The 144,179-nt window shown below is 38.2% G+C and overlaps 1 protein-coding gene across 2 annotated transcripts; it reads right to left on the bottom strand.

Annotated features, from left to right (window-relative positions):
- Positions 1-41,366: 41,366 nt before the first annotated feature.
- Positions 41,367-78,717, bottom strand: Dcn (decorin). Of its 2 annotated transcripts, none has more exons than XM_036169835.1 (8): positions 78,365-78,717; positions 74,510-74,757; positions 63,698-63,810; positions 54,442-54,655; positions 53,474-53,587; positions 48,792-48,885; positions 45,146-45,284; positions 41,367-41,616 (listed from the first exon to the last, which is right to left on the bottom strand). In XM_036169835.1, exons 2-8 carry the CDS (start codon positions 74,730-74,732, stop codon positions 41,422-41,424), a joined length of 1,092 nt encoding a protein of 363 aa, XP_036025728.1. In that variant the 5' UTR covers positions 74,733-74,757; positions 78,365-78,717; the 3' UTR covers positions 41,367-41,421. The 2 variants fall into 2 exon arrangements, with proteins under 2 accessions (XP_036025728.1, XP_036025729.1); XM_036169836.1 differs by lacking the exon at positions 78,365-78,717 and adding an exon at positions 75,501-75,644.
- Positions 78,718-144,179: the final 65,462 nt, after the last annotated feature.

Here is a 144,179-nt window from a genome sequence, read left to right as displayed (position 1 = left end):
ATGCCTAGAAAATAGTGAGGGAAGAGGACAAGATTTCAGGAGAGCCCCTGTGCATCCTACCACTCCTGCAACAAATTGCCACAGATTTGTTAGTATGAAAATAAATGCTATCTTTTAGCTCTGAAGACCCCCCAAAAAATCCAAAATGAATTTCTGTGGGCGGGTTAAAAATCAGTATATCTGTCAAACAGAATTCTGTCAAGTATGTATTTCTAATGCTTTTGGGAACCTATTCCTCATACTGAATTGCCTTGCCCAGCCGTCATACAAGGGAGGTGCCTTGTTTTACCACAACTTGATAAACCATGCTTCGCTGATACCAAGGTAGGCCTGCCCCTTTCTGAACAGAAACAGGAGGAGAGGATGTGGGGCAAGGATGAAGGTCAGGGGGAGGGAATGGGAGGAGAGGATAAAAAGGGAACTCAGGTCTGGACATAAAACAAATGAATAAAAACTAATTAATTTGAGAGAGAGAGAGAGAGAGAGAGAGAGAGAGAGAGAGAGAGAGAGAGGAGAACCCATTTCTTTCATCTTCCTGCTACCAAGCTGATTCCTCAGCTCTTGCACCCACTCTGGCAAGGGAGGCTTCCTTCCACCACACACTTTGAGAAGAAGCCTTCCACATGTTCTTTGTTTAAGGATCCTATGATTGCATTGGGCTTACCCAGATAATTCAGGATCAACTCAAATTTTAGAGTCAATTGTATCAACCTTATCCCACCATTTAGCTTAATTTCTGCTTGGTGTAGGATGCAACATGTTCACGACACCTGAGAAATAAAATGTGGACATCTTTGAAAAGCTGATTCTGACTACAGTGTTTCCTTGTGGCATTGGTTCTTCTTGTGTGTGTGTGTGTATGCTTACTTAGATTAGAGGTAATTTTGCTGTTTTAGATTAATGACTTCTAATGTACTTACTGATACTTTTAAGAAATACTAGTTGTAGTGGGTAGCCATTCCATCTTTGACCTGGAAGTTCCAACCCCCACTGAGGCTTCGTAACAGTCATGCCTACAAGGCAGGGCCAAGAGAGGACTCTGAAGATCGGATGCACATGCTCTCTTGGTTCCTGGACCCTGGATGCTGGAGGTAGACCAAGCAGAGTTCTCCAGAGAACACCGTCAGACTGTGCCACATCTTCCCAGAAACCTGTTACCTATCCCTTCACTTTTAAGTTACCCCACAAAATAAACCTCCCTTTTAACTACGTGGAGTGGCCTTAATAATTTCACCAATAACTAGTTATAGTCATACATGAAACATTTCATAATCTATACAATCATTTGAGAATTTGACATTTAATTTTTTTATGTTTTAATATCCAGAAGGGAAGGTGGGTAAAGATGTGACTTTTAGTAGAGTCATTCAGCTATTATATGTCCCAATTGTTAAAACATATCCCTTTGGAAGCCAAGGAAAGTAACATTATGATGTATTTAATCTGGATCTGGTTAATGTCCTATCTGGGAATAGACTTTGGAATAATCTTAAAAGTACCCTGGGAATTTGCTTGTTGGTATGTGGATTGCTCTTCCCAGAAGTGTGTTGCAGTGTAGATGGGCCAATAAGAGTGAGGGCATAAGGGATCTCTGGTCTTCTTGTATTTGTGACTGCCATGACTGTGATGCAAGTGGAACCTTTAATTATGATTTCATTTTGTCACTTTGGAAAATTGGTATGAAGAAAAGAATCTAAGGAGGAAAACAGGCCACACTTGTTCTGGTTCATCAATAACAGCCAGCAAAAACTCTCCCCATGTGCCTAGTGTCCTCTGGGCCCTGAAACTTCTTAGGTTCTCTGTTGATCTCACCATCCTCAGCCCACACTCCCTGTATTTCAGTACTTTGCTTCCATCTCCACCCTTCCAATCTCCTGTGCCACTTTTTACCACTATGTTAATGTGTATCTACTGCACAGTCTCTCTTCCCAAAGGGCAACTAAACAAGACAAGAAAGCATAGAGGCAGAGGGATGCCCCATTACTTTTAGACAAACTTGCTACTTTGATATTAAACATGTATATAGTATTCTTATTTATATCCACTCTGACAAGAGGAATACCTCTGGTGTCTTCATTTCTTAGGGAGTCCTTAAAAAGATATATGTCCGTGGAGACAAAGTAAATACTCCTCAATATGATCAATATGTCATAATCTGAACTCCATATGTTCCTCCCTTGGTTCTAAGTATCATTTTCTTCCTGTGAATGAATATTACATTGTGGAAAAATAAAAGTGACACTGACCAATGAGACTTCAAAGTCTCATGAGCCCACCATCACACAAGCCTTCTGGAAGCAGCTGGCTTGGTGTCGGGAGGCTGTGACTCCAACACTCTGAATTCAATGTGGTCATTCTCAACAGGCTTCTGTTTCTAAGCCACGCCTCACACAGCTCTTACTTTAAACCTCAGTTCCTCAGATGACTCTTATGGCAGGGATGAATTCACCTGTCTGCCACTCTTGACAGGGAAAATAATGACCATTTACATTTATTTGATAATGTATAATATAGAAAGTTCTTTTGCTGACTGGCCAGATGGCTCAGCCTGGAGAGCTGGGTTCAATCCCTACAACTTTTCTAAGGGTGAAAGGAAAGACTTGACTCCACAGAGTCATCCATCTGACCTCCATACAATCACCCACGGCCACAGCCACAGCCACACATCAAGTACTTTTCTTATATTCATGAGTACACACATACAACCCCACTGTAATCATTATTTAAAATAAAAATTTCACTTAATATTTGCTAACTTCCAGTAAAGTGAAAACTAAACCGGCATGAGACAAAGCCTCAGGACCCTGAGTTTTGTCTTGTGTGGCCTATTTTTCCTTTGTGTTGGCTTAGTAGTTTTTTTCACCCCATCCCCAACTCAAATCACATTCTTTCCCCATACAGAAGACATTTAACCTTCACTCTCAGCAAGCCAGCCACTCAGCCCAGCACTCATTTAGTTTTGACAGAGTGTCTGTTATGATTCATTGTTGACTTTTCTGCCTGCTTCTCCCAGATATGCACATGTGTGAATGACCCTCTCTTTTGGTTTCTTTGGTTGGATTTTTGGCCAAACCTCTTGCTTTTCCTTCAAGGTTATTGTTTATATACACCTATATTTAATAATTATATATATATATATATATATATATATATATATATATATATATATATATATATATGTAATATTGTGATCACCTTCATCACCCATTACTCTCCCTTCCCCACACTCCTGCCAGCATCTCTTCTCAACAAATCTTGTGCACGTGAAGGAGGTTGCCGCATTTGTTGCATTTCTGATTGCAGTACCCCTGTCATATCGTCCATAAGGAAACTTCCAGAATGCTCATACCTGTGCTCTGACTCTTACAGTCTTCCTGCCGCCTCTTCCATGCTGTGTCGTGGACCTCAGACATCTTCTTTAGGGCTCAGCACTCAGCAGTCACTTAATCTCAGTACTTGAGCCAGTTAGTTAGTTGTAAGTCCCCTTATTAACTTCTACCCACTGGGAAGAGAAGCTTCTCTGGGCCTCCACAGAATGCCTCTGTGCAATTGCTTCACAGTGGGGCCTCCAGAATCCAATGCAATGCTCAGCACAGGGCAGGAGTTTGAATATATATGGATACATTTGATCATTGCTCAATGTTGTCTTGGATGAAAGCATTACATACACCAAATGGTGTGGATTTTATTAGACATTTTTAAACAAATCCTCTAAGAATTACGCCATTGTTTACCACTCTAGCTGGCAGTGGGACCTGGGGGAATGGAGCTGATAAAGTCTCATGCAATCATCAACTTTATTCAGAGCATCAGCCAATTTATACTCTGAGGTTTAAGAAGAGTCACATGACTAACGTGCATAATCACAAGGAAAAAGCTGTGTGTGGTGGACAAGCCTCACTTGGCAAAAACATGTTTTCCTATACAGGCAAATAAACAAATAACAACAGTTGTAGTTTGCAGTGAGAGATGACCTTGGCGGGTTGGAGTCAATGGGGCCCTAGAAAGTCACACCACACTACAGAACTCACACAGTGGGAGGTTTAGTGGAGGGGAGGGGAAAGGGGACACAGAGGCCAGCTTCTGGGGAGAGGTAGTGGAGAAAAGGGAAGAGGAAACCAGCAGAGCTTGCTTTAAAGGGGGTATAGGGCATGCATAGGAACTATGTAGCTACATTGTGGCCTTCTCTGATTCTCTGATGACCTATTCTATCAGGACTCTCTGAGCAGACCAGTGTAGATGGCTGAGTATTAGCAAGCACATGTACACAGGAAGTACTGCAGCTGAGGACCCTGAGCATGCCAGCGTAATGCCTGAATGCTAGCATGCATGTGTGCACAGGGCATGGCTATAGTTGGTGACCTATTCTGCCAGGACCCTGAGCAGGCCAGCTTAATGCCTGAATGCTAACAACAGCCAGTTATAATAAATAATCTGAAGTAAACTCACTCCTATCTGCTACACCTGGCAGGGGCAAAAAAAAGCAAATTTCAAGAAGAATTTCATGCCTTTGAAGAAACTGAGGTCACAAGACTCTTGTCTCAGCTGAAGGGCCCTGCTGTTGCTGCTTTTCATTGATGGGCTTGACATTCCAGGAAGATTAGCCACCTGACTCCTTTGATCTTTCATCTTTACCATTTCACTGATGTTAATAAGGTGTAATTAAGTAGTGTGTCTGGAGAGATTCTGGTTCTGAGAATGAGACATATTGGCATGTGTCTGGATTCCAGCACTATAGAAGCAAAGACCAGGATCCCTGGAACTTGCTGGCTAGCCAGTCTCAATCCAATCCATGAGCCCAAGCTTCAGTGAGAGATGCTGTCTCAGAAATGAAAAATGAGGTGAGAACAAATGAGAAGTGTGCCAGAAATCTTTGTCCTACACACACACACACATACAATTAATCAAGTACCACTAGCAAAAGCAATAGCAAATATAGAATGTATCTGTTAAAATTAAGTACTCGTTTGGACATAAAAAAAATAACACATTTAAGTACACTGCTTTCTATTATAGTAATGATAATTTCAGAATGGCTTATATTAGCATTGTGAACCAAAATGTTCATAACCTTTAATCTAATTATGACAACACCTTGATTTAAAAATGTTAAGTAAGTGTATTGGTCAGGCTTCTCTATAGAAACAGAACTTACAGATGAATCTCTATACATACATATATGTGTGTGTGTGTGTGTGTGTATATATTCTAATAAATTCCATATATATATATATATATATATATATATATATATATATATATAAAATAAGGAATTCATTGCAATGACTTATAGGCTATGGTACAGCTAATCCAACAATGGCTGGCTATGAATGGGAATTCCAAGAATTCAGATGTTTCTCAGTCCACAAGGCTACATGTCTCAACTGGTCTGTAGATGGTAGAATCCTAAAGTTACAATGCCAGTGAAAAAATTGACTTGCTAGCAAGGCAAAAACAAGCAGGAAAAGAGTAAAACCTTCCTTCTTACATGCCCTTATTGGCTTTCAGCAGAAGGTGTGGCACAGATTTAAAAGTGTATCTTCCTGCCTCAAGATCCAAGTCAAAGGCATGTGTCCCACCTCAAGATCTGGATGAAAGGTGTGTGTCTTTCTGCCTCAAAGGTCATTTGAGTGGAAGTACATTCACCCATTCTAAGCCAAACAAAAATCTTACAGATGTGCCTTCTATTTCTAGATTGTAGCATTCCAGATGGAGTCAAGTTGACAAGCAAGAATAGCCATCACAATAATCTATGATCAGAACAATATTTTAATATTTTATAATAATTGAATTTCAAAATGTTAAGAGGAATAAATGCACACATAAATGATTACAGGGATAATTAACATCATAAAATATGATTGCAATGAATGTCTTTCCTGGGTGAAATTTGTAAACAGTTCCAGTCAAGAAATATAGATCAGCACATATGCAGTTCAAAAAGTAATAATTCATGACTTTGTACAAGTACTTGGACAGTTCAACACACCAAACAATGATATTCTGATGTTCTCATTCCCAATTGATTTCAGCTTGGGTTCTTTCTAGTAATTCTATTTCTTTGTTAGATTCTACTTTCGTTCCTTCAATTGTTTTCATCATTTCATTCAACTGTTGTTTGTATTTTCACCGTCTTCATTCATATCCTCTTTGGGGTCATTGATAATATTCACAATTGCTACTTTAAAGTCCCTGTCTCATGCTTCAGCTAAGTTACTTTTCTCAGAGCCTGTTGAAATAGAATTTATAGCTTCCCAAGGAAGCATATTGTCTTAGTATCTTCATGCTTATGTTTCTTCCTTGTTATATACATATATGGAGTTATGATGTTGGGGATGTTTCTTAGTGTACCTGCTGTTGTACCTGTTGGGTGGGTGTTCTATTCTATAATTACTGTTGTCTACTTTGTGTCCTAGCCAAGTATAGTGGCTGTGGGGTCCCTGGTAGAGAGCGGTACTGCCAGTCTGCCTGAGTTACACAGGAATAGAGATGGGCTAGAAGGAAAGGGCTAAAAAGGTGGTGGGAAATAAATAGGGAGAGCCTGGGTCTGCACAAAGAGACAGAGTCCATATCACAGTGTTTTTCAACCTTCCTTAATGCTGTGAACCTCTTTAATATAGCTCCTCATGGTGTGGTGTGGTGACCCCCAGCCATAAAATTATTTTCATTGCCGCTTCATAACTGTAATTTTGCTGCTATTATGAATCATAATGTAAATATCTCTGTTTTCTGATTGTCTTAGGAAACTCCTATGAAAGGGTAATTTAACACCCAAAGGTGTTGTGACCACAGGTTGAGAACCATTGCACTGGTAGATGGATGTGGGCTCTGAGGAGGGGATCCTGACAGCAGGCTACAGTAAGACTGAGGTTAGGTTTGGAGACACTGGAATGGAGATCATGAAGTACTACCCAAGGAGAACACAACCACCCCACCTGAATCTCAACCCAGTGTGGCTTCTGTGGGTCCCTGGCAGGGAGCAGTTCCAGGAGTCAGCAGGAGACTGTGAGGGATGGAGATTGGCTAAAAGGAAAAGTTAAAATGGATACCAAAAAAGAAGTGGGGCGGGGCACTGGTCATCACCAAGAGGCTAAGTCCCTAAGGGATACACAGCTTGGAACCAAATGAAACATGTAAATATGGTCAATAAATACTTCTAAACACAGGTTCAGGATTCATCTTACAGGCCATTTCTTACTTAGGGTTTTGGTAACTCATTCTGTTCATATATTCCTATTGCAATTAGAAGTAGAGTGAACATTTTAGCTGTCCAATATTTCTGTGCATTTTGTGCAAATCCTTGAAAACTTATTTTAAACATCTGTAGTTACCATAGTGGTTTGATGAAATGCGATTATGCTTTCTCATTCAAATATGAAAACCGCTCAGTGGAAAGTCTTAAGTGTGTATTCAAAAATGCCCGTGGCATTTTTACATAGGGTGTTTAGTACTGTGGTGCATCCTGGCCAGCATTTCACAAGTGTTCATGCCTGTGTTTATTTTAAAGAACATATCTGGCTTGCTCAGGATTCCTTATCTTGCCTTCAAAATACACTGTTTTAAGTAGATATACAGTTCAATGATCAAATAAAGATTTCCAAGTATTTCATCAATGATAAATAAACTCAAGCAAGATCTGCAGGAAGACATCTTTGCTGTAACTCTTCTTAAACTTACTGTCCACGTCACCACAAATTCCACTAGTTTTTTTTTTCCCCAACGACTGAATAACCCACCAGCAAACACAGTCCACTGACTGCTGACAGGATGGGGCTCTCCCTCTTGCAGCTGCCAAGAATGTGTTCCACCACAAGTGCAGGGTTCTGAGCCCAGAACCAAAGCAGAGAATCATATTTGGCATCTGACTGCTCTCTCTCTCTCTCTCTCTCTCTCTCTCTCTCTCTCTCTCTCTCTCTCTCTCTGTATGTGTGTGTGTGTATGTATCTGTCTGTCTCTGCCTCTCTGTCTCTCGCTCTCTGTGTGTGTGTGTCGGTCTGTCTGTCTCTCTCTCTGTCTCTGTCTCTCTGTCTATCTCTCTCTGTCTGTCTCTCTGTCTGTCTCTCTCTGTCCTGTCTGTCTGTTTCTCCCCTCCTGCCTCCTTCTTTCCTTCCCTGCATCCATCCCCCCCCCATGTCTCTCTTTCTTCTACCTTCTCCTCTTCTCTTTCTGTGACCACTCTGACTCTCTTAGCGAAATGGACATCATCTGTTGAGAGTGCCAGTTTCCATTGGGAAGTGATGGAGAAAGTGCTTCATTCACTGGTGCTGTGTCACTTCTCTCTCCATCCTCTCCCACTCCACCCCCTCCTCAGTTTCCTCTCTCAGAACTTAAGTCACAAAATCTCCCCCTATGCCAACTTTCACAACTCCATTATTTCAAAAGCGAGATCCTGGAGGTAAAGACAAATGGTTCACAGTGTTGAGTGATAATTCCGTACATGTTGAGTTCTTGTCAGACTCAGTATATTGACTAAACAATAATTTGTTCGTTGTTTAGTTGTTTCTTTATTTTAACATTCATTTGTTTATGTATTCAGCAACACTGAATGTATATCTAGAATCATCCTACATTTGTCAACACAACAGAAAAAAAAATCTCTGCTCTCAAAAGAGTATGTCCTTGGAAGTAGAAAGGTAACTAGTTGGTAAACAATATATCTTGGAAATAATAACTGATGCTATGAAGAATAAAATATAATAGGATGATGGAGTGGTGCTATCCAATTTTACATTTATAGTGGAATTAAAACTATTTGGTGGAAAATGGAAGTAGGAAAATTAGAGAATGGAAACATAAAAAATATCAGTGTGAATATTCATAACCTAGTAGAGATAGCAGTGTTAGACAAATTGTGGTAGAGAAGATAAAGAAAGAACAAAGATCACTAAAGAATGTTTTGGATATTATGGGAATAGTACTTGCTAATGTATTATTCTAGAAACTTTTCTGGTTATAAATAAATAAACAAATGATGCTGCATTGAATAGGTAAGCAAAATTTTGTTTATTTATTTAATCCTAAGACAATGTAAAGTACTATTATCTACGTTTTATCAAATGAAAACACACATGCATATAATATTAGACAGACTGAACAGGTTATATTTAAGAATAATATGCATATACCTACATATATGCAAGTAATAACAATGAATAAAAATGAGATCATGAATTTAAAAGAGAATAAGGAGAGATATTTGGAAGTGTTTGGAAGGAAGAAAAGGACCTGGAGAATGTTGTAATTACGTCATAATCTCAAAAATAAAAGAAAAGGTAAAAATAAATAAACTGGGATTTTAAAAAGCACTGTTCTGTTTTCTTTGGCAAACAAAGCTAAGAATATTAATAACTCTTAGTCACAAGCAGTGTTGGATGCCAGGCACACTGCAACATTTAAAAGCTGATGAAACAGAAGCATCCACTCTTTCTATTTCAAGAGATCTGCTATCAATCCACAATTTTCAACCAATTAAAAAAGATATGCTCGGGCTGGAGAGATGGCTCAGAGGTTAAGAGCACTGACTGCTCTTCCAGAGGTCCTGAGTTCAATTCCCAGCAACCACATGATGGCTCACAACCATCTGTAATGAGATCTGGTGCCCTCTTCTGGCCTGCAGTCAAACATGTGTATACATAATAAATAAATAAATAAATCTTTAAAAAAAAAAGATATGCTCTTTGAAAACTTTGACTTATTCTTCTTTCATCTAGTTGAAAAACACTTGTGGGCTGACTGCTCATCTGCAGGTAAGAGGAAGCAGCACAAAGGGGCACAGTCATATGGCTGGTGTGTCTACTAAAATAATCACAGTCATATGGCTGGTGTGTCTACTAAAATAATCACAGTTTTTCTTTCTATTCCAAACTGTAGTTCTCAATACAAATCCGAAATGAGTACCATGTCCTATACGTTGCAGAAATTTTGTTTCATTTATTGTATGTCCCATATCTCCTTATGTAAATTTTTATATTGGTGTTAACTTTTTTTAAATTCAAGAACTTTTGCTACATTTTATTCAGTTTTTGATGCTCCTTTTATACTTTTTCAGGATTTGATTCAAAATGTCAACTTAAAGAGGGTTACCATTGGATTTTATTGGTTATAATGACTTTATTCTTTCTTGGGTATTTGGAATACCTTTTTGGTGTTATTGATTTATTTGATTTTTTTATATTTTTCATTAAAATATGATGTCATTACTACTATTCCTTTCCTTTTCTCCAGCTCTTCCTGTTTCCCCCATTGTCAATAGGGAGCCTTTTTTTCTTTGATTGTTATTGGTGTGTGTGTGTGCGTGTGTGCGTGTGTGTGTGTGTGTGTGTGTGTGTGTGTGTGTGTTGTGTGTATTCCCAAAAGCATATTATTGCAACCTGAAGACTGTAAGGGCTACAACACTATAAGTCTGCTGTGTGGAATACTTTCTTTTCAAGAACAGTAATTAGCCATAAGCTAATGTCTCAGTTTGCTCAGTTTGCTTCTCTGTTACTGTGATAAAACACTAAAGCAAAACAGCTTGGGAGGAAAAGGCTTATTTGGCTTACAGATTTGCATCACAGTCCCTCACTGAGGGAAACCAAGGCATGAACATAAGCAGGATCTTGGGGGCAGGAACTGAAGCAGAGACCATTTGGGAATTTTTTTATTGGCCTGTTCTCCATGTCTCTTAACTTGCTTCTACATACAACCCAGAACCACCTACCCAGAGGTGCCTGTGGTGAGCAGGCCTCTCCTATACCAATGATTAATCAAGAAAATGCCTCACAGACCTGCTCACCATCAAGTCTAATAGAGGCAGCATCTCCATTGAGATTTCCTCTTCCCAGATATGTCTAGATTTGTGTCAAGTTGGCAAAAAAAAAAAAAAAAAAAAAAAAAAACTAACCTTATAGCTTATTCTTGATATGTCATGGCATTTGATCATTCTTCTCTGCTTTCTTCCTTTGCTTATTTTTGTGCAAGCAACATTGGAAATAAAGCTGATATGAAATTTGTAGTGTTCAATGGCTTCTGGAGTGGCTCAAAAGTATTTTTTTTTTCATTCATCAAACTTAGCCTACTATCCAGAGCTGCGTTGCTCTGCCTTATCATTTCTGCACACTACTCTGCATTTCGTTGGAGAGAGTGTAATTTTGTTTTCAAAGTCTGCATCTCATAGGATAATTACTTCTGAAGCACCACTTTCTTTTCACAGTCTTAGTGTTTATTTTGTGTGACAAGATCTTCGTCGAAAGGTTGTGGCTATTTTTGAAACATTTCTTCATCCTTGAGTGATTTCTATCCTGAGTGACATTTTGTTCATAACTGGAATTTATAGATCTTGGTTGTTTTTTTTTTCCTTTCAGCTTGTTAAATATCAACCCAATTATATAGCAAAAATAAGACAATGTGGAACTTGACAGTTTGTAAATTTATAATATTTTCTTGAATGCTAATATGATAAGATGAAATTTCTGATTCCATTGCCTGTTTATTGTTCTTACCAGCTACACATAAGTGAAATTTGGTAACTTAAAGATTAAAAAAATTGTGTGTCTTCCAGGTAACATAAAATCAATCCATACACACACACACACACACACACACACACACACACACACACACACATATATATATAATATTATGATGAATTATGTCTCCAGATCTGACTCAGACTTGACATCATTAGGCAAGAAGTTCCATTCATTTTTCTCAACTGCCATGCAACCTTTCAATTTTTCTTTTAGTTTTGATATTATAATATAATTACTCCATTTCTTCCTTCCCTTTCTGTTGCAGGATATTTGATCACAATGTGAACCCCCAGATTGCATTGTTTATGGGAGAAAATTTGTTTCAAGTTGTGGTGCAGCTCAGCACTAGTACACACCTTTAATCCAAGAGCTTTCTGATTATTGCAAACAGGACAGAATAAAAATATTCTGTAGGTCAAGAGGCTAAGCAAGCCACTAGTTGACAGGAAGTAACCATAGAGGGTGAGGGGAAGTTGAGGGGGTCAGAGAGAGACACACACAGGAAGTAGAAGAGAGGGAAATCCTGTTGGGGTGTTTAAGACAGAGTAGGGAAAGCTCTCTTTGTGGGATGACAGAAGAGGAAAAGGTCAGGTGGCTGCTTTCTTTGCCTCTCTGAGCTAGCAGGTTTTACAAGCTCCTGGGTATTTATTGATAAAATAAATTCAGTTAAAAACAACATTTGGCTCCCATGGTGAATAAAAGGTAACAGTTGCAGCAGTGGCAGGATGCCCTTCTTTGCTCCAGACTCCCTCCATATAACCCTTCTAGCTCTTTTTTCAAATTTGTGACCTCTTCTGTATATATATACATATTACCTCTGATTATTTCTCCCATTCTTGTCATTCCTTAGTGGCCTGTAGTTATTTGTGTAGCATTTAGGCCTTTGTGGGCTTTCTCCATGCATTTTGACATGTGGATGTTGTCAACCTTGTTCAGCTCATGTTTTGACAGTGATGCTGGTGAGAGATTACAGATGTATATTCTGACATTAATAGGACCCATGACGAACCCCAGGATCTTCTAGCTGTTACAATCTTAACAACTATTCTAATAAGATTATTGCTAAAAGAAAAGGCTAACTGAGACACCATTAGGCATTTGAAAGGGTTTTAGTACCCCAGAAATTAACCTTAGATTTTTTTCCCTTTATTAGCCTAGCTTACCAGTATAGTTAGGGCAGAGCAATTCAGTGGTAAGTATGGATTCTTAAGCTCCATGTCTCCCTCTGGTTTCACAAAATGCCTTTCTACAGCCTCTCTCAATCATCTTTATAAACATAAGCCTAGATTAGGGCAAAATTCCTGGAATCTAACAGACTGTTCATCTATAACATAATTTATGGTGTTGGAAATTTGCAGCTTCTGGTAAAAACCCATTAAAATTTATGTTTATTTCTGAAATTTGTTTTCTATTCTTGCCTTCAGCAAAGAAGATACAACGACTAATATGCATCTTAAGAACATGAATGGCAGGAGCGGCTGCCATGTTTGGATTCAGACATGTAGATGATGGAGTTAAATTTCTCATATTGTCATCAGCTGAATGGGTGTAGACAATGCGAGTCCTTTGTGGAATATGAAGGAACAGATAGAGAGTCTGGGTCTTTATTTCCAATAGGGGGAAAAAGTAGTACATCTACCTAGAATATCCACTACTTCATAAGCAAGAAATGTGCATTTATTACATTAAATAAAGGGCTGCAAGATTTTCTTTTCTTCTAAATGAGCTGTTATCTTGTTTGGCATTTCACTGAGAAGCAATAAAAGGTCAAATCAAGTGCTTGTTATTCTACAATGACTCTCAAAAATACCTCAGAATGTAGTACAATCACCCGAAGTTCCTTCCATCTCTCAACATTTTACACATGGATTGAAACCTAACAACCTGGGATGAGTGCTTCAATTACATGACATTCTTTCCCTAAATGTTTCTAGGAATCTTCATGTTTATCTTGTACTCCCCTTTATAAATTTCCCCCCAAGTCCTCTACCCTTTTAAGTAAGTAATTAATACTACTGATGAATTTAAGCTATGGCATACTTGACAGGGATGCATTTCTTAAGGCTACAAAGCACACACTATTTTTATTTAGATATTAAGAAAATAATGGCTGGGGCTGGAGAGATGGCTCAGCCGTAAAGAACACTGACTGTTTTTCCAGAGGACCTGGGTTTGATTCCCAGCACCCACATGGCAGCTCATAACTGCCTGTGACTCCAGTTCCAGGGGACCTGACACCCTCACAAGACATACATGAAGGCAAAAACACTGATGCATATAAAGTAAAAATAAATAATGTTTTTAAAAAGGAAAAAAATCTCCTTTTTAAGAAAAGAAAGAAAATAATGCCATGTGTTACTGTTGTCCACTTACAATAACAAATAGCCAAATAAATCGACATGGAAAAATTAAGGGCTCTTTCTGGCTTACTCTTTTAGAAGTTCTGGCTTTCAGGTATGGAGCCCTATCTCTTTAGACCTTCAGAAGCATGTTCATTCATCTGGAGCTCATGGTAGTAGACAAGGATTGTTCATCTGCCAAGAGACAAGAGGAAGGAAACCTTCCCTCGAGGACACACCTCCCATGACCTGAAGACCTCCTATTATTCCCAATTCTAGTGAAAGTTCTACTGCCTGCAAATTCCACCTCAGGTTGAGGACAGATACATCAACTTTTAGGGGTTAGTTCAGGTCTAAACCATAGCACCATAGAAGAGACAAATCTACAAGGAGCATTACTTGTCACTACTTGCGTAGGCCCTCATAGCATGCCTTTCTGGCTGTCTCTCTCTGTAACTCCTACATTTGTGTCATGAGGTACATGATGTTGAGAAAACTCTCATATCCAGCATCAATACCTACTGCCTGTGTTTTATTTTCTCATCCCATGAGCACAAGAACTTTCTGAATGCATTTAAAGTATACAATTTCGTTCCACATGGTTGATGTTCAGACCTCTGAAACTTTCCCCTTCATCATCATGTGGATCATAAACATCATTAGCACCAAAAGTTTCCCTTTTCCCTTCACAGTCCATTCTTTCTGTGACCCTCTTTCTGTTATTATCATTTCATTTTATTAATAAACTACTTCTAGAAAAATATTTCTTCATCTGTCAGTGAATATTCCAAGGGTTTCTGTCTTTGGGTTACCAGAGACCTGCTTTTAATATTCACATACAAGTATTCAGATGTACACATTTTCTCTGGTAAATACTTTGACATGAAATAGCTGGAGAATACAAGTTTACACTTCAACCTATATTGTTTGTGCTCATTAGTTTTAACTGTTCACTTGACCTAACCTAAAATCAATAAGGAGGACTATCTCATGTGAGTGATATCCTAGGCTGACTCTGCCTATGGTCATGCCTGTAGGGACTGTCTTGATTGTTCACTGAGGTGGGAAGAAGGTGTACATTAAAGTTTCACGATCTTGGCCTTGAACTGTGTGGGGGCTGAAGAATGATCGCAAAGCAAGTGGCAAGCAGCAGGGATGCACACATCTCTCTCTGCCCTCGGCTGTGAATATATGATGACTGGTCAGCTCTACAAGTTTCTGTGCCTGTCAATTCTCTCCTGCTAGGGACTGTCACCAGGAATTATAAGTCAAATTTCTATAAACTGCTTTGTTTTTCAGGGGGATTTTCGTAGTAATAGATGTGGAACTGGAGAAGAAGCCAGAGAAGTGAGGGTGGTTAGCTGTGGTATACCTCACCACATGGCTTTTGTTCCTTGGACTAATTTCTTGGAGAAAAGTGGAAGCACTTGGGACTTAGGACAGGAGAAGATTTTGAGTGCCAGGGACAGATCTTAACAGACCATTCTGCTACAAGCTTGGAATGTAAGAATCCTGAAAGAATATGGACTGTGGATGCCTGGTTCATGAGCGACTAAGAGTCTCAGGAGGGATTAAGATCTTTATCAGGGATTAAGACAGGAAAGGAGCCATTCCTGTGGTTTTGCCTAAAAATATGTGCCTGCTGGTCACGTTGGAGCTTTAGGTCAGGACTCAAGAAGCAGCTTTGATTCATAAGAGATTAGTACTACTGACATGAGACTTTCTGTGCTACACGGGCATATAGGAAAATGTTTCCTTGTAGTGAGCACACAGAAGCTGGTGCAGCTGTAGTCCAAGGAGACCAGTCTACATCTTAGCAGAACTACGCAAATGTATGAGTTATCAACAGGGTGGTACTGGTTCTAAAGGCATGACAAGTCATGAAGAACATTCTAGGCTTGGCATCTTATGTCAGGATAATTGAAAATTCCAAATAGAAGCTCTGATATGCCATTAGCAAAGGTGAAGCCTTGGTGGCAATGGAGACCTCAGCATATTTGAGATGCCAGGTCTCAGTTTTATCTGCCCAAGTAAGATGCATGTGTGGAGTGGAACTGACCTAAGCCTAAGAGAGGAACTGTGCATGCTGTAGAGAGTAAAGCTGAAAAATCAGAAGGACACAAGTCTCTGGAGCGCAGAAGAAAAGCCCCAGATGATGAAAACCGAACTACAGGATTTGGATTTGCATTGTTGGACTTTAGTCTGGTTGAAGTGTTGTTCCAAAGTTGTACCCTGACATAGTTCTTCCCTTCAAGAATAACAATGTGTTTATAACTTAAAAAATAAATTAGGTGTGTGTGTGTGTGTGTGTGTCTGTGTCTGTGTCTGTGTCTGTGTGCCTGTGTGTGATTGTGTCTGTGTTTATTTATGTCTGAATTAGGCTAGGTACAAACAAAGGACCCTGGAGCTGGAGTTATAAGCAATTGTAAGCTTCTTGTTTTCCTGATATAGATGCTGGAAACTGAACTTAGGTCCTCTGAAAGAACAGTATGTATTCTTTACCACTGAATCATCTCCCTAGGTGCTATACCATTAAAACAAAGAAGAAGAACTCACATTTCAGTTATTTTGGACTTCCAATGAGGCCCTTAACTTATTTTTTTCTTTTTTTTTTAATTTGTGTTTTAATTTTATATATCAGCCATGGGTTCTCCTGTCCTCCCCGCTCCTGCCCCCACTCCCACCTCCCTCTCATCCCCTCCCCTCCATTCACATCTCCTCCAGGGCCAAGACTCCCCTGGGGATTCATTTAAACCTAGTGGATTCAGTACAGGCTGGTCCAGTCCCCTCCTCCCAGACTGAGCAAAGTGTCCCTGTGTAAACCCAAGGTTCCAAACAGCCAGCTCATGCCCTAAAGACAGGTCCCAGTCCCACAGCCTGGGTGCCGCCCAAACAGTTCAAGCTATTGAATTGTCTCACTTATCCAGAGGGCCTGATCCAGCTGGGGGCTCCACAGCCTTTGGTTCATAATTTATGTGCTTCCATTCATTTGGCTATGTGTCTCTGTGCTTTTTCCAATCTTGGTCTCAACAATCCATGCTCTTACATTCCCCCCTCTTTCTCGACAATTGGAGTCCGGGAACTCCACCTGGGGCCTGGCTGAGGATCTCTGCATCCACTTCCATTAGTTATTGGATGAGAGTTCCAGCATGACTGTTAGGGTGTTTGGCCATCTGATCACCAGACTATGTCAGATCAGGCTTTCTCTTGACCATCGCCAGCAGTCTACAGAGGATGTACCATTGTGGATTTCTGGAGACCTCTGCAGCACTCTGCCTATTCCTGTTCTCATGTGGTCTTCATTTATCATGGTCTGTTATTCCTTGTTATCCCTTTCTGTTCCTGATCCAGCTGGAATCTCCTGCTCCCCTAAGCTTTCTTTCCCTCAAACCTTGCCCTTCATTACTCCCACTGTTGTCTAGGTTGTTCATGTAGATCTCATCCATTTCTCAGTCATTGGGTGATCCCTGTGTCTTTCCTAGGGTCCCGTTTTCTAGGTAGCCTCCCTGGAGTTGTACAGCAGTTTAGTCATCTTTGTTTTTACATCTAGTATCCTCCTATGAGTGAGTACATACCATGTTTGTCCTTCTGAGTCTGGGTTACCTCACTGAGGATGGTTTTTTCTAGATCCATCCATTTGCCTGCAAACCTAATGATGTCATTGTTTTTCTCTGCTGAGTAGTACTCCATTGTGTATATGTACCATATTTTCTTTATCCATTCTTCAGTTGAAGGGCATGTAGGTTGGTTCTAGGTTCTGGCTATTACAAACAATGCTTATATGAACATAGCTGAGCAAATGCCCTTGTGGTATGATTGAGCATTCCTTGGGTATGTGCCCAAGAGTGCTACAGCTGGGTCTTGGGGGAGATGGATTCCCAATTTTCTAAGGAAGTGCCATATTGATTTCCAAAGTTGCTGTACAAGCTTGCATTCCACCAGCAGTGGAGGAGAGTTCCCCTTGCTCCACATTCTCTCCAGCATATGCTGTCTTCTGTGTTTTTGATCTTAGCTACTCTGATAGGTGTAAGGTGGTATCTCAGAGTTGTTTTGATTTGCATTTCCAAGATAATTAGGGATGTTGAGCAATTCCTTAAATGTCTTTTAGCCATTTGAACTTCCTCTATTGAGAATTCTCTGTTTAGTTCTATAGCCCATTTCTTAATTGGACTGTTGGGCATTTTGATGTCTAATTTCTTGAGTTCTTTATATATTCTGGACATCAGCCCTCTGTCAGATGTGGGGTTGGTGAAGACCTTTGCCCATTCTGTAGGCTGTCGCTTTGTCTTGTTGACTGTGTCCTTTGCTCTACAAAAGCTTCTCAGTTTCAACAGGTCCCATTGATTGATTGTTTCTCTCAGTGTCTGTGCTACTGGTGTTCTATTTAGAAGGTGATCTCTGGTGCCAGTGCATTCAAGACTACTTCCTACTTTTTCTTCTCTCAGGTTCAGAGTAACTGGATTTAAGTTGAGGTCTTTGATCCATTTGGACTTAAGTTTTGTGCACGCTGACACTTATGGATCTATTTGCAGCCTTCTACACATTGACATCCAGTTATGCCAGCATCATTTGTTGAAGATGCTTTCTTTTTTCCATTGTACATTTTTGACTTCTTTGTCAAAAATTATATGTTCATAGGAGTGCGGGTTAATGTCCGGGTCTTCAATTTGAATCCATTGGTCCACATGTCAGTTTTTATGCCAGTACCAAGCTGCTTTATTACGGTAGCTCTATAGTAGAGCTTGAGGTCAGGGATTGTGATGCCTCCAGAGGTTGTTTTTTTGTACAAGATTCTTTTGGCCATCCTGTGCTTTTTGTTTTTCCATATGAAGTTGAGTATTATTCTTTCCAGATCTGTGAAGAATTGTGTTGGTAATTTTATGGGGATTGGGTTGAATCTGTAGATTGCTTTAGGTAAGATTGCCATTTTTACTATGTTAATCCTGCCTACCCATGAGCATGGGAGATCTTTCCATTTTCTGAAATCTTCTTCAATTTCTTTTTTCAGGGACTTAAAGTTCTTGTCATATAGGTCCTTCACATACTTAGTTAGAGTAACCCCAAGGTATTGTATATCATTTGTGGCTATTGTAAAGGGTGATGTATCTCTGATTTCCTTCTCAGCCTGTTTGTCTATTGTATATAAGAGGGCTACTGATTTTTTTTGAGTTGATCTTGTATCCTGCTATGTTGCTGAAGGTTTTTATTAGCTGTATCAATTCCTTGGTTGAATTTTTGGGGACACTCATGTATACTATCATGTCATCTGCAAATAGGGAAAGCTTGACTTCTTCCTTTCCAATTTGTATCCCCTTCATCTCCTTATGTTGTCTTATAGCTCTGTTTAGAACTTCAAGTACTATATTGAATAAGTATGGGGAGAGGGGACAGCCTTGCCTTGTTCCTGATTTTAGTGGTATTGCTTTGAGTTTCTCTCCATTTATTTTGATGTTGGCTGTTGGCTTGCTGTAGATTGCCTTTGTTATGTTTAGGTATGTTCCCTGTATTCCTGATCGCTCCAAGCCCTTTATCATGAAGGGGTGTTGGACTTTGTCAAATGCCTTTTCTGCATCTAGTGAGATGATCATGTGGTTTTTTTCCTTGAGTTTGTTTATATGGTGTATTACATTGACGGACCTTTGTATGTTGAACCACACTTGCATCCCTGGGATGAAGCCTACTTGATCATGGTGGATAATTGTTTTGATGTGTTCTTGGAGTCTGTTTGCCAGTATTTTACTGAGTAATTTTGCATCAATGTTCATGAGGGAGATTGGTCAGTAGTTCTCTTTCTTTGTTGCATCTTTGTTTGGTTTAGGAATCAGGTAATTGTAGCCTCAAAGGAGGAGTTTGGTAATATACCTTCTGCTTCTATTGTGTGGAACAATTTAAAGAGTATTGGTATTAAGTCTTCTTTGAAGATGTGGTAGAATTCTGCAGTGAAACCATCTAGTCCTGGGCTTTTTTTGGTTGGGAGACTTTTAATGACTGATTCTATTTCCTTAGGGGTTATTGAACTAGTTAAATGGTTTATCTGGTCTTGATTTAACTTAGGTATGTGGTACCTATCCAGAAATTATCAATTTCTTTTAGATTTTCCAGTTTTGTGGAGTAGAGGTTTTTGAAGTATGACCTGATGATTCTCTGGATTTCCTCATTGTCTGTTGTTATGCCCCCCTTTTCATTTCTGATTTTGTTAATTTGGATGCTCTCTCTCTCTGTCTTTTGATTAGTTTGGATAAGGGCTTGTCTATCTTGTTGATCTCAAAGAACCAACTCTTTGTTTCATTAATCCTTAGTATTGTTCTCTTTATTTGTATTTTATTGATTTCAGCTCTCAACTTAATAATTTCCTGGTGTCTGTTCCTCCTGGGAGACTTTGCTTCTTCCTATTCAAGGGCTTTCATGTGTGCTGTCAATTCACTAGCATGAGATTTTTCTAGCTTCTTTATGTGGGTATTTAGTGCTATGAATTTCCCTCTTAGCACTGCTTTCATAGTATCCCATAAGTTTGGGTATGTGGTGTATTCATTTTCATTGATGTCTTGGAAGTCTTTAATTTCTTTCTTTATTTTGTCCTTAACCCATTGGTGATTCAGTTGAGCATTATTGAGTTTCCATGAGATTGTAGGATTTCTGTAGTTTTTTCTGTTGTTGAAATCTAACTTTAAACCATGGTGGTCCTGTAGAAATAGGAGGTTATTCCAATTGTTTTGTATCTGTTGAGATTTGCTTTGTGGCCAAGTATATGGTCGATTTTAGAGAAGGTTCCATGGGGTGCTGAGAAGAAGGTATATTCTTTTTTGTTTGGGTGGAATGTTCTGTAGATTTCAGTTAAGTCCATTTGAGTCATAACAATCTTTAAGTCCATTATGTGTCTGTTAAGTTTCAATTTGGCCGATCTGTCCAGAGGTGAAAGTGGGGTATTGAAGTCTCCCACTATTAATGTGTGGGGTTTTATATGTGATTTAAGCTTTAGTAATGTTTCTTTAACATATGTGGGTGCCGTTGTGTTTGGGCCATAAATGTTCAGAATTGAGACTTCATCTTGGTGGATCTTTCCTGCGATGAGTATGTAATGTTCTTTTGATTGCTTTTAGTTTGAAGTCTATTTTGCTGGATATTATGATGGCTACACCAGCTTGCTTCTTAAGACCATTTGAATGGAAAGTCTTTTCCCAGCCTTTTATTCTTAGGAGGCGTCTGTCTTTGAATTTGAGGTGTGTTTCTTGTATGCTGCAGCAGAAAGATGGGTCCTGTTTTTGTATCCATTCTGTTAGTCTGTGTCTTTTTATAGGTGAATTAAGTCCATTGATATTAAGGGATATTAATGACCAGTGATTGTTCATTCCTGTTATTATTTTTATTTTTTGGTGGTAGTGTTTGGGAACTTCTCTTCTTTGGGGTTTACTGCTGTGGTGTTATCTATTGCCTGTGTTTTCATGGGTGTATCTGCCTTCCTTAGGTTGGAATTTTCCTTCTAGTGCTTTCTGTAAGGCTGGGTTTGTGGATAAGTATTGTTTAAATCTGGTTTTATCTTGGAAGGTCTTGTTCACTCTATCTATGATGATTGAAAGTTTTGCTGGGTATATTAGTCTAGGCTGGCATCCATGGTCTCTTAGTGTCTGCATTATATCTGTCCGGGTCCTTCTGGCTTTCAAAGTATCCATTGAGAAATCGAGCCAGGCGGTGGTGGTGCACACCTTTAATCCCAGCACTCTGGAGACAGAGCCAGGTGGATCTTTGTGAGTTCGAGTCCAGCCTGGTCTACAGAGAGAGATCCAGGAAAGGTGCAAAACTACACAGAGAAACCCTGTCTCGAAAAACAAAAACAAACAAAACAAAACAAACAAACAAACAAAAAAGAAAGCGGGTGTTATTCTGATGGGTTTGCCTTTATAAGTCACTTGGCCTTTTTCCTTTACTGCCTTTAATATTCTTTCTTTATTCTGTACGTTTAGTTGTTTAATTATTATGTGGCAAGGGGACTTTTTGGGGTGCCTAGTCTGTTTGGTGTTCTATAGGCTTCTTGGATCTTCATAGGCATTTCGTTATTTAAGTTAAGAATGCTTTCTTCTATGATCTTGTTAAATATAGTTTCTGTGCGTTTGAGTTGGTATTCTTCTCCTTCCTCTATCCCTATTATTCATAGGTTTGGTCTTTTCATGGTGTTCCAAGTTTCTTGGACATTTTGGGTCATGACTTTGTTGGTTTTAGTGTTTTCTTTGACTGATGAATCTATTTCTTCTACTCTATCTTCAACACCAGAGATCCTCTCTTCCATCTCTTGCATTCTGTTGGTTATACTTGCCTCTGAAGTTCCTGTTGTTTACTCAGATTTTCTATTTCCAGCATTCCTTCTGCTAGTGTCTTCTTCATTTTTTCTATTTCCCTCTTCAGCTCTTGGATTGTCTCCCTTGCTTTTTCATGATTTTCTTTCAGAGACTTATTGTTTTCTTCTGCTTTAATTGTCCTTTCCTTTAGTTTTTTTTTATAGCGTTCTTCCCATTTTTTGTTTGTCTGTTCCTCCACTTTATTTTTGATTTCTTCTATATAAGGTTCTAGCCTCTTCATGATGTTACTTATAAGGTTGTTTTCTTCTTCTTCTTCTTCTTCTTCTTCTTCTTCTTCTTCTTCTTCTTCTTCTTCTTCTTCTTCTTCTTCTTCTTCTTCTTCCATTCCATGATGTTCAGGTCTAGCTGTTGGAGAAGGGTTAGGTTCTGATGATGCTGTATTGCTCTTTATTTTGTTGTATGTACTTCTGCCTTATTGTCTGCCCATCTCCTCTTGGGTTTGTTCTTGGTCTTATCAGTGTACTTGGTCCAGACAGAGCTGAAAGATTTTGGGAGCCTCTCTCTGGTCCAGATGGAAGCTCTGGGCCAGATGGGAGCTCTGGTCCAGATGAGAGTGCTAGCCGGATAGGAACTGGGGAGCTGGACTCTGAGTCTCAGGAAGTCCCTGGAGTCTCCTTATCTTGTCCAGATGGGAAGCTCTGCTTATCCAGATGGGAATTCTGGGACAGGATGGAAGCTCTGGTCCAGATGGGAGTTCTGGGGCAGATGGGAACTGGGGGCTCGTCTCTGAGCTTAGGAAGAGTCTGGGGTCTCAGGCAAATGGGGGTGGGGTCAGTGTGTGGAGACTGCAGGGTCTGCCTGCAGTCTTGGAAAAGGGGAGCCTTCCCACAGGGCCTGACGAATGGCTGGAAACTGGTGCCAAGTTGGGCAGGTCCTCCTGGGATGGCTGGCACGCAGGGGTGGGACCCAGAGGTGGTTGCCTGTCTGACTACAACCCCAGGCACTCACCTCTGGTCCAGATGGGAGTTCTGGGGCAGGATGGAAGCTGGGGGCTGGTTTCTAAGTCTCAGGAAGTGGCTGGGGTCTTGGGCAGATGGTTGTGGAGGAAGGGGGTAGAGGTTATAGGGTTCCCCTTGGGGTCTTGGAGAGGGGGAACCTTCCTGGTGGGGATGGGGGGTCCTGCCCTATGGCCAGAACCTGGGGCCCAGTTGGGCAGGTCGAGGCCCTTAACTTTTAAGAAGACTCAGATTTTTTTTAAAGTGTTTGAATATTTAAAAATTGTGGTTTAAAAAAAATCCTGGGCAGTGGTGGTGCATGTCTTTAATACCAGCACTTGAGACACAGAAGCAGGCTGACCACTGAGTTAAAGGCCAGCCTGATCTACAGAGTGAGTTCTAAGATTGCCAGTGATACTCAGAGAAACCCTGTCTTGAACATAAAAAATACTATATTTTACAGTATGAAGTTATGAGACGTTAAGACTATGAATCCAAATTTGTATCTTAAAGGAATATGATTGCGTGTTAAGCTGACAAGCATCATATTGTGGTGGTCAGTTTTAATGTCAACTTGATAAAAATCTTGGAATTACTTAAGAAGGGAGTCTTGATTGCATAAATCAATTTGGCCTGTGTATGGGGGGTGGTTGGGGGATGGTATCTTGATTATTGAGATGGAAATACACACTCTGAATTTGGGAAGCACCATTTCTTTGATGGGATTCTAAAATATATGAGTGAGGGAAGCCAGATGAGCATAAGTAGTAAGTAAGCAAGCCAACACACAAGGATCCGTGCATTCATTACTCTGTTCTTTACTATAGATATGATGTTTTAAGTTTCTGCCTTGACTTCCTCAAAGCAGTAGACTATAATCTGGAGCTATGAACCAAGTAAAACCTTCCTTCCCTAGGTTACTTTTTCAGAATTTTATCATAGCAACATAAATGAAAGGAAGACACCTTCTTCTTCTTCTTCTTCTTCTTCTTCTTCTTCTTCTTCTTCTTCTTCTTCTTCTTCTCCCTCCTCCTCCTCCTCCTCCTCCTCTTCTTTTTTATTAAGTTTTTTTTAATCTTTTTTTTCATACCAACCATAGTTTGCGCTCCCTCTTCACTTCCCAATTCCTCCTCCCACCTCCCTTCTGCACCTCCCACCCACTCCTCCTCCTTTCAGAAAGGGGCAGGCCTCCTATGGGTGTCATCATAGTATGGCCTGTCAAGTTAAGGCAGGACCAAGCTCCTCCCTGTTGTTTATCTTTCTATGGCCCCACATTGGGCGCTAAAATGTTGTTAGTTGTTCTTGCTCTTTTGAGGGGCTCACCACCCAGCCCCCAAATAGAATCACATGGATATTTATTCTTAATAATAAATGTTTGGCTTTAGCTTGGATTGTTGCTAACCATCTCTCCTTAACTTTTATTATCCCATCTACCTTTTGCCTCTGGGCTTTTACCTTTCTCTTACTTTGATAAATCTCACTTTCACTCTTACTCTGTGGCTGACTGGGTGGCTAGCTACTGATGTCCTCCCCTCCTTCTTCTCTTGCTCTTTCTTCTTTCTTCTTTTCTTCCAGATTTTCTTTCTATTTATTCTCTCTGCTTGGCAGACGTGCCTATCCCTCTCTTTTGTCTTGCTATTGGCCATTCAGCTCTTTATTAGGCAGTCAGGTGTTTTAGACAGGCAAAGTAACACAACTTCACAGAGTTAAACAAATGCAACATAAATGCATGCAACACATTTTTGCATCATTAACAAATGTTCCATGGCACAAATTTTAAAATAATATTCTACACCTCCCCCTGCATCAAGGCATCCCAGCTTGAAGAATAGGTTCCAAAAAGCCAGCTCATATGCCAGGGATAGGTCCTGATCCCATTGCTAGGGGCCCCACAAACAGATCAAGCTACACAATTGTCATCCACATGCAGAGGACTTATGTCAGCCCCATGCAGGCTTTTAGCTGTTGGCCCAGTGTCTTTGAGCTCCCACTAGCTCAGGTAGGTTGTCTTTGTGGGTTCTCCCATTATGATCTTGACCCCATCCCCCTTGCTCATGCAATTCCTCCTCCCTCTCTTCAACTGGGCTCATGGAGTTCATTCTAGTGATTGGCTGTGGATCTCTGCATTTGCTTCCATCAGTCACTGGATGAAGGCTCTATGATGGCAATTAGGGTAGTCACCAATCTGATTACAGGAGAAGGTCAGTTCAGGCACTCTCTCCACTATTTCTAGGAATCTTAGCTGGGGTCAACCTTGTGGATTCCTGGAAATTTCCCTGGCACCAGGTTTCTCCCTAACCTCACAATGGCCCCCTCTATGAAGATAACTCTTTCCTTACTCTCCCCCTCTGTCCCACCCCCAACTAGACCAACCTGATACCTCATGTTCTCATCCTCCATCCTTTCCCCTTCATCCTCTGATTCCAGTTTACCCAGGAGATCTCATCTATATCCCTTCGCAGGACCTCCTTATTAGCTAGCTTCTCTGGGGCTGTGGATTATAACCTGGTTATCCTTTGCTTTACATCTACTTATGAATGAGTAAATACCATGTTTGTCTTTTGGTCTGGGTTATCTCACTCAGGATGATTTTTTTTCTCTAGTTCCATCCATCTGACTGTAAATTTCATGATGTCATTGTTTTTTTGTTTTTTGTTTTTTTAACCACCATTGTATACATGTACCACATTTCTTTATCCATTATTCAATTCAAGGGCATCTGGAATGTTTCCAGGTTCTGGCTATTATGAATTATGCTACTATGAACATAGGTGAGCAAGTGTCCTGGTGGTAGGATGCAACATCTTTTGGGTATATGCCCAAGATTGGTATAGCTGGGTCTTGAGGTAGATTGATTCCCAATTTTCTGAGAAACTGCCATACTGAGTAAAATAAAAATGCTACATATTCTGTTTATAATCATGACTTCAAGCAGTGAGTTTTGCCAGTGTGTTTTCTGTATGCATATTAATGTCATCATCTAATGAACACAGATTTACATTTTCTTGCCTGATATTTTTCTTGCAAAGTATATTGTTGAGGACTTTGGGGTCAATGTTTAGTAGAATAGTAAGATTAATAATTTTGCTATTTTCTGGTTTTAAAAGATCATGCTGCTTTTCATTGTTTACAAAGTATGCTAATGTGTCTATACTTTCCATGATACCTTTATTACAGTTTTAGGGTTAAGACTGTGAAACTAATTACTCATAAATTATATATGCAGATGCAAAGGGTGTACCTGGTCAATTTGACCGCAGACATTGTGTCCTAATGACTCCTCTGTACTGGTCCAGCAGAAGCTGGAACACATCCAGCAGCTACAGTTCAGGCTTCCACACAGGCTTCTGATCTTGTGCTGCCTGCACACCTTCCTTTACTCTTAATCTACACTGGCCACACAGCCAGGCCCCATCCTATCTACCATTCATATACTAAAAGTTTGGTTTTGTGGCAAGCGTGGGATGTAATTAATAAATCAGAGAACAGAAAGTAAAGGAATGAGAAGATAGAGAAGACTCAGGAAGCCTGGAACTAGGAAAAGATTTATTTTCTTCACCAACATTTTTAGCTTCTCAGATCCTTTCTTTGTGACTAACAGAAGAAACTGTATCTAATCACAGAGACACATTCATAAATATATCAATTCCCTTGTGAATCTGTAAGCCCTTGTCTCCTTTTCTTGCCGTAGTATGACAACAATGAACATACACCCATGAATGCACTTGTAAATCAAAGAGAATATACAAAATGCAGTATAGCACTTGATTGGTGTTGTGAGTTACTCTGACATCCATGACCCAAGAGAAGTTTGCTGTTTTCAAGAGTCAAAAGTTTCAATTCTCCAATTGTATTTGTTGCAAATTGTCATGAGCTCCAGCCTGGGTTCCACAAAAACTAAGTATTCCACAGTATATATGTAGAGGAATAGAGCTGGAATAATGTTGTCCTAAGTGCTGTAAACCAGGCACAGAGGGACAGGAGGTAGATGGTCTCACAAGCTAAATCTAAAATGCTGACCTCACAGAAGATGAGAGCAGAAAGGAGGCTGCCAGAGCTAGAGAAAGGATGAGGAGAACTTGAACAATCAGCACTAACAGATAAAAATCAAAAGTTCTGCTATGATATTGCACAAACATCAGCACAAACACCAATAATGAACTGTATATGAAAAATAAAACCAGGAGGGTTGTGAATATCTTTGTCATGAAGAAATGACTACTAGTAGAGGAGTTAGGTGTGCTTAACCCGATTTGTTGTTGTTGTTGATTCATTTGTTTGGTTTGTTTTTCTGAGATGGGGGTCTCCCTATGTAGATCAAGTTGACCAGACTTCCTTGTATAAACCAGGCTGGCCTTGAACTTATAGCTCTGCCCTGGCTTCTTACTCACAATGGCTAGACTAGCAGGTATACATCATTACATTCAACCAACTTGGCTTTCAAATTGCACATTGAGGATGTGAAATAAAATATCACACGGCATCTCCTCATTGTGTACTCTCTTCTGTTTTGATGTGTCCATCAAAAACATAAAACATACAAAATGGAACAGAAACCTGAATGTCACTAGCAACCCACAAAACACTATTCTTTGCATTTTTACCACTCGGGTCCAACCAGTGTTGAAAGCAGTTTCTGCAAAAGAAATTTAGAAATAGACACTAACATCTGGAGAAAACGTCTGCTCTGGGAAAGTGACAGCAGCCTGCATGCTGGAGCTGAATCACAGTTTCTCAGAGACAAGATCTCCATTAACTCTGCTTCAGAATACCACTGCTTTATGAGCATCCATCTTTACAAAATAAAACTCTCACCAGTGAAAGCTGCGGGATCCAGGAAGGGATAACTTTCAAAGTCACCTGTCAACCCAGATGGTGTGAGAAGAGTGAGTTTCAGTTAAAAAAAAAAAAAACAACAAAACACAGCATCCAGAAACATCTAGAGCTGTGGCTTCATTTGTCATTTCCTGGATCCAGGTGAAAACCATCCCTTGACTTGTAGGTTGCCTGACATTTGTTAAAGTGTTCCAGATGACTTTGCTGAAGTGGGATAAGCCACAGGAAATTTATATAGCATTATACTTTTTAATCACCAGTAACTATGCAATATTTTTGACTTTAATTTCCTCCAAGGGCCCTTTTAGGTATTATCACTTAATTCGTTTTTTTTTTTTTTTAATTTTTTGCAGCCAGATGTGGAGCTACATGCCTGTAACTCAAGGACTAGGGAAGCTGATATCGGGGGTTCATAAGTTCAAGATCAGTTTCGGCTACATAGTGAAATGCCTGTCTGAGGAGAGAGAGAAAAGAAAAAAGGAAGGAAGGGTGGGAGGAAAAGTATTTATGTACTATCTCACATTTCAAAGCTATCTATTAATCCAAAGAAAACAGACATATTTTGTTTTTATTTTCTTGAAATCTAGCATAGTTTCTGTGATATTGTAGCTCCTCAATAAACACATGAATTAATTAAATCAATGGCTAAGTTGTCAGGCTAAGATTTCATTTCTAGTTTCTGTCATAGAAACATGTTCAGACCAGAAGAGCACACTCCTTGCCTACAACACAGATATCCCTTATTTTATGAAAAGAGAAAGAAAAGGAAATTGTTTCAAGATTTCTTTTTATTTATTTCTGTTGCTAGATCAAGTAGCCATATGTGTTCTTTATAAACCAGCGATTGATGTGAGTTACAGAAGAATTGTCTAAATGTTCCTCTTAGTTTTCCATTAGAAATTGCTTTAATTAAGAAATTCATACTTTTTATGGTTTTGTACTTACAAGTGCTTATAAAGTTAGTGCCTGAGCCCCACTGAGACTCCCTACAGTTTGAGGGATATGCTATTTTATCTTTTAACACTGTTCCTTTTTGCTGGTGAAACCACTAGCAAGTTGTCAAGCACCACACAAGGCAGCTCCAACAACTCCTGCTAATGAGAACTCCTGAGGGGATAGAAACCAGAGAACCTTTATACAATTTGAAATTCACAAGAGAAAACAGCTTGATGTTAAAATAAACAATAAAATTCTTAATCAGGAAGGTTTTTTTGTTCTTGGTGTGGTCCAGCATGGCCAGTTTGGGAAATGCTGACATGCTGACGGCAAAGGCATCCACAGGGACACATATATTGTTTATTTATCTTAGCAACCACAGGAACATTGCAGACAGCCAGAACTGGCCCTGTAAAATGTGTTACTAACATGTACAGAATGACTGCTTAGTTTGGACAAAGTCAAGTTATTTCTGTGCTGATAAAGAACCATCATGGTTTCTATTTCATCTTTGCCAGGATTTATGTCCCTAGCAAAAGTCCAATGTCTAAGTTCCCCTTGATAAATCTGCATGCAAGTTAAATCTGTGTCTCTAAAAGTATAGATTCCAAACTAAACATCTGATTTTCAGCCTTTCCAGCTTAACCTTCTCAATCTTTTCCATCTCTGCCCATTGGTTACTCCATCCTTCCAGTGACTCGGGCCAGAACATGGAGTCATTTCTTTTCTCATGCCCCTGCTCATAGGTCAGCCAAACCTGTCATCTTCATTTTCCAAACACAACTGTGTGCTGACCTCTTTCAGCATTGATTCTGTGTATATCCAAGCCAAAGCCACCGTCATCTCTTGCTTGACTATTTTAACAACAATCTGCCAATTCTTTCTCTTCCCATCCCCATGACCCTGGAGTCTGTACAGCTAAAGTACTCTATCAAACACAATTTTATCAAGCCTGCCCCCTGGAGACCACTTTAATAGCTTTTCATCTTGCCCAAAGTGAATGTGAATCATGGGGCTGGAGAGATAGCTCAGCTGTTAAACACTTTTGCTGCTCTTGGAGTGGGGCAGGAGTTTGGTTCCCAGTATTCAAGTTGGGTGGCTCACAACTGCCTGAGAACTCAATCTGCAGAAAATCTTCTCCTCAAACACACACAGCAACCAGATAGATTACTTTTAAGACTTGGTTCTATGTAGCTTGGATTAGCCAAATTTGCTTTAATCTTTAATAAGTGGTAAAATAACATATACATGTATATGTATATATATATACCAAGTAGGATTTTATATCTCTTCATGACTTACTATCAGCAAATGTCAGCTTTCTATATCTGTGTTATATGCCTCTATGCCCAGTGTTCTGTTATAATGTCTGGCGAAAAGAGCTGAAGAAGTCCTGCCCTGCAGAAATGGCTCCCATGATCTCTCTGGCCTCGTGTCTTGTCTCTCTTGCTTACTTTAAGGGCTCATAGTTGCCTTCTCTGTTGTGTATAGAGCCTGACATTCACCTTCCTAAACTGAGTCTCCCTGTCTCTAGTTGCCCTTTCCATCCTCCACACTTTTGCTCAAAAGTCACTTCCAATTAAAGGCAGTTATTTATAAGAGGAGTACAGCCAGCAAGCCTTACAAAACCACATCTGTCCTGTTCCTGGTAGTGCACACCAGCATGCATGCTGGCTCCTGCTAAGCCAACATGGAGTCTACCACTGTACCTGGTGATTGGCAACACACGACCATCAGAACGCTGTGGGCCAATGAGAAAGAGGCAACACAGCTCAGAGAGTCTCTGGATGCCAATGGAAAATCAGGAAGGAGTATATAGGTTCATCCCATATCCACAATAAACCAGTCTGCTACTTGCTTAGCTTATTACTTGACTCCTGATGTCTGTGTCATTAATGCCACACCTTCTCACCCCCTCCCACAAGGGGTGTCCAGATAGGGTGACCTGCAACAGTTCTTCAGCCATTGAACCAATATATAAAATAGCAATCCCACCTTCTCTCATGTCTCACTACTCAGTCCTGCCTTACTTCCCTCCATTGCATATATCAGGCTCCACAGTGTCTCTTCCTCCTGCACTGTTCCCTGGATGAAGAAAAGATATTCATTACCAAAGCAGCTCAGACAAGGGAATAGTGTCAAGAGCAGAGCATGTCTGTAAGAGCTACTGTTGATGCAGCAACATTTTTGATAAGCATTAAAAACAAACAAACAAACAAACGCCAGGGAGATAAGATGGTTTTGATATTTTGTACTTGTTTTAAATTGGTTTGTTCTCCTATGCTTTTTGTTGACGACCTGGGAACATTAAGTAGGCTCTGACAGTCCATGTTGAAGTAACTATCTGAGATCACCTGATGGCGTCCTTTGAGTCTCATACACTCAGATGAGGCCTTACCCAGTCCTATTATGGTTATTTATTATTGGGCTCAGGGATAAAATATATCTTTTCATTTCCATTGAGAGCATTTCATGCCATTAAAGGTTGTTTAAATTTTGCAAATTATTTATGATTGGATGTGAATTTGCTAATAGTGTGTTTTATATACTTTGTTATGATAGCATGAAACTAGCTCTTACATGCCTTGCAGTATTTGTGGCAGATTGTGTTTGCATACATAAACAGATCCACTAGACGTGTTTTGGTTATCAGTGTGGGAATCTCAAAATGTCTGCAGTGGCCACTCAGCATCCCATAATCCCTGTGCTACAGATATTGGTATCTGAAAGATACAGAGGTTTTATAAAGGTCCAGCGTGGCAGTCTAAAAACAGGCATGCCTGGAGTTAGCAAAGAATGAGAAACAGCTGCATAGAATGCTCTTCATTTACTTGAGGGATTAGGTGTTTCTCCATTTACACAGAGATAATAGAGCTATGTCCTGTGTCTGCAGCAGCAATAAAACTGTGGGTGGGAAGGAGTTTCTTGGCACAGTGTTTTGAAGAAAATAAGGAGGGAGAATGAAAGATGATAATGATGACTCAAAGAAATGAGCACTCCAGGTGGAACACAGAGACCTGGCTTAGAGCGATTTTTTTGTGATGAGCATGACATAGCAGCATCTATTGCCAGGTCAAGGTCATGGATGAAAAATGCATTAAGAGACTGTGTGAGACATTTTCTTGAAAGTTTGGGTCATTTGAAAAAGACAAGAAGTAGCTGCAGAGTAGTGCAGGACATGTGTGAGAACCACAGGAGATCACAGGCAAATTCACGGTTTTCAGCCTTACATAAACCATATGTTTGTCAAACTAAATTGTTAATAAAAATAAGACTAATTATTTTATACAATTAAAATCTTTGCTAAGAGTGGATTTGTGTGTCCACCTAAAAATATTTAAGATTAAGTAGGAGTGCCTGTAGCTATGACATCAGTGGAAGATAGTGTCTGGAGACAGAATCAAGTTACATTGAGTTTACACTGAGAAATTGAGTAATTGGTAGTCCAGTACAGCTCATGGGACTATGTGAGCCAGAGACAAAACTAACCAATGACAGCCATATGATGAAACAGACAAAGATTGCAATCAAGTTGCCCCACAAGTCCTGGAACTGGAAGAAACAAGGATGGGTTAGTTAGAAGCACAGATAAGTCATTCAGGGTTCTATTACTATAACAAACTCCTGACATAATCAGTCTATAAAGAAATAGAAATCTATTCTTATAGACATGGTAGAGAATGAAAATCATGATGGTAACATGTCCTAACCAAACATTTATCTCTTGATTGGAACACGGAATGTCACAAGATGGGCTCTCACAATCCCTTTGACAGGCATATTTCTGTGACTACAACACCCCACTAGGCTTCATCCCTTAAAATGTCCATTGCCTTGAAATTGTGCAAAGCTGAAGCTAGATCCCTCTTTTGAAAGGGGTATGCTATTCTAGTTCCAAATTACAGTAATGGTTAAACCAACTCTTTTATTTTCAACTTTTGTCCTCTGAAATCATAATAGAAGAGATTTCTATCATTTAAGGCTATCTAGCTTGTTCTACTTTGTGATAAAAGGCTTAGAAACTCCAGACAGTGGTGGTTTTGCATAAGGGGACATAGGAAAGACTGGTCCATCAAGAACCATGAAAACTTCCCATTGTCTTCTGTCTCAAAGGATAGGACTAGAGCAGTGGCTCTCAACCATCTTAACTCTGAGATGCTTTAATACAGTTCCTCAAGTTGTGGTGACCCCCAACCATAAAATTATTTTGTTAGTATTTCATAACTATAGAATAGTTACTGCTATGGTTTGTAATGTGAATATCTATGTTTTCTGATGGTCTTAGATGACCCCGGTGAAAGAGTCCTTTGACTCCTCAAAGGAGTCACAGCCCATAGATTGAGAACTGCTGGCCTACACATCGACGTTCCTCTTCTTACCTCAAATGCAGAATCTCAGACTCCAACTAAAACCTGGACAAAGGAATTTCCTTAGAGATGAGTTAAGCCCAAGACATGTGTCTGGAAAATGATATCCACAACCTCAACCAACTTAGAGTTTTCCTCATCTTCAGGACTCGAATACTTATTTAAACACTGCATTAACCTGATTACACCACATTCCACACTATAAACAACCAGGAATTTAAATGCAAAATTATTTGCTTCCCTTAGATGTGCCAATGGTGAGTTTGGAAGCGATGGTGATGAGCTACACTGATCTTCATTTGAAAGAATAAGAAAAGGAAGTCGTATGGCATACAACGATGAGTTCTGAAGAGTCAGACCTTCCCCTCTATTTCAAATAACAAATTTATAAATGGTTATACTTGTAGGCAAGATATGTTAGAGAATTTGATTGAAAATATCAATCTGAAGTCCTCTTCTCTCCCTTATATCTCAGTGCATCTCTCACTTACCTTTCAGTCAAGCAACAGGGTAACCTGAGACTTCCCCTTGCAAGACACAGGCTGCAGCATGTAGAGAGGGTCATTCAATTCTAACACACAACAGAAAGCACGCCGTTCAAGGTCCAGCTCTGTGACAGATGGAGCTTTGAACTGAACATCCTCAAAGGAAATATCTTTGTTCTTCTCCCCTTCTGGGATATTTAGAGACAAGAGGAAAGTGGTGGCTTCTCCTAAAGCCATTAGGTCTATCGCAAATGCAAAAGTATGTCTTTATATCTCCTTCAGAGGGTAGAGAAGTTGAGTATGGCCTCTGTGTTAGTTAATCTTAGCTGTGACCAGATTCCTGAGATAGAAAAGAAAGGTTTATCTGTCTCACAGTTTGAAGGTTCAAGCCATCCTGGTTGGGGGAGGATGCTGGTAGGAAACAGCTCTTGGCTGTAATGGCAGGGGCATGAGTCTACCTGCTTACATCAGAACATACACTTCAAGGATTTATTTTCTCTAGCTGTACTAACCTGCCGGAGGCTACAAGACCTCCTCAAACAGGTGCTAGCTGACAAACATTAATACAGGTGCCAGCAAGAGATATGTGACACCCAGTGATGACATCTTCCTTTAGATAGCCTGTCAGAGGGACTTGCTCAGGGACAGTGCTTCCTCTGTATGGCCACTTTCAGCTCTGAATAGCCCTTCCCCACCCAATCTCCTTGATGGGCCACTGTCATCTGCTAATCAATCTTGCTGACTGCCAGCTTCCCCTTGACATCTTTGTGTTCCTTTGCACTTCTGCCATGACTGGTAGACTGAAGCCAGCTCTTCTTAGTCACTGCTGTGTGTGGGTAGATCTCTACTATGTAATGTTTCCTGATGCATTCCAGTCACTCTCCGTAGGTCAAATAGTTAATAAATTCCAAAAATTCATCCTGTTGTATTTCAATTACTGTATCTTGTATTAAGCTGCTATGACCTTAAACTCAAGTCTTATATCTTATTCATTTTTTTGTATCATGTATCTGACATAAGCCTAGTGAATATGTTTTTTTCTCTGGCTTAAGATCCACTCCTTGAAAGTAATATTTAAAATCACTAGGAGCGCTTGGCTATTTTTACCCAGACCAATATGATGTCAGTTAATTGTGTGAACTTATTTAATTTTAAATTCAGGGCTGGGGAGATGACTCAGTGGTTAAAGTGCTTGCTGAGCAAGCATGGGGACCCAAGTTCAAATCCTCAGCACCACATGTGGTGGTGGCATGTGCCTGTAAGCCTAAGGTTAAGAGGTTGGTACAGATTCATTCCAGAGGCTCACTGGACAGCCAGTCCATCCTAAACTACAAGCTCCCAGGTCATGAAGACATTCTGGGGGAAATAATAGAGCTATTGATCAAAAGAAAAAGTAACCTGTTATTATCTCTTGGCCTTCATGTATATACTCAAGGGTAAGTGAACATGAGCTCATAAGTGCACCCTTGAATACACTACACTCAAATAAATAAAGGAGTAAATGAATTCCATTTAAAATTCTACCATTTAACTGTAGTAGCACATGTTTTGTGCCTATAGCTAAATGTAGATAAGAGAAAACCAGAGTGGGTAATGAAAGAATAAGATATTTTAAAACTAAATAATATTATTGTTTTTAAAAAAAAACAGTCAACAAACCTGTTTCTTCTGGCATGCAGTAATGACACCTCAGGTTGTGGTCCATTAGTCCTTGGCACACTGTTGTGAGAGAGATGCATAGGCTATTGCTGTTTGGGGGCTCCTTTGAAATGAGTTCTTACTTCAATAAAGTACCAGAAAAAAACATCATGGGAAGTTTGCCTTCCTGCTTACAGCTGTATCCCATGGGCCTATTACTTGATGTCACTGGATTTTTCCTGTCTCATGAGTAAAAACAATGATGAATAGTGACATATGGCCCACACAGTGATTGTAAGTATTGAATCTGACATAGCTAGTAAATATGTAAGATGGGATGTGCAGTAAATTATTGTTATCCTTACATCACTTGTGTTTTAAGACCCTGATCTAGTCCTGAGAAAGAAAGAAGCATCAGATGTTGGGGTCAGTAGGCTGCTGCAGTGGGAAAAGACACTTGTCGCCCAAGCATGGAGACCTTAGTTCAACCCCCAGAGCCCAGGTAAATATGGAACAAGTGAACAGACTGCACAACAGTGTCTTCTGGTCTGTACATGTGAACCATAGCATCTCTGGTTCCCCCCACGCATTCCCACACACATCAAGTATACCTGCATCCATGTTATAGACACAATAGAATGTTTTTTATAAAGAACCACATTAAACCAGTCATTGGGCAAACCTTTATTAGATATTTTGTGTGTGTTATATGTATATTTGAACCTACTTGTTTGTGTGTACACATATGAGCCAGAGCACATGCACAGGTGTACATGTGAATGAAGAGACCAGAAGTCAACTTCATCTGTCATTCCTGAGGACATCATCCTCCTTGCTATTTTTGAGAAATAGCCTCTTCCGTGGCCAATGTTTGCAGACTAGACTAAGCTGGTTAACCAGTAAGCTCTGGAGATCTGGCTGTCTCTGCTTCCCTCGTGCTGGAAGCACAAGCAAGTGCCACCATGCCTTGTTTGTTAATATGGGTTTTGGAGACTGAACAAAGGTCCTCATGTGCATATTTATGTGGCAAGCACTCTATTGACTAAGCTATCTTCCTGGCCCTTTTGTAATATTATTTCCTTTGCACCCCTGAACAATGCAGAGTCCATGACTAGGGTTCAGTCAAAGCACAGAATGAATGCTGTGACCACAGTTTTTATCTGGGACTTGGGGAACTCACTCAACAACTGGATATTTATGAGTTGTTCTTCAGTTGTAATGATCTGTTCCTTCCCCAGTCATGATCCTGCCCTTTTCTTGATGTTCTCATTTCTCCCACTGGGTTTGATCTGTATGGCTACCTAGCAGGTGCTCTAAAGTGAGCCGAAGTAAGTAATATGCATCAGGTTTACACTGTGGTAGGAGAAGAACCCTCCCAGGATCATAGCTCACCTGGGTTGGATCCCTACCGTTGTCTCCTTTGGCTTTAGAGGCTCAGCTGCCTCTCCTGTCCATGTAGCTATCTGTACAACGGCCCAGCCTAAGACACCCCATCATCTAGTTTTTGGCTATGTTTTGATTCAAGAAACTGAGCACACTTATAAGAGTCCCTTTATTAATACACCTTCCTTTCAGCATTCTAGAAAAATGTCTTTTCTGAGAACCTTTTAATATAAAACTAAAGAAGGCACTGCTACCAGACTTTCTTGGTATTTGACTTTGAGGAAGTTTATACTTTCATACTTTTCAAAATTTCAAACTTAATTCCATCATTTCCCCCCATTCCCATTCCTTACTCCAACTCCTCCTATGCCTACCCCCTCTCAAATTCCTGGATCTTTCTCTAATTGTTATTGTTAATGCACACACACACACACACACACACACACACACACACACACACAAATACTTTCTTCACAGTTCACTCACTGTTGATCGCATGTACCTGGATAATCAATAGCCTCAAATATGGTGGAGGATGACTTTTCTCACCCTCAGCATCCCTTAGTCAACTATAGTTTTTTGTTCGTTTGTTTAGAGATGGTGTCCATGAGATTTCCCCCTTCCTGTGTTACCATATCTCTTAGTGTTGTCCTTGTTCAAATCTTATTTAGATTGGAGTATCATGGGTGATGCTTCCATTTTATTTCTAGTAGACACAGTCCCACAGAAGATTCCCTGGGCCTCTGGCTTCAGCAGTCTTTCTGACCCCTCTTCTGCAGTATTTTCTGAGCATTAGGGAAAGGAATTGTATTGCATATATGGTCACTCATACTGGGCTCCCCACAATCAGCCAATCTCTGCACTGTGACCAGTCCTGGTTTTCTGTATTGATCTTTTTTTTTTTTTTCTATTGTGAAGAAACATTTCTACCGGGAACAACACTTGCTTGTGGGTATAAATGTTTAGAATGAAGTTAGGAATTATGCTGGTTTAGTAAAGTGGTGGACGTAGATTCTCCTCTAAGATCAAGACCTTACAAGTCCCTTGTCTTTGACTAGGTTCCCAGTATTAAGCATGATTTCCTTCATATTGTGTGTTTCTTAACTTCAATCAGACAGATGTTGGTTACCACTAAGAATGAATGCCAGCAATGCACATTCAGGGACATTTTAGAATCCTAGATTCACAGCTGGGCAGAACTTTTGAATTCTTCCTTCCCTTGGTTGCTCCTAATGAGAGCCACATTGTCAATCCAAGAGGCCTAACTTCATCTAAACATACATGCATACTCTTTTACTTCTTTTGTCTTGTACAGAAACTAACTCTAAATGGTTAAAGAGATTAATGTGAACCCTGAAATACGAACAACTAGAAGAAAACATAGGCAGAACTCTCATGAGATAAGGGTGTAGGAAATGGGACTTCATTTGCCTGGGAATTAAGGCTAACAATTAACAAATGGAACCTCATAAAAATTCAATGCTTCCTCACAGCTACAGAAACAATCAATGAGTGAAGAGGAAGCCCACATATTGAGATACAAACTTTGCCAGCTCTGCCTCTGACAGTGGATTAATGTTCAGAATATATAAAGAGGTAAAAAAATTAATAGGAAACTAAGTAATCCATCAAAAATAGGCTATGGATTTGAACAGAGACTTCTCAGAATAAGAACTAAAATGTCTAGATGTCATAATCACATCTGCACTCTTGCATTTCCTCTTCTATGGCCTGTCCTTGCATATTTTCTCACAAATGAAGAAATTAATGAGAATAGCATGTGAAGTTTGAATGGAAAGATATGGAGGAGGAATATTTTTATATTCTGATGATGATGTCTCTATTCTTACTGGGGAAGTGGACTCTGTTCTCTTTATAGTGTATGCCTTGGTGATCTTTAATGAATGGACAGGGAATCATGAGGCTGTTCACTGGCCTGCTCCCTGAGTCATCTAGACAGTACAACCACCTGCTTCTTTGGATTCTTTTTGCTTGGAACTTGGAATCCAAATTCAAAGTTGGTGATGATGCCATACACCTGTAACCTCAGCATATGGAAAGCTGAGGCAGTTGACAAGTTTGCAGCTATACTGACCTCATAAGAATACTCTAGGCTTGAGATGTAGCTCAATTGTATAGTGTTCACAAAGTATATGCAAAGCACTACAGCCATAACAAAACTATACAAACATACCACCACCATCACCAGTACCACCTCCAAAAAAAGAAAGGAAGGAAGGAAAGGAGAAAGGAAGGGAGGAAGGAAGGAAGGAAATAAAAGAAAAAGAAGTAAAATGGCTAAGAACTATTTTAAAAAGTTACCTTTAGCAACTAAGGAAATAAAAATCAAAACAACTTTGAAAGTTCATCTTTCCACAGTCAGAATGGCTAAGATTAACAAAACAACTGAGAAAAATGCTGAAGAAGATGTAAAAAAGGGAGCCCTCACTCACTGTCCATGGGATTGCAAACTGGTGCTGCCTCTCTCAAAATTCTCAAAATACTAAAATGAATTCCACTACATGACCCAGATATACCACTCTTTGATACCTTCTCATGTGACTCAACATTCTACTCTACAGATGCAACAGAATATTGACCAATCATGCTTGCGGATGCTCTTTTCACAATATCTGGGAAATGGAAACAACCTAAACGTCCTTCTGTTGGTGAATGGACAAAAAAGTGGTACATGCTGGGCAGTGGTGGCGCACGCCTTTTATCCCAGCACTCAGGAGTCAGAGCCAGGTGGATCTCTGTGAGTTCAAGGCCAGCCTGGGCTACCGAGTGAGTTCCAGGGAAAGGCGCAAAGTTACACAGACAAACCCTGTCTCAACTAACCAAAATAAATAAATAAATAAATATGGTGTGGTACATGAGGAACACCTTTCATCTGGAAAGAACAATTAGGTCATGACCTTCGCAGATAAATGGATGGAACTAGAGAAGATCATATTGAGTGAAATGACCCACATCCAGAAAGACAAACATCTCATGTTCTCTCTCATGTGGTTCCTAGCTCCAGATCTTCATATGTGAGTGCAGAACTTAGAGTTACCACAAAATCCAAGAAAGCAAAAAGGGACCATGGCCGGGCGTGGGGAGGAGTACTTGGAAGAGGACTAACAGGACACAAGTGATTTGCAGGGGGAATGGAAAAGATTGGAGGAGGAGGAGTGTTATCAGGAAGAGACAGAAATGCAGATGGAGAGGAAGGGGAGAGAGGAATAACACTCAGGATGGCTGAAAAAGTCAAAGGGAGCCCAAATCCTTTTTGATGGGGAAGCTTTTATGTTTCAACCTCAGTATTCGTCTCTGAAAACTGGTATTAGTATCCCTTCTACAGAGATTTGGAATTGGCATGTAATAATTAGAAAAGAACTCACAATGAGTTCTAGGCATTCTGAGATAACATTCTTGTCAGTTCAGAAAATAGCAGGTGGAGTTCATCCTTTACAGTCATAAGGGAAGCCAGCCTAGGAAAGGAAACAGAGCTGAAAGCAGAGGGGAAGCTGGTGGGAGTCCCCACTGAAGAGAACCAGAAGGCTCATCCCAAATAATGAGCATTCACCTCTTGTGGTTAAAGCCAGGTTTAATTTGCTGTCTTACGATTGCTTACCATAAGAAGTCTAACTTTGCAGCAGGACCAGACTGTTCTTGCATACTTTCCCACTAGGTATTGACGGCCCAAACATTCCAAGTCATAAATTCACTAAGCCCAGTAGCCCACTCCTGAGACATGCTCAATTGCCTGATTTGATAGTTGTCTCAAAATTGAACTCAAAAATACTTTCCTAAGGTCACTAGCTAACAGACAGCGGTATTGATTTCCAGTACATGAGTAAAATCACAAATGTCTAGACATATGGCCTGATGGTGTACATAGTTCTTTTGAAACTGATTGCATAAATGAGTATGGGAAATATGAGTCCTCTATGCTAATGAAACCAAATCTGCTTCCTGATTTATAAGCTTAAGGCTAAATGTAGAAAATACTCATTGTCACTCTCACATGTAAATATAAAGAGGAGAGGCTAAGAATTTGAAAATATATGTTATTATTGTCAACTGCCCAGAAATTTCAGGAATGTTTAGAATTAAATATTTATAAAATATTCATTTTGAATGCATTTTTAAAATTTTATTTTTCCAATATAATGACAGTGAAATTTTACACAGCCTGTATTGAATTTACATATTCAAATGAGGCTTTACCAATAATAAAGTAGATTAATACATTGCTAGAGTTTGGCACTTGCCTTTATGTCAAAAGAGTTAATTTAGCTCTATGAATTTTACAAAAGACTTTGTATTTGGTTCTTCTAAAAGCATTACTAAATGGTTGACTGCTATAGTTACATCAGATTTTGGTAGCTCAGTTCACATCTACAGAAACTTTTAAAAATGATTCTGAATATTGCAGGCAAAATATTTTTTATTGTAGGCAATTATTTCATTATCTGCATATTTGGTTGGCTTGATGCATAATAGAGTGTGTGGAAAAGGCATCCAGAACATGCTTGAGTTTCCAGCATCTAGCTTTCTTTTCTTTTTAGTAATGATATTGACAGACTGTTTTCTGGGTTTTTTTTTTTTTTTTTCTTTTTTCCAGATTATAAAAATGAGGCTGGTTGGGAGTTACTTATAGTTTCCGAGTTGAATGGCAGAGCGGACATAGACACATCGGAAGGTGGATGGCTGGATCTCCCAATACTGGACAGGATTGCTGAAAAGACTCACTCCGGAGTAGGAAGCCTTCTTAGTGTTGTAGCCGGGTGGGCAGAAGTCATTTGACCCGACTGCGGAGATGTTGTTGTTGTGAAGGTAGACAACCTGCAACATGAAATAGTGTGGCAGGATTATTCTCCCCATGTGTATATTGAGGTTTTTCATGTAAATATTGCTTTTAATTTGGACCTTGTAATATGAATACCTTAAGACTCCTCAAACCAAATTCTGTTTCCTGTCTTCCTTTCAAAAGCTGCTTTTCCTTCCTCTATCTCTGTAAATTTCACCCCAGTCCTTCTAGATGCTCAGGCTAGAAACATTACAATTACACTTGCACTCAGCTTCCACATGGACTCTCTACCCCATCATCAGCTCTGTAATCTTCGAAATGCATCATGGAGTGGTCCTCCTCCTCATGTCTACTCCACCAGCCCAGCCTATGTTTCCAGGGCCCCTTCCTTAACTGTTGAAACTGCTGGTTGCTGCTCCTATTTTCTCCTTTGTTTTTCAAAAGTCCACTTTTAAAAAATTTTGCATCCCAGAGGAACTCTAAAACTAACCACCACCAAAACCACCAACGAAAACGGCCAGTCCACAGGTAAATTAAAAATACTATCCATGTCACAAAAACAGGAGAAAGTGAAAATTACACCCTGTCTTTTCTTGGGGGGAAGTCAAGGGAGCAAGTTCTCACCAGGACTTTCCCATCCTACAATCTGACATCATTCTGCTCCAAGCCTGTATCTTATCCTGTCACTGTCCAAGCCCAGTCCAGTGTCACACAGCCTTCCTCAACTGCAGTAACTGCCCTAAGGCATCTGCAGGCTTACTGCCTCATTTTCTCATATCAAGCATGCCCTCTCTCATTTTCCCAATCTGCCATTCTTAATTCAGAGCTATGTCTATCTTTATTGATAGCGGTTATCACTATGCGAGGTAACAGGCTTTCTCTGTTTTTCTTTTCTACAGCAAAAGTTTAATGAGGGGAGAAGCTGTTCCCTTTTTTCATGGCTACATCTCCAGTGCCAGCTGCTGGAGAAAGGAGGTAGTTAAGAAATACACTGAATGATATGCATTTATCATATACTATCTACATTGATTATCAAACCTGTAGAGCAAAAATTTTAAAAAAACTAAAACCACTTAATAAAGATATATGTGAAGAAGTAATGTGTAATAAACTGAACAACAAAAGAAAAATCTACACATTCGAATTTAAATAAAGAAACACAAACTCCAAAGTATATTTAAGTATTGCATTTACAAAGGCAGGCCTAAAAAGGTTTTCCTTTTGATTTTTTGTTTTCTTTTTGAGACACTCTCCCTAGATAGTTCAAATTGTCTTCAGGTTTTCAATTCTCCTGCCTCAGCATCTCCAATTCTGGGATTATAAGAAAGTACCAGCATCATACACTGCTGATATTTAATTTACAAAGCCTACTCTAAAAATATTGAACTTTAAATTCATGAAAATGTTTTATAAAATACGTTTTTGTCATGCTTAATACAATAGTAATTTGTTCATAAATTTTCTTAGTGTTACTAGATACCAGATATATTTAAAAACTACAGAGATATCAACCAGACATGATGAAACACACCTACAATCCTAACAGTTAGGTGGTGGGGTAAGAGGCTCATGAGTTTGAGGGCAGTCTAGGCTATATAGTGAGATAATCCAAAATAAATTTTAAGTAAAGACTTTAGAAATACAATTTTCAAGTGATGATTTGTAATCTGTTACCTGCAGGGAAATCCATATCTGTGTAGTGTTTAAAATGTGCTTATTCATGTAATTACTTAAAGGGACAATGGTACATAAAATTAAAAACCAGGAAAGAGTATTGTTAAAACCAAAGCAATCATTTTGATGATACTTTTAGGAGTCTTACATTTTGAAAATGTTATATTGTTATTACTGTCCTCTATTCTAGCAGAACTTGTCAAGGAAAGCAAATAATACTTAGTAAGAATTGATAACTCATGTCAAAAGTGAGAGAAGAATATGTCAAGAAATATGACAAGCTATAGGCCGTGAACAAGAAGAACTAGATTTCACATAATATCAGATTGGCGTTCTCTAATTCAAAGGCCATACAAAAACTATGAAAGAAAATTGTAGTCAAATAAGCAAAAGTTTTTAAATATTGAATGAAATATTAAGAAGCTGTATTTCACAATGTACAGAGGGACTGAATACTATTTCCAAGAATTATGTATCTCAAGGATATAAAACTGTTTTAACAACTTTTAACACACTGTATTAGTAATGAAATACAAAACATTATCATCTCAACAAGCACAGACTATTTTTGCAAAGAAGAAAGTGTTCAAAATTCCGGCTAAGCTAGAATAGAAGGGCTCTTTGTCACGTGATAAAGAGCATTTGCAAAAGAGTTCCAGTTATCATACCAATATAATACATATTTGTAAAATACCTTGCATCATCGCATAAAATTCTCAAAGAATTAATAACATACTAAAATTAATAAATATTTACAAATTTTGCAAAATAATTGAAAAAGAAATAATGTATGTGAAATCTTTAGGGTCTTGAAGAAGAAAAGCAAATAGGATCCAGGTACTAAAAATTAGGGAGAAAAAGTAGAGAATGCTACTTTCCAAATATGTGTTAGTATGGAATTGTTTTCTTAAATTCAACAGACTTCAAAGCATTGTGCTTACTTATCTTTCTCTGTGACTCACAAAAATAGGTATACAACATCTGGAAGTTCAAATTGGAAATATATGAAGCAACATTATAGGAAGTGGCATCAAAATGGACAACTGTTTCCTATTGAGTTTTGTTCCTTAAGGTTCCTACTAAAGCAATTCCATGATCTCTATAGAGTGTGCTAATTTGATGAGAAAAACAGTAATAAAGAAGGTGAATGTGGGTTGGGGATTTAGCTCAGTAGTAGAGTAGCATGCACAAGGCCCTGGGTTCGATCCTTAGCTCAAAAACAAAACAAAACAAAACAAAAAAAAAAAAAAAAAAAACTAAGCACAATGAAAATTTTGCCAATAAAAGGTGTACCTTGTTTTGCCAAATCTAAATCTACTATTTAAAAAAATCAATCTACTACCACCTCACTGAAAACAATAAATACTCAAGAAAACACGTAAAGCTTTTTTGCTCACATTTATGTCAAACACTTAACTTACTAAACCCAGCTAAGGTCAAATTTTCTGTCAATTGAATTTGAACTTGCCTCAAGTAAACAACAACAAAGGGGATATGAGACGGATGTTAACACTTCCAGCTACAGAACAGGTCAGTCTATCCTGAGTCACCAACAAAATTTAGATATTATGTTATTTTACCTATAAAATGTGTCAAAATAGTGTTTCTGAGACACAGTGACTGAACTTAATGGCTATTTAAGTGTAAAAGGTTAAAAAAAAAAATGAATGTGGTGGTACATGTCTTTAGTCCCAGCACTCAGAATGCAGATGTAGGCAGATCTCTTGAGTTCGAGGTGAACATTGTCTGCACAGAGTTCCAGGACAGCCAGAGATACGGTAGAGGGTTATGACACAAAACTATTCCCAAGGAGACTTCTCTTCCTCCCAGAATCACAGGAGGAGATTCCTCCTCAGATGGTCCTCGTAAGTAGGAATGGCTTTGCATTACCTGGATGTACTTATGCTCCGCCAGCCCACCAGGCACTCTGATGAGTTTGTTGTTGTCCAAGTGGAGTTCCCTCAGATGAGGAGTGTTGGCCAGAGTGCCATTGTCTACGGCAGAGATGCTGTTGAAACTCAATCCCAACCTGCAGAAGAGGACAGAAAAAGATCGTGTGCACAGCAGTCAAGATTCCCTTTCTTATGGACTGTAGGTAATTGAGCAACTGATCATGCATTCCTTGCTTTTCTGTTGGCTGTTTCTCACTCTTCTGAGCCTAGACAAAGACTATTCTCTCTCTCTCTCTCTCTCTCTCTCTCTCTCTCTCTCTCTCTCTCTCTCTCTGTGTGTGTGTGTGTGTGTGTTTGTTTGTTTGTTTGTTTGTTCATGTACGTGTGCAGATGTGTGTGTAGTTGTATGAGGTGTGTGCCAAGTTGCATGAGCATATACATGTGTATGCATGGGTTCAGAGGTCAGATATCGACACCGGTTATCCTTCTCCGTAATTTTCCACGTTAGTTTTTGAGATAGTCTTTGACTGAACATGGGATCACCAATTTGTCAAAACTAGCCAGTCAGCAAGCTCCTGAGATCCCGTTGTCTCTTTCTTTCAGAGTAAGTGCCACAGTGCTTATTAGGTTTTTATGTAGGGAATCTGGACCAAGTATTCATGATGAACAACAATGACTTGACCAACAGAATTATCTCCATCACCCTAAAAGCCTATTCTCAACATCTCAGCTCAGCATGACTTTTATTGAGACTCCTGAATGGATACCTCTAATAAACATTCTTCCATAGCATTCTGACATCATCTTGGAAAATATAAAAGGCAGTATTATGACTTGACTAATTGCATTACTCTCCTTTGAAATAGCAGCTGTCTTGTAATAAATCAACTCCTAACATAGAATTAGTGTAGAATTTGACATAGTCAACAAATAACCATGAATTGATTTCTACATGTAATAAACATGCAAATCCATTTGGTAAAGAACAAAGGTAAGAAGGTAAGCCTACCTTCTAGAACAATAAATAGAATTTGTGTGTTGTCTTGAATTAAAAAACAAGTTCTCTAGTGACTCTTTGTGGAAATCTGGATAAGCTTGGTGTGAGTTTCACTTCCTCCTACTCAGACATCTGAGTCATTTCTCTATGCTTTACAAGTTTTCATTTGGTGGAGGTCTTGATTCATGTGTCTTAAATTAAAGACATATCAAATGAGGATTCTATGATATTAATGGGATTCCAAGCCAGAAGAAGTTGGCTTGGAGGCATGACTAATCCATTAAACATTCTAGGGACAAAATCACCCAAAGCAGAGAGATGTTAATCCATAGGCAGGATGAGGCCACAGAATAATGAAAGACATCTAACAGCTGTGGTGTTTCGGGAGGAGAATATTTATCAAGTGTCTTCACATGCAAAGGAGTGGTCTGAAAATTGCTGAATGATTTCTCTAGCCTTTAGGTAGCTCCAAGACTTGAGCCCACTAGGAACTCAGATGCTAGCCTTACATAAATAAAATCTCCCAACTATGGTCCTGGCTTTATTTTGAAATAATGGTTAAAATGTGCAGATTTTGCAGCATAATAGCATCACTGATTATCTTAACTACTGATTGCTATCTTGGCATTTTGGCTGAGGATGTTTAGAATTTTCTCTTCATCATAAATGCCTACTTATTACTTACAGCCTTCTCTTTTTCACTTCAGAACTGTGTCTTTTATACCTCGTGACACTCCAAGTCCCTATAATCAATTTTGCACTAGAATATTTCTTAGACTATACAATTCCCAACAATTTTTTCAAAATTAATGTTATTTTAAAGTCTTTGTTTATATATTTAATCAACAAGTGTTTTTGAGAGTCTATATTTCTCCATGAATTAAAAGGGACAGTTAGAAATCTCAAAAAAGATATTTACCATTGCAAAATATTTCTACTAATAAAGGACATGATGACACACATGCATGTGTATGTCATCTATATGTATATGTATATATGTGCATAACTATATATGGACATATGTATGTATAATAATCATTTATATTCTGTACTTCACAAGAGCAATGTGTGGTAATTTCTTCCAACACAGTCATGATAATAAACTAGCACTCTGACATGAAAATATGTTATTTTTCTTTTCACAGGTTTTTTTTTTTTTAAATTTTCAACACCAACACACTTGGTGTGTTCAAACATCAGTGAATAATAAGGGACACAGTGATTTGATAGTTTAGTGAATAATTTTCTCTGGATTTGATTCCAAAAGAAATGGATTTGATACATTCAAGAATTAGAAAAGTTGACCCTATAGATATAGAAATTAAATGGAATTCATCATCCACTTAACAAGAAACCTGAATTTTTATTAGTCTTTTCATAATATATTATTACTTTAAGCTTCTGTTTAAGAAAACACATGTCATCAGTATCAAAGTTTAGAATGCTAGAATCTCTTTACTGGTTTTCATATAACGCAAGCTTCTTTTCTAAACAACACATATATTATGAATGATTTGCCATTTTTAGAGGTTTAAATTTAATATTTTCCTCTTATACTATTGCTCTTAACTATCATCATAATAATAATAGGAAAATAAGATCCTAATGGCAAATGTATGTAATAAAGAATGCAATTATCTACTTACATTCTTCTGCAGCTAGAAGGAATTAATCAATAAAGAAAGATAGGTGATACATGATGTAATAATACTGTGAACCATGATTTCTATATCAGAAACTAGGGTTAAATTTTTCTACATGGAGTATTTCTTATTTCTTCAGCTACCAGGGAAACATATAGCTATATTTATAATGCTGTACTTACTCTTTCTCTTCCCCATCTACTGGATCATTTGGAGACTACACATAGAAACAGGGAAAGGTACCTTATTATTGAATTGGTCACTAGTATTTCTCAATGATAAAGAGATATTCTCTGTGTATTCTTTAATCTACCATGTTGACTTGGCATAACGTTACAGCAGGAACATGCCCTGTAGGAATATTCAGTTACACTCATGTCAAGAAAGTATTCCTTGAAGACTCCTAAATCAGCTTGCTTCTTCTTATGTAGCCAAGTTTTAAATACAGAGGGGGTTTGAAACCAAGTTAGAAAGTGACACCTGGTGATGTAAAAAGAAAAAAATACAGATAGGCAAGGCCACAAAAAAAGAATTTTTACTTTTCTGAGTCTGCAGGAATTGTGTCATGACGTGTTCTTTCAAGTCCTTCAGAGAATAGGAATTAGAGAATTTCCTTGAAGTTATTCTGAAAGTTATATTTCTATGTTCATATAGATGCCATTTGAATACATTCTTAAATTTGGATTAACTTGTTATAGTTTTCTTAACTTTCTCTTTGATAATACTAAATTAGAATATACTAAATGGACATTTCACTTTTTAATTGGATACCTTTACAAAAGATCTAAAAAAACAACATATCCACAAAGTATATTATTAACATTGTTGTCTATACTAATTATAATAGTTCATTGACTTTTGTCAAGAGTGCATCAGGTAAGCTGGAATTTTGCTTTGAAAATATTTTAACTTAAGATAGTATAAAAATGGGTAGAGCATCATGTTTCTAAAGATGAATAACACGCCCCCTCGTCATTGTGATAGAAAGTAATACATTTTCTTACTTAGCCAAATTAGTCAGTCCTTTCAGGCTGGATGCATCAACTTTAGTGATCTTGTTTCCATCTAGGTGCAATTCAGTGAGAGAAGGAGGGAGACCTGGAACATGCAAACAGATGCTGACTTAGGCAAGAGGCATCATAAACAGAATGTCTTTCCACGGGGACGCATGCTGTAAATTTCTAAAACCCATTTCAAATCATCTTGGTCTTCATCTTTTTCCTTCATTTTTTTTATAATAACAAATACACACTTTAAAAGTGATGTGACACTTGACTGCTTCTACCTGAGAGGGACTTAGATAAAATTATAAACTCTTTACATCATGTGATAGATTTTTCTGCTGGTATCCAGAGAATGGGAGTCACACACTGAATGCCTTACTGCTCTTTCCACCTGTGACAGTGGGCTCACACTGCTGCTGTTTTATGAACAATTGGGATGTAAGACAAAATGAGGAGATGAACATTGGAACTGGAATTGAAGAATTGTGCATCAGTGTATCAGTGAAATCTGTATATAAATGTAAGCAGATATGTCATTTACAAGCATTAGTCATAACAAGCACTAATGTACTGTGCTGATGTTGGGCCTTTGACATGAATTCTCTGTGAGAGTGTTGGATGCCTCTACACCATGACTGTGCAGCAATGACAAAAATGTACAGTGTAAGTGGTTATCAACCTTCCCAATGCTGTGACCCTTTAATACAGTTCCTCATGTTGTGGTGACCTCTAACCATACAATTATTTTCATCACTACTTCATAACTGTAATTGTGTTACTGTTATGAATTGTAATGTAAATATGTGTGTTTTCTGATGATCTTAGGTGACCCCTGTGAAAGGAATGTTGCAACCTAGCTTACATGGTGCTACTATATCCAGATTATTTCTTTGTAAGAGGGTATGACAAGCCCTATAATAAGTAATCTGACATACATAGAGACCTGGATAAATCATCTAACTAAACTCTCAACAATACTTCATGAATGGTTGTTATTTCCAAAGATTTAGTAATGTAAATAATAAGCAATATTTGAATTTATTTTTATTTTTCTGTGTCTGCTATGTGTTTATATAGGACTGTATGTTTATATGGCTGTTGAAAATTCAGGGATCCACTGTAAAGAATAACAACAGATACAAAGAACACAGTAAATGGATGCATGCAGACCTAGAACCTGGTTGAAATAAGTTTCACTTTCTTTGTCTATAAAGACACAAAATAAGGAAATAACAGATTTCATTGCTATGAAATTTGCATTACACCCAACAAATTACATTAATGATTATATTTATTGCAGTAATTCATATATGCCGGTTTTAAAATTATTAAAATTATTTGAAGATGAATGCTTTAGGCATCGCACACTGTGAAAACATAAACATAAATAAATAAGCAAACTTCTACTTGCCCTGTCTTTGTTATGTACCAAACATTGACCATGTTACTATTCTCAACAACATTAATTTTCTCAATGCTAAAAATAAAGAAAATCAATTCCTTTTCTTATTAAGGAAACAGAGACTAAAAGTTATAAATTTAGAAGTTTTAAACAGAAAGTGTGCTATGCTTCCATCTAGACCGGGGGATTTAAAATATCATTCTCTAAGCCAGAGGAAATTAAATAATAATTGAATTATTTTCATGAATAAATATTATGAAATCACAACTACTTTTGTAATAAGATATTTCAACCACTGGCATCTTCTAGACATAAATAAATGAAAATTTGAAAGTCCTCCTGAAAGTGTGACAAGGGTGTGTTTAATAAGGCAAATCCGAGATACCTCTTTCCTTCTCTAACTCAAAGTAGTTTAGTTGTTGCTGTTTTTTAAGCAGTGCCAGTGGAATATCACTAAATTGCTCCTCTATTACTGCATCCTGGCTCCTAAATACCTCTTTCCAGGAGCTCAGTTTCCCTAAATTGGGGCCAGGAAGACATTTGAATATGAAGGAAAAGGTTGCATTATTGCAGAGAGTTGAATTTAAAATGATTTTCATCATCCTTCCCCACTGACATATTTTGTTCTTTAACTTTTCATTTTGGAGGCAAAATAAACAAAGATCAGCTTGGTATAGGTACTTTACTTATACAGTACAAGCCTCGCTTTTCTCTAGTAAGCCTCATGGCAATGCTAGAATGTACTTGATGTTAGTACTTACATTTGTAGTTGACTAAACTTGTGTATTACAAATGTGAATATTTAGCCTAAGGTCAAAGAACAACTGCAAGACTGCATTATACCCTTCACTGGGCTGGTCTAAATCAAAATTACAGTATTATAATCTCTATACTATACTGACTTTGCACTTCCATGACTTATGGGAGAAAAGATAATAAGGCATCTATTGATATGCAGGCAGGAACAATAAACTCACAAACTAGAGAAATATATATATATATATATTGATCCTGTGAACTCTGAGGTCTCCCATCAAAATCTCAGCTCCATCAATTCTCAACTCTAAGAACCGGCTCTTTCTTTCAACTTTCTGAGCCTGGATTTTCTTATTATAACAGGGACAGTATTACTATATAGGGACACCCTATCCATAAAATGTGTTTGACACAAAATCTAGCACTTGTGGGTGCTTAATTAATTGTATTGTAAGTTTTGTGTGATTGTAAGGAAGTCCATACAAGCAAGCTGGAAGTGGTGAGAATTTGTTCACAGGATAGAGAAGACAGATAGTAAAGGGAAACAGACACTAAATGATGACATTTATCACTGATAGACATTTTAGAGCATGCATTAGTAAAGACAGTAAAGTCGAAACCAATAGAAGTGACGTGCAGCAGGAAGTGATTGGAAATTTTCAACTGCTTCATTTCCTATAGCTTTAGGATATAATGGATATATTGGGTATAGTTATATATATGTGTGTGTGTGTGTGTGTATGTATGTATATATATATATTATATATGCATTCACAGTTGTCAATGTGTATAGGTATACATACATGCATTTGTAACTTTGTATCTGAAGGATTGGTGTAAACTGTCTGTGTAAGCCAAAATTTGCAGTTGTTTAACTCCATTGTATAAATGACATATTTGCATAAAATCTATGCACATGTGTCTTAATTCTCTAAATTATCTCCTCTTATAATTTCTAATACAATTTAAATGCCTAGTGAATAATTGTTACACTATACCATTTTGGGAATTGTGGCAAGAATAGTTTGCCACTGGAAAAGAAAAAAAATCTTTTAAGTATTTTTGATCCATAATTAATTGAATACATGTGAACATATATATTGAATTTCACTGTACTTCATATAAAAAGAGCATTTGTTGCAGGCAAGAAATTAGAGACTCAAAGCAAACACACTTTTTAAGTTATAAATAAATATGTGCTTATCTTGTTAGCTGTCTTACTCATTAATCTATCATTTAACACACCTATGTGTATGCATGTATGTAATGCATGTATGTATGTACCTATCTATCCCAATAGTTATTTTGCAGGACACCAAGACCACCCTATGTATAAGAAGACTGGTGTAGGCAAGGGTTGTAAGAAAGCTTTCTATGATCTAAAAATAACTAGTGTTCCCTGTAGACGAGAATTTGCACCTAGTACCCAGTTCCAGAGAAAGGCGCCCGTGCTGAAGAGGGCAGGGGTGAGGGATAGGCAGGAAATATGGAGTGACTTTGTGAGACTAAACTTTGAGGAGGGAGGAAGGTGAAGTTCAGGGCACCTCTTTTAGGTGTTTTGCTGCCTTTCCTGGTTCACCAGGAGTGGCAGCAGAAGCAGCGGTGACGACAATGATCACCTTCATTGTTCTGGCTCTGGTTGACACAAGAAACAGTGTCTCTTCCTCACTTATATGTCTCTGGTGTACTCTGTGTATGTAACCCTAAAACTTTAACACATTTACAAAGAGTAATAGAAGGCAATATTATTTCCCTCCTTATCTATACCCATATGTTCTTCTTAATTTTGAGACCCCAACCCTAAGTATTTGAGTCTTGAGCCAGTTAATGACAATTTGAACCCAAGCAAAGATTCTGAAGTCTACATTCTTTATGATGACCATGATTAAGTCAGCAGTTGGATCACCTTATTGAGAAATGGATGAATGGAAGGTTTTGCAGTGACAAGAATTCCCTGCAGGATTAGAAAATCAAAGTAAAATTTGGTTCAATTTCAGAGACACTGCCATGTATGAGTATAATCTTTTCCTTTACTTTTTCAAACAAATTACTAATGCATTCTTATTAACTGTATTTTTTTCTTTAGGAAATCATAAATGCAGAATACAAGCTTACTGTGCTTTAAGCTACATCTTAGAAGGGATTTTTTTTTTTTTTTTATTTTTTTGATTTTTTGAGACAGGCTTTCTCTGTACACAAGTTTGGTGCCTGTCCTGGATCTTACTCTGTAGACCAGGCCGGCCTTGAACTCACAGAGATCCACATGGCTCTGCCTCCCAAGTGCTGGGAGTAAAGGTGTGTGCCACAGCCACCCAGCCTCTTAGAAGGGATTTTATACAAGTCTACATGTGTTTGCATAACCCAAAAGTCCAGTAAGCCCAACAGAACCACTTCCAGGAATTGAGAGTTCACTATAGGTACATTTGCCACATGTATCCCAATTTAAATCTCCATAATCATTTTCTTAATGTCAAAGCTGTTGGAGTTTGGTTTCTCAAACTATTTTTGGAGAATTTCCTATCACCTTGAGGAATAGCAGTGATATTGGTGTCTGCGATGCGGATGTACGAGAGCCTCTTCATTCCCTGGAAGGCTCCACTTTCAATTCCAGAGCTTTTCAGTGGGTTGGTGCCCAGTTCTACAAAGACAAAAAGTGAGATACTCTTAGAGGACATTTTAGGATATCTGTGTCTGCTTCAGTGAAGATTCTAGAAAAATAATATTAGTTTTTAATAACTTCTTGACTGAGAAACAAATTTTTTTAAAAAATAGAAGGAAAGATTATTTTCTTTAGAGATACATCAAAATGAAATGAAACTTTGTCCTACTAAAACAAAGACTGGTGTGATGGCTTGGGCCCCAACATTCGGGCTTCCGTAGCAAGATCACTCCCTATTCAAGAGCAGATTGGGCTATACAATGGATCCCTGTATGAATGAATGAATGAATGGAGCAATCAATCAATCAATTGATCAATGGATCAAACAATAAAAAATATTTATGAAAAAGAATAGCCATGTCACTATATATAATTTCCCCAGAATTGCTAAGTAGGTGTTAATAAATCATACTTTATGTTATAAATTTCCTAAATGTTGCTAAAGAATTTAAATCTATCATTTTGCAAGCCAATGGTAAAATCACATTGAATAATCGCCTACCCACCAAAACCTTATAAAACATTTTTAGATAGGAAATAACCTACACGTTGACAGTACCCAAAAGATTTCCGCTATAGAATGGTTTCTCCAAAACTCCCTGATTTAATCACTGTCCATCCTGCATCCTGCTCATATAACCAAGTGTACTGTCCTCCCTTCACGTTCTCAGATCATCAGAGAATGTCCCCTTTCTCCTGGAGCTGCAATGGCTGTTCACACAACCCTCAGACACACAAGTCTCTGACTTCATCCCCTTTCTGCAGCTAAGGATTACTTGAAATCCATTCATGAACCCTAAGGCCTGGTCCTCAAGCTATAATCAGATCTGTACCTATGACAATCATCTGGTTCAGTCCGTTGAACACGGTTTTCCGCACTTTGCTGATCTCGTTCTCGTGGGCGCGAAGCTCCTGGAGGGTTTTGGGCATTTTGTCGGGGAGTTCCTTTAGCTGATTCTTAGACAGATAAAGCCTTTCCAGTTTCACTAGAGGTGTGAAGGCCCCAGAGCTGATCTTGCTGATCTTGTTGTTGACAAGAATCAAAGTCTGTAAAGATTGAACAACACATTACCTGAAATCCAAAATTGTCCATGCATATACATAAAACATCTGTGGAATCAATTCATTTTTCTCATGAGTCTAGCACAGAAATTCATGAAATCAGGAGAAATGCGAAACATTATCACCTCATGTGGATATATACGTGTACACATACTTATAATTTTTTAAAATAAATGATGCTAAAGAAATCACTGAATAACACCAGATTCCTAGAAACCATCAATTCCACAGATCTCATCTCAACATCGGCCTTTCTGCCTAAGGTCCAGCTTCAGCATCAGCCTTTCTGCTTATAAGGTCCAGCTTCACTGCCTGTCATGAGGTGGCCTTAGGTTATACTGTCACCAGAACTGAGAATCCAAATATAGGTAGAGTAGGTGACTCTAGGTAGAGAAGACTCTGCTGTCATCCATACAGTAGGAGGCTTCAGGGAGTCATGCTTAGGTCTCTTCTGTCTTAGGTTTACTTTATTCCTGCTGTGCCCTGTGTAGAAGGGGCCTGTCAGATTTAGGAGGGAGCTGGGCTTGACTTTAGTGACAAGTGTCATAAAAGAGTAAGTCCATCATCTAACAGTGATGCCACTTGGAAGACAGGCTTTGTCAGTTTGGAAGCTGTGGCAAGCAAGTTTGGAGTACTGTTGAGCTATGTGGGGTGTCTGCCCTGGGACAGAAAAGGGTTGGACCCTTTTGAGCTATTGGAGTTCTATGGAGCCATTTTGAAAAGAGACAATGTTGCTGGGGTCAGTAATGATTTATATAATGGTTGAAATATTGAGACTTTACTAGTGTGGTACCCCCTATCAAGAGCTGGAGCTGACTAATGTTTTATAAATAAAAGGTGATTTCTAAGACAGTAATGGGGGAAAAAAGTCCCCATCTATGGTGCTCCTGAAAAGAAAATTTGGCCATTTAATTTTTTGCTTTTCTGTTTTAAATTCATGGTACACAAATGTGCACCAATAATCATGATTGATATACTTTCAAAAATATATATGAAAGTGTGTGTAAATGTGTTTGGGGTCATTTTGGACTATGTAAGAGCAATCAGTTCTCTGTCTTTTTTTTTTTTAAACCTAAAATCCAAGGGTTCAGATAATTTTTCCAACATAATATTTTTATTGATTATTTATTATTTGGGAATTTCACATCAGGCACCCTAATCACACTCACTTCCCAGTCCCCCAAAGTCTGCACCTTCAGCCTGGTGACCTCACCCATCTCCAAACAAGAAAAGAAGAAAACAATGTCCAATTTGTGTTATTTAAAGAAAAAGAAACTGTATTCAAGACAGTCTTTGGCAGGCTTATCTAAACTAATTGAAATGTTAATTTTAAGTTTTCCTTAAAACAAAGTGATTTTGGTGCTTTCAAATGTTAATTATCAAACCTCTGACTGAGGAAAAAACCTGATTACAAAATTTAATAAAGAGAATGTAAAGATAGCTAAGTACATATTTTTATTATGTACTCATAAAAATCTGAACTCTTATTAGACAAATTTAAAATGTAAAAATATAGAAGATTAATTTATACAAAACAATGAAGTCAATTTACAATAAGCCCATAACCAACATCTTCGTAAATGAATAGAAACCCAAATAATTTCTACTAAAATCAAGAATAGAACAAGAATGCGCACTCTTTTCATACCTATTAAACATAGAACTTGAAATCTTAGCTAAAGTCATAAGAAGAAGATTAATGGGATACAAATAGGAAGAGAAGTATCTTTATCTGCAGATGATAAGGTTTTATGTATAAAAGACAATCCAGACCCCATCAAGAAACTTCTACAGCAACTAAACACTTTCAGCAAAGTAGCAGAGTACAAAATTAGCACACAAAAATGAAGGGCCTCCCTATATACAAATAACAAACATACTGAGAAAGAAATCACTGAAACAATATCTTTCACAATAACTCAAAAATATTTTTGGACATCTCAAACCAAGGTAATGAAAGACTTGTATAATAAATATGTATAGGACATTGGAAAGGGAAGATATTGAAAGATCTCTTGTGTTCATGAATTATTAAAATTGATGCTATTAAAATGGCCATTCTACCCAAAGCAATCCTCAGATTCTAAGCAATCATTATCAAAATTCCAACACCATTCTTGCACTGAAATTGAATAACAATTTTAAAGTTCATATGAAAACAAACACACACAAAACCACAAAAAACAAAAATCAAGCAAACAAACAAAAAACAAAAACAAACAAACAAAAAACACAGTAGCCAGAACAATCCTGAATAAGGAAAGAACTGTTGGAGGTATTGCCATCCAAGATTTCCAGTTGAATTTTAGAGCTATTTAAATAAACACAGCATGGTACTGGCATAAAAAGCAAACACATTCATTAATGGAAAAAAATTGAAGACCCAAACAATACCACACACCTACAAACACCTGGTTTTTAACAAATAAGCCAAAATTAGACACGGGAGAAAAGACAGCATCTTCAATAAATGGTGTTAGTCAACTGAATGGCTTCATGTAGAAGAATGAAAATAAATCCACATCCACAACCCTGCACAAAACTCAACTCCAAATGGGCCAAAGACCTCAACATAAGACCAGATACCCTGAATATGTAGAAGAAGTATTGGGAATAAGCTTGAAATCATTGGCACAAAGAGTATTTTCACAGAACCCCAACAGGGCCCAATAGGTCCCATTGAGGCATTAAGGTCCACGATTAATAAATAGTACCTGATGAGACTAAGTACCTTCTGTACAGCAAAGGATATTATCATGTGAGCAAAGTGGAAAACCACAATGTGGGAAAAAATCCTTACCAGTTATACAGCAGAGAGAGCAATATCATAATATTATAGTCTAATAGACATAATAGAATACACAATGAACTAAAGATACTGAACATAAAGAAAACAAACAACCCAATTAAAAATGGGGTTTGGAGCCTGGTATGCCTTTAGTACCCTTGCTTAGGAAGCAGAGGCAGGCAGATCTCTGATTTTTAGGCTAGCCTGGTCTACAGAGCAAATTCCAGGACAGCCAGGGCTATGCCGAGAAACCTTGTCTCAAGAAACAATTGAACAAAAAATAGGGTTCTTCAAGGAACTTTGAGATATGTTCTCAAATGATGAAACACACAAACACTTGAAGAAATGTTCAACATTCTTAGCCATCAGTAAAATGAAAACTAAAAGACTTAAACTGGGTGAGACTTCTTCTTACCCCAGTCAGAATGAAAAACAAATGACAGGTAGGAAGGATTTAGAGAAGGGGAAACATTTATTGTGAGAGTACAAACTGCTAAAGCCACTGTAGAAAAGGTGCTATGGCCCCTCAAAAAGCTGACAATAGATCCACAACACGATCCAGTTATATACCCAAAGGACTCTACAGCTCACTTCAGAGATATTTGCTCATCTGTATTCATTGCTGCTCTACAATAGCCAGCCAGCAGTTGAAAAAAGCCAAGCTGCCAACCAACTAATGAATGGATAATAAAAATATGATATGTATTTCCAGTGGAATATTACTCAGTTGTTAAGGAGAATTAAATTGTTTGCAGATAAATTAATGGTAAGGATGTAGAAATAATCATCTTGTCTGGGGTAACACAGACTCCAAAAGACCTACATTTCACTTGTTTGCTCATAGATATGGATGCTAGCTTTATGCTTTAGATATGTGTGTTTTAATTAAAATAAAAACAGAGTAACCTTTAGGCAGGTAGTAAGGGACAAGAAGGGAATCTCCCAAGTAAGGGGAAATAGGACATAGGATTTTAAGGGAGAAAGTAGAAATTAACTAAGAAACTTAAGTAGGGAGGGCGATAAGAGATAAGGGTGAAGGAGGGAATTTGGGTAAGGACAAACAACATCATATATACATACATATGAAATTTGAATGGACTCACCATACAATAGCAGAGACAATGCCCCAACAAGATATCTTACACTACCAAGTAAAACTCTCTGTGTCAGGGATAAGTTACATCTTGTTGAATCTTCAGCCAAAGGGGTCTCATAGATACTCACCCCCATGCCCTCTCTAACAAACAAACAAAAAACATTGAAGGGTATTGCAAAGGTCAACCTACACAATGGTAAAGCCCTATTCCTGAAGACACCACTTATTTATGTCATCAGACATGGGGAAATTGAACTGGTTCCCAATGAGAAACTTCACCCCTACGGACTAGCATTCATGGTGTTGGAAGGTCTTATACATGCTGTTGGAGAAGAAATGTAATCCTTAGCTACAAATGCTGTGATCTACAAGGACTTACCTACAAGATATATTGGTGCAACAGTCACATATATGTTGAGAGTAACCAATCACTTTTAGAAAACTCTATAAGAAGGAACCCACACCTAACACCACAACCTACTAATATTATCCTGCTAAAATATAATAGCAATACAATGACTCCAAATGGCATAATGCTGTACCCATAGACCAGAACTTTGCTCAACTTTAATCAGAGAAATCGCTTTTTGTAGCAGATGGTAATTAAGAGAGACCAACTATTGGACAACGTGCAGAGTGTGAGAGATTTTAGAACATTAAGCCCTAATTGGGATGTCTTTATCAACCACACCCCTCCGCCAAGACTCAAGGGTTTATGTGGAAGAGGAAGAAAGTTTGTAAGAGCCATAGGTGCTGGATGGCTCCAAGGAAACAGCATATGCCAGACACAACAGGACTTTCTCACAAATGAACTCAGAGAGACTGTGACAGTACTCACAAGACCCGCACAGTTTCAAACAAGACAAAATTCCAGAACTGAGAGAAAGTAGTGGAGACGACAAAGTCCCCTCCCTAACTACAGAGCTATTTATAGATGAGATCTGCTGGGAAAGCGGAAATCAGTTTTGTTCATTGGAGGGTTACTGGCTGTATCAATCACATTCCAGACCAGACCCCACGCCCAGGAGTCACTGGCCACCACAAAATGCACTCCCTGTCTTTTGTTATATTGTTGTTGTTGTTTCCGTTTATGTATTTTTATTTGTCGTTGCTTTTTTTGTTTGATCATTTGTTTGATTTGAGAGAGAGAGAGAGAGAGAGAGAGAGAGAGAGAGAGAGAGAGAGAATACAAAGTTGGGTGGGAGGAATACAGAGAGGATCTGGGAGGAGTTGTTGGAGGGTAAAGAACATAATGAAAATATATTATATAATTACTTAAATAAAAGTGTTTTTGTTTGTTTGGTTTTTTTGGTTGTTGTTTTTTGTTTTGGTTTTTCCAGACAGGGTTTCTCTCCCTTGGTAGACCAGGCTGGCCTCGAACTCACAAAGGTCTGCCTGTCTCTGCCTCCTGAGTGCTGGGATTAATGGCGTGTGCCACCACTGCCGGGCTGTTATTTTTTAAAGAAAAAAATAAGTGAAGGCTTGAGCTAGAAGAACACAGAATTAGACAAATTGCAGAATTTGCAGATACTCAAGATTGCAGAACCTTAATTTAAGATGAAACAACAATTCCTAAATGCCAGCCACAGAGGACAGTAATGAAATCTTGATATTGTTACATGTATAAAATACAATCCAAAAAAATCTGTTTTACACTGTTGGATGTTGAAATATGACTTTTAATATTGTATGCATTTTTCTCAAAAGATGTTCATGTAGGGGTTCCACTGTCCCAGGTATTGTTCTGAGAGTCTAATTAGAGTCCTTCACACGTTTATAAGCAATACCTAGTGCTCATGCTCACACACAGTGCTCCTGAACTTCTGTACTCATGGTCTGGCTCTTATGTGTTGTTTGACTATGAAAAAGCAACCAACCTCTCTCAGCCTATTTCCTTATCCATAGAGAAGGGGGATTACTGTGTGAACATCCAGAAGGATTAAAATAAAGCCTTCTAAATTTGAAAACTACAACCACAGCACCACAAGTGCTAGCCAGATATTTGTTATCAATGGCTGATTTTTTTGTTTTATTTTTACTTTTAAACCCATTCCTTACTATGCTTATTAAGTTGTAGTTTCAAAGGAGTGTATCAAACGTGGCTCTATTATTACATAAAGGATATGGATACATATTCACCTATAGATGTATATGGTCTTTAAAACTACTCATGTGATAACCCACAGAGTTGTAAATGCAGATGACTACTGGGGAATAAAGGACTTCTGTTTTCCCCTTAAACCTTTTCTATTTTAATCCTTACTAAGCTTTTGTTTCTTCCCTTCCTTGTCATGCGGTACAATTTTCCCAACCAAAATTATAATGTCTCTTTGCATAATAACAAGGAAGGGAGAAACTGAGAATAAAAGGCTGAGAGAAAAAGAGCCGCTTGGCATCCACTGCATGATGACAGGCTCTGAAGAACTCTCCTCTTCTTCCGATGGACACTTTGAAGTAGAAAAAAAGGCTTGCCAAGATGATGGCTGTGTCGCCAACTTTCCAGAAGGAAGCTTATGGAAAGAAATAATTTCTGTTACCTGTAGCAGAAACCTTCAGTCTTTCAGAAACTGGATGTCTCTCTGTAAAGAACTTCCCAAAATTACCCAGATTGTATTTCTATGCCTAAGAAGTTGTAGCTATTGTAAGGACATCCCTAAAAAAAAACGTAGAGTAGGGATAAAATTTGTGAAAGAAAATTCATATTTTAAAGTGTTTCAATACATTGGAATGATGCTTGGTCTTTATCTTCACTTTAATAGAATACTTTTAGCAATAACTTGGACAGACAAATACTGCCGGTTTTGCCATCAACTCTGTGGCAAAGCCTCCAGATGAAAGCCATGAGCTGGGCAGTGGTTCAGGCTCACCTTAGCAGAGAAGAGCTGTAGGGCTCCTGGCTCCTGCTCAGGTCCTTCCTCCAGCATGGAAGCCTGTAACTTATGCTCAGGTTGCATGTCTTCTTATTGTCAGTTGTTCATTTTCTATGACTTTAGTTTTCTCTTAGGCAGTAAGCTCTCATGGTTCTTTGCTTTTCTACACTGAGCTAATCCTTTAAAGCTATTATGTCACATTTTTCTCTAAACTGCCTGTTAATTTGGCATACAGTGGAATCTGATTTTTCTCTTAATACTTGTTACTTAGATATTGTTTATGTTGGAACATATTGACAAGCTGAATTTATTTTCATATGTAATACTATTTTATCTATTTGATGGAGTTTTTTTATATTGTTGCATCCTAGAATCTTATTTTTAACTCTTTCAATTTACACATTAGTTAGCATCATCAACATTGAATTTATGGTTTGAGAAAAATATTTGAATTCTTTCACAAATCTAGTATATTGTCTCATGAATATTTATGGCTACAGTCATCTTGGCTGTCAAATAATTCACTACTAAGTCTCTTCCTGACTATATTAACTCTATAATGTTTTCAGACCAGTTTATTCTACTTTACATTCATTATTGTTTTTATATCTACAATACCTATTCTAATATGTAACAGCTGGATAGTGCATATTATATCTGTATTTATCATATGTTTCCTATTTTATTATACATTTTCTCAGTTTGACAATGAGTATAATAAATAAATACATGAGAATTAAATGTTCTAGGCCTCATAATTATGTTACTATAACATTCATTGTTAAAATAAAATATGAACTACTATTACAGTTGGGGCCATATCACTAAAAGTTCTATTTTCTGGGAATTCTCTTTAAATTCAATTTTAATGTTGACTGAGAATATGCTTCCATTAAGTTTCTTCCCACTAGGACAATTTTGTTGTCTCATTATTGACAGAAGTAATTGTAATCTCTTTTCCTCACTGAGGCCTCTCAAATATGTTAGGTCACCTTCTATTCAATGTAGACATAGACATCTCTAGCAATTGTGTTGAGGACACAGCAGTCATATTCCTTCTACTCATGACTGCCCCTCTCTTGTTCATTAAGGCCATCTTGATTTGCTTGTCAAGGATCATACCTAGTACTTCAAGAGCTGCTCTACAGTGGAGGACGGGGACTGAGATTTTCACAGTGCAATATACTTCAGCCGTTGGTGACTGGCTTACATATATTAAGTATACACTGATATTTTGAGAGGAATCATACTTACCCCACAGGAGTCAGACTGAAATACTGATAACAAGTGACTCCTGTGGCCTCTGTAGATGACCTTACAAAGGTTGGCCTCAAGAAGCTTGAAACTGAGTTAATCATGACACACTCTCTACTACAATGATATTCATTCTTTGCTGTTTTGGGTACTACCGTGTGACTGTGGAAAGTGACCTCTGCCTCGGCTTAGTGGTTTTACAATCCTATAAGAAGATTCTGCAATACAGACAATTATGAGAAGTCAGGGGTGAGGATTTCTGGTGTCATGCCCCATAGTTCTTACACCTCCTATGTTCTTCAGATTCGAATGCTTCACAGACCCTTATTGTTTCCCAGCTGCTGTACAAACAAGGCTTCTGTGAAATGTTCTCATGAAACCTATTTGAAAGTGTCTTCCCTTTTCTGACACATTCTTGACGATCATATTGGTTACTAAAGTAGCATAGAGGTAAATGAACACACACACACACACACACACACACACACACACACACACACAAACTTGAACAATCTAAAGTAGAAAGTAATAAATACATATATATGTAGATATACAGTTACTAAACATGTGGATGATTCTTTCTTACTCCAGTGGTCCCAAGAAAACATCAGAGGTTATTCATGCCTCGTTAGAGAATGAATCACAGAACACTAAAGGAATGAGAGCATAAAATAACACTGATGTCAAGGTGTTTTGTGTTATATTCTGACTGAAATGCAGTCTATTTGAGGCAAGACATATATTTAGTCATGAAAACGTGGATAGAGATTAAGGTATAATCTGAAGTACTGTAAGTACTGAAGATGGGGATTATATGTAGAAACAGTAGTGGTTTTTCAATTCTAGTGGCTGCTAAGCATCTTCTGCTTACTTACCATTCACCAGGAAGAGAATCTGATAAACACACACCTGTGTGCTATTTTATTACCTCCTCTAGTTTGGGTCTTACTGTAGGTTTGTTTGGAAAAGACAACGCAAGCCTGATCATATAACCAAGGAAAAGATAAAATGGTTCTTACATGCAGATTCTTCAGGCTCTTAAAGTCACCATCTTTGATCTCAGTGATTTTGTTGTTCTGCAGGTCTAGCAATGTTGTGTCAGGAGGAAGGTCCTTGGGCACTTTATCCAAACCTAGTATAAAAGAAACAGGAATACATACTCTAAGTGAAAGAATTCCCAGTGACAGAATCACAAAAGTTTTTTGTTGTTGTTGTTGTTGTTGTTTTAATTTTTTGAGACAATACTTCACTTTGTAGGCTGCCCTACATTTGCAATCCTCCTGCCTCAGGCTACTAAGTGCTGGAATTAAAACTGCTTCCAACTTACAAAGTGTGCATTTACAAGGAAATTAAAGTTTCACTGATAGATCTGACTGTAACACATTTTCCTCTGACACACACACACACACACACACACACACACATATATTATAGTTGAAAATGGTTCCTAACCAAGTCATAAATTTTTTTTCTTAGTCATAAACTGAAAATATTTCCTGTAAAATTGAATTGTTTTTTGGCATGAAGGAAAATTGTGTTTCTTTTAGTATGTTGCTCAAGTCACTCACTACATGTTGCACCTTAAGAAATGTTTTGTAAATATTTGATAGGAGCACATTATAAACCTGTACTACCCATACAAAAACCTTATCAATAGAGTGCTCCAGCCAAGTTTCCTTCACCTTTTTATAATCCAACATCGACCCAGATTTACATTTAAACTTAGCTAGTTGAACTTGTAACCAAGTTCTTGTTTGTCCAATGAAAATGTACTTAAGCTTTAGGGAGAACAATTCTTTTCATTTTAATTAGAATGCCATGATGATATCAGTTTTAATAGCCATTTTATAACCAATAGATCTATGGTATAGTAGTATACATTATAGTAAATTTGGTGGTATATGTACTGTGAAATTAATTTTTCAAAGCTTTTGTTTTGGAATATAGATTTTCAATATATTAATATAGACACTTAACAACCAAGTGGTCCTTGGTCTTAAAAAATATGTTTCACATGTCATTTAACCTGTTTTGTTAAATTTTTTATTTCCATTTTGGGGAGTATAGGATGCAAAATAAAAACTAGATATTTGAGTCCAGAGAGATGGCTGAGTGTTTAAGAGTGTGTACTACTTTTTCAGGGGATCTAGGTTTGCTTCTTACCACCTATATCAAGCAATCACAACAGTCTGCAAATTCCAGCTTCAGGGAATCCAATGTCTTCTTTTGGATTCATGGACACTGAGATACATACAGTACAAATTCATATAAACTGGTATGTATATATGCATGCCCCTGCCTAAACACACACACACACACACACACACACACACACACACACACACAGACATACCTTATTTGCAAAAAAAATAAAATACCGTGGAAATTCTATTCTCACATAGACAAGTTCCCCATCATTATACAATTTGAAGTACTAATGATCTCAGACTCATTTGACAATTCTTGGTTTCATTTACTAGAGGCTGGATGTACAATTGGAGCAACAGACTTGGAAACAAAATTCATGAAAAATATAACTCACTGCAGTTTTCAATTAAAACTAAGATCACAACAAAATATAATAACTACTATGTTGGGCAGAGAGTGCTCCAGTTCTGAGTTTTTAATGAGCATGGACTCAGATACCACATGGCAATCAAATTTCAAAACTCATTTCTTCCATTAATATTGACATAAATTTAAAATCACTTATTTCTGAGGTCCTTTTTTTTTGCTGTTATTGTTGTTGATCTTGTCCACAGACCACCACTCCAATGACAAGGGGAGGAAATAGTGTTCATATCAATGACCAGTGTCTTAATAAAGTTCAGCATCAAATGCAGTTGGTACTCAGCTGTCATCATATGCTCTGTAAACATAGAATTCATTACAGACATAGTTCCCATGGAAATGTAAGACTGAAGTGTTTTCAACACTGAGAAGTAAACTACAAAACAGCCACCTTGTAGGAGGATGCATGAGGGTACCCTGCAATCATAATCATCGCAGTTTTCAGAAATGTCAATTTGCTAATTGCATACAACTAGCGGAGGTAGACTTCTGCCAACTCTTTGATAATTAGTGTGATCCAACCACGAAAAGACATGATTTCCTTTCATTTGGAATAGAGTGCCATGTCTCATTATTACTGAATTTTTGTTTTCTGTTAGGGATTTAATTTCCATCTATGCTTACTTTTGTATAATTGTGAACTAAAATTCTAGAGGCTGTCTTAACATTTGGACAATGTCAAGTTGACATGAAATCTCACATGTGTAAGGAAAGAACACTATCTCTGAATGGGTGATCCTTGGATTCATGTTGTCACCCTTAAACTTTATAGCAGAAACTGTTTGACCTAAGTTATATGCTTTATAGCTGAAGACTTAGCATAAGAAATACCCCTTCAGTGAACCAAACTAGTGGGAAGTCATGAAATTTAGATCAACAGCTGTGGAGCCTGCATGGGACTGGACCAGGCCCTGTGCATGGTAAGATAATTGTATAGCTTGATCTGCTTAACGGGCGCCCTGGTAGTGGGATCATAATCCATCCTTGGTGCATGAGCTGCCTTTTTCGAGCCCACTACCTATGATGGGACACCTCGTACAGCCTTGAGGCAGGGGGAGGGGCTTGGACCTGCCTTTATGAAAAGTACCTCTCCATGGGAGGCCTTATCTTCTTGTAGGAGGGAATGGGGAATGGCTTGGGAGGGTAAGTCTGGAGGGACAGGAGGAGGGAGTTGAGGGATCATAGATTAGTATGTAAAATGAATTTTAAAAATTCTTAACAAAAAAAAATACCTCCTCAGACTTGTGATATCTGCAGATTATCTCTTGGAAGTCCATTTTAGTGAGAAAAATCATAATGTTTATGTATCTGCTCTGAATTACTGATGGACTCATACCCATTTGATGCCCCTCAGTTTTTATCATTATTACTTTGACCTAGATAGCTTTAGAGATTATTTTAGTCAAAGCTGTGATCTACTATTCCCTTCACAGCAATGTGCTGACAACATGTCAAACTGTCTGTGAATGCTTTTGATACAAGTTGAAACTTAAAGCACGTGGCATCTTTCACCAAGTGACTTTCAGAAAGGGCTGACTGGCATGAACAAAATTCTAGTTAAGGGCGTGGCTAAAAGACAATCCTCCAGGCATCAAATATGATATTTGTGTGTCAAATTTATCTGTACTTACAAGGAAAAAAAATTGTTCCCATATCAGAATCCCTCCAAATTCTATACATTTCACGTCTAGATGAAGAAGCATACAGTTAATTGGCGTATTCAAAGATCTAGGAAAAGTATAATAGTGAAATTACCCAAAATATGAGGTCTTAGAATGTCAGCTGGGCTGTGTTTTCATGTATACTCTGTGATGAAGTTTTTAGCAGACTACATTAAAATAAGAAAAGTAAATAAGCTAATCTAACTACTTTTGATATAAGTTCACATACACACACCAACATACACACATGCATGCACACATACATACATACACACACACACACACACACACACACACACACACACACACACACACACACACACACAATTCTGAGACCATTCTCTGCTTTTATTTTATTACTTGCTTTTAAATATACCTCCTCATAAAACTGAATTGATATCTGCTGAAAGATTGTGTTATCTTTTTAAGCTTTGTTTTAAATGTATGAAGTGATAGGGTTTTTTTAATTTAAAAAGAAAAAATATATATTTATTTGGCTGGGCTTCATGGTGGCTACACTTAATCCCAAAACTTGGAGGCAGAAACAGGGGGATCTCTGAGTTCAAGGACAAGCTGGTTGGTCTACATATCAAGATCCAGGCCAGCCAGTGCTAAATAGTGAGACCTTGTCCAAAGAAAATATTATTTGTTCCAGAAACAAAAAGGGGGGCAGGCAACTTATAACCTAATTGAATCCTCTTTTTTTTTCTAAAGGAAGAAACAAGACCAGAGAAGAAAATCTCCAAGGTAGCTCAGAGCTAAACTAGACCAATAACCAAGATGCTCCAGTTTCTCACTCCAGAAATTTCTGATACGGTCACACATGTGACCATTTCTGCACTCTGAGAACCTACAGTCATCCCTAGAAATACATTTTTGTTCATAACATGGATGTTTTGTGAGAATCTCCTCCCAGCCATTGCTCTTATTCTAGTACCACTGAGAGCTTCCTCATCCTCCTTCCTCTATAAATATACATCCACATCACACCCTCAAACAGTAATCCCTTGAGCTCAAACTCCTTACAGACCACAAACTAATGCATGCATTCTTATCTTTTTAGAATCTTTGCCTGCTCACCTGCAAATTTAGAGTAAACAGAGAAATGTTTTTGTTGTTGTTTTTGTTTATTTCTTTTGTTTTCCATTATGAAGTTGTTCTGGCTCTATACAGGTTTATTTCTGACACAACAAATAAAACCACCAAGCTACCTTGTGGTACTACACTGAAAAGTTCATCAGTATAGTCTTGAAATTTTGTCTGCCACATTGCATCATAAAATCTCTACAGATCCTATTTTCATCAAGGTTTGCTTTTTATTCCAATGTATTATGACAAATCTGATTAGAGGAATATTCATTTTGGTCCCAATTTTCAGTTATCAAATGACTCTATCAATTCTGTCATGTCCATTGTTTCCACCTATGAATGGCTCTCTTTTCTTTGACTGTGATGTATTTTTAAGCCATCTTTAGTCACATCTGTAGCTGAAGAAGATTGTTTGTTCTCTCTGTCTTACATAACCCTGGCTAAGGGGTAATAACTTATTTGCATGGTACATATTTCTCTTGGAGAAGTATAAACTGCAACCTGCTAGATGGAGAAACACATATGCATTCATAGACAGATACTGACAAAAACCAACACAAACACTTCATCTTCAATTTGATCATTGGATCTAAACATTCACTTGAAATGAGTAAGGATAGTGTAATACGTTTGGAATCAATAAAAAAAACCTCAACCTTTTCTGGAAATGTCTTAGAAGGAACACAAAGGAAAATTCATGGAACTTCATTTTAATGAAGACTTAAGAGTTACTTTTAAAAATGGAGAGTGGCCCCAGTTCATAGCTCAGTGAAAGAGTATGTGTTTTAACACATGCAAGACCTTGAATCAATCACTGTTGATACAAAGCTCTCCCAGAACTGTTCAATGTGTCTACTACATTTGGACTACAATAAACGTCAATTAGATGTGAAATAAATATTTTACTATTCATAGAATCATTGGAAATATACACATTGAAAGATTGCTAATTTTAGATGTTAACTAGTTGTGAATAATTTATCTAGTTTTCATTATTCATTTCATTATATATTACCAAAATATATTTATTTGATATGTATTTTATGAAATATCTGGAATTTACCTCAAAGTTACTTGAAAGATGAGGAATATAGTAATTAGTGTAATTTCTTGAGACTATTGAAGCTCTTACATAGATTAAAAAAAGACTTTCATCTGATTAAAAATATTTAAAGTTTATTGATTTGATTTGTATGTATGTGGATGTTTTGCCTGCATGTATGTTCTTGTACTACATGTGTTTCTGGTGTTGATGGAGGTCTGAAGTGAACATTGGATCTCTTTTGAAATTAGACCTACAGATGGTTGTGAACTACAATGTGAATGTTGAGAATTAAATATTAGTCTTCCTCAAGAGCAAGTGGTCTTGACCTCGGAGCTGTTATTTTACAGAATTTGGATATTTAAAGACATTTATTTACATTATTTCATTCTTATGATTTCAAGTTCAGTAACTGTTTTTTATCTTGGTCATTTTATGGCCACAAACCAAGTTGCATAAGCTGTCAGTGTCCTGAAAAGTGTACTTAGATGCTACCTTTCACAGAATTTTTGTGAGAAATCAGTAAACTGTACTACAAATGGATTGTCCATCAGCATGTAGAGCCAGTCTCAATTTTTATTACTATTATTAGTATATTAAGAAAGAATTTAGATTGATTGTTTTGCTGGTGATTAGAGCATTAGTCTCTCTGTTTTTAATCTTCTGTACAATACGATTATTAATAAATGTTATCCTGGAGATTACAATCTATTTTGCAGGTATGTCAAACACAGGTTTTTCATATAACATCTTAGCCCTGAGTTGGTTCTTCTTGTCAGTAAAGACCAGTGTTGTGTTCATTATTGTTCCATGAAGTGCAGGACCTTCAGAGTTTATCTACATAGGTCCATGTGTGGGTAGGAAGCCTTCAGTTCAGTTAGCACGTTTCCCCCAAAATGATAAAACACCCCCCAAATCTGACCCTAATCAACTTCATCCTATTTAACAGAGACAAAGATAGACTCCAGTCTTTTATAAGTCAGTAAAATACAAGATATTTTAAAACCACTTTTGGCTTTAGAATGATTTGGATTAAAATTAATCCAGCCATGAATTAGAGATGACTGAACCACAAGTTAACACACTTGAACCTCTCTGTTCTCATTTGAAACACTGAGATGGAAATATCTTAGAGCTAAGGTTCAATTTGATGGCTGAACACTGTCAGTTTGAACTAAAGCTAATCCTCAGTGTTTATAAAAGCAGGTAATATGTCAGGGGAACATAATATCTTTACCATTTATTTTGATATCTCCCTATTTGCCTAGGATGACCACTGATGTCCCCATAACCCATCTTTCTCTGTAGCCCAAAACTAAACAGGCCTTAAAATTGCAAATCCTCTGGCCAGGTGGTGGTACATGCCTTCAATCACAGCACTCAGGAGGTAGAGGCAGGTGGATCTCATGAGTTCCAGGCCAGCCTGATCTACAGAGTGAGTCCAGGACAGGCTGCAAAGCTACACAGTAAAATTCTGTCTCAAAAAAAAAAAAAAAAATCCAAACCCTCCTTCATCAGTTTCCTGGGTAGCTGGGAATATAGGGTTTTACCAGCACACCTGATTTTGTATAACTTCATGAGCCATGTACATATGAGACAATCAATTTCTGTTTATCTATGAGATAGTATCCTAAATATGAAAGTTACTATTGTAAGAATGTTTATATAATTTTGGGTTCCTGTCTAGCAAAATAAAATGCATATCCATTCATTAAATGAGAAACAAGCTTCTGAAAATATCATTACATACAGGAGGAGGCAAAGCAGGTTTGAGTTCAAGGCTGGGTATCTATAAACAAAACTTTCCATTTCTAAATGATTTTAAAGGTATTGAATTACCTTTCAAAAACCATTTATTATGTGCTTAATTAAAAAAAAAAACTAGACATAAGACAATGATTGTGTATATGTCACTTTTCAGGTCTCATATATTGTAAGTGAGATGAAAGTTATTACGAAATCATATCCCTTGGTGACCCCTGACGCCAACATGAATAGCTGAACCAGAGTCCATAAGCAGGAGAAATTATCCTCCTCCAAGATACCATGTACACAAAACAGAGCATCTGCTGAAGATCCAAATTAGACAGCTTTCAAAGTTCGGGAAAGAATGAGCTAACGCCACCTCCATACTTTTGGTTAGCTGCTCTGTCTCTGTGTGTGTTGTGTGGCCCTGTATGGGGCGACAGTGAACCTGGGTATAAAGGCGCCTCTCCAGCTCGTGGCCGGGAGTAGGACTGGCCGTGAAAGTGCGGTGATACTTTTATTTCTTTGAGGACCCTCCATACTGCCTTCCATAAGGGCTATACTCCTTCTTAATTCTTTCCCAAAAAGGGAGTTCAAGGGCTCCCCTTTTGGACACCCTCCTAAGCCTTGGATAGTCTTAGTATTCTCGATAAAGTAAGTCACTATTACTGCCATTGGGTGATATAGTTTCGATTAGCATCTCCCTGGTAAGGAGTGATCTTTAGAATTTTTTTTTCATGTATTTATGGGTCACTTCTGAGAAATGTGTATTTAGCTCCATTGCTCATTTTAAAAATGTAGCTTCTACCATTGATGAATGTCCCTCAAGCATGGCAGCTTTTAAACATTTTCAGTTGGTTTATGATCTCAAACAAGAAATCTGGCAAGGTATCAGAAAGTTTGCTCTCAATGAGGGTCTCTCATTCATTTGTAACCAAATATTAACAGGACTAAAGGTCATAGAAGTCTAGTCTGGACTGGATTACCCGAGACTCAGTCTTATGAATAGGTGTCTGTGCTGCTATGGTTTCTGAGCAGGAGCTGTCTGGAGCACCTGAGACTGGCTTTCTAGGCACAACCTCAGAACCAATATATTTAGTCTCGGTTTTGTTTACTTTCTTGGTAGTGGATTTTTGGAGTTCTTTCTATGTTCTAGAAAGAGAAACATGACAGTTGTATAGCTAGCAGTTATGTTTTTCCATTGTGGAGGCTGTCCGTCACCTCCTTTGTTCCATTTTCTGGGCCAAAGCTTTGTAATTTGTTACAATACTATTTCTAGTATGCATTAAGTGATAGTTAGAAAAATTGTGATGCACATATACAAGGGACTACTGCTCATTAAAAAATGTGAAATCCTGTCTTTTGCAACATGAATGGAATTGGAGAGAGTTATGTTCAGTGAAACAAACAAGGAATAGAAAGACAGGTATTGAATGATCTCACTCATGTGTGGAATATAAGCAAGCTGATCTTACAAAAGGTGGGGGTAGAATGGTGATGACCAGGAGCTGGGCAGAATGGGTTGCTGGGGAAAGTCTGATGATCCAGGGTTACTAAGTTCAGTTAGAGAAGGATGTTTCACAGGAGGTCCCACAGTCATGCAACTCTAGATAGCTACAATGTACTATATATTTCAGAATGCTAGAGCAAAGGATTTGGAAAAGTCTTTTTCATGATGTAGCAATAAATGTTTGAGAAGACGGGTATGTTTAACAGACTTAACAATTCACTCAGTGCATATTTGTACCAAAATATTACATGGTACCCTTAGTGTATCCACATTTTACAAAATCATATATTTATTAAGAGTAAATATAAAAGGAACAAGTTGTGCTTCCTGTTTACTGTTTTTAAAATAACAACTGGGCTTCTTAATTAGTTAAGACTACATTGGCTGCTTGATTTTTCAATAAAATGTTCTTTATCTGATAAAGATAAAAGAGAAGCTGTGGTTCTCACACGAGCTTCTGGTTCAGCTCAAAAACTGAATTGCAACAGAATCTGCAAAAGAATTTGGCCACTATCTATGGCCACTTCATGTTTACTTTCTCAGGCTTCTGTGCCTTAGATAAGAACATAGTGATAGTACCCTGTAATGAGAACTAGAGCCAGACATTCCATGCATCTTCCAGAAGCATTTACATCACCTCAAAGACAAATGACAGGGCTTTAGTCTCTCAATTTTAATCTCTTGTCTCTGAATGGACAGTTTAAGAATCAATGTTGTTTAACATCAGCATAAATAACCCTCAGTGGAAAACATGGAGTCAAGCATTTAAATTGAAAATGTCTGCTCATACTCTATAGTATATAGGTAATATTGACTAAAGATTGGACATTGTACCTCCTCTGCCTTGTTAAAAACTCCTCCAAGTATAATCCCATGGAAACTTTAGCCATGGAAACTGATAAGAATTCACATTCCCACCCCTAAAATGCGACTGATCCATCTTAGGGTGTAATATACCAGATAAAGGAATGGATCAATGAACTAGCTGTAGCCTTCGTGAAGCATCTGTATACACTCTCACTGGAGTTTTAAAGTGAGGTACAGTTTGTGTGATCACTGAAGAAGACTGAGATAAATGTTTCTCGGTTACTGATGTTGAATCATTTTATGTTTTTCTGAGCTCCTTTGTTAGTGCATTCCTTTGCTTAATATTAGAGGCCATTTCTTGGCAAAATATGGCTACCAAATTGCCCAGAATAAATATGGAGCTTCTCAAAGAATCACTTTGTTTTGTTGTGCTATTCCTTCCATGAGGAAAGACACATAGCAAAAGGGTAGTCCCATGGTCATTTCTTCCCTTTACCCTAAGAAAATATACAAGCAAAGGAGAAGAAAGGAAAAGCAGCTGCCATGGGAACCAAGTCCATTGACCTTTAGCCCAACTGCTGAGCCTTCAAACTTTCTGAAGATTTATCTTCTAAGCATGTGGTTCTTGGAATTCCAGGCCACTTTTTTAACTTTTAAAAGGATAAGTCGGTTGTCTTTCATGTCTTAGGCTAGAGTTTCATTCGCCAAGATTATATCGGATATTTACATTGTAGTGTAGTTGTAGTTATTTCTTTTGAAATTTTCTAAAGACCATAATCATGTGGGCTATAAACTTCCAAAGGTAAGAAGAAAACCAAGACCAGAGGATAAAGGGAATATTTATGTATCTGGAAGATAAATTTCTGTTGCACAATCCAACTCGTTTTGCTTCTGATAACTGCATATTTGGCAAGTGAGTAATGTTTAATCTTTGGTGCCTGGACCCTGTAAAGAGTAAAGGGACTTTCCTAACATCTAACATCTGAAGAAAACAAATCATGAATTGAAAAATCAAAAACAACAATAACAAAAAAAAACAACCCTAGAAACAGACTACAAGATGGTAACATTGGTAGACATTTTACTTTTACTTTGCAAAAGGAGGTCTGTTAAAGTCAGAAAGACTTCATTTTTATGTGATTCATTGCAAATTGCAGAGTTGATGGAACTGACTTAAGAAGGGCCTGGGGATGGGGAAGGGATGCCATGTGGAGAAAAAGCAAAAGGAATCCTAGCTTCACTCAGTGCTCCTTCTCTCTGTCCTTGACTGCTTCCCTTACTCCTCGTTAGGTGGCGCTGCCTCTTGCTTCTGGAATCACAGAGATAAATCCTGAAAATACCAAACGCTCTGAGAATCCACTGCCATGAAGAAAGAAGATGCCTGAGGATGGCCTGACTCACTTACCCAGATCGGAACACTGGACCACTCGAAGATGGCATTGGCAGCGGAAGGGACACACAGGTCCCAGGGGCTCCAGGTGTGGTAGATCAGGAGGAAGACCAGAATCTTCCGTTTCTGCCGCGCCGGAAGCCTCATCTTCCAGCATGAAGTCGAATAAGCCTCTCTGTTCAAATGGTCCAGCCCAAGAGACGTGTGCCAGAAGGAGTAGGATGAGCGTCGCCTTCATGATTATCTCATGTATTTGGAACAGCCTGGAACAAAGCAAAAGGTTCAGGAGTGAGCTTGCCACTTAATTCATGTAGTATTTCTTACATAATAGCTCATAGCAGAGTGAGTATAGAGAAAATAACACTTTGTTATGCAGAAGTCAGGCATTCAAAAAGTCTTTGAAAGGTGGTAAAGGTGATTACAAGCACGTGTAAATCATTTGCTTCCTAGTAGCAATCGAAACAGGACTAAACTGCTCGTCTCATCTTGGGGCCTGAATTATGATGAGGTGGCACATCACTGGCCCGTTGCTTTTGACTGAGGAGGTGGCACATCACTGGCCCGTTGCTTTTGACTGAGAAATCATCTTGGTATTTTCCATGCTCACTCGATGGTGCCATACCACAATCAAATAAGTCTCTGCCTACACAGTGAGACGTCTCCACATTGTACCAGAGACACCTCGTCAAGTCATGTTCATCTCCATATCCTCCTGAGTTTTCCTTGGTCTAGGGTCCCTCACCATCTCCTTAAGTATTGTAATAGACTCCTACTCATTTCTGTCCTGAACATTTCTTTTATTCCAGACCATCATTGTCTAAAACTTCAGCTTCACCTTACCCAGTTCTACTGTCACCATTGGTTGACATCTTATGACTTGTCCACGACAATCGTGTTCTCTGATCTGTTGATACTTACTGAAAGCTACATTTCTCTGCACCTTCTCTCTCTCTCTCAAGAATAGACTTCAACCCTGACACTCAGACCCCCTTGCCATTTTGCTTACCTATCTTCCGAAGAACTTTAGAGATTATGTGAGATTCTGGGGTTCCCTCCTGTATGTCCTGACTCTTCCAAGCAGGGTCCTGCTCTTTGCCTCTTCTGTGATCCTGAGCACACGGCTCTGACCTCTTTTAATGAACTTATCACATATTATAATGTGTTTTGTGTGTTCATTCTGTCCCCACGTTAGCGGATGTTCTCTCTCAGGGCGTGCCTTATTATTCCTTGTTCTGTACCCATGCCTTGCACAATATTTTGAACACAAATGACTCAGCTGAACATCAGTTTATTAACAATACAGTGTATTCTATTTGTTCCAAGAAACCAAATAGGTCTGATGCTTTAAAACACAAAGTGTGTATTTACACCAAGTGTCAAGTTATTTGGATATAAATCAAATAACTCCAAATGACCAGTCTAAATAACAAAGTACATTTGCTTAGATGGAGATCAAGCAGTCTATTTTTGAGATGGTATGGCTTAATATCCCTCTGCAGCTCTATAAGCAATCCCCAAGCATATTGCGGGTGTTACTTTTAGATTCATGATCTCAACTTAGAAATATACATTTACTCTTGTACAGCTGCATCTCTGCAAATACAAATAAAATGTTTGAGTCACACTTTGCCATCATCATTACCAAATAACAAAAGAAAACAGCATCTTTGAAGAGATACAGAATGCATATCCTAGAAACTTTAGCCAGATCCACTAGGAAAGAAACAAATGATTTGTCATTTAAAAAATTCCCCTTTCATTCTTAGTTCACTTTTAATACTGGAGTGTGTCTAAAACAGCACACAACATACAGGACTGTGATTTTCAGTTATAAAGCTCATAAAGATTGTGATTCACTCAACTGCCCTGAGTTCAATACCAAGTGTTCTCCAGAAGCCCATTCCCACTGAATTCCTGAGTCTCTCTTAAAGGGAGGTTATTGTTTTGGCAAGAAGTTTTCTTGGATTGCTGTAAAGGAGAGGCCTCCTAACTGTTTCACATTAAAATGCAATGTTTATGGTTTACCACACGTTTGCTGGCCTTGCATATTTAATGCCTTGTCATAATTTTAGGAGAAAAGAAAATGAATCAAAGTAATCTCAGCTTTAATAAAGGGGAAAGAGTTAGTGCAGATGTCTCTTGATAATCCATTCACCAGAGCAGAAATGCCTGGTGGCTTCTCTAACAACCCAAAAAAGGAAATGTTGAGCACTGGCTCAGAGGACTACTCATCATTTATGTTTGTTTACCCTTGTTAAAACAGTGCAAATTCTCTGCACAATCTTCCCTTAGATTAAAGCTGATACAGTTAGACTGCACACCACCTCAGCTATTTATTCTTCTCTTTCTCTCTCTCTCTCTCTCTCTCTCTCTCTCTCTCTCTCTCCTTGTGTGTGTGTGTGTGTGTGTTAACTCCATTATCCTAGAGAAGAAAAGCATGTCTGTAAATTTTATTCAAAATTTCCCATGATATTCTGTTATAATTTCTTTTAGAATACTCAAAGATCCAGCATGTTAGAGCCATTAATATTTGCCAAGGGTTCTCATGATTTCTTTAGTGTTTCTTTGGTTTTTTTTGTTTTTGTTTTTTGGTTTTTGGTTTTTGTTTTTGTGTGTGTGTGTGTGTGTGTGTGTGTGTGTGTGTGTGTGATAAATAGCAAATAGAACAGCAGAAAGAAGTTGTTCTTATACAAAGACAGGAGACTGTAACAGAGGCGACACACTCTTTACATCTCACGGAAACTGTTACTCTCAAATATTTGCAATGGCACTCTTTCACATTTGCTGTAGTTTAGAAATCTCTCATCAAAAGTAATACTTGCTTCCCCTATTTAATTAGCCGTATTGTCCAGATTCACTTTTGTATAAACACGTTTATACTTTTGGTGGTCGTTTCAAAGCTAAAACTTAACACTTAAGTAGCAAAAGGATCTGTAAATACAGAACAAAATTTAAATTCCCCAGTATTTGTTGAATTCAAAACTTCAGTAACAATAGAAATAATTAAAAGCAAAGCAATAAAAGTAACATTTGTCCGTAAACAAGAGCTACTATAAAACTCAAATTTTGTTTTGTTTTGTTTTTCTTTTTTTTTCTTTTCCTGGTAAAATAAACAGCAACAGGAAAAAAGCTATATGCATTGAGATCACTGGGGCATACTTAACTAGTCTCTTTACTCTGCTTACCATTAAAATGAGAATCAACCCCCATCCTCACCTCACAGGCAAGGCACCTCTTCAGAAAGTTTCATTTGCTTTGAATATATTGACAGGCACATTTATTTATATCCAAGAAAATATGTGGCTGTACTACCTCAGATCTTAAACATAATCAATATTTTCAGTGTTGCTTTCTACCTCTCTGGTAATAATTGCTATTCATTTCTGGTGTTGCAGAAACAGACATTATATCTCTATAGCTAGACTGTTGACTTACTGAGGTTTTAAAGGATTGTGAAGTATGCAAGAATCCAGGACGGGAATAAATCTTTAAACAGCAAACCTAGACACAAGCAGTAGACTAGTTTAGAATGCTTTTCTGTTAGCAGACCATAAAGAGTGAAGCCTTTCATCAGTACAAATGCAAAAACATCAGTATACACAGTCGTGTTGTTGTTACAGGTTTTTTAATAAGCATCTTTGCAAGAATAAAAGAGAAAACACTAAAACATTGCATTCAAACAATTATTTTACCGAGTACTTCTGTTTTCAGGCAGCTCTTGTTTCTAATGTTGCATCAAGATTATTAAAAGTTTAGCACAACTTCTTTTCGTTTCTTTCTCTCACTAGGTATTTTTTTTTCCCTGCCCTCCACTTGACGGAAGTTTTATGAGCCTATAGCAGAGTTCAGGACAATTATTGAAAGCCATACCTTTTAATCCGGGTATTTGCCACGGGAGCCCTCAGAGCTGAGATGTAATTACACTAAATATTCAGCCCAAGCAAAAGAGTTTGCAGGTGTGGAAAGGAGGAGGGGTGCTGCTCTCTGGCTGTCACTAGGTTGCAAACCTCCAGCTTCTACTCCATAGCCCAGGGAGAAACGAAGGTTTCACTCAGTGAGCACAACCAGCTGACACCCACATTAGATCATATGGTAATGATACGTCTCTTGTATTGTAGCCAGAAACTTTATCGGCCTCCTTTTTTTTCCCCTCTACGTTTGCTTTATTCCTTTTGCATCCGCCTAACATTCCAAACTGCTTTTGTCGTCCAGTGGAGTAACTTGATTTGATTTTTTTTTTCTTATTTTTTTTTCTCCCCTGAAAAGATCGTCACTGAAGAGTTTGTCTCCCCCAACCCCCAACCCCATTCCACTCTCCACCCTTTCCAGCCTTGTTTGTGAGCAGTATTTATTAGCCTTCTGAAATTCTTGTGTGTGTGTGTGTGTGTGTGTGTGTGTGTGTGTGTGTGTGTGCGCGCGCGCGCGTGTGTGCGCGCGCGCTTTGGAGATGTGTGGGTATGCAAAATGGAGTGAAATGAATCTTGTAGCTGTTTTAAACGTGGTCTTCAGAGCAGCCTCACGTGGAATTCCTCCTGGGCTCTGAAGTTCAAGCACTGTGCGGTTCTCTGCTCATTTTGAATGTATTTCTAGAGTGTTCTGGAAGAAAGCCAGAATTTAATCTAGAAAGCATGTCATTTATTATTTTCATTACTCACGATTTAAAAATCTTTCTTATTGTCCACACTTGGCTGTTGCTAAATCAAACACATAGAAACCAGAAGCTGATTATAATATAATTTAGTTTGTGGGGTTTAAAAAAAATGATTTTTATAGATGGGACCTTTAAGGAGTCCGGGCTTTCTGTGGCTGTTTCCAAATTTCAGTCAACAGGAAAAAAAAAGAAGAAAGAAAGAAAGTGCAAATAGATGAAGAGATGTTTATTTAGTCACTGAAAAAAGTTTTAGAGATTTTATAATCCTGTTGCTCGATCCTGTGGGTGGTTCTGTTTGCCTCTCCAGGTTCTGACCTGCATGTTTAAGCTCAGGCCCCCAGGCCCTTACCAGGTGGGAACTTGAAATCAACATCTGTGAAAAGTGAGAAGATCCCCCTCTGCACCTCCTCTGCACCTCCTCTCCCCTCCCTCTAGTCATCTAAGAGTAAGCTTTTACAGTAAATATTCTTTAGTTCTATGAAGCTGGAAGGGATTAAATTCTTGAGAGGGAATCTGGGGGAGGGGCAGGGGCTACACTGGTTTTGACTCTGTTCCCAAGGCTGACTGCATGTCCTTTCGCTCTTCAGTCTACCCAGGCCCTGCTTGCAGGGAGCGATAACATACTGGGTGCCTTCGAGTCAAGTACAAGCCTTAGCTGACATTGCTGCGAACATCAGGACCTTTCCTCTACCATTAATTTATTTCCTCCTCTGTATGTCCCTTGTATTCAAATCTTTTTTCTTGCATGTGATGACTCTTGCATACAGAGTCGCTCTAACTAATATAGTTATAGTATTTAGCAAATCATCTCAGAAATACCCTGTGAATTACCAAAGACAGTCACAGATTGACTCCGGGCTGGGCTGCACTTTGACCATGATCTTTGTTAATCTCTGATTTGTTCCTTAGCCATACAGAACATTACTAGGGTGAATCACAGCAAACTGCGACAGTACTTGTTACCCACTGTAGAAGCAAGACAGAAGAAGAAAGAAAGGCAAAGGAATAGGAAAGAAAAGCAGAATACAGATGACAGGAGGAACAGAAAGAGATATACACATCATTTCATTTTTCACTATTGGAGACACTTGGTTTAAGGTTCACATCTGGGTTCTTCCCTATGAAAACAGGTTTTGAATTAAACAACTCCCACAACCTCTCAGCTCTACAGTGGCTGCACCCAGGGAATGAATGCAAGAAACCACTACTCAATTCATAGCTTTAGATGGAACACGGAAGAAGACAATAGATAGAAACAATTGACTTAAGGCCTGGCCTTTTCAGTGTAAGTTCTCCGCCAACATCGCCTCCCTTTATTTTCTGGAGTGTTACATACTTTTCCCTTGAGTCAGGCAAGAGGAACAGTGTTTACTCTTTCTATTCCACAAAAAATGAAAACTGGAGACCAGTGACCCACCCACGCCTGTGCAGCTAGTAAGAAGCAAAGCAAAACGCAACTCCCAGGGGTTCTCGTTCTGAATCTAGGTTACAAAGCTGTGCTATATCATAAGGGAAATAAACATTAACCCAGAGAGAGTTATATTGAGTCACTAAGACAGCATACCTTCCCATGTTCAAAACTGTGCTGAAGTTCAATACTGGGGCCAGAGAAACAACTTAGAAGGTAGCCATATTTATTCCTCTAGTCTGTCAATGTTAATTACTATCTGGAACCCAGGTAAAGGTGGAAGGAAAGAGCCAATTCCTCAAATACACATCGCGCGCGCGCGCACACACACACACACCACTTTAATCATTATCATCTAGTTTTTCAAAAGTTTTAAGAAGTTATAATACTGCATAAACCTTGTTCATACATTTGTAGTAATAAATATTTTCATTCATTGTCATGACTTTTTAAATTTAGTGACAACTTTAAATTTCCATACATTTATCGAACTCCATCTTCAATTTTCTACAAATTACGTGTTATATAGCTAATATACTGTCATTTCCTTTTTTTAGATGCAAGAACATAGATCTCTGTAAAATCATAAAAGGAAGGTAAGGACACCATCAGTGGAGTCCAGGTCTGCATTCTTTATGTTAGGAAAGAATGATGCCGAGGCCGGAAACAGCACTTTGTAGAGATTGCTTAAGTGCCCCCTGGTCTGCAGCGTTTGAGAATTGGATTCTCTGAAATCCTGGCTGCCGTATAAACATGTGAAATATTCCAGCTCAGAGTGAATACAGAGCTGTTGCTAAGTCCACTCACACTGCAATATGCTCACACTGACAGCCCACCAGCGAGGGTCACTATGATCCACAGGCTCTCAAGGTCCATTTTGAAGTTAGTCACTTTTTCTCACCTAAATCACACCCAGGTGGGTTATGTTACACCCTGAATACTATACATCTGAAGAGCACTGAAGACCAGAAGTTCTTCCTGACATACTTGTTTTCTAAGAGGTCTTGGAAGTCGGTAACTATCTTCAGAAACCAATGAGACGGGCTTACTTCTAGACTGGTTATCCAAAATGAAGTCAAGACAGGCAGAATTTGCATAACTCTACACCTTAGCAACATAGACGGATTTCTTCCCCAGCAAAGGAAAATGGGGAGGATGAGACCCAGTGAGAGAAGTTTCAGGAAAAGTTGGTGTGTAGAGAATTTTCCCTTTGACTCTCTTCTGCCTCAGTGTCCCCAACCCATTGCCACTGTGTTCATTACGCTTGTGTACCTTGTGTGAGTTAGCAAAACTTTTCTATCCCACAGGCATTCAAATTTTAAAATGCGGGCAGCCATTGTGCTGTCTCCTGTGTGAGCGAATACTGAGCTTTAACGAAGGCTAATGGGTAAGACATTAAGAACTCTGTCTGACCTTCCCCAGTAAAACACACACACACACACACACACACACACACACACACACTTGTTCTTTGTTCTGTTGCTGTAGCCCTTGTGAACATTGTTTCCTAAGCCTTGCTTTGGACATTCAAGTTCAAAAATGAGAACTGCATCTCCGCCCCCCTCCTCCCCCCATTGCTCAGCAGCTCTCAACTCTAACAACTTTCAACGCATTGATATGATGCTGCAATTGAACAAATTTCTTCCTTAGCATTTGAGTTAGACAAGCCTGGTTCTAATATTTCACTTTGTATTATTAATGATGCAGCTTTCTGGAGGGGGGGGGTGTTCTTCTTCTTCTTCTTTTTTTTTTTGAGACAGGGTTTCTCTGTGTAGCCCTGGCTGTCCTGAAACTCACTCTGCAGACCAGGCTGGCCTCAAACTCACAAAGATCTGCCTGCCTCTACCTCCTGAATACAGGGATTGTGTGTACCATTACAGCCTCTAGACACAGCTTTCTTTATATCTTAGTTTTACTTGCCTTTGGAGATGCTAAGATGCATATATGGACTTTATAAACCTTTACAGGTCCCAGGTTAAGATTCTGTACTCTGAGCCATGACACAGAAACAGAGTAGCCTGGGCTAATATAAGCAATGCATAAGGAAGATACAAAGATACAGCCTTTCTCTGCAAGGCCATATGCTATCACTTAACTGTATGACTCTTCAGTGTTTAAGAACAACTTTTTTCTTTAATTCTCAATTTCTGTCAAAATATTTAGTTTTCTTTATGTCCTGGGCCAATCAATCAACATTTATTGAATAGCTGGAGGTAGTTAGGCAAGGCTATAAGGATTTATATGGCACAAAGAAGTAAGAGGTAACTAGTTATTTACATAAGAGAATCTTAGCAATGTCATGACAGAAAACCTACATATAAAGCACAATTCCTGGCCAAATAAAATATGATATAGTTAACAAAAATTGTCTTAGTAAGACAGAGGAAGAATAAGGTGGAGATCATTTTACACATGAGTGGTTAGATAACTGGTCGTGAAGAACAAGATAAAATGTGAGTGGAATCATGAGGAAGTTTTAAAAAATGCATTTGGCATGAAAGGGAGGTGATAGCTTAATTGAGGCAGACAGAGCAGCACCAACCAAACCTTGACTGCAAAAGCAGGCAGAAGATAACGTGTGATGGAATGGAAGCTTAATAGACATGGTCTTTAACAAGCTGGGGTTCTTTCATCCTCCCTTGAATGTTTAAGAGTTGCCATGAGTGTTCAGTGCTTCGCATTGTTGCAGAAGTAAGGCCGGGGAGAGCCAAAGGACAGAAGGACTTTGAAAGTCTCCCATGAGGCACTTGTCCAAGTATTCATTCATTTCTTCAGCAAATATTCAGTTAGTGATGAACATGTTCCAGCTACTGTCTAGAAACTAGATTTTTATCAAAGACACTGTAAGGACATAATAACATGAGAAAAGAAAAAAAAAAAAAAAACATTATCTCATCAGGCCATATCCACCCAGTTTGTCCAGGGTAGGAAAACAAGAGTCGAATTTGGATGATAATTGCAGGCTCTCGCTTTAGTCTTGACAATAATATCTTGGCAACATGATAAGCTTGCCAGACATGGGGCGGCTGCTCGGGAAGCTGATATGATATAGTAAAGAGAAGTGTTTGGGTTGTCAGTTATAATAGGTGTAGCATGAACCTTAAAAAAGTTCTTATTAATAAAATCAAATCTGAGGCCAGGTATTGGGGTGAATGCTGGAAGATCAGAGAAACAGAATATGCCACAGCTACCTCACTCCACCAATTCTTCAGATGGTCTTGTTTCCTTAGACTGGAAGCCTCTGTGTCCTTATCCGAATGGGTCTCAGCTGAACTGTTGCTCAAAAGCCTGAATGCTTAACCAGCCAAATGCTTCTAGTTTCTGATCTTCACACCTTATATATCTTTCTACTTTCTGCCATCACTCTCTGGGATTAAAGGCATGTGTCACTTTGCCTGGCTGTTTCTAATGTGGCCTTAAACTCAGAGATCCAGAGGGATATCTGCCTCTGGAATGCTAGGATTAAAGGTGTGTGCTACCACTGCCTATCCTCTATGTTTAATATTGTGGTTGTTCTGTCTGTGACCCCAGATAAGTTTATTAGGGTGCACAATATTTCAGGGAACACAATACCACCACAGATAGGCCTTGTGGTGTGTTCTTTAAAATAATTATCCCAATCAAAGCTCATGTTGATCAGTTTTGAAAGTGAAGAACTGGTGTGCAAGCAATCCATATATTCCGGTGTGTGTATCACTTCCACTTCTTGTGCCACATTGGTAGCTCAGAAGAGTGACTGCTCAGCATGCATTACCTTGAATGAGAACACAGAGTGGAGAACAATGATAACAAAAAACAAACAAACAAAAAAGGAATGAGTGAGTTGGCTAAAGCTCTCGATGCTTGTGACAATCTTAACTATCCTACATGGGCTTGATTGTTAGGACAATAAAACAATAGTGATGCTGATATTACAGTGAAGTGATAATTCAGCCTGAAATACACAGCATGAAGAAAGGATTCACATAGTATCGTCATCTCTCTACTGAATTCATCAATGGGAAAGACTTTATTCTGAAGGAAGGTGTCTCTTACAAAGTGTTGTAAATGCTGACATGTCACAGATGAAACTGCCGTTGGGCCTATAAGTATTAGAAATGACTATAAACTTTAATGGAAAGAGCAGAAAGCCAGGTATGACCTGGAAGATGACATCCTGGGTCCTTGTCATACCTATTCAAAGATGAACTGACACGTACTCTGGAAACAAGGCCTGCCTCCAAAGACCTCTTCCTTTGGTAGTGTTCAACAAAGACATACATCCCATGTAAAGACTAAACTTGAGGCTAAGCCTAGAAAAGATGCACTAGAACAGTCTTTAAAACCTGGCCTGGGGCACTACTCAGGGGCAGAGCAGCTGCCTAGCATAAGCAAGGCCCTTGGTTCAGTGTTCACACTGGTCACTGAATTCTTTTTAGTTATAATACTTAATTATGGAAATCAATGAAAGTACTGTGTTTGGATTTTCCTTGAACAAATATTTCTTCTTGTTGTTATGCTATAGAGAGTCAGGGACACAGACTCTGGGGCCAGGTTGCTGATGTTTGATTCTGTTCTGCCCTTGACCATCTATGTGACTGTACACAGCTTCTCCAGGAATGAGATGAGCACTCTCATATATGACTAAAAATGAGTCAAGGCTATACAAAGGATCTCAACAAACCTGTCGGAGTTGAGGAGTCTGACGTTCATGTCAAGTAACTGATTTTGGAGTGGTCCGAGGACGTAAGGAATTCCTGTCTCCTCCTGCCCTTTCTTCCGTTCCTGCCCCTGAAAGCTAACATCCTGTTGACTTTGGAGCACACAGCTGCAGGTCCTGTCTGCAGTGTGTGCTTAATTCTGGGCACCTATTGGGTCTGTAAATAGTCTCCTTTAACTTCGCACTGTAGCCTAGGAAAAGTAAATGCTCTGCCTGCCACCAAAGCAGCCTTGTAGAGTCTGAGAAGGCAAATGAATGAAAAGTTTTATTCTAAACTCACTCTTGCAAAATAAGGACTTCATTTAGCAGCCTGTTGAGAACTATCCTGTAGGATCGACCTGTCCTATAGTTTTCTCTATGGAAAGTATTGCTTTGATAATTTATGAGATGAAATTTCAGTGCAGATGGATATTAACACAGCAGCATGATACAACTCCTGATTTGAACTTGGTGAGGATTTTTAGTTTGGAGACCATTCTGTATCTTGAATAAATCTTTTAAAATCACCTAAGCAAATATTACCTCTGGAAATAATTTATGTGCCCATCTTTTAGAAAGCTGCATGAACTTATCATATTTTTAAAGGCACTAAATCACCAACATGCAGGCTTCCTTTATAATTAGGAGCCTGTGGGGACAACAAAAGAAACTTGGAGCATGATCACATTTGGCTTGGCGTTTCAGTTCTAAATCTCTTTGGCACTTCCTTCATCAAAAGATTGGCTTCTCATGAAACATCCTTCCTCCTGGAGGCCAGTTTCAATCACTTCTCCAGCATCACTAATGGTCTAAGATAATACAAAACCCAACGAGAAAGAGAGTGCTTAATTCTTTCCACAGGCCAAAAACCATAGAAGTTTCTACTATCAAAACATTCCCCAAGTAGGTGATTTGTCTACCCTCTGGAAGATAAGGTTGTTATGTGCCACATAGTGAAAGCTGCAGAGAGAGCATGGGAATGTGGAGATGCATTTTGTTTTTAATTCCATTCTCTGTAGTTGCACATCTTTACAATTGCCAGCTAGAGATTAAAATGTGATGGCACCAGGATCATGGCCATGGGCATTTAATGATGTTATTATAGATCTGGTGGCATTGGAAGAAAGCTTTTCTTTCTATTTAGTTTGTTTTCCCTTTATTGTGGCAAAATATCCACAGCATAAATATTCCCATTTTACACTTGAAGTGGTTATGCTAACAGAATAAAGTACATTTCCAGTGTCATACACCCATCACTGTGGTCCGTTTTCAGAGCTTTATCGTGCAGAACAGTATGGATACATCTCCTTCTTCCCTCAAATGCTTGGAGCCCTCCATTCAACTTCTTCATCCATGAGTCCACACATTTAAGGCCAAATAAAAAGATCATAATAAGCTTTCAATTTGGGGATAAGACAGGCTTTCTATTTTGTAAGGGAGAGGCTAAATGTTCTTTAAAAAATTAAACAGGAGGAAGATGGAATGGTAGTAACTAAAAGAAAGGAGCTGGGGTTCTACTCCTTCTGCAAGAGGGGTTTCTAGAACCTAATCCCGGAGTTAGCCAAAGAACCCCGAAGGACCAGAGGCCTCAGAGCTTGCTGTTCCGTACCAAAGGTGGAATTTGGAAATGCTTATTGGTCTTTATGAAAATAAATGCCAGAACAAATGTGATACCCAGTGTACAAGTTTTCTTTGGAAAAAAAAATCCTCAAAAATGCCCTAATGGTGTCAAATGTGTGTTTATAAAACGCCTGTCATGGACCAGATGATGCATATGGAGGACAGTGCTGACTCTTTATTTGCAAGTTAATAGTCTAGGTTCCCTCAGTATAGATAGCAGGGCTTCAGGAATACAGCTGTGGCTTAGGGAGTATACCTGCCATGTTTCAATGGATCTGTTAAGTAGGAAAAAATGCAATTTATGACTATAAAGAACAGCTAAACATAATAAAATAAAAGATTTAATCTTGACCTCATTAGAAACATTTTCTACACAATGAGCAATTTATAAGAACGTTACAGATGTAGGTCATTCTAAGAAAATTACATCTGCTAAGGCTTCAAATTTTTTCAGTGCATTGACATTGTAAACAAAATACATAAATATTTCATTCTAAATAATTTAAATACTATATAAACTTTCTTAGAAGAAAAGTCAGTGCAAGTTGCTTTGTGAAAAAATAAATTACTTTTCCTTTCATTTTAAACATTTACCTTTTTATTTTATGTACAAGAATGTGTGTATGCCTGTTATGTTATGCACACCATATGCATGCAGGTTCCTGCAGAGGCCATAAGAGGGCTTTGGAACCTCTCCAATTGGAGTTAGAGGAAGTTCTCATCAACCCCACAAAGGTGCTGGAAACTGAACTCCTTTCCACTCCAAGAACAGAAAGTTCTCTTAACCACTGATCCATCTTCATGGCTCCTTTAGTTGTGGTCAAATGATGTCCTGTGTCCCACCTGGCCTGAGGTCAGGACAAATCTCTTTCATCTGATGTCCTGCAGCCGCTCATAAACTAATCATTCAGAGACTTAATTACAAACTGTATGGCCGACACACACCTTTAATCCCAGCACTCAGGAGGCAAAGGCAGGCGGATCTTATGAGTTCGAAGCCAGCCTTGTTTACTGAGCAAGTTGAGGAAAGGTGCAAAGCTACACAGAGAAAACCTGTCTTGAAAAACCAACCAACCAACCAACCAACAAACCAACCAACCAACAAACAAACAAACAAACTGGATGGCCCATGGCTAAGAATTCTCACTAGCTAGTTCTTTCATCTTAAACATTTCTACTAATCTATGTTTGCCACTTGGCTGTGGCATTACAGGTCTGGTGGCATGATGCTCCTTGGGTGGCCGGCAAGCATCTACTCAGCCTCTGCCCTTCTTCTTTCTTCCTGTTCTCTCTCTTGGATTTCCTGCCTGGCTATAACCTGACTCACCACAGGCCAGAGCAGAATTCTTTATTAACCGATCATAGCAACACATATTCACAACATACAGAAAGATATCCCACAGCATTAAGTCTCATTTTAAAAATCACAATTTGATTCATCCCAAGCTTGGTTATTGCTGGTCATTTCAGAATGCATTCTCTGTAAAGGTGGCCTATTGCCTCATCTGTTCTTGTGATATCCATCCTGCTTATCAGTCATTGCACACAGTGAACTGGTTAAATTGAATGTTTCTTGTCTATTACCCTGTGTGACCTAAGGTTTTGCAAATCCAAGGCACATGCATTTGACTTTTTTGTGTTTCATCCTTTAAGATTCTAAATGACTGTATTCACAGGCAGCTGCCTGCTTCATTGGCATACCATCAAGTTCAAGTTTGGTCCAAGCTGAATGCTGCTTCAGAGTGTTAATTTTGGACATCTTTGCTCTGGTTTTCCTGTCGAATTCCAGAGCTGAGGCTTCAGCATCCAGGACAGCTTGGAAAGACCCAAATATGACCTAGTCAGCTATGTTGCAGAACCTCTCCTGTCTGTTCTTTCCTTACTACCTCTCCATTTTCAACCTGCATCTTCTCTATCACCACTACCATTTTGCTTCAAATTCAGTGATACTGGAAATGTGGATCAGCAGTTATGAGAATCCGGGTTTAGTTCCCAGCACAGGCATCTGACAGGGCACAACCACCTATAACCCCAACTCAAAGGGAACAGATGTCTTCTAGACACCCTCACATGCACATAACCTGACGCAGACACAAATTCACATAATTAAAATATCAGTCTTTAAAAATTCAGTCCATGGATTACTAGCTTCATAACATGTATCTCCTCTTATTTATGTAATACTTCTAAATAAAAAGTCTTTAAAATGCCACTTTTGTGGCAGCTATATTTTCTACCCTCTATAAAAGAACTACATAATTATTATAATTACATGCAACCCTCTGCTTCTAAGACCAACTTCCAAGATGTTTTGATGCCACTTAACAAATTTCAGGCATGTAGACACATGGGGCATTTCTATCTGAACAACAATTAAGTTTGATAGGCTCACATTAAACATCATTCTTTACACTTGGGGTGTCATCCCAGCTGTGCTCACTCTCAGTGTTGTAGAGGATTCACAGTGATGGCAATTTGAAGGCTAAAGGAACCTTGTGTCCTCTGACATATACTCTCTCTCCAAATGAGTATCCAGACATCCAGACTGACACTGTTAAGTGAAGCTACTTTAGACACTGTTGAGTGTGTCTCACACTAATGCTTCCCTGAAAGATTTCCTCACTTTGTGCCATGGCCCAATCTTAGAATCCCCATTCTCATGTTCCCCTTGGTACTTTGGACTGTTAAGTGGATGTCCAAATTAGAGATGCAAGGTTCCACATAAAACAGACTCCAGGGAAATATTATCTCATAAGAGGTCAACTGTAGACAATTTGGAAGTAGTGCGTATTACAGAGCAAAGAAAAATGGTATAAGGATGTGCTACACTACAATGACATCATGGAGCCCCAGCTGAAGCCAGGAAGCTTTGAATCTCAGAGATATTTAGGGGTAACCTGAATATAGAAAAGAAGATGATCTTTAGTGTTCCATCAGTCACACGTTGGGGTGTAAGTCACCCCAAGGAAAGGGTTACAATCTTGCACAAGGGATCGCTCTTCATCCAAGGGATCATCAGGCTGTGAAATCTCAGAGGTGAACCACTCTGGCAGCTGGAGAGCTCTCTTGGTCCTGAAGACAGAATTAGGTAGTAACATCCACCAGAAGAGCTTCCTGTACTGTCATGGGGATAAATTGGAACCAGGTTTTCACAGAACTTTCTGTTGTGACAACAACAGTGTTATATTCTTTGTTGCCTCAAAAATGACTTGGGGACAAGTATACACCAAGTCTTTCAACAGTTTGTCTCTGGTATCTGGAATAAAAGCGATACAGTCATTCTACAGTTGTTTGCTAAATAATCAAGCTAAAATTGAGCAAACATTAAAAAAAAAAAAAAAAAAACTGGAAACTTGCCACAAGTATATAAGCTCTGAGTCAAATGACTTGGTCATTTCCAGACACGGTAGTGTACATATGGAATTCCAGCTCTTGGGAGGTGGGGGCAAAGGACAATGACTCTCCGGTAAGCCTGCTGACACAAATGGAAACAGACAGCTTTTTGTTGTGGAGTGTGATTCCTTATTGTCTAGTCAATGGAGCTGACACCATGATACCAGCTGAAAGATACTGGATTCTCCTCCCAATCTCCCCTTTAACCACAGCAACACTGACATTTTCTGTCCACATCAATGAGCCACTAAGAAAGAGTCCACAGACTACTCCTGCAGCCATTTCATAGTATACCTCTAAAAATATGCTTCCTTGTCAATATTTATTATACTAAGCATACGTAAAGTAATTAAAAGAATCTGCAAGTTGATACAATTTAAAAATACTTTGTTTCCTAATCTGAAGCTGAGGCCACTGGTTTTTAGATATTTCTTTTCATAGATGTATTCATGCAGCACATTTCCCACAACCCCGGATTTACCACATTCTCCAGATGTTGAAGAGTTGAATTTTCATTTTCATTTATCTTAGATACTTAAACTTTTTTCCTTAGATGCCTTTTTTTAATCTAAATGTTGTTTAAAAGTATGCTGTCTAGTATCAAATATTTCAAATTAGATATCTTTCTGTTTTATTTCTATTTTAGTTCTGTTGAGACTGAATACATTTTTGAATGTTTTCTGTTCTTTTGGATTTGTTAAGGCGTTTTTTGTGGGCCTGAATGTGGTCAATCTTGCTGAATGTTCCATGGGAGCCTGAGAAATATGTGTTGTTGTTGGACACGGCCTTCCACAAGCGCCAGTTAAGTCAAATTGATTGATGGTAATATGGAGACTAAAGACACTTTAACATTCTGCCTGATGGTCTGCCAGTGACTGAAGAGGAGGTGTGGGAGTGATCAGGTGTGTGGTGGGTTAGCTTTTACTCCTTTCAGTTTCCTTAGCTTTTGCTTCATGTTTACTGATAACATTTCAGGCCGGACTACCCACACCTAAGAAATTTTAAAACTGACTCCTTTACCAATATGTAACATCTCATTTTCCTCATATCGTTCCTGTTATGAAGTGTGCTTTTTATGACATGCATGCAAGTGTGCATGCGTGTGTGTGTGTGTGTGTGTGTGTGTGTGTGTGTGTGTGTGTGTGTGTGTGTGTGTGTGTGTGTGTGTGTGTGTAGGTGGGGCACATGTGCTATGTTGAGTCCATGGAGGTCAGAAGACAACTTTCAGGAGCACATTTTCTCCATCTACCTGGGTTCTAGAGATAAACCAAGGTCATCAGGCTTGGTTGAAGGTGCCTTCACATGCCAAGGGAGCTTAAGAAATATAAATATATACATATATATATGATTATATGTTATAAATGTGTATTATAAATATATTTATAAAAATACATAAATGTATGTATATGCACAAGGCTTCTTTAGATTGGTGTGAGTACACTATATCTTTTTTCATCCTTTCATGTAAAACCAACACAAATTTCTCTTGCTTTTGTGCTTGTGTGTTTATGTATATATGTGTTCATGTGTGTGAACTATACATGCATATGTTGTACACACATGTTTGCATGCACATGAAGACCAGGGGACAATCTTTATTGTTGTTCTGAGGCACTGCCCATCTATGCTGGTGGGTCAGGGAGAAGTATGAATCCATCTAACATCACATGATGAGAGCCAGCATCATGGCTGTGCTACAATGACTAGATTTTGTAGGTGGCTTCTGCGGATGGAGCCAACGGCTGCATTATTTCAGGGCAATCACTTTACAGATGGAAACATCTCCCAAGCTTTGAAATTTTATAATTTTATTTTTTTTTAATTTTTTTGTTGTTTTTGTTTTGCTTTGTTTGTTTTCCCTGTTTTTATTACATTTGTGTTTTAATTTTACACATCAGCCATGGGTTCCCCTGTCCTCCCCCCTCCCACTCCCACACCCACCTTCCCCCCATCCCCTCCCCTCCATTCCCATGTCCTCCAGGGCCACGACTCCCCTGGGGACTCATTTAAACCTGTTAGATTCAGTACAGGCAGGTCCAGTCCCCTCCTTCCAGGCTGAGCAAAGTGTCCCAGTGTAAGCCCAAGGTTCCAAACAGCCAGCTCATGCACTAAGGACAGGTCCGGGTCCCACAGCCTGGATGCCTCCCAAACAGTCCATGCCACTCAACTGTCTCACTTATCCAGAGGGCCTGATCCAGCTGGGGGCTCCACAGCCTTTGGTTCACCATTCATATGCTTCCATTCGTCTGGCCTTTCGTACCCGTGCTTTTTCCAATTCTGGGCTCAACAATTGACATTCCCACAGTCTCTCCTCCATCTCGACAACTGGACACATGGAGCTGCACCTGGGGCCTGGCTGAGGATCTCTGCATCCACTTCCATCAGCCACTGGATGAGAGTTCCAGCACGACTGTTAGGGTGTTTGGCCATCTGATCACCAGACTAGGTCAGATCAGGCTTTCTCTCGACCATTGCCAGCAGTCTACAGAGGATGCATCACTGTGGATTTCTGGGGACCTCTCCAGCACTCTGCCCACTCCTGTTCTCATGTGGTCCTCATCCATCATGGTCTACCATTCCTTGTTCTCCCTTTCTGTTCTTGATCCAGCTGGGATCTCCTGCTCCCCCAAGCCTTCCTTCCCTCAAATCTTGCCCTTCATTTCTCCCACTCTCGCCCAGGTTGTTCATGTAGATCTCATCCATTTCTCTGTCATTGGGTGATCCTTGGGTCTTTCCTAGGGTCCCGTTTTCTAGGTAGCCTCCCTGGAGTTGTGTAGCAGTCTAGTCATCTTTGTTTTACATCTAGTATCCTACTATGAGTGAGTACATACTCCTTCTGAGTCTGGGTTACCTCACTCAGGATGATTTTTTTTCTAGATCCATCCATTTGCCTGCAAATCTCATGATGTCATTGTTTTTCTCTGCTAAGTAGTACTCCATTGTGTATATGTACCATATTTTCTTTATCTATTCTTCAGTTGAAGGGCATCTAGGTTGTTTCCATGTTCTGGCTATTACAAACAATGCTGATATGAACATAGCTGAGCAAATGCCCTTGTGGTATGATTGAGCATTCCTTGGGTATATGCCCAAGAGTGCTACAGCTGGGTCTTGGGGGAGATGGATTCCCAATTTTCTAAGGAAGTGCCATATTGGAAATTTTATAATTTTATTTTTGAAGTTAGTTTCTGGACCTTGCTTCTATCCTGTCTCACAATTTTAAATGGTCTGTTTCTTTCTTTTTTTTTTTTACACCCATAATTAAGAATTATTGCTGGCTGGGCGGCGGTGGCACATGCCTTTAATCCCAGCACCAGGAGGTAGAACCAGGCAGATCGCTTTGAGTTCGAGGCCAGCCTGGGCTACAAAGTGAGTTCCAGGAAAGGCACAAACAAAGCTACACAGGGAAACCCTGTCTTGAAAAACCACACACAAACACACACACACACACACACACACACACACACACACACACAAAGAATTACTGGTGATATAGTTAAATTAACATGTAATATATTGGTGCTTTTGACTATTTGAAGCATTTAATGCCTCCTTCCTCCTTCAGTTCACTCTGTTTCCTTAGGTTTTAAATGAACATGTCACGTGATTTCAACATTATTCGCTAAGAGTAAAGATCATTCTATATCCAAAGATTTCCATATATTTTGCCATGTGTAATTGCGCTATAGAATTTTCATTTAAACAGCTCTATTTCACCTCATTTCTATTGCAGCACATCACAGCAGCATTTCCAGTTCCTCCGCCATTTCTCAAGGACTGTGTTGCCATGTGCTTCACGTTCCCATGTGTGCACATTCACACAGGTACCTGTATAATTCAAAGGAAGGACTGACTTTTTCGTATCTCATTACACCCCGGCCTGTATGCTTTCTCCTCACTATACCTATATTTACGTTCTATAACCTTTTCTTGCTGCCCAATAGAAATCTCTTCCCATTTTTGCATACAGGTGTTTTGGCAATGTTTGACTGAGGAACACCTTAAGTTTATTAACTCTGTAAGATAATTTTTCTGGGCATATAATTTAGAGCTGGGGCTTTATTCTCTTGCTCTATGTTTTTAATACTTGTCTCTCTGAATAATTTGTGACAAGGCTTCTACTCCAGGTACAGAAAATTGTTTTTTGGGATTCTTTTAAGGTTTTTTTTTCTGTCTCTCTCATAGAGGGGAGAAGGGAACTAAAGTCAAGGTTTTCTTTTGGCAACCCAATGTTTTGTGTTCCCCGACCTTCCTGAATGTGTGAGAGACTTTCATTGACCTCGAAGAGTTCTCATACACCATTTCTTTAGACTATTTCTTTATCTGCTATTGTAGGTGTGAGATTGTTCAACAGGCTTTTGTTAGTTTTGTTTTGTTTTGTTTGCTTCTTTTGTTTACTAATTTTTTTCCCATTTTTTTACTCTGCTTGGCTTCATATTAAAAACTTCTGATACTCCCTCCTTCAGCTCACTGTTTTCTTAAGAAATAATCACCTTTCCAAACACCATTTGTTGAAAGATACCTTTTCTTCAGTGCTTCTTTGGGGTCCTTGACAACAATCAGGGAGGTATATATACTCACCATATTTCTATGCCCTCTCTTCATTTTCATGTTTATATATGTGTCTCCAATTAAAACGTGATACTGAAATTGAGTATCTTTGAAGTGTCTCTTGAAACAAACAAGTGTGTTGTCTCAAGTTTTACTGCTTTCCACCCACCGATTCTTCCTTTGGCTTTTAATTTTTTTTTATCAGTTCTTGTTATATTATTTAATATATTATAATTAAAACATTAGTAGATCATTCCCCCCTTCCTTTTTCTCTCTCCAATCACTTCCACATCTCTCCTTTTCCCTGTCTCCTTCTCAAATTGATGGTATTATTATTATTGTTGTTGTTGTTGTTGTTAACTATGTGTGTGTGAGAGAGTGACTGCTTGAGCACAAATACATGAATAAAGCCCAATAAGTACATTTTTCAGTGTTTCTGTGTATATGGTTACCATGCTGACTGCTTTGCATTAGACACCCACTAAAGGGACTCATTTCTGGGAGAAGCCAATTCTTCCTTTCTAAGCAGTCATTACTTGCCTGTAGTGCTTCATCTAGAGGTGGGACTCCATGGGATCCCTACCACCCGTCTGTGTTAGACATCAAAATGTCTATTGATGTTATCACTATTCAGGTCTTGCTTATGTAGGCATTTATAGGAGAGACAGTCTCACTGCTAACTTTACTGGTCCTCTGACTCTTAAAGAGTCTGTTTCTGGTCCAATTTCTATGACACTCCTTGAGCCTTAGGTGCAGAAGTTGTGTCGAAGAAGTATCTTGGGGAGCTGAGCTCCCCACGATCTATTGATCTCTGCACTGAGTCCCATTATTAATTTTGTCATGCTATTCATTTATTGTAAACAGAAGCTTGTTTGATGGGGGTGGGGTGGGCGATAGCCATGCTTATCCTGAGTATAGAATAAATTTAGGATATAATTAAGAATTATGCTGGTATAGGAAAGTGGCAGTACTGGGTTCTCTTTAAGATCCATGAACTCATTTGTCCAATAGATATCTGGGTTTCTAAAACTAGGCATGATTTCCCTCCTGTTGAGTGGGCCTTAAATCCACTTAGAAAGCTATTGGTTACCACTGGGTTATGAATGCTTCAATTGCGCCTTTAGGATACGTTGCCATGCTGGTCAGTGTTGTGGTGCATCGCTGTCCTAACCACTGTTTTATTGTTGTGAAGAGCAGCCCCCATGACCAACGCAACTATTGTAAGAGAAAACATTTAACTAGGGGGTTTCTTACAGTTTCAGAGAGTTAGTCCATTATCCCCAAGTCAGGAAGCATGGGTAGCCTTCAGGCAAAAGCTGAAATAGCAGGTAAGAGCTACTTCCAGATCCACAGGCAGAGAGAGAGAGAGAGAGAGAGAGAGAGAGAGAGAGAGAGAGAGATTGATTCTGGGCTTGACATGGTCTTTTGAAACCTCAAAGCCCACCCTCAAGTGACACATTTTCTATAACAAGGCCACACATTTTAATCCTTCTAATCTTTTAAAATAGTGTCATTCCCTGGTGACCGAGCATTCACATCTATGAGCTTACAGGAGCCATTCTTATTCAAAGCATCATAGTCCACTCCCTGGCCCTCAGAGGCTTGTAACTATAGCAAAAATGCATTCAGTTCTACTTCAAAAGTCCCCATAGACAATCATAGTCTCAACATTGTTTAAAAGTCCAAAGTTCAAAGTCTCTTCTGAGACTCAAGGCAATCTCTTAACCATAATCATCTGTAAAGTCAAAAGAAAAAAGAAAATCACACATTTCAAATATACAGTGACAAAATATACATAATACCATTCTAAAAGGCAGAAAAGCGAACACAGTGAGGAAATATGGATCAAAGCAAGATCTAAAATAAGCAGAGAAATTTCAAAATTTGCATGTCCACACATGATGTCAAATGGCTCTTCAGATCTCGAAATCCTTTCAGTTTTGCTGACTGCACACCATTCTCTCTCTAGGACTATTTCCACATGCTGTTATCAGCTCTGCTTGGTATGTATCCTTAGACTCTGGCTTCTCCAACATTTTGGGTTCTCTAACATAATCCAGGCATCACCTTCACAGCTTCACACACTGTCTTTGCTAGACCTCCATGAAGGGACACTCTTGACACTAGCCTGGTCTCAGTGACTTTCCTTAGCCAGAGAGGGAGATTCTACAATCTCCTTCATGTTTCCTTGACTCTAAACCCAGAACCACCTGGCTGAAGCTGCCAAGTTCTGAGCCTAGATGGGGCTGGGCCTTAATCCATTCATAAAATTACATTTGCATCATCTTTCTGATGTTGGTGGTTTCCTTCACTGCTTAAGAGTTTCTTAATTCTTTTTCACGATTTAGAAGCTTAGCCGGGTGAGGTTTTGCCCTGAGGTCACAACTTTCCTTATTTCATTTAGCATCAGACTTTTCTTTAAACATTTAATTTCCTTGAACACTGGAGATTGTATGTTTTATAATTATTTTTCCTGCTGGTTTCTTTTTCATTATAGATCTGCATATATTCTTACAAATAACCATGCACACAGTCAATACCAGGCTATTGTGAACTCTCCTCTGCCAATGCCATTAGTACAAAACTCTTCAATTTCACCGCAGGCAGATTTTTTAAGACATGTGTAAAAAGCACCCACATTTTTTTTGCCAAAATATCACAAGAATTTTCTCGAGGCCACTTATTAGTATTCTTCCCCTCTGGCAGTTCTTGAGCAGGGACACCAAATTCCATATTACCCTCAGCACCCTGTACTTCCATGTTACTATTAGGATGGTGCATTAAGCCCCTTTAAAGAATTCAACCAATTTTCTACTCCAAAAGTTGTTTTCCATGTTCCTACATGTTTAGTTCAAAAAAATCTTCCATATTCCTCCAGCAAACAGCATGGTCAGACGGGTCACATCAGTATCCCACTTCCTGGTACCAACATTTGTCTTATTCACTGTTTTATTTCTGTTAAGAGACACCATGACTAGAACAACTATTGTAAGAGAAAGCACTGAATTTTGGACTTGCTTACATTTTCAGAGGTTTGGTCCATTATCATCATTTTGGTGTGCAGGTACGCACTGAAGAAGTAGCTAAGAGCTACATCCAGATACAGAGAGAGAGAGAGACAGAGAGAGAGAGAGAGAGAGAGAGAGAGAGAGAGAGAGAGAGACTGACTGACTGACTGACTGTGGGTTTGACACTGTATTTTGAAACCTCAATGCCTACTTCCAGTGTCATACTTTATCCAACAAGGTCAAACCTCTCAATCCTTTGAATCTTTTAAAATAGTATCACTCCTTGGTGATGGAGCATTCAACTTTATGAGCCTGTGGGGGCAGTTTTTATTTAAACCACCACAGTAGCCACCACAGCTGTATAGGACTATTAATTTTTTCCTTCCTTCTGGTTTTATGAAAGCTACACCACAGGAAAGCGTTCAGGCTAGGTTGGCCTTGAATCCCCAGTATGTAGTACCTTCAGTGACAGGAAATGAACTTTAACCTTTAAGAGTCAAGCAATGTCAGCAGCAATAGCCTATATGGCTTTGGGAGTCACTTGAACTACCCTGACCAATCATTCAAATGGAGGTTTCTCTTGCCTGGTACTGGGGTTTTTAGTTAGGTCGTCTACAGCTCTTGTGAGGAGCATTGACAGCCTAAGTGGCATGACTTCTTTCAAAATGTACACATTTGTACGTGTGTGTGTGTGTGTGTGTGTGTGTGTGTATGTGTGTGTGTGTATACATTGTATATAATTTTAAGTAAAAGTTTATAATTCCTTGAAGCTTCATCAAACAAATTTGGTGTTATCTTTTAAGTGTCTTTTGTGGCTCTCTGTGGATGGTGATATATTTTTTGTCATTTCCATAAAATATGTCATTTGGATGGGGATTGTAATGAGGACACTTTGAGCTAGTTGAACCCATGTGGGGTCAGAGGGTGAAGTTGAAATTGTAAAACTCAGAGGCAAGTGCTTTCTGTCTCACCAGGTTACACACACAATTCTTCAGAATATTTTATTTTTAGTTCATAAAAAAATGAAAGGGATAATTTCATAGAGTTAGTTGGAGAGTATGCATTTACATGGTTGTACAATTCCCCAGAGCAAAAGTCAGCAAACATTTTTTTTATAAAAAGACTTCTTGAAAAAAAAAAAAAAAGAGCAAATGCTGAGTTAGAGTCATGTACAGTGTGGCAAATACATTATATATGTCCCTGTTTTATATTTTATTACTATGTCATTGAATACTTCTTCTTTGATAACTGATAGGTACATTAAACTGAACATGTTCCAGCTGCAGCCTATCATTATTTAACCAATATTCATGTTTTCATTTCAGTTCTCCATAGCAAATAGCTAAATACATATTCAGTCTTTTAACTGTATACATATGTGTGTGTATATGTGTGTGCATGTGTGAGTGAGTGTGTGTGTGTGTGTGTGTGTGTGTGTGTGTGTGTAATTATATATATAGTTCTTATTTGACTCTGCTGCTCTTCTTGTCTCACTGGCTTCAAGATTTTTTTCAGGTTACATTCATCAACATCTCTTTACCCATTTTTCTGTTCCTTTCATTGAGGTCTTCTTCACTGTCTCAAATAAATAGTTGTTATTATAATCTTCCTCCAACATTGATTCCCTCCAACCCATCATCTACAAGCTACCAACGTGATCCATGTAAGCAACGCATCGTGGCACTGCTGCTCAATAATCTTCAGACCCACATACAGATCATAAGCAGCAGCTGAACATGATTATGACCTTCAGCTCAATTATTTTTTTAGTTTTTAACGTATGTATTTTACTGTTTTTTAATTCTTTGGAACCTTTATACAATGTCTGTTTGTCATCTTACACACTGTTCTTCCCTCTAACACTTTCCTTAGCAACCCTGCCTCCCCGCTTGCCCCAACTTCCTGCCCTAACTTTTTAAATAGCACATAGTATCTAATGTTTGCTACCACAATCATACTCCTGATGTGGGGCTTCCACTAGAGCACAGGTGACCTCTAAGTAGCCACACTTTTAAAGAAAACTGACTCTTTAATACCCAGAAGCCATTAAATGTCTGTTGCTCCTCAATTTAAGTGGGAAATAACCAACCATTTCTCCCTTCATGCTAGAATGTTCATTATCTTGATCTTGTGTAGGTAACCAGAGCTGCTGTAAGTGTACAAACACCGGTGTCCTGTAGCATCCAGAAAAAAATGTTAAACTCTGATCTTTCTTAATCCCCAACTCTTATTATCCTTCCATACCTCCTCCAACAAGTCTCTGAGTACTGCGATTGGGCACATTCATTGATATAGATGTCCTATTTGTGAACATTGCTAAATATTTTATACTTTTAAATTATTTATTTTGCTTTTTTGAGATTGTATATAATTGCATCATTTATTCCCATCTCTTTCCTCCTTTCAAACCCTCCCAATTACACTTCTTTACTCTCAATTTCATGTCCTCTTTTTTCATTAAGTAATGTTACAGACATTACATATACATATACATACATATACATACACATACACCACACACACACACACACACACACATATTCCTAAATACATAAATAGAACCTTCCCAGACTGCATAAAATTACTTATATGTTTGTTTTAGGGCTCACCATTTGTTATCGGATACTCAATTGGAAGTGTATTTCTCCTACTCTCAGTATGCCTTATTTGTCTGTTGTTCTTTGTGGGGGGTTGAGGTCTTGTGGGCTTTCCTCAGTCTGTTTTATAATGTCCATTAAACCATAATAATCCCAAATATTTGTCATTATACCCTCACATAAATGTACTCCTCATTCATCATTAAAAAATCTCCTCTTTACAACAGATGGAGAATATTAGAGAAAACTGCAGTCAACTAAAATGCAGAGTCGTGGAGCACAGTCACAATGGACTCATTTACAAAACATCTCTTGAAGGGGAAGGGGAATGACTATTGAGAGCCAGAAGTCATGGAGTTTGCCATTAGATTGTGTCTCCTAGAAATGTTAGAAATTACACCATAAAGTCTCACCATGACTGCCTAAGTGTGAGGTGAACAAGGATGACAAACAAATAGTCCTTTAATTTCATAATCAATTGAAGACTTAAAAATGAACTAACAGTCATATACTTTAATTGAAAAATGTTTTTCCTACTTAAAACTATGTACCACAACCTGAGTTCTTTCAGTTAAAAATATTACTCATCTTGTCTCTTCATTGAGGTTTAGGGTTCTGATTTTACACAATTCACTGCTATTCAATAAAACTTGAGATGCTTCCATCTACATTTGTTATTTACACCTCCTGAGTGGTGGCCACTAGCCACATCTACTTACTGAGCATCTGAAATGCAGCTCAGATGACTGTGGAAGTGAACATTTATTATATTTAATTGTAACAATTAACATTTTAATTTACATAGTCACATATGTCTGTGGGTATGTTCCTAAACAAAAATAATGCAAACTGTATTACTTCAAATATGAGATTAATGTTATGTTCACACTTAGGTTGCTAGCCTCTTCTAATTAGTTCTTTCATGTTGTTTGTGAATACCACTACATTGAACAAATGGGGATTCCTAAATATGATAACCATCATGTTTCATGTCTCCTGGTTCATGCTTATAGTTTACTTTCCCTCGGTGCATAAAATACTTTGAATGTGTATGTCAAATATAATTTCAAATATTCTAACTTTTCACTTGTAATCCTTTGAAGTTACTATCTTTTTGGTTATTTACTCTATCAGGTGCTTAAAACAAACTTTTCTCGGATCAACTGTAGCATTGATTTGTGATTGTTTATATGCTTATTTTGCTCTATTAAATAGTCCATCTATTATCTTTCTTGAAAATAAAGATAATATACTATTTATTACAAATAGTCAATATTTGAAATATGATAAATTATGCTGAATGAATGGATGGACATTTGGGTATTTGGTATTAGTCAACTTAAAAACTTGCTGTCTAAACTTGTAAATTCTATTCTGTAAATACATTTGAGTTTAGGTCATTGGGCTGGGCAGCAACCTTACCTGATGAGCCAACTCTCTAGCCCAATATAACTTCATTTTTTACTCCATCAGTTCATCTCTCTTTCTATATATATAGTATTACACTGACACAGTGATAAAGTTGAGATTTGAGAAACCATAAATGTCAAATCTAGTGCCAAGTAGCTCTGCTACAGCTTGCCTCCATGACAGCCCTGATTATCATATATTATTAAATACAGAGAGACTAGGGAACACTAGTTCATGCACAGATTCCCATGCCCCCTTTTTCAGCTTTGTATATGATTTCTGTAGAAAACGTGCAGCCATTGTATGATTAAGGAAGCCTATGATATAGTTCTGAACAATCAAAATGTTACATCAAGGTTTTCAAATTTCTTAACACTTGATTGCCCTTTTGTTTATTGCCTTCCCTTTTTATAAGTAATTATTGACTAAATCTAGTTTGTCTCCTAAAGAAATTTATTTTCATGTTTGTATGAGAAGCATGGTTATAAATCATGTAAGCACATATTTTATGCATTCAGAGTGATCCATTATTACATGTTTTTACTTGCATTAAATTATTTCATGAAGGTAACTGCAAAGTATTCCTAACTACTTTTTCTTTGGTTGACATATGAAATACAGAAATTTTTATTTATAGTGTGGGTAAATATTAAAATGTAGAAGTTATTTTTTCATTCCAAAAAAAGAATATTGGCTTGAGAAAAGCGGTTTATTGGCCTCATGAAAAATTTTATGAAGAAATGAAATTGCAGTAGTCATAAAGCACCTTTGACCATCAAATGAATGTACTGTTTTAGAAATCCATTGCTCCCAAGTCTAATCATGCTCACAGTAGTATACACAAAGCAGAATCTGATGGTGGCTGCTGTTAGATGTTCTCTGTGACATGGCCAGTGTCACAAACATGCATATTTGGGCAAGATGACTTCCAGAGAAAAGGATGTGAAGCACTAGATGATTGGGTTCAGCTGTACTCACTAAGGCACTGAAGGAGCAATGATCTTTTTGTTAACTACTCTTATTATGAATCACAGCTAAGTTACTTCATTCCTGAGAGACCACGAATATGTTTTCTTCCCTAATGCTTGGCCTGTAAAGTCATGTCCAAAGTAAAGAAAACAAGAGTCTTGCTTCAGAGCTGCTACTATGGGGCCTTCACTTTTAGGTAAGTAACATAATGAGCTGGGACACTTTAGAACATCAGTCAAGTCCCCAACAACATAAGGAATACATTTACAAAGAAACAGAGTACATCAAAACCGTCAAAATTTCATTATAATACAATTCTCTATGAAGGTGGTGTTAGGGTCCAAGAGAAGCCCTAAAGAAAGACCAACAGTCATATGTGCAATTTAGCAAGAGCGTTTATTTCCAGCATGATGGGGTGGGGTGGAGGTGGGGGTTCGTAAGTTCCTTTTTAGCAGAATTAGAATTCCAGGGAGGAATCTGGTGCTGATTGGTGGAGGAATGATTAGTCTGGGAGCTGATTGGTGGGAAGCTGTAGTGGTTAGGGGCCCATTGGTGGTGGTCTAGTGTCTAGGGGCTTGTTGAGGAGAGGGTAGGGGAAGCTATCTTTAGCTAGCAGAAGTCTGGGGTCATCTGCTGAGCCAGCAGAAGGGGCTTGGAATGCCTGCTGAGCCGGCAGGTGGCTGGGGGCGGGCGCCTGTTGATTGGTTGCCCCTAACTTGTGGTTTTCCTGAGAATTACTTTATCAGCTCCAGCCCGTTCTAGTGAAACGAACCTAAGGCCTGGGTCTATGTCAGGGCTGCCAGGGGAGCCTATTATGGCCCTGGTTTGGCCACCTGGTCCTCCCAGTTAGGATTTTTTTTTTCCGTCTTATCACTATTTTATCTCAGCCTTAAAAACAACACATCTGCTACATTGTATGCCTTTACCTTTAACTAGTATTCTATGTGATGTTATGAGTTTGATACAAAGTGTATTCTGAATGGCTTGTAGTTGAAAATTTGATCCCTGTCTGTTGGCAGGATAGGTTAGAGACTCTTGTGTGAGGGCACTGATTTCATTATTGGACTGATCTGCTGATGGATAAGCAAGAGGTAGAATGGCAACGAAGGAGTAAATCATTGAGTGCATGCCTTAGAAAGGTGTATGCTCTTTCTGGCCCCTCCCTGCTTGCCTCTGCTTACTGGTGCTCATGATGTCACAAGGTGTTTCAAGTTTCACAGAAAGAAAGTTAGCCAGCCATGGACTGAAATAGCTGAAACCATAAGCCCGAGTAAGTCATTTCTCCTTTTAAATTGTCACAGTTTTTGTGAACACATATCACACATAGTAGGACACATCACAGGCTAGGTTAGTCCCATCTTCTACTCATGAGCATACAAAACAGAGCCAGCCTCTAAACTGCCCATGGGCACACAGAAACTTGCTATAAAGTAGACACCCAACGATTAAAGTCTTTGCTTTTACTTTCTAAGACTTATGAGGTAATTGTTTAATGGCTATTGTGTAAAACATAGCGGTTGTCAGCAGGTTTATGCTCCACTCAAAGGAATAGATAAGGATAAAGTGATTGAGACAAAAGAAAGAACAAAACTGTCAAAGTAATTATTCAGAAGTCAGTGTTCTGTTCTGACCATGGAAGGCAACAATGGCAAGCATGGCAAGATAGCCCCAGAGGTGCAGGACTGAGTGGCACTTATATCTTAGTGGTAACCAAAGGCCCTCTAATTAGACTCAAGAGCAGCAGAACAGGAAGGTATCCCCTCTGGTACTGGAAAAACAGCCCATGGCTAGTGAGGTCATGGGTCTTAAAGGAGAACCTACTAACACTGCTTTCCTAAACCAGTCTAACTCATAACTGCATTCTAAATGTTTGTCCTTACATTGGTAGATAAGTGTACATCTCATCCCTCATCAGAAAAGCTCCTTTTTCTTCAGTAGAAGGGGTGCATTTCCGAAATCTTCAGTGAGCCAAGATGTAGGGAACAACTGACTTTGGGGTGCCCAGCCCCAACTAAAAATGTCTTAAATACAATTCCTGTGCCTAAAGCTCAGGGAACATTACTGAAGAGTAAACACAAAGGTTGTAAGAGCCAGGGGACAAAGAAGTCTGCTGCAATTTTGTGCCTTCTAACTATGACTCCTGAAATCCCAACATGGCTGCCTAAACAAGGCCTGAACAACAAGGCCTGAACAATTCCAACACCAGGTGACATCCCAATTTAGGAGGGGGAGATCTCATGTGACCTCACTCCTAGATTAAAAGTTACAAGCAATTAACTGCTAAGAGACAGAGAATTAGTCTATTTTGGGGATTGGTTATCCAACAGTCAGCCTTAGAAACATGTAAATACAGGCAACATTGGTTGAAAAGACCCAGCAGGTTTTATTTATTTGTTTATTAATGTATATGCATATGTGTAATAATAGTAAAAGAAGAGGTGACTGGATTTGGAAGGGATGGGGGGCAGACATGAAGGGGTAAAAGGAAGGAGAAGGAGGAAATGATGTAATTATATTTTAATTAAATACACCTTTTTAAATCTGTAAAAGCTTCCAGAAAAGAGCTAGAAGACTGCATTGTTGAATATTTATAAAATGTCTTGTTGGCAGTGGAGTTAGTGATTAGTTAAAGGAAAAAGTTTATTGGCGTATGAGCAGATTCCATTTACATAGAAGAAAATATTTAAATTAAGAGTGAAATCCATGATAGAAGATTTGGAAATCCCTGTCTGATCTGAGTGAGACATTGCCAAACCAGGCAGCCATACTTATATTTCAGCTCTTCAGAAAAAGGAGCCTCCCAGTCATTAATTTCCTAGTGATTAATAATGCTTTATTTAAACTGCAAATGGCTTTTGTTGTCTTTGACTTCTGTTTTCCTGAATGATAACCCAAAATTCTGAAGCAAGTTTATGAATGAATATATATTTATCACTGACGTAGGTACTCTTTCTGGGGAATTTGCATTTCATTACAGAATGCCTTCCAGATGTTATTTGCAAACTACTTCTGCTATAATTATTAGTAGGAAAAGAAATTCCACTCCATCTCCTAACTTGATGTCTTGACACACAGCATGCATAATAGATTCATGGAGCAGAAGCCCTGTGGAATGTTTCCCAAATTCTAGCCTCCAGACACTAAAGAAAGACAATGATATAGGAGTGAGTGAGTCAGAAAATGAAATGCATACTGAGGATGCAGAATTCTAGGTCAAAGCACAGCACATCTTTCTCAAAGTGGCTATTAAGGAGTAAAAGGAAAAGGTTGCAAGGAAAAATTATATGGAGGCATACATTACCAAAAACACAAAGGGTGTAAGCATCATTTACAGCATCCTAATGCCGACCTACCTGAAGTCCAGATCACTTCATGTCCTCTGGTTGTGACTACTACCCTTCCTACATTAGGTCACAAATAAAATGTCAGGGTTTGACTAACTGGCTTGGGCATGAAGCAGCTCCACTCAAAAGGGCAGCCTGTGTTCCCAAGGCCATAATTAACCAAAAGTACTAATAGCCATTTTTACTAGTTCCTGAAATAGAATAAGTCAGTCTTCATGGTGGACTTTTTTTTTCTTCTTCACAAAAAGCTTTGGTTTAGTGTTAGATTAAAAGGTAGGGTTAAATGCACATGATACATTGTTTCAGAATTCTTTAGCTTCACTGTAATCTGTATTTTTGTAACTGGTTTTTACAGAAGTAGCCACAGAATGACAGTGTGGCTTAAAACTGCTGAGAAAGCACAATGTGTTCATGGAAGCCCGCCATAGACATGGTCTTTCTTTCCATCTTATCCCATTTTGCCCTGCAGTAGGCAATTCCCCAAAGTAACAGAGCATTTTCCACACTCCATTCCCAGGGTCCATCTGCACAGTGTTTCTGAAGGGTATCAGTGGCGAAGCGCCCATCTGTATGAGACTGAGGTACGCCAGGATTTCCCACAGCTGTGCTTTCTAAGCCTTTCATTCAACCTTTATACCCTAGGTGTTAGCACCAATGGGTGTTTCTTTCTAGTCAACATTAGTTTTATATGGCTGCGGAAATTATCTTTATTTCCTGGAAATTCACTGAATTGATCGAAGATTTAGTAGCTTAAAACAAGATACATGTATCCTATAGTCCTCCCAGTTCCCGAAATGAACTCAACTGAACTGGATAAACCAAGAGGCACAGGCAGGACGGCATTTGTTTGTGGAGACTCTGGGGTAGAGTCTGCCTTCTCTCCTCCCCCGTGTTTCTAGGTTGCCTATGATTGTGGCTGATGGCCAACTTCTATCTTCAAGTCAAAGAAGGCTGACTTAGCCTTCCATCAGCGCCTCACTGTGATAGTGACTCTCCTACATCCTTTCTTCCACATTTGAAGATCCTTGTGATTACATCAGGCACATCTGGATTTCCCTGGAGAAACTCCCTGTTTTGAGGTTAACTAATTACTACATTAATTCCCTTTTGTCGGGTAATGTATTCTCAGGTTCATAGCTTAGGACATGGGCCTCCTTGAAGTATTCTCTATCTGCCTTAGAGTCTAACCCAACTTCGGGCTTCTCCAATACTCGGACATATAGTACCATCAACTATGACTCCCTAAATAGAGAAGAACATTTTGCTTTGTTGCTGTAATAACCACTATGTCTTTGATACTGTCTTCCTGGCACTGTATTCAAGCAACCGGAATTACGTACTTTTAGTTCTGCAGAAGTGGAGAAATTTGTGTTCCGTTTTCTTGCCTCTGTTTCATACAGTTGTGAGTGACAGTGAGCATGACAAAGAAGGTTTGACATTTGCAGACCTTGAATTTCCCTTCCTGTGCTATGTAAATGCATAAAGTGGGAATGTGATATAAAAATTCAAGCATCTTCAGAGACATTAAACCATATCTACGCCACATACATCCTCCAGTATAAGTTTTACTGGCAATAAAGTTGGTGTTTTATACTACAGTGTATATGTCCAAAGTCAGTTTTGTTACTAGTGCCTAAAATTTAATAACCTTCTCTACAGAAATATTGCATCCATTCAGTATCCAGTAGGAGCTCACACAAGCTTGATGCCAAGGCTTCATTCTTATCTATTGTTAATACTTTTGCCTGTTTGCTTCTGTTTTCCTGATAGCTAAAAATCTTCATAAATCTACATGAATCACTTTGCATTGCTGTGATAAAATATATGACAAACAACATAAAATATAAATGCTAGGGTTGGGGATTTAGCTCAGTGGTAGAGTGCTTGCCTAGCAAGTGCAAGGCCGTGGGTTCAATCCTCAGCTCAAAAAAATTAAAGTAAAAACGAAAACAAAAACACATAAAAAATGACATGCTATGTTTTGGATCACAGGGTCAGAGATTTCAACCCATAATCTCTTGGCCTCATGCTACTGGGGCTCTAGTGAGACAGAGAATCATGGTGGAGAGGGTAGATTTAATCAGGCATCATGCTACCACACAGCTAACGTCAAGCCAGAATTTCCACATGTAAGAATCTACAATTAGCCTAGGAAATAATAATACCTGCCATGCCAACTTCTATTGTAAAAGACAAGGATGATATGGAAAATTTTATGCTTTTGAAAATTCAGTTGTGATCTGATTTTTTTTTTCAAGTATAAATTCTTCTTAGCAATTTTTAAATGTGGATGTCTTTTTGATGTTTGGATGGGAGTGTTGTCAGTTTTTAAGTAGGTCCATGTAATAATTGAAAGGTTGAAGTGTTAGAGTCATAACGTTGTTGAATGTTAAGCTTCATTCACTTACTTGAGATGTATGACTGTGGACAGTGATTCAGTTCTGCAGACCTCGGAATATTGACCTTCTCATAGTGTGTAGCAAGCTCCAGATAATGTCGTGAGCATTTGTAAGAAAAACTGTCCACTTTCTTAACAGAACACCGGACCACTTAGTAAACTTATGTAGCCATTCTCACTTAGTATTCTTGGTACTGTAAGGTTTGAGCAAAAGCAGACAGAATCTTTGAACTGAAGAGTATGTGCAAAGATATGGGCGGCAACGAAGGAACAAAAATAAAACAGTAATCCAGAAATCCGAGGTAGTGGCAAACAGTCATCATCCTGCAGGGAAAAAGACGTGGAGTCAGAATTCAGGGAAAGCCATGCCCTTGAGTATCAGCTCACTAAGTAACTGTGAGTTCATGGGCAGAGGATCGTAGTCAATAACACAGCTGCAGTTGTTGGGGGGAAATAGTGTGCATCCAAGCTAGTCCACATGCCATGGGTGCAGAGGAATATGGACAATGGCAACCTGTGGTTGTTGGGGAAAGGGGTGTATGTTCCATGTAGTCAACAGTCCCCAGGCACCAGCTCCACATCTGTAGATTAAACCAAAGATTAGAAATATTTAAAAGACGTTTCTGTGTTGACTACGACTTGGTCTTTTACAGAAAATTCACATTGTATTAGTGGATATAAGTAATCTAGGGATGATTTAAAGGATCCAAGAGAATGTAGGTAGATGACATGAAAATATTACATGGCTCTATTTAAGGGGGTTGGGCATTATATTTTAGTATGTCTGTGAGTGCTAGAACTGATCAGGTATGACTGTGAAGTCTCCTTTCTTCTGAGTCGCTCAGGGTACTTCTGACTCATTTGACCTCATGAAAGTCAGAGACAAAGGATACATTGTAGCAAAGCCTGAAAAATCATCACTATAATGTCCAGTATGTTGTGATATTTTGTTTGTGTTATAACAAATCAAGCCTGCCTGAAGATCAGAGGGCAAAGCCAGCCACTAGTTAGCCATAGAAGCCAGGCAGTGGTGGCACACACCTTTAATCCCAGCACTCAAAAGGCAGAGGCAGATGGATCTCTGTGAGTTCAAGGCCACCCTGAGCTACACAAGACTGGCAGAGAGGACTATAAGGTGGAAGGAGAAAGGAGCTCAGTCCTTTGAAGTGAAAGGTGCTGTGACGTGTTCCTTTGTCTTTCTGATCTTTCAGCATTTACCCCAATTTCTGGCTCTGGGTTTTTATTAAGATCAGTTAGGATTTGTACTATCGTATGCAACAGAGATGACTGAGAAATAGTGAAGAGCGAAAATGAAGATATGTATCTGCAAGATATTCAACTGGATAGTGCTCCCCTGGGCTTGTCCACTCCCTGCTCACAAATTATAACAACTGTATCTCCTTATTAATGAAGTGTTTGCACTGCCCTACCCAGCTTCCTTAAGAGTTCTGTCCCAGGACTGTAAATTCTGTACACTTTGTGGAATGTTTCCTTGTAACCTGGGGTCTCAGGGTCAGGATTCCATAAAACTTTCTTGCAATGGATCATTTGTCAGCCTGGCTTGGCACTGCTGTACCACTGCTAGGAGAGATTTCTTTCAAGACTCGATGTTGAGTTACTTGTGTGATTCAAAAGTGTCCTTTCTAACACCATCAGTAGACACCTGCTACACTGTCTTCTTCACAGTCTCCCCCATGACTCATGACCAGGGATACAATTAGTACCTGATCTCTTTTGTAAAGATCATTAACAGGAAACTCTGAGGAAGAGGTGAATTAATTTATTTATTGCAAGTTGTGCATCAGCAATTGCCCTCTGTCAGGGCATTTTACTTAGGGACTCCCTCTCCTGTGATGTGGTTGGGCATCCATCAAAGTGTTGCAGAAGGACTAAGATATCAGCAGGACTTAAGACTGAACAGAAAACACATTCTGGTAATATTATTTATCCATTGTTTTGGAAGTAGCTAGCTATAGTTTAAGGTAGAAGGCTGAGGCGATGTTTAGTCCACACTACTCTCTAGATCAAAGGTTGGCTATATTTTTCCTTTGAAACACAATGTTAATATTGGTCCTTCTCTAGAGATGGATTCATATAACAGATAGGAGATTGTTTTATGATTTACAATTAATTTGGAAAATTAACTCATTTTGTCTCCTTCTCCTCCTCCTCCTCTCCTCTTCCTCCTCCTTCTCTCTCTCTCTCTCTCTCTCTGTCATTTTCTCTCTCTTTCTCTCTCTCTCTGTCATTTTCTCTGTCTTTCTCTCTCTCTCTGTCATTTTCTCTGTCTTTCTCTCTCTCTCACTCTCTCTCTCTCTTTCTCTCTCTCTCTCTCCCTAGAATCACAATCTCTGTTGTGCTTTAACCCAAGAAGTCCTAGATTTTTGCTCTTGAGTGTCATATGAACCAACTTTAAGATTTTGAACTCACATAACATTAGACACATAATTTCTTTAAATACACACTCTTTAAAAAGCCCATTAAACTGGGCAGTGGTGGCACACGCCTTTAATCCCAGCACTCAGGAGGCAGAGCCAGGAGAATCTTTGTGAGCCCAGCCTGGTCTACAAAGTGAGATCCAGGACAGGCTCCAAAGCTACACAGAGAAATCCTGTCTCAAAAAAACAAAAACAAACAAACAAACAAAAAAGGCCATTAAATAAAAGGCATTTGGGTTCTTTTTTTCCAGTTTTTCCTGTATATGAATTTGCTTAACTTTGATAAGCTTTCTAATGAGAGAGAGAGAGAGAGAGAGAGAGAGAGAGAAAGAGAGAGAGAGAGAGAGAGAGAGAGTTTGGCTATGTGGTTTCATGGTTCTTGTCAAATAGGTAAAAATAGTGTTTCAAATAATTTGATTGACAGCACCAAATGATGTTTTGATATGATATTATGATATTAGTGTAACTTTTAAACATTTTTCCTCATCATGGAACAAAGAATGATGTAATACAGGGGGATAGAAATACACTGATGCTTAATGTTCAGGAATGCAAATAAAATAGCAGTGTGATAATACAGTGCAGCTGTGCTTTCTGATCACCAGGGACTTCAGTCATATGACATCGGAATAATTTCACACAACTTATTTTCCCAGTTGAAATTTGCCATGTCCAGATACAAGATGTCAAGTTGTAACATTTACATAAATACTAGAATTTTTTCAGTGGAAAAAATTTCCATGATCTAGGCATCACTGAAAAACTACTATTTTCTGTTCTTCCTAAGAGAAAAATGCAACTGAAAGATGTGTTCAGCAGCCTCATGGAGAGTCTGATCATTTTAAGAGTCCCTTCTGTATCTGCTTGCAATTTTCTTTTAATTTTGAGATTATAATAAATCACATTGTTTCCCCCTTTCCTTTCCTCCCTGTAATCCTTCCCATATACCCTTCCTTGGCTCACTTTCAAGGAGAGAGCCTCTTTATTCATTTATTGTTGTTACATCCATATATATTCCCACATACCACCTTCTGGACCTATACAATGTTACTTGTATGCATATTTTTCAGTGCTAGCCACTTGGTATTGGATAACCAGTTGGTGTGCTCTTCCTTGGGGAAGACTATTTCACCCTCATGCAGTACTGAATAGAGTTCTTTGTGTAAAGTTGAAGTCTCTCGAGGTTGCCCACTTTCCATATTAGTGTGCCTATTGTTGTACGTGTTCAGATCATGTTCAGGCAGTCACGATTATAGTTTATAGTTTCTAACAATCCTAGAGGATACAGTCTTACAGCAAACTCCCTGATCCTCTGATTCTTACAGTCTTTCCCACATCCCACCCCAACCACTTTCTTCAATGTTCCCTGAGCCTTAGGTACAGGGGTTGCTTTATAGATATATCTGTTGGGACTGGGCTCCACAACTGTGGTGGTATTGTGTTCCCCCAAATATTGTGCACCCTAATAAACTTATCTGGGGTCAGAGAACAGAACAGCCACTAGATAGAGAGGTCAGAAAATGGTTCCACAAATGCCTTTAATCCTAGCATTCCAGAGGCAGAGATCTATCTGGATCTCTGTGAGTTCAAAACCACACTGGAAAACAGCTAGGCGTGGTGACAAGAGCCTTTAATCCCAGGAAGTGATGGCAGAAAGCAGAAAAGTATTTTAGGCATGAGGACCAGGAACTACAGCCAGATTAAGCTTTTAGGCTTTTGAGCAGCAATTCAGTTGAGATTCATTCTGGATGAGGACTCAGAGGCTTCCAGTCTGAGGAAACAGGATCAGCTGAGGAATTGGCAAGGTGAGGTGGCTCTGGCATGTTCTGTTTCTCTGATCTCCCAGAGTTCACCCCAATATCTGGCTCCAGGTTTGTTTTTATTAATAAATACCTTTAAGATTCATTCTACACACAACTCTGGAAATAAGTATGGAGAATTCTCAAAGAGACAAAAATAAATATATTTTCTTTAAACAAAATCCACAAATTCTAGTGATAGATGGTAAAACTTTCAGACATATGCTTGCCTGTGTGAACAGTCCCCAGGTACATGCCTATGCAGGTGGGTTTTTTTTTATTAGCTTTATTTATCTTATGTGTATGTGTGTTCTGCCTGCACATATGTCTGTGTTCCATGCTCTTGCTTGGTACTCCCAGAGGTGAGAAGAAAGCATCGGATCTCCTGGAACTGGAATTATGGATAGTTGTGAACCTCCATTTGGATGGTTGGAATGAAACTGGGTCTTCTGCAGGACCAACATACGCTCTTAATGCTCTTAACTGTTGTTTCACGTCTCCAAATGAATTCATGTGTGTGCGTGCGTGTGTATTTTTAAATTATGATCATTACTGGAAACACAAAGCAGTTAGATAAGGGAATACTCACATTCTCACGGCTGCTCTGAAAGTGTGTGGCTCGTGGTTCCGTGACACTTACTATTCCACACCCTCCTGGGTCCACCCTTCATCCCAAAATGTGTTCCATGCTTTGAGTACACAGAGTTCAAGGTCAGATTCTTCCCAAGCTATGCTTTGAAGCTTTGGGGACAGTCACGAGATTTTAAGGCGTTGTTTCCAAAATGAATAAAGACGTGGAGAGAAAATATTCAAACCTTCTGAATTGTGAAAGATACTGCAACTATTCACATTTTAAAAATCAGTTGTCTTTGGCTTACATTGCTTCAAAGAATCATCCTTAAATAAATATGTATGAGTTTTAAATTTTGGACATTTTTCATTATTTAGTGTGGTTGTAGGTCACACAGAAATTAGTTTCTGTGTTCTCTCTGTCTTCTCACCCATGACATATTTTGTGTGCTATTAACTCTGCCTTTAACTAATGCATAATGTCACATATCATACAGAACACCATACCATACCATATCATACAGAATAGAATTACCATCCCTGAAGTACTCTGTGAATAGGTGAATCACTCTGCTTCCTTGTGTCTGCTACCCCAACACTTACCATTGCAAATCATCAGTCTTTATCTTGTCTCAAGTCCTGTGTTTCCAGCTCCTTATATGACTGCAACTATATGGCACACAGCCTTATTAGATTACGTTATTTCTCTTAGCAACATGTTCTTGAGGTTCTTTGTGTCTAAAACCTCATTTCCTTTTGTCATTATGATATTCGACATATGAAAACATTACTCTTTATATGTTCTCCTATTAAAAGGCACCTGACTGTTTCAAATATTTGTTAGTTATGGCTAAAACGGCTATCCACAGGTCTTTGTGTGAGAATAACATGACAACTCTTTTGAAAAAGTACCTAGAAGCACAATTAGTACTTTGTGTGCTGATCCTCTGTTTAGCTTTGTAAAGAACTGCCAAAACATCTTACAAAGTTGATAAACAACTGTATATTCCAACCAGCAATGAATGATTCCTATGAACAAGTGTGTTAATTTTAAAAATTACAATCTAAACAAAATCCATTTAAGAACCTCTGAGCTTCACCAAGAAAATTTACATCAATTAACCTTAGCTCCATACCACTAGTTCTTTCAAAACTAAAAACATTTGATATATGACCAATTGTATAATTTTAAAGATTTAATCACCCATTAAAATGTATATCTGATGCATGGCATTTATATGAAGGAGTGAGTTTTTGCCTAAGATTCTTTAAGACTATTGTTATGTGTAATAAAGTGTGATGTAATTTATTTGTATTTATATTATAGCAAACTATTTATCCTATTGGTGGATCCCAGGCATACTAAAAACATTTGTGATATAATAATGAATCAAAATGATATTACTTCAAGTCAGTACTTGGCATCTACATTGTATTAATATTTCCTGGTGATCAGGTATTTTTAAAGGGAGGTTGGAATGTCTTACATGTGTGCTGGATTAACATCATTTACTCACTCCATCTCCTCCCAGTCTCTGTACTCTCTCAAGATTATGATCTCTTTTTCTTTAACATATATACATACATACACACATACATACATACATACACACACACATGCACACACACACACACACACACATAAAATTCAACCTGCTAAATCCATTTTCATATGTGTGTTTAGGGCTAGCTCTTCATCTAGGGATGGGGACTTATGAGATTTTTCCCATCCTCACTGGCATGTCCACTAGTGTTATTACTGTATAGGTCTTTTTTTTAGGTTACCGTATTGCTGCTATTTCATGGGCGTAACTTCCACATCATAAACAGAAGACACAATTTCTCTCCAGAATCTAGGTCCTCTTCTCGGACAATCTCTCCACTCCTTCTTTGGCGGTCTTCCCTGAGCCTTATGTGTAAGAGTTGTACTGTATGATCTTCGCAGAATCTAAGATTCTAATGTACACCATCATGTTTTGTAAGTACTATAACATGCTATTCTTTTATAATACAGTCCCTGTTTTATTTTCTACTTCATCAATTTCCCTAATCCCTTATACCCAAAGTCCCAGCAATGAAGACTAGATGGGCCATGGATAGTACTTTCTATAGTCCTTGTGTTCTGAAAGCCACCATGGCATGAAGAGGTCAATAGTAGATTGGGTGTGAATCCCAGAGTGAAAGTACTTCTATGAGTTTCTAAATGGACAACTCCTTTGATACTTGAAAATAGATGACTTATTTAACTTTTATTACCTTAAATTTCACCATTGATAAAAGGTATCTCACAAAGTAGTTGTAGAGATTAAATGAGACAATATCTCAAGATTTCTTAGCACAACAGCATAATAACGAATAACAAACCTTAACAAGTATTATCTTCGATAATGTTGGATCTCTCTTTTGAAATGACAACTCTTCTTTTTCTTTACCATTTTCATTTACCAATGACACTTGGGTACCATTTCTAACGAGAAACTTCCCCTCACATAACTTCTCTCAGGTCATCCACTTTAGAGAGGATAGTTCCTGCTCATCCTTATCAGAAATCTCCATAGCTGTTGTCTCTCCTTTGCACCGAGCAGTGCATCTGATGTGCTCTCTTTGGAAGACTAGAAAGCTGTTCCACAGGGCCCTCTAAAAACATCATCACTCCTGACTTAACACTTTGACTGAATCACATTCAGATCCCTGGAGGTCAGGAGCATGAGAATCAACTGAGTGTACCTGGAGCATTGATGCTGTTTCTTCTATTTACATGAGCTCTGAAAGAAAGGGGGAAAAAACTAGAATAAAACTAGAATTACCATCACATACACAGAAGAGAGGAACAATGCGCTAAATGAAAACAACAACAACAACAACAACAACAAAAAAAAACCAAGCAAACAACAAAAAATAATCAATGTATTTTTTTAATAAAGGGCACAAAACTGAATTTGAAAATGCCTCATTACCTTGGAGAATGTGACTCACGTGTTTGACATTGACATATGATTTTATCAACTTCTCCATCTTTGAAACAAAATTCATGTTACAGGTGTGAGGGGTGGCTTTTTAATCTCCAGTGTCTATCTCATGTAGTGCTCAATTTTAGCAAGAAGTTAATGAGCATAGATCCATGGTTTTTTTTTTGTTGTTGTTGTTGTTGTTGTTGTTGTTGTTGTTTTACCTATGTCTAGTCACTAAGTCACAGAACACCTGGCATGTGGTACTGATGTAATGAATTTTAATTTAATGGCTATTTTCACAGTTTGAGATTTCGCCATTGTGAGAAGATGTAAAAATTCTAGTTATTTTTTTTTTAAATCACATGTGTTCTACTTTAAATATCAGAGAGTTTTACAGTTCCATTTAATGACCAATTTATATGGCATTAGAAAATAGGCGCTAATTAAAACCATGTGTCCCGAAGAACTCAGTGTGAACAGCTGTGTCATAAGCTGCCTAATGACTAATGCATTTAGTCATCCAGAGTGACTTTTGTCTCCTTCTTCGGAATGCAGGCTCCCCAAAGAAGTAGTACTGGTATTTTTCTCAGTGATATTCTTTGAGTTCAATGAACAAAAGTTAGTCCTTAAGGTAGTTTTAACGTATATTCATTAAATGAATGAGTTTACGTATTATTCTTTTATTCTCAGTAGTAGTTCCGTTTGCCCAAGAAGACAAGTTGAGTCTCTTTTGTTTGCTCACATGATATTATTTACCTAGTTCTCCTCTTAAAAAGCCTTGCCACCAAACAAAATGTATTTTGACCCTATTCAATTTTCTGATTTATACTCTACATTCTAATGAAATAGAGCCATCAGATGAAATTAAAAGTGACACAGTATTCTAATTCATATGCAATTTTAAGTATCTGAACATCTGGCCAAGAACAAGACTTATACAATTTCGAATGAAGATCAACACATTTCATTTCTCCATTATTATTGAAATTAAAACTTGAATTTTTCCAGGAATTCCAGCACCCCTATGTCTTCATCTAGAAAATAAAATTTCTAAAAAGTTAGATGACAGTGGCCATGTTAGAGGAGCAGTAGATGGCAATTGACTTCAGGGTGTCAGGATAGGCAAAGCCCTGAGACGACAGACTCCAGAATGCCTTTTGTTTCTGCTGTGCCTTCACATGCTTGCTGCTGCCATCTTTCTCTAGTATCTAGTATGGTGTGAATTGGTGTGGAGAGACTGCCACTTCATGTAATGTAATGTGTTTATCTCATGGAAATACACCATTGTACTGGGCATTTTTTTCCCTGTAGATTACTATGCAGATGACTTCATAAGCTGTATTGACTAATTGATAATAATAATATCAGTTTAAATAGAGTTTTGACAATAAGAAATCTAAACAAGGAAGTGTCATGCTGCTAGAAAACATGGGTTTCTATTGAGGAGCCATATAGTCTGTGGCTTAGGTTTATGACTAAGAAAAACAATTGAGTCCCAGTAGCTCAGCTAGCTTAGAGTCTTTTAACTTTAATGTTGAAAGATGGTGTCATAGGTTTTGGTGTGCATCAGCAGCTGAAAGAAAGCCTTATAATAACTTTGGGTTAGATCAGATGTTTTGATAACAGCTTTGAGGTGAAAAACCCAAGAAAACAATCTACAGTTTTAGAAAGGCACATAATTGAGTGAGGAACTCTTTAAGGTTATGGAACAGGAACAAAGAAGCCCAATTATTATTAGCTGATGCACTTTTCTTCCTAGGTAGATGACCAAAGGTGATGATTAATTCCTTATACTCATTTCTGCCCTCAAGCTCCTGATATAAAAAATACTATAAATGTAAAGGTTTAAAGTAGAGATGACTGATTCTTTTTTATGTATAAAAGTTTAGGTTTGTGAGTCCTTTAAGAGTCTTTGTAAGATAACCTTTCAAGATAAGTAATAAAGTAATTGGCCCTTTCTTTGTAACTGCAAAATTCACTTGCCAGCGAAAGACCTGACTGAAAAAAAATATCTTGTTGTCTACATGGTTAATCTATAACAACTTGCTTGGGTATGGATATATGTGGGTTCTTGGGAAAAAATTTTTTTTTCACCTGAAATACATAAAATGTTTAATCATGTAAGGGATATGAAAAACTTGCTGGTTTTTACTTGTACTCATTATAATCATTCACTTGAAAAACAGAATGACACCACATTATAATTTTTATATTGCCTGAAAGATTTTGCTGGGGTATCTGAGCTGTAAGGGAAAGAATAAAGATAGAGTTAAAATGAGTTAGAAGGAAAACATCAAGAATGAGAGAAAGAAATCACCAAGAGAATAAAGAATAGAGAGTGCAAAAGAAGAATAAAGAAAGGGTGTAAAGTTAACGATCAAGAGAGTGTGTGAGTGTCCCTTTGTCTTATTCCCCTCAGAGAAAAAAGTCATAGTACATGCTGACTCTGTGGATTCTCTTTAAGCCCTGCACTGCTGGAGGCTGCTCCTCAGGCAGTGAAAAGTTAAAATTTTCTCACTTTAACAGCCAATAATGAATCCCATCTTTGATAGAATGTTAGCTCTACAGATACCAATAATGCCTAATAGAGATAATTTCTTCTTGCTGCTTTTTTTTTCTCTAAGTACAACATCTTCTCTAAATTTGCCAATAAATAGATCTTCTTTCTTGGTATTTACTCCACTTTTTACTCAATTGCGACCATTTGCTGCCATTTGGTTTCTCATTCCTGGAGGGTGCTGGGTGATTTGTTTCTCAGAATTATTGTTGACTTCTGTCAGATGTGACCCAAGAAGAGATGATGGAGAGAAAGGACAATGACTGAGGACTCAGAGGTCAGACCTTTATGCTGCTTGGCTCAATTTTCTCTAGGCTGTATGTGTAATTTTCCTGCACCTGATGCTGCCAGACTCTGTCTTCTCACAGGAGGTTAATCTTTTAGAAAAGTGTGTCAGCTGAATTTTCCCAAGCTGGAATGCTTCACACTAGAGTCATATCTCAGGGCCCTATTGATCCTTCCCCTCTTTGGTCAACCCAAATCTTTATATTCTGTGTGTGTTTTCTTTACCACATTGTCCAGTCATTTCAACACATAGTTGGAAGAGAAAATATGTGTGGAAGTGACCATGTTTGACAAGCAAACCTATTGACAACTTCTATAACTTTCCTCATTCATTGAGTTGCCTGTGTGTACTTATTCTTTATTCTGTGGCTATTTTGGTAATAATCGAGTATGCAGTTTGTACCAAGCACTAGGCAAGTATAAACCATTGTAAATGTAAGACATTATAAACCAATGAAAGAGAACATACTTAAAGTGTCAGGCTGGGTTGTTTTATTTTTGTTTTGTCTTCAGGGGCCACTCTAAATAAAATGACCAACACCATTTGGACATGCACCTCTAATGTCCTCTATTTAGTTATGGGCTACTCTCCCATGATGGTGAATCAGGGATGCTCCAACACATGGCATGGTGGAGTTCTTCATAGTACATTATCAGGGTATTCTATGAATTTTAATCAGTAAGCCATCAGGAGCATACCAGGCCCTCCTCCTATTAAGCTTTTAGTAACCTGCTGTACAGCAACCTATAACCAACACAGAAGCTCTACTTCAGACTGTTTCCTCCCAGTCTCCAAATCCCCATACCACCCATCAGTCCCAGGACCATTTGAGGCTCTCTCTATTTCCTTAAACTGGTTATAATCTGTCTTTGTAGTGTAAGCAAATTTTGTCCAAATGTCTACTTAGAGAAAGAAATGACCTGAAGATTCAAGGTGAAAAATGTACTCAAAAGTTGTATTATCAAACATGCTTCTTGTAGTAGATAAGGTGAGCTACAGAGAAGATCAGGGGTTTCTAAAGGCTAGACTAAATCTCAGACTCAGATCTCTGACCATTTGTTTGTTTATAATTCTGCTCTTTAGTGTTTAAAACATGGATGGAAAGAATATACGGTGTGAAGAGTCAGAGGGAACAAAGCAAATTGTGTATTGATCTCAGTGATAGTTCCATGTGTTTTATTTATGTTCTTTTAAACTTGTGTCTCTGAAAATTTTCATGTAGGCTATTTTAATTGTATAGCGGTTCATTGAGATGTGTAGACTTTGGGTTTGTATAAAATTTAGTGTGCAATGTTTTGTATTGCAAGCTTTTTTATAACACATATTACAAAATACAAAAAATTGCAAAAGTAAAACAAATTGGAAAAAATATGTAATTATTTAAAATTAATAGTTTTGTAATTTGCATAATAAAAGGAATAATATTTTATTCTTTAAAAAACATTTAATACAAAATACACAACAATGGCCAATTTAAAACATCCGCCCATAATCATTCTAGCAGAACAAAAAACAATTACAAGATAATTAACATCTTATAGTGCTACCATTTCTGTGTTATGTAGACTTTTATTTGCCTTCACACTGACAGAATTTCAGAAATATTATAAATTCTTTCTATGAAGCCTAAAATGTAAAAATGTATGAAGTTTCAAAACTCATATTGGATCATCTTATAATAAACTTACTAAAATAATATTCTTTCAGAATAAATAACTTAAGATGCTATATTGTATTATCTACTTAACTGGATAGAAGTATAATGAGTGAAGAGAGATTGGCAGAACCTATATATGCACTGAAAATTAGTTATATAATTGTTTTGTGCTTCCTACAGATTTTATAATGCCCCTAAAAAATTACAAGAACTTACTTCTAGTAAGATGGTTCTAAGATAGATAAAGATCCTATATCTCAGCTGATGGAAACAGTTGCAGACCCACAGCCAAACATTAGGCAGAGCTTGGGAATCCTGCACAAGAGAGGGGGCGAGGATTGTAGGACCCAGAGGAGTCAATAACATTAGAGAAAACTCACAGAATCAACTCACCTGGGCTCACAGGGGCTCACAGAGACTGAATCAACAACCAGGGAGCCTGCCTGGGACTTTCCTAGATACCCTGCAGTAACTTGGTTTTCTTGTGGGACTCTTAACAGTGGGAGCAGGAGCTCTCTCTGACTCTGTTGCCTGTTTGGGGGACCTTTTTCTCCTACCAGCTTGCCTCATCAAGCCCATGCCATGGGAGGCTTGCCCTTCTCTAAAAAGAAATGGAGGAGAAGGGCGTGAGGGTAGGGAAGAGGGGAGGTGCGGTGTGGAAGGCCTGGGAGGAGAGGAAGGAAGGGAAACCGCAGTCAAGATATAAAAACAAAAAAATTAATGTTTAAAAAAGATCCCTCATCTCCAAAAGGAAGCATAGTCTTGTTTACTTACAATAAGTGTGTAAGGTCACAGAATATGCTGAGGTATTTTAGAATGTTGCTAGAATAGGAATTAAAAGAAAATAGAACTGACTAGAAAATTCAATACATAAAAAAAAACCAACCATTCTTCATGAGTTAGGCTATTTAAATAGTCTCAGAATAGTTCAAACATCTGATGTTCATAACAGTTCTGTGTGTTGATAACAGCAGTACAGTTAGCTTCATGTCTTAAGTCTACAGCAGAGAATATGGAAATGGAAAAAAATTAGCAAGAACTGCAAATATAACAAATTTCAAATGAATATATTTTCCCCAAAATCAGGTGGTTTTCAGGCAACAGCCATAACTATTATTTTAATTACTCATTTTGGGGAACATGTGTCACAGAACTTTGCTAGCCTTTCCCCTAAGAGTTTAAACAACAAGCCAAAGTCTAACAAACCAATGAACGTCCCCGACTTGGCCTTTGGGGATTTTTCCATCTGAAATGACACACAGTTTGCTCATCCAGTCCATACAACTTGACATCCTAAGTCTGGATAAATACAGACATTGGCAAGAGTCCAGACCCAGCACAACACTGCTGGGCCCTCATGAGCATAGAATTACCTGGAATTAAAATTAATCTATCTGTGGATAAACCCAGGTTATAGTTCTTTTATGGCTCTGGATTTGGCACACATTTAGTGTTCATTTGTTCATTCATTAAACAAGAGGTTATCAAGGACTTCCAGGTCATGTGCAGAGACTGTCACAGGAAGTGGGAGAAAGCAAGGTCCCTCATTCTTGTGGGGAGGAACATTCAACAGTGGCTGAGAGAGAAATTAAATATTTGAACAAGCAATTTGTTTTTGTTGTTTTTCTGTATGGAGTTTCTCTGGCTATCCTTGGCTGTCCTGGATCTCCCTCTGTAGATCAAGTTGGCCTGGAACTCAGAGCTCTGCCTGCCTCTGCTTCCTGAGTGCTGGGATTAAAAGCATGCATCACATACTCCACCCCACCCCAGCCATAAACAAAATATCATTTCCTCTAAGCTTTATGTGAGAGTTGAATTAGTTCCTACAGAAACAGATTCAGAAAAATAATCAATGCATCTTCATTTGCATACTCCCATGGGCAGGTTTCTAACCTGTCTGAAGGGCAATTTGAAATGTGGATAAACAGGAAAGATAAAAAATTCTCTGTAGGAGAGAATAAATAATATATGGTATTCACGTGCTACAATGCAACTCCTTTATATGAAAAACAGATTTGAAAATATGACTTGAACAAAAAGTCTTGGCAGAAACAATCTAGTATGATGCTATTACTCACCAAAAATATATGAGTATGTGAGTGTGCGTATATGCGAAAGTATTTTAAATGGACAGAAATAATAAGCATCAAATCCATGCTAACAAGTAAACTTCAGGAGAGGAAGTGTGATATAGCTGAGAAAGAGGTAGAATTCAAAGGACAGTTACCTTTGCCAGTAGCATAGTATTTTAACTCAAAAGAAAAAGAAAAGAGAAAAATGCCTATTGTGACTTATCCTATTATGTGGATAACTGTGACTATATAAAAACAGGGTCATATGAAATGAAGGTATTCATTATTTGCTCTCATCTTTTATAATGCCAATTAGTTTAAATTTGCACCCCATTTCCCCTAGCAAATAAGTTTTTGCAAGCAAGATGAATGTGTTTGATCTTTTTAGGGATTATTCTTCTTTTATTATTTAAAAAAACCTTTTTTTTTCATTTTCCATACCAACCACAGTTCCCCCTCCCTCCCCTTCTCCTGCTCCCTCACACCCCCCATACCTCACCCCCACCCATTCCTTGTAGGTGGTAAGGCCTCCTTTGGGGAGTCAATACAGGCTGGCATAACAAGTTGGGGCAGGACCAAGGCCCTCTCCCCTGCATCAAGGCTGAGTAAGGTATCACACCATGGGGAATGGGCTCTAAAAAGCCAGTTCATATGCCCAGGATAAGTCCTGGTTCCACTGCCAGGGGCTCCACAAACAGATCAAGCCACACAACTTTCACCCATATTTGTAGAGCTTAGTAAGGTCCCATGCAGGCTCCCCAGCTGTCAGTCAAAAGTCTCTGGGCTCCCACTAGCTTGGGTCAGCTGCTTCTGTGGATTTCACCATTATGATCTTGACCCTCCCCCCTTGCTCCTATAATCCCTCCTCCCTTTCTCTAGCTGAACTCCAGGAACTCAGCCAAGTGCTTGGCTGTGGATCTCTGCACCTGCTTCCATCAGTCACTGGATGTAGGTTCTATGATGACAATTAGGGCAGTCATCAATCTGATTACAGAGGAAGGCAAATTCAGTCACCTTCTCCACCATTGCTAGGAATCTTAGCTGGCATCATCTTTATGGGCCCCGGGGAATTTCCCTAGCACTAGGTTTCTCCCTTACCCGATAATGGCTCCCTCTGTCAAGGAATCTCTTTAATTGCTCTCCAGCTCTGTCCCTCCCCCAACTTGGCTATCTCACATTCCCATCCCTCATCCCCTCCTGTATACCCATCCCCCACCAAGTTTACCCAGGAGCTCTTAACCATTCCTCCTTCCTGGGGTGATCAATGCCTGACTCTCTTAGGGTCCTCCTTTTTATCTAGCTTCTCTGGGATTGTGGATTGTAGCCTGGTTATTCTTTGCTTTGCAACTAATATCTGCTTATGAGTGAGTACACATCATGTTTGTCTTTCTGGATCTGGGTTACCCCACTCAGGATGACTTTTTTCTAGTTGCATCCATTTGCCTACAAATTTCATCTAATTAAAAATGGGCTACAGATCTAAACAGAGAATTCTCAACAGAAGAATCTCTAATGACTGAAAGACATTTAAGGAATTGCTCAACATCCTTAGCCATCAGGGAACTGCAAATCAAAACAACTGAGATACCATCTTACAAATGTCAGAATGGCTAAAATCAAAAACACTGATGACAGCTTATGTTGGAGAGGATGTGGAGTAGGGCACTACTCCACTGTTGGTGGGAGTGCAAACTTATATAGCCACTTTGGAAATCAGTGTGGTGGTGTCTCATTAAATTGGGAACCAACCTACCAAGATATGGTCTTGAGACCCATATCACAAGGACAGTTGCTCAACAATGTTTATAGCTGTATTATTCATAATAGCCAGAACCTGGAAACAACCTAGATGCCCCTCAAATAAAGAATAGATAAAGAAAATGTGGTACATTTACACAGTGGAGTATTACTGAGCAGTAAAATGCATCTTGAAGGAGACTAGGATAGGGTGTATGGGAGGGTTTAGAGGGAGGAGAGAGGAGGCAAAATGTTGCAATTATGTTAATCTCAAAATTAAAATGTAAAAGTAGTAATGAAGTAGATTTATTCAACATTTCACGTTTTTTACTTCAAGTTTTGTTACCATGTTGTTTCCATCCAGAGAATTCATTACATCTGGGATACAGAACAAAATCCTCAATTGCTAATCTTGAGTGTGATTCAAAAAGTCAGTGTGTTCCAATGCTCGGTCACAGGACCTCTGGCATGGCTTCCTCATGTTTTATGACTTACAAAGACTTTCCTGTTATTTATGGATTCCAAGGTTTTGTTATTTGCTTGGGCTTTTTTTTTTTTTTTTGGTGTGTGTGTGTGTGTGTGTGTGTGTGTGTGTGTGTGTAAATACTTTTTATATAACTAAATGTGCATGCCAACCTAACTCCTTTCCAACTCTGATGGTTTCTAACTTTCACTGGAAACTGTCAATCTTTGTGTATCCTCACTAAATGTGGTGACTGTTTCTACTTTGCATCTCACATAAGTGGTTACTCAAGTGGACTAGGATGGGCACCCCCCAAACCAAAGCTATGTGGCCCACATCAATTTTCCCTTCCTTAGTCAGAAATGTCTTAATTTCCAGGACTCATTGGATGAAAAACAGATATACTTAAAACAGGAGTTGTTATCATGGTTACTAATCTCTGGTAGTTTTTCAAAACTCTAGTTAAATTAAGCAATACACTATAGACTTACTGCAATATCTTTTTCTTATTGGCTTCTTATCAGGATCTGATGAAATATATTCCCTTGTTTTCTTAAGGGACACATTCCTCTCATCCTTTGTACTATTTTCCAACATTTTCAAAGGAAACTTCACTATAGATTCATATAATGAAGCAACTTCATAAGAATGCATGTAAGAGGGGAGAACAATTTAACCACTTTCTTACATCCTGTTGACCTGATAATGTCTTTCTTCTGCTTAAACTGAATTATGGACAAAACATTATGGGCAGTGTTTGAAAATATCAGATTCATTTTTACATGCTTTTTCATTTTCCTTCACCAATTTATACTGCCCACATCAATCTAGGACTTGGGTTTTGCAATGAATGCCTATTAATATAGCTTGTTTTTACTTTGAAGGAGTTTTTAGGGTCTTTGAGAACCCCTGTAACATTTTATTTACTGAAGTAGAAGAAGTAGCCAGTGAATAAGCTAGGCTGTCTCAATTCTTAGGAGTATGAAGATGCCCTCTATTGTGTGGTCATTCTTTTCTATCTGACCCTAAGTTTGTTAAGCTGCAGTGCAGTTTATACACTTTAGTAGTCTTTCCTTGCATCTGTATCTCTAATACTCCGGGGTCCATCTTCATACATTATTGTTAATAATGCTTGTTGTGCTGACTTTGTGTCAACTTAACAGAATCTAGAGTCATTGGAGAGGAAGGAGTCAATTGAGAAAATACTTTCATAATATTGTGCAAGCTTGTAGGGCATTTTTTTTTTATTAGTGATGGTTGGGGAAGAGTCCAGACCATTGTAAGTAGAGCTACCCTTGGGTTAGTTAAATTCTATAAGAAAGCAGGTTGAGTTTCTGTCTTGATTTGCTGCAAGCCACAAGAATATATTATATTCAGCTGTATATAACAAAGCTATACCTAGAAAGGTCGAGGAATTTTTCTAGAGTAAGCCATATATCAGGGAATATTTGGTATTATTCAGCTTTTAATATATTCAGCTGTTTCTTGCTATAAATTTCTTGTGCACTCATATACTACTATGAATTTCTTGTGCACTACATATACTCATACACAACAGCAAGCAGTATAAGCTTCTTAAACCTACTGATGATCTGTCCTAGATAACACTTCTACAGAGCCTAGAAGACAGGCAGACTATAGATGCACAGCTTTGTTTCTTGTACAAATGAAGCTCAGACTTTCCTTCTCTAGATTGGCCAAATGGCATTCCAGAGCTATTGACTCAGAACAAAGAGATTTTTGCATATAGAAGTGCTAGTGAAGGCTAGGGCAGAATTCCTGGTTTGGTCAGAGTCACTTGGCGAGGAGAGAGGAACAAGGCAGAGTTTTCTGTAGATGGTAGGGTGAGTGTGTCATGGCTGGAGGAGAAAGGAACAAGAAAAGGTTTTTTGCAGATTGCAGGTGGGTTTGAGTGAAGTCAGTATAGGAGGAGAGAAAAGATTCTGTTAAGTTGACACAAAGTCAGCACAACAAGCATTATTAACAATAATGTGTGAAGATGGACACCAGAGTGTTAGAGATACAGATGCAAGGAAAGACTACTACATTGGAAACAGAGGAATGGAAGGTGAAGAAGAGATTGAGAGAAGAGCTTAGTTAGGGCTATGAGAGGACGGGAAAAGTAGGTACAGAGAGGTGCTGAGTGTGAGGATGGAACTGAAGCTGCATAGATGGGATTTTGTCTTAGAGAAATAAAGTAAATGGATGTTAGAGCATAGTGTACATAGATTATTTTCCCTCAGATTACCCCATCTCTGTCCGTAGTGTCTTCCCCAGGACTCTGGGAGAAATCTTCTCAGGGCATGCCCCTGGGAAAGTTTCATTACTGACTTCCTTCAATAGTGATGTGGAATTATAGGCTAAATCTCTAAGATGCTTTTGGTTATGGTGTTTCATGACAGCAATGGTACCACTGGATAAGACATGTGCATGAGAGACTTTGGTAAACTAAAACCTCATAGAAAATGTTCTCCTTTCTGACATACAACAAGTTCTCTGTTAGCAACATCCTTCATCCATTACATGTACATATTGTACCCCTTTAGTGGATACATCTTCATCTCATCCTCAGTAATGTCTCTGAAGCCTAATGAAGTCAATCTCGCCTCTCCCTGTCATGTTCTGTGAAGGTCATTACTATAACCCTGACACATATTATGACTCTGACTTCCTTGTGCCATGTTACTGTATCACCACTATGCAACTCCCACTAGGTGTGCAAGAGGCAAGCATGGAAGAAGCATTGTCTACCATCATTAAACATTCTAAACAAAGAAAAAAGATACTATATTTTAAAATAATGAAACAGGATACTTAAATATTTCTAAACTTTATAGAGGAGATAAATAATATTGTCAAAATATCTAAAAGATAATTATTCAGAGAGTTGACAGATATGAAAAATTATTTCTAAAGGGAGATTAAGACATATTATTTAAAGTAGAATTTAATTTGGGGGAATTTGTAGTTAATTCATTTTGTGCATGTGAAATTTTAGGCTTCGTTTTGTTTATTTTTGAGACAAGGTCATAGTATTTCTGCTTGCATAGAACTCAAAAGCCTTCAGTCTCAGACTTTTGTGCTAGAATTACCAGAGGTCTAACACTATGGCCGAATCAACACAGTCTTCATGGCTAACAATCACCAAGCACCATGAAAACACTGGGATGATAAAATTTGCTAGACAAAGAAATATGAGAAAGTCTTTGATCAGAATAGCTACTAGAATGCTTGGGCAATAGTAATACAGACTGTGAATACAGGCTTTATCCATTAATATATTCAGTAAATCGTCAAAATACAACTTCTATACACTTGATATTGTCTTCTGTTCTGAGAATGCAAAAATGAAATATTTCAGCCATTATCCTCTTCTAGTAGTGAGACAAACAAGTAACTTATTTTCGTAAAAATACGAAAAGAGGCCTTGCTCCCATAATTACGGCATTCAGATGAAGAAGTAGAATAGTTCTTAGGATGCATACTGAGACAAAAAAAAAAATGAACCTAGTATGCTTTGTAGCTTTGGAAGGTTTGCAATATTTGGAACATTAGACTACAGGAGCAAGTGACTGAGAATGAGTTTAGCTTACAGAAGAAGTTAGAGGCAGGTAAATGAGGCTCTCCTGAGAAATGTTCAAATGCACAGTATTCAACAGGAATCTGAATAATTTTAAACTGATCAGAGCTTGTATCAAAGTTTTGTCCCTTTTTAATCAAAACAGTCAGTTTCCATAGTCAGCCATACTTTTGTATCAAGAAAACTCAAGATAATATGGTTAAAATTTCATAAATTCAAATGTTGGGTTTATGAATGAAATGAAAATATAATGGAATGTATCATGAACACTAGTCAGGGGAACTAGAGAAATTTGCTGAATGAATGATTCAATAGTCCATTTCTGATTTCTCATTCTAGAAGTTGAAAATATGAGACTTGGAAGAATGTGTTTTCCTGTCTTCATCCAAATTCCAGAGTGAAGGATTCATGACAGGAGGCAGGAATGGCCCTGGGGCATGGCACATGGACACCTGTTGTCTGCATAATCAGTCAGAAGGGAAATTGGTGAGCCTGAAGTACTCCAGATGAGTCCTGTCATGAGTTAGTCAATGAAATTATTAACTTTTGAAGATATATACTCTAATTTCTCAAAGGAGTTTATTTTTTAAATCTACGACTTATAGCTTCACAGTGGGATGGTCTGTGTGACTTCAGAAGGTTCTAGTTTACTTTTCCAGTAGATCCATCATAGAAAACCCCAAGAGGCAAAAGACCACTATAAAACCTGCATTCTGAAACATGAGACCCTGTAACATGCAGTGAGAACACAGCATCTGGACTCAGTGGTCCTCTCACATGAAAATTCTCATACCTTTTTTTTTTTTTTTTTTTTGGTTTTTAGAGACAAGGTTTCTCTGCATAGTTTTCTTGCCTGACCTGGATCTTGCTCTGTAGACTAGGTTGGCCTTAAACTCACAGAAATCCACCTGGCTCTTCCTCTCGAGTACTAGGATTAAAGGCATGCACCGCCACTGCCTGGCTCTCACATCCTTTTAAAGTTTGATATCTCATCGTTTTCTTACAATAACCTCTCCTAACTATTTTGGAAAACTAAATCATCTCAAAAGCCTTATAACAGCTCTTTGAAGTTCTTACCATTCTGAAATGTGACTTGATTGAAATTGAACTCTTTTCCAGAGCAGCCTTCAGACACTACCCGCACTGTCCCACTATTGAGTCTTCTGTTTTTCTGTTTGGATTTTTTTTTTTTAATAATGTCTTACCTCCATTAGTGATAGTCTTTCCCAAACTTTTACTATAAGTTGTCATGTACTTTAAGTTTTGATGAAATTGTATTTGTTAATTAGATGTTCCCTGTATTTAGTATAATTATATAAAACCACTCTAACTTCCTATTTTATTAAACTCAAGCAACTTACCCCACTTAGGTCTGGATGCATCCAACATTAGACTCATTGGTTTCATTTTCTTATGCTGCTATTAGCTGTGTGGAATAGGTAAAGCATAACATCTGATGTCATTTAGTCAAAGAGTGAATAGAAGCATATTTATTGTATAAGAATGACAGATGCAGCAATAGTGATACTGCATCTTATTGCTTAAGTTTTGTAGAATGCCTTTTATAAACAAGAACATGGGGGATTGCATTCATGGGGTAAAATTATATACTCAAAAATTGATCATGGGAGGAACTGGAGAGAGGGTATCTGGGAGGGACTATAGGAAGGGAGGGAGGGTGATGTAATCCTATTTTAATTAAAATGTATTTAAATAACTAAATTAAATCAATATATATTCAATGTACATTTTCTAATGCAATTATTATTAAATTCTTCTGATTACACAGAGTAAGGGAGACTAAGGGAGTGCTTGATGAACACACAATGAAAACATCTCAGTGCAAATACTTGCAGAGAAACATCTCTGTAAAATTTCTCTTTTATTTTAATTTTCCTTTTTTTTTATTTTAAACTGTTTTTTTTTCATTTTACATACCAATCACAGTTCCCTCTCCCTTCCCTCCTCCTTCTCCTCCCTTACCTTCCCCCCCACTCCCACCTCTCCCATGAGGAGTCAATAAAGTCTGGCACATCAAGTTGAGGCAGGACCAAGCCCCTCCTCCCTGCATTAAGGCTGAGCAAGGCATCCCATCATAGGGAATGGGATCCAAAAAGCCAGTTCATGCATCAGGAATAAATCCTGGTCCCACCGCCAGGGGCCCTGCAAACAGACCGAGCCACACTACTGTCACCCACATTCAGACGGCCTAGGTTTCAACTGCAACGTCTTTATGTTGCTTATTGATATTTGCAAGTTGGGAGTACATCCATGGGACACAGTAGGCATTGGCACTTTGTACCAAAAATAAGCTTTTTGCCACTAACAGTGGGACAGTAAAGCTCTTAACAAGCCAACATTTACTGTCAATGACAGATCCAACCCATTCTTTTGTTGATGTTTTTTTTTTTTTTTTTTGGGGGGGGGGGAGGATCCAGTTGTTATTGGCCTTAAGATAAGTATAAATTATCAGGGTCTGGTTTACTCCAAACAGAGTATGCTGAACGAGGCCAACCAGAAGTTTAAACTTGAAAATGATGATGAAATGCTACTTTGTTTAGATGTAAATTCCAGCCAAAGAAGAGACTGTCATCCTGGGGAGGGGACAGCACCCTTCTACAGTAAGAGAGCTGGACCAGAGAGGTTGCTAGTATTCTCCATTCTTATTTCTTTCCCTCCCTCATTCCCTCAACACAAAGGCCATCACTGGGTCACAGAGTAGGAGGCTGCATGATGGATGGGCACTTCTACCAGGACCAATATCCCTTTGCTCTGTGCTGAACATAGAACTTCTGGAAAGCAAGGTATTCTACCATGACAGTGGGCAATGGGTGTCAAACAACTCAGTTCACCCAAAGGATGCTCAGACTTGGAGTAATCTGAATAGAAAGTAAGAAACATTCAAAGCTGACGTCTTCGCCAGTTCTAACAGGTATTTATTGGCAGATTTACTTTGATTTAAAAGTGGACAAGTCAGGTGAGTAGATGACTCAGTCAGTAAAGTGTTTACATGACCATGAATACCCAAGTTCTGCTCTTTAGAACCAGTGTAAAATCTAGGGATGTTAGCACAGGCCTGGAACTCCGGCGTGTGGAGACCGTGATCACTTTAGCTTATATGCCTTCTAGCTGGCCTACCCAAATCAGCGGGCACCAAGTTCAGTGAGAGACACTCTTCCAAAATCAAGGTGTAGAGTAACTGAAATAGATAGGCACACACACACACACACACACACACACACACACACACACACACGCATACATACACATGAACACACACACACACACACACACACACACACATATATATATATGTATGTATGTATAGCATAGTATATATACATATATATAACACACATGCACACATTCACATGAATATTTACTAGAAATACTAAAAATGAGCAGAATAGAGAACACTTAAACTTCTAATCTATTTTGTAATGTTAGTGGAAATTAATCTTCTAAATCTACAGAGCCCAGAAAAACTCATGAAAGACCAGTGTCACACATTTTCTGATTTCGTGTAAAAAAGAAATACTTAAAATATCATTAGATAATGTACATGAAGTGACACAAAAGATTGACCAAATTATTCATATTTCTCAGATAACATACCTCTTTCAATTACTCCAAACAAACAACAAACATAAATGTTGGTGACTCTTTCATGGCCGTAACTAAAGGTTGGGTACAATGGTTCCTCAGAGTCCTCAGTGTGAAAAATGTTAAACATCTCTTTGATTTGGGTGAATAGACTCAAGAAAACATTGAGGAAAAATAAGAAATTTACTATAATTATAGTTCCTTAAACAAGAAAAACAAAATCAAAAAGAAAATATTCATTAATAACTAAAAAATATCAAAATGCTTCAAGAGAGTTAAAATCAAATGAAAATACTTGGCAAATATATATATTTTTATTTTTATGCTTTCTTTCTTTTTTGTAAAGAGAGGGTCTTGTGGTGATATTTTGTGTATGCTCTAACAAATAAAGCTTGCCTTAAGATCAGAGGACCACTGGGCGGTGGTGGCACATGCCTTTAATCCCAGCACTCAGGAGGCAGAGCCAAGTGGATCTCTGTGAATTTGAGGCCAGCCTGGGCTACCAAGTGAGTTCCAGGAAAAAGGCGCAAAGCTGCAGAGAAATCCTGTCTCAAAAAACCAAGAAAAAAAAATAGATCAGAGGACCAAGCCAGCCACTAACTAGCAAGCCATAGAGGGTAGGCAGCTGTGGATTATTCGTTTGTCTCTGATCACCATTACCTATATCTGTCTCTTTTTTTTTTTTTTTTTTTTTTTAAGACCAATTAGGATTCATGCTACAGGATCTCACTCTGTACGACAGGCTAATATTGAATTCATGATCCTCTGGTCTCAGCCTCCAGAGTACTATGATTACAGGAATATAAACTATCCAGCTAAATGTTTTCCATTTGTCAATTTCAGCATTAAAACAATTCATATTATTGCAGTCTAGTTCATATTTCAACTTGCACATAATTTGCAGAAAATATTTTATATTTAAACAATATTCATAAATTTATTTTTATTCAGTGTGTTTGTGTGTCTGTATGTGTTTATCTCTGCATGTGTGTATATATATATATATATATATATATATATATATATATATATGTATGTGTGTGTGTGTGTGTGTGTGTGTGTGTGTGTGTGTAAACTCACACATACATACTACCAGATACATTGGAGATCACAGAAGAATTTTTATGATTCACTTCTCTCCTTCCACCATGAAGGTTTCATGAATAAACTCAGACAACTGGGCTTGGTGGCATGCACGTCCTTACCAAGCTATCTCGTCAGCCCTAGGGGTAAATACATTAAATGAATAGATTATTATTATCAGGGAAACTTCAATTATTCCACATAACAATGTTTTAGTAATTCATTGAAAGTTGAGAATGTATCACATAGAATCTTATTTCATGGTTTGTTACCCTCATGAGTGAGAAGAGGCAATATTTGCAACAATGCATAAGAATGAACCCCTGGTTAGAAAACCAGTATCATCAGAAAAACAATAAGAGGGAGTCACTGGAATATGCAAAGAGAAGCCTATAACATTCCAGAGGGTTTTAGGACCTTTGCCAAATTTAGGAGGGGATCTCACTGTTTTATTTTGGCACTTACAAAGCATTGAATTTGTTTAAACTGGAATGTGGCAATTTGATGATATAAATCAAATAAGTTAATGGAAAATCCTTCATGCATATTTACTGTTATACATCAAGAAGCATATAAAATTAGACAAAATATCTGAAGAGATGGGATAGTTATGATGAATATTGGAGAATATTGGTCTGGCCCTTAATGACCTTGACTCCCCTGAGCTCAGCCAGTTCACTATTGCTTGATACTAATTACTTAGTAGCTGGTTTAGTGCTGAATTCATAATGCCCTGCACATTTTATTTTCCCTTACAGATAGGATCCATAACAGTTTAAAATAGCAATGCTGTCTTTATGTCATATATATACATACATACATACATACATATATACATATGTATATGAAGTATATGTGTGCATGTGTTCACACATGCATGTGTATCTGTGTTTGTGTGTGCCTGTATGTATATATTTAATATATTGCTGCAGGAACTTACAGAACAAGATTGCTGATATGACTGCAAATGAAGAGAAGATGTCCATCAGCAAATAGCCTAGAAGAAGTTATCCAGGAAACAGGTGCTTCATATAGATGGTCTTTACATGATAGCACACGAGGAAATGATCTTCAGTTCAAAGACATTTGTGGCACTATTCACAATATCTAATACATAAAATTTGGAATCATCTGTTTTCATGGACATAGTCTGGATCAAGAAAATTCTGATACATTCATATGACAGAGTTTCGATAAGAAAAAATTATATATTTAATAGTACTGGAAAATGTCGTTACGCTTATTAGTTTATCCTTTAAATATATGAAAGTTAGAAACCCATCCAATTATTTGTCCCTTATTGACAGAGCAGGGATATAACCTGAGAAGTTTACCACTAGGTTATTCTATTGGGAAAACATCATAGACTACATGTAGTTGAATATCTAAACAGTCTTATTAAATAAGAAACACAGAGCCAAATACAAGTGTGCAAGCCATAGATATCAGAGCAGTAGCTGCCAACTAGCCTTAGCTTACCACATCACTGTAGCTTCCCAAGAGAGGGTCTTCCTGTCTAACCTGCACCTTTATTGCCTTGCTGTTCTGCCTTCTCATTGGTTCTTAACCCAGCCACCTCACTTGCTCATCACTGCCTGTCTATACAGACCTCCAGATATTTATGGTTGGTACTGGGATTAAAGGCTTGTGTCACCACGCTTGGCTGTGTCTTTGAATACACACAGACTCTGGCTGCCATGCGATTGGATTAAGGGCATGTACTACCACCACTGACTTCTGTTTATGGCTGACTATGACCTCTGATCTCCAGGAAAACTTTATTTAACATGCAAATAAAATATTGCATTTCAACACAAATAAAATATCACCATAGATACACAGATGCAAACCTAGATGATACAGGCCACTAAGCACTGTTGTGGTGAATTGCTATGCCAACATGACACATGCTAGGGTCAACTGGGAAGAGGGTGGCTCAATTGAAAACATGCTTCCAACACGTTGGGGCTTTTTCACTCAATGTGAGTGGTGTCAACCCTGGCCAGGAAGCCCTGAAGTATGTAAAAACACAAAGTGAGCAAGCCAGGAGAGTAACCCAGTAAGCAGTAATCCTCTGTTGGTCTCTGCTTCAGTTCCTGCCTCCTGGGTCCTGCCCTAATTCATGATGGATGGTTATCAGGACATGTATGCTGAAATAAATCCCTTTTCCTTGTGTTGCTTTTGATCATGGTAATTTATCACAATAGTAGAAACATATCAGGACACTAAACTGGATTATACAATATCTAGCATTCTCTTTGGCCCAAAATACACATGACTGTATATTTTATATTGATTATGACATCTATAGAAATACACCCATTACTGACCCCTTGCATTTGTAGGTATATACATATATGCAACCAATCACAGATTAAAAAGTAAACATTCATAAAAGCTCAGCATATGCACACATGTATGACCTTTTCTTGTCATTTTAAACATAAGAAGAATCTACATAGCATCAGTAGTTATGACAAACTTCACTGTCAGTTTGACCGGAGTGAGAATGTCTACGAGACTTTAAGGCATGCCTCGATAGTATGGAGTGTAGAAAATGTCTAGAGAGACTAGAGCATGAGAGCTTCCATGTGACCAGTGGTTTCATGTGTTAATGGACTACAAAATTTCCAGATACTATTGGAAAGTAGAGCAACTAATAATCTAGGGATATTTTTAATGCCTATGGAAGGACATGAAAATAGTACACCATTTTATTGAAAATATTTGGGCGTTATTACCACCTATCATTTTCTTACTACTTACCAAGATACGTATTTTACCCAGTACTTCATACAGTAGTTACAAAAGTCAACTTGAATTTTGTTTATAGGTAATTACATAATTATTGATGATTGAAATGACACATTGCAGCTGGGGATTTAGCTCAGTGGTAGAGCGCTTGCCTAGCAAGCACAAGGCCCTGGGTTCGATTCTCAGCTCAAAAAACAAAAACAAAAACAAAAACAAAAACAAAAAAGAAATGACACATTGCTTATTTGGAAATATGAATTTTCAGTAGGTTTATTGAAAAAATAATGTAAGATACGCAAATAACAAGTTGATCCTTTATGATATACAGTAAATAAATGTTTAGATAATCATTACCTCTCTGAAATTTAGACTTGATTTCCTGATGTCTGTGCTTTGACCTTCCATAAAAAAAAAAAAAAAGGTCTGCAGCTTACTGCACACTTCCAGTGATACAGACATAGATTTCCACTGGCTTGGAAATGTTAACTCTGAATGCTGAATATTCAGTCTTATCATTTGTCTATTGAGAGTGCTTTAGTACAGATTTATCAGATTATATAACCTCAGAAGAGCAGTGAGTAATAGATTTCTCAAGGTAACTCCTAAAGGTAATTTAAGTGCAGTAAAACACTGGAGTAAAACCATCAAGTGAAATAAAGCACAGATTGCATAGGTGTCAGCATGAAAATCAAGTAGCCAGAGCAGAGCTCTGCTCTTCTTTGATTCAATAGTGTTTGTTCATCTAATCACCATCAAACAACCGCTTGGTGAAAAAAAATACAAGGAATGTTTGGTATATATGGTATGCATTATTATTAAACAATACAGGAGATTCTACCAACTTTGAGGAGTTTATAGATTGAGACATGACTTATAAATAATGAGACACATTTTGAGCAGCCATAAAAATATTAAAGTGCCACCAGTGAGTCGATCTACAAATGACAATATCTCTTGGATCTTTGAGCTGAATGCACGTGGATGAAGGGCACTTAGGACAATCATTCCACATACAGTTATTAGACCTTGACAGATAATGCCATTCATTGTTGTGAACACAAAGAATTATTCCTAATATATGTACATCACTAGCTCATGACATCATCTTTACTGCTACTATGCATTTTAAAGATTAAGAACAAAGACAATACAGCAAATGGATAAAAAGGAAGCCCTGTTGATGGATCACACACCTTGGCTCCGACAATGTCCTCAGCACGTCATAGATTATTATACTCCAAACCTATAACTGCCCAGTAACATGCATATAATTATCATTTATTTATGATGAGAAAACTGAGGGTCAAAAGATTAGCAATTTCAGAAAAACAACCAACCAATTACAGGTAAGGAAAGAACACTATTATAACCAGAAAGCTGTAGCCATAAAACGATTTTCTTTGTTTCTTGAGCATTTTAAAAATAGCTTGTTCAAGGGAGTAAATAAACTAACTATATTATATGTTCTATTGGGGAAAAAAATGTCTGTATTTAATCCAAAATAATACTATTTGGAAAACATAAGCTTTTCAATGAATGAATACATTATTTAAAAATAAATAAAAGCATAATTAATTAACACAGAAAGGTGGGCAGTATAAAAATATCTTAAAGCCTCAAGCTCAGTCTTCTACAGGTACCCAGTTTCAAGTGACTTAAGCTGAAGACTTTGAAAATTGAAATAATTTAAGTATTCCAAGACCAATCAATTACCACTTAATAACCAAAGTTTTTTTATTTTAAAATATCAATAAAATACACATTTCAGTCACAATTTCTCTTGGGATACAAATCATGTTAACTGCCAGATACACAAAATTTTGACTTTGAGTTAGCCTATAATATCCACTTATTAATTTCTGAAATATTTGCATTTTAAAAATGCACAAACAGAATCGTGCCAACAGTTGAGAGCCTGAGAAATTGAAAGTTTTAGTCTGTTGTTAGCTTAGGCATGAAACTCTGTGGAATACTTTTAGTTTTGGCAAAAACAATGGGAAAAAGGCATTAGCCTCCCCAGTGTGATTTTTGGTACTTCCTCCTCTAGGCAAGTCCAGAAAACCCAAGAGAGATCAGAATTTTTCACTAGTTTCTAACCTTCTGCTTTCTCTCCATTCTGGCAATGAAATATGGAAAACATATTTGTTAAGGTTAATGTGAACTTTTTCTGAACCCTTCAAGACATCCACTCTTAGTCATAGAAAAATGGAAACTTTCAGCTCTTTTTTAACCCCAATATCAAAGTCTCTTCTGAATCATTCAAACATTTCTTACAGTGCAGACTGATCAGAATCGATTCTTCCAGTAATCACACTGTAATTAGTGTTGTGATATTGTCTTGATAGATAAATACTTAACAGATGACATGACATTGGTTTTGTTGACTGAATGTGACTTGTTGCCTTCTAACCTTTTTGAGCCCAATTACATCGAAATAGAGAGATACATGGGTGACTGGGATAATTAATTTTAAGGTCAGGCTTTTATGATATTTGTCTTATTAGCCATCAGAGTGATTCACCCTTTGAGGATGGCCATGAGAAGGAATTAGAGACTTGAAACTGAAGGTTTTCCCATGTTCCGCCAAGTCCACAGCTGCTCAGACCCAAGTAAACCCATAGAGACTTACATTAATTAAAACTGCTTGGCCATTAGCTCAGGCTAACTATTGACTAGCTCTTACATTTAAATTCAGCCCATTTCTGTTAATCTATATGTCGCCACATGTTTTGTTGTTTTACCTATGTGCCATTACGTGTTTTATTTTGTGAATGGAAATAAATCTGACATGAAAATAGGAGGCAACAGTCTCCATGTTTTCCCTACTTTCTTTCTACTGAGAAAGGCAAATGTATCTCCAATTAAATGCTGGATTGCTTTGCTTACCCACACTTCTGCATCTAAAGAAGCTCTCCCCTAGCACTTGCCATGGATCTGAACATCACAGGCTGTCATGTCCTGAAATGTTCTTTAATTGGTTTTTTTTTTCAAGCTTTAAGTGGTTACATAAATGCAGATCATTTTAAGCAAATAGTTCATACCAAAACAGACCAAGACTGGATTTTTTTCCCTGGGTTATAGTTTGGCAGTCTCTTCCATGGAGTTGGTTGGAAACCTCAACCTTAAATTTAGCTATTCTTTTCATTTATTTTCTTACATTACTGAGAATGAAAGTCAGGGCTTTTCTCCCACTAAGAAAGCCTAGTACTGAGTTAAGTCCTCTGCTGTTGTCATTCTTGATCAGAACTACAATAGTCATGTGCAAATGCAAACCCCAGAGGTGCCTTGACGTCCTGCATGATGGACTGTGACATGGAAGTGTGAGAAACAAACCATTTCTTCCCCTGAGTTGCCCTTGTCAGGGTGTTTTATCACCACATCAGAATGGCAACTAAACCAGTATTACACCCTTTTAAAATTAATTTTTGAATTCTTTTCTTTAGATGGCATACATGTTCATATGGCATACATAAGTACTATAGTTACGTAATTTCTACCCTTCCCTCTCCAACTCCTTTCATTACCCATCAAATTAATGACCTCTTTTCTTTAATTATTATTGCTTCACATTTACAAATACAAGTTCAATAATGTCATCGCTATGTATACATGTTTAGAGCTAACCATTTGGAATCAGATAAATTATCAGGGCTCTCACCCTGGAGAAAACTGATTCTCCCTCTCTCAGCATCCATTAATTGCACAAAGCTCTTCATCTTGGGTGGTCCTTGGTGAGATTCTCCCAGTCCATTTTAGCATGTTAACTGGTATTACCATTTACCATTGTGCAGGTCTTGTTTGATGTGCCCATTTCATGGATACAATGTCACGGGCATGTATAAAAGAGACAATTCCAGAGCAGAGGTCCAGACCCTCTGGCTCTTACAAACTTTTTGGCCCATTTTTCTGAAATATTCCCTGAGCCTTAATAGGAGTTGTGTTGTTGATCTATCAAGTAGGGTACAACACTTGAGAGTTAATCATTCTCCATATTTTACCAGCTGTGAATTCCTGTAATGGTCTCCATCTGTTGCAAAAAGAAGCTTCTTTGATGATGAATGAGAGCTACACTTATCTGTGGGTATAAAGAAAGTTATTGGAACACAGATAAAGTTAGTTAGTTAGTTAGTTAGTTAGTTAGTTAGTTAGTTAGTAAAACGACTGTAGTAGCTTCTCTAGATTCTATGACCTCACCAGGTATAATATTTAAATCAGATTGAAATATCTATTTCTTCATTTGCCTGACATTTTAGACCATGAAGGTTTTCAAAATCCTTTATCCTAGCTTTTGGAAGTCTATGGAAAACCACTATTATCTATAACCATCGTGCTATGCAATAAGACATCTGTTCTCCCTGCTCCAACCTAACTGGAAATCAATAGCATTGATTAACCTTTCCCCATCCTCCCTCCCACTTTGTCCCTAATCTCTAATAACCATCACTCAAACTTGAGCTTCTACGAAATCAGCTTTTGAGCTTCTGCATATGTGTGATCATGCTGTGTTTGCCTCTCTGTGTTTGAATTATTTGACTTAATAAAATTATCTTTAGGAGTATTGTGTTGTTATAAATGGCAGAATTACAATTTCCATGTGATTTATAGAATTCCATTCCATGTTTACACATTTTATTTATTCATTCATATATCTAGGAATGTCTTGGCTGGTTGCATATCTTAGATACTGTGAATAGCACTACTAAACCTGAGTACAGATAACTCCTGGACATATTCATTTCATTTCATTTCTTTTGGGTGTCTACCTTACAGTAGCATAGCTTGGTCTTACAGAAGATATTTTAGCATTTTGTAGGATCCTTCATGCTGTTTCCTATATTTAAGTTTGAGTTAACTTTTTTCATTTAAAATTTATTTATGTGTGTGTGTGTGTGTGTGTGTGTGTGTGTGTGTGTGTTTGCCTATGTGAGTGTATGTGCACCAAATGCATGCTGGATCAAAAGGAGGCCTGAAGAGGGCAGTAGATCTGCTGGAACTGGAGTTATAGGTGATTATGAGCTGCCATGTGGGTGCTGAGAAACAAACCCTGGACCTATGCAAGAGCGGCAAGTGTTTTTAATTGCTGAATAATCTCTCCAGTATGATCAGTTGTTTTTTTAACTCATGAGATCTATTGTTCGTTTTGTCTTGATATAAAATTATTTGTATGTGTCACTGAATTCACACTGCTTAGGCATTTGGGGTACATACCATGATGGGTAGTGGTCTATGTTTTCTTTCATTCCATCCTCTTTGACTTTGTTATTAGTGTAATTCCATCATGAAATAAAATAAGAACAGTTATCTCTTTTTCTTTCTCTGAAACAGACTGTGCAAAACGGCCACCTATTTTTTAAAGTTTTGGTATAATTCTCCAATGAAACCATGCAAATATGGAGTTGTTTTCGAAGCCTTTTTCACATTTACTTTCGTTAATGTTTATAACACTAGCCATATGGTTTAATTCTATTTAGTGGAGTTTTATAGCTTATAGCTTTAAATGAATTGATCTATTAATAAAGGTTGACTTTCTCATACTGGCCTTTTCATAACACCATTTTTATACTTGCAAGTGCTTTTTGTTTTCTAATGTTCAACTGCATTGATTTTTTTTTCTCGTCATTTTTTTTACATTTACCTGATTTGTCTGGATTTATTTGACTCTTAGTTCTCTAGAGTTTTTTTTTTTGTTTTGTTTTGTTTTGTTTAAATTAGATTATTGACTAAAGACCTTTGCTTGTTTTTAATATAAGCATGTGTCCTATAAGTTTTATTCTCTAAACTGCTTTGTGTGCACTCCAGTATTCCAGATATTTGACTTGTTGAAACTTTATCCCTGTGTAAATCTAATGGGTTCCACCTCTTTTGAGATTCTTATTTGAACCATCAGTTACTGAGAAGTTTGTTCTTCTGTCTTCCAGTGGGCTGAACTCTTGTTTATTTTTTCTTTGTATTACTAAAATTAGTTCATTTAATTATGATAAAGGAGTTCACTCCTTATCATGTAAACTCTCACAAAGCTTTGAGATTTGTTTCAGCCTTACAAAGTTTGTTTTTTTGTTGGGAAGTGTTTTGTGGGTGCTGGAAAAAAATATGTATTTAATTCTTGTTGAGGAAAGTGTTTTGTTTTTTTTCTATAAATATCAATTGCGTCATCTTAGTTACATGTGATGATCAAGTCTTCTACATCTTTGATTGCTGCCTGAAAGTTCTATGAATTTCTAAGAGAGGGATGCTGAATTTCCTAACTACAAGTGGAGGAGTGTAGTTTGACTATCTTATAGAAATGTTATATGTATATGTGTATACGTACACGTATATATAATCATGTGTGTGTTATGCTAAAAACATGCTCATAACACATGAAAATTTCACAATGTTTCTTAGAATACAGTTTCTTTTACCTTCAGTGCTAAATAATAGCTTCACTTACACCTGTGGTAAAGCAAAGACTCCGAAAGTTGAGAATGGAGCCTGACTTGTGTAAGTTTTACAGTTTCTCAGGATCACTGATTTTCCATACATAAGTTTACTTTTGCTATTTCACGTTTACTGCTTCAATCAGATTAAATATGAGAAGACTCTTTACATACTTTGGATCTTGTCTACAGCTAAGAAAGCCTGACGAACAATTCAGAGAACACTCTTCCTCATAGTGTTATATTGTTTAATGAAGCACAGCTGATTTTGTTGGCTAAGTTGTCTCAAAAGAAAGTTTTATAATGTGTCCAAGATTCAATAATTGCTGAATCAGTACATCTTTATGTAACAGAAAAATAAGAAAACTGCAGCAAGCATGTTGAACATGGTTTTAATTAAAAACAGTTCTCTAGCTGGAAGCTGACCCACCCTGTGTTTTAAAATTCTCTTTTAAAAAATCTCCAAAACATTTTAAAACAAAATCTACCTTTTATTAGGACAAATATTTCTCTTTTTCTGATGGACATGAACAAGAATCATTTTTATCTCACATAATTACAAAGATGACAGCTTTAATTGTATGTTCCAGTCACCCAACAAAGGGGGTATGTGGAATAAAATCCTGCCCCCTTCTCCCTGGAGTGTGAGCTCAACTTTGGGAAGATAATAAAAACACTTATGTAAGAGATTAGTTCCTGATGTTTATGCAGTTCAGTCCACAAAATGTGCTGTTTGCTTAAAATCAAAACCAAAGTTTGCTCTTTCGGTCAGTGTCTGGTGTGTGGGTGTGTACATACTGTGTCACGGTCTTAGAAATGGCCTCAAGCAGAAATCCAAATAGTAGTTTCCATCCCATTGTCTCTGACAACATTTTCTCTTTCATCCCAACTTATCCCTGCTTTGGCAAGTGGGATCTTCTTATAAAGAAGAGGCTAAAAAAAAACCAAACAAACAAACAAACAACAAACAACAAAACCTGAAGCTTTTTCAATTTCCAAAAAAGAGCACTAAGTTCAAAATTTTATAAACTGCATTGAAATGTCTTCAGTCCTTAGATAACTTTGACAAACTATTTTTGAAAGAGTTTTGTTAAAATAAATAAATCCCCAGGATCAGAATTCTCTTATTGCCTAGTACCTTTATTTTCACATGGTTGCCCTGGGAGGCCCTAGGAACATCTGGGAGAGCTCTGATTACAGACTCTAGCTGTTTTGGAACACAGAGCCAGTTTAATCCGGATTTTCTTCAGTGCAGAATCTCCTGTTCTCATCACCTTATCTGCATTCAGATCAATACCATGCCCCCAAAACTTGTAAATGCATTTGGTAAACTTCTGTTCTGTGTGACTGCATTTCCACATCACTTCTGGGAAAACATGCTCGAACAGTTTTCACGACACTGCAGCGGACAGTGTTAGGAAATATAAAGACAGACAAGGGGTACGCTATAGGAATCAAGGGCCACAAAGACCATTATTGCTGTTTGTTTGATTCACGGTTAATTAATGTACCAAGTACCAGGTTTGCTTCCAGCATTTTCACATAAGCTTTATTTAGCTGGATCCCCGCTTCGTCTCCTCCCTCCCATGCAGGCAGCCCGCTTCGGCTCCTCCCACGCCGTTAGTGCCCTCTTCACTTTCTTGTCGAAGGTAGTCTATCACCTTTATTACTCTACTGTCTTAAGACTACTGC

The sequence above is a fragment of the Onychomys torridus genome, chromosome 20 (genome assembly GCF_903995425.1).
Source record: "Onychomys torridus chromosome 20, mOncTor1.1, whole genome shotgun sequence".
Taxonomy (NCBI): Eukaryota; Metazoa; Chordata; class Mammalia; order Rodentia; family Cricetidae; genus Onychomys; species Onychomys torridus.
Note: the sequence above shows the minus strand (reverse complement) of the source record. Positions and strands in the feature narration are given on the sequence as shown.

Excerpts from the sequence above, each read along its gene's own strand:
- Dcn (XM_036169835.1), bottom strand. The coding sequence starts at position 74,732 with ATGAAGGCGACGCTCATCCTACTCCTTCTGGCACACGTCTCTTGGGCT. Across the intron at positions 63,811-74,509 it reads GGTCCAGTGTTCCGATCTGG|GTTTGGATAAAGTGCCCAAG; the intron begins GTAAGTGAGTCA and ends CTTTTATACTAG. Across the intron at positions 45,285-48,791 it reads GGACTGACTAATTTGGCTAA|GTTGGGATTGAGTTTCAACA; the intron begins GTAAGAAAATGT and ends CCTCTTCTGCAG.